The 140,507-nt window shown below is 39.1% G+C and overlaps 11 protein-coding genes across 28 annotated transcripts in view; 6 read left to right on the top strand and 5 right to left on the bottom strand.

Moving 5' to 3' along the window:
• The window catches only part of rgl2 (ral guanine nucleotide dissociation stimulator-like 2), a 32,199-nt gene extending 2,631 nt beyond the window's left edge, over positions 1–29,568 (top strand). Inside the window, exons 1-19 of one of the 2 annotated variants that reach the window (XM_085423838.1) lie at positions 8,639–9,058; positions 11,579–11,626; positions 12,099–12,182; positions 12,305–12,471; positions 13,917–13,973; positions 14,880–15,076; positions 15,549–15,658; positions 16,355–16,570; positions 17,750–17,853; positions 19,549–19,633; positions 22,730–22,789; positions 23,739–23,825; positions 23,915–23,947; positions 24,315–24,436; positions 24,564–24,650; positions 25,386–25,479; positions 25,634–25,858; positions 26,087–26,201; positions 27,388–29,568. In XM_085423838.1, coding sequence (XP_085279964.1) covers positions 8,957–9,058; positions 11,579–11,626; positions 12,099–12,182; positions 12,305–12,471; positions 13,917–13,973; positions 14,880–15,076; positions 15,549–15,658; positions 16,355–16,570; positions 17,750–17,853; positions 19,549–19,633; positions 22,730–22,789; positions 23,739–23,825; positions 23,915–23,947; positions 24,315–24,436; positions 24,564–24,650; positions 25,386–25,479; positions 25,634–25,858; positions 26,087–26,201; positions 27,388–27,569 — 2,175 coding nt within the window. In that variant the 5' untranslated portion in view covers positions 8,639–8,956 and the 3' untranslated portion in view covers positions 27,570–29,568. Of the gene's footprint in view, positions 1–8,638; positions 9,059–11,578; positions 11,627–12,098; positions 12,183–12,304; positions 12,472–13,916; positions 13,974–14,879; positions 15,077–15,548; positions 15,659–16,354; positions 16,571–17,749; positions 17,854–19,548; positions 19,634–22,729; positions 22,790–23,738; positions 23,826–23,914; positions 23,948–24,314; positions 24,437–24,563; positions 24,651–25,385; positions 25,480–25,633; positions 25,859–26,086; positions 26,202–27,387 lie in introns of those variants that run through there. The other variant, XM_085423836.1, reaches the window with a different exon arrangement.
• A 68-nt stretch (positions 29,569–29,636) lies between these two features.
• Positions 29,637–39,654, bottom strand: dnase2 (deoxyribonuclease II, lysosomal). Its single transcript, XM_085423839.1, has 7 exons — positions 39,303–39,654; positions 38,607–38,704; positions 38,243–38,414; positions 37,125–37,230; positions 35,937–36,101; positions 31,255–31,473; positions 29,637–31,101 (listed from the first exon to the last, which is right to left on the bottom strand). Exons 2-7 carry the CDS (start codon positions 38,702–38,704, stop codon positions 30,737–30,739), a joined length of 1,125 nt encoding a protein of 374 aa, XP_085279965.1. The 5' UTR covers positions 39,303–39,654; the 3' UTR covers positions 29,637–30,736.
• Positions 39,655–41,038: 1,384 nt separating this feature from the next.
• On the bottom strand, positions 41,039–44,305 carry gpsm3 (G protein signaling modulator 3). 3 transcript variants are annotated; one of them, XM_085423835.1, is made up of 5 exons: positions 43,709–44,305; positions 42,739–43,253; positions 42,320–42,485; positions 41,858–42,090; positions 41,039–41,683 (listed from the first exon to the last, which is right to left on the bottom strand). In XM_085423835.1, exons 2-5 carry the CDS (start codon positions 43,198–43,200, stop codon positions 41,543–41,545), a joined length of 1,002 nt encoding a protein of 333 aa, XP_085279961.1. In that variant the 5' UTR covers positions 43,201–43,253; positions 43,709–44,305; the 3' UTR covers positions 41,039–41,542. The 3 variants fall into 3 exon arrangements, with proteins under 3 accessions (XP_085279961.1, XP_085279959.1, XP_085279960.1); XM_085423833.1 differs by having other exon boundaries at positions 42,739–43,275; positions 43,709–44,302; XM_085423834.1 differs by lacking the exon at positions 43,709–44,305 and having other exon boundaries at positions 42,739–43,650.
• A 672-nt stretch (positions 44,306–44,977) lies between these two features.
• Positions 44,978–55,855, top strand: pbx2 (pre-B-cell leukemia homeobox 2). Its single transcript, XM_085423832.1, has 8 exons — positions 44,978–45,287; positions 45,940–46,013; positions 47,431–47,675; positions 51,147–51,337; positions 51,643–51,778; positions 52,045–52,186; positions 52,426–52,520; positions 55,075–55,855. The coding sequence occupies exons 1-8, from the start codon at positions 45,037–45,039 to the stop codon at positions 55,153–55,155; spliced, it is 1,215 nt and encodes a 404-aa protein (XP_085279958.1). The 5' UTR covers positions 44,978–45,036; the 3' UTR covers positions 55,156–55,855.
• Positions 55,856–61,562: 5,707 nt separating this feature from the next.
• On the top strand, positions 61,563–63,329 carry LOC146659865 (transcription factor HES-7-like). 2 transcript variants are annotated; one of them, XR_014913829.1, is made up of 4 exons: positions 61,563–61,689; positions 61,933–62,025; positions 62,146–63,031; positions 63,111–63,329. XR_014913829.1 is itself a non-coding variant. In XM_085423831.1 (3 exons), the coding sequence occupies exons 1-3, from the start codon at positions 61,645–61,647 to the stop codon at positions 62,674–62,676; spliced, it is 669 nt and encodes a 222-aa protein (XP_085279957.1). In that variant the 5' UTR covers positions 61,563–61,644; the 3' UTR covers positions 62,677–63,329. The 2 variants fall into 2 exon arrangements, 1 of the variants encoding a protein (XP_085279957.1); XM_085423831.1 differs by having other exon boundaries at positions 62,146–63,329.
• A 9,853-nt stretch (positions 63,330–73,182) lies between these two features.
• Positions 73,183–80,940, top strand: LOC146659864 (NACHT, LRR and PYD domains-containing protein 1 homolog). Of its 5 annotated transcripts, none has more exons than XM_085423827.1 (11): positions 73,183–73,244; positions 74,491–74,539; positions 74,657–74,730; positions 74,869–75,083; positions 75,185–75,429; positions 76,408–76,536; positions 77,127–77,280; positions 77,651–77,680; positions 78,012–78,053; positions 79,896–79,934; positions 80,128–80,940. In XM_085423827.1, exons 2-10 carry the CDS (start codon positions 74,534–74,536, stop codon positions 79,910–79,912), a joined length of 912 nt encoding a protein of 303 aa, XP_085279953.1. In that variant the 5' UTR covers positions 73,183–73,244; positions 74,491–74,533; the 3' UTR covers positions 79,913–79,934; positions 80,128–80,940. The 5 variants fall into 5 exon arrangements, with proteins under 5 accessions (XP_085279953.1, XP_085279954.1, XP_085279950.1 ...); XM_085423828.1 differs by having other exon boundaries at positions 73,207–73,244; positions 74,660–74,730; XM_085423824.1 differs by having other exon boundaries at positions 73,238–73,300.
• Positions 80,941–81,017: 77 nt separating this feature from the next.
• Positions 81,018–83,551, bottom strand: LOC146659863 (transcription factor HES-4-B-like). Its single transcript, XM_085423830.1, has 4 exons — positions 83,409–83,551; positions 82,996–83,088; positions 82,045–82,875; positions 81,018–81,911 (listed from the first exon to the last, which is right to left on the bottom strand). The coding sequence occupies exons 1-3, from the start codon at positions 83,469–83,471 to the stop codon at positions 82,354–82,356; spliced, it is 678 nt and encodes a 225-aa protein (XP_085279956.1). The 5' UTR covers positions 83,472–83,551; the 3' UTR covers positions 81,018–81,911; positions 82,045–82,353.
• A 6,026-nt stretch (positions 83,552–89,577) lies between these two features.
• notchl (notch receptor, like) lies at positions 89,578–103,320 on the bottom strand. Its single transcript, XM_085423820.1, has 12 exons — positions 103,207–103,320; positions 102,755–103,129; positions 101,512–101,656; positions 100,471–100,803; positions 98,930–99,141; positions 98,361–98,685; positions 96,839–97,014; positions 95,752–95,813; positions 95,367–95,490; positions 93,523–93,620; positions 93,005–93,336; positions 89,578–90,516 (listed from the first exon to the last, which is right to left on the bottom strand). Exons 2-12 carry the CDS (start codon positions 102,804–102,806, stop codon positions 90,006–90,008), a joined length of 2,370 nt encoding a protein of 789 aa, XP_085279946.1. The 5' UTR covers positions 102,807–103,129; positions 103,207–103,320; the 3' UTR covers positions 89,578–90,005.
• A 173-nt stretch (positions 103,321–103,493) lies between these two features.
• Positions 103,494–108,255, bottom strand: LOC146659861 (uncharacterized). 3 transcript variants are annotated; one of them, XM_085423821.1, is made up of 5 exons: positions 108,063–108,255; positions 107,623–107,730; positions 106,496–106,645; positions 104,752–105,354; positions 103,494–104,613 (listed from the first exon to the last, which is right to left on the bottom strand). In XM_085423821.1, the coding sequence occupies exons 1-5, from the start codon at positions 108,106–108,108 to the stop codon at positions 103,694–103,696; spliced, it is 1,827 nt and encodes a 608-aa protein (XP_085279947.1). In that variant the 5' UTR covers positions 108,109–108,255; the 3' UTR covers positions 103,494–103,693. The 3 variants fall into 3 exon arrangements, with proteins under 3 accessions (XP_085279947.1, XP_085279948.1, XP_085279949.1); XM_085423822.1 differs by having other exon boundaries at positions 108,075–108,255; XM_085423823.1 differs by having other exon boundaries at positions 107,914–108,217.
• A 2,974-nt stretch (positions 108,256–111,229) lies between these two features.
• On the top strand, positions 111,230–120,898 carry tap1 (transporter 1, ATP-binding cassette, sub-family B (MDR/TAP)). 2 transcript variants are annotated; one of them, XM_085423818.1, is made up of 13 exons: positions 111,230–111,345; positions 112,128–112,460; positions 113,329–113,557; positions 114,219–114,333; positions 114,686–114,816; positions 114,999–115,204; positions 115,339–115,536; positions 116,210–116,338; positions 116,413–116,607; positions 116,681–116,854; positions 118,522–118,681; positions 118,783–118,919; positions 119,003–120,897. In XM_085423818.1, exons 2-13 carry the CDS (start codon positions 112,140–112,142, stop codon positions 119,222–119,224), a joined length of 2,217 nt encoding a protein of 738 aa, XP_085279944.1. In that variant the 5' UTR covers positions 111,230–111,345; positions 112,128–112,139; the 3' UTR covers positions 119,225–120,897. The 2 variants fall into 2 exon arrangements, with proteins under 2 accessions (XP_085279944.1, XP_085279945.1); XM_085423819.1 differs by lacking the exon at positions 111,230–111,345 and adding an exon at positions 111,433–111,589 and having other exon boundaries at positions 119,003–120,898.
• Positions 120,899–125,502: 4,604 nt separating this feature from the next.
• Positions 125,503–138,309, top strand: brd2b (bromodomain containing 2b). 7 transcript variants are annotated; one of them, XM_085423814.1, is made up of 12 exons: positions 125,503–125,629; positions 127,935–128,223; positions 128,529–128,678; positions 129,672–129,816; positions 130,080–130,243; positions 130,461–130,961; positions 131,154–131,282; positions 131,417–131,650; positions 131,763–132,013; positions 132,195–132,511; positions 135,150–135,275; positions 136,676–138,309. In XM_085423814.1, the coding sequence occupies exons 1-12, from the start codon at positions 125,598–125,600 to the stop codon at positions 136,804–136,806; spliced, it is 2,469 nt and encodes an 822-aa protein (XP_085279940.1). In that variant the 5' UTR covers positions 125,503–125,597; the 3' UTR covers positions 136,807–138,309. The 7 variants fall into 7 exon arrangements, with proteins under 7 accessions (XP_085279940.1, XP_085279942.1, XP_085279943.1 ...); XM_085423816.1 differs by having other exon boundaries at positions 128,529–128,666; positions 136,676–138,308; XM_085423817.1 differs by having other exon boundaries at positions 128,529–128,666; positions 131,417–131,662; positions 136,676–138,308.
• The last annotated feature ends 2,198 nt before the right edge of the window (positions 138,310–140,507 follow it).

The following is a 140,507-nucleotide window of genomic DNA, read 5'->3' as shown; positions in this document are numbered from 1 at the left end:
AGTAACTGGCTAAATGAATAGCTTATTCATCTAATGGATATTACAGCAGTTAATGCTGTAAGCTAATGCTATTTCCTGCTATTTTATTAGAAAGACGTTGTATGTTTGTGGCTTTAAGAAATGTGTGAGATTAAGTCAAGTCAGATGTGGCCCACTGCGCAATTGCAGCACAAGCAATGGGAGCAGCCCATTCCTTCATTTGTGTTACTGACACTGCATTGCCCAATCTAATCTCTTAACAAGACTGGCCCCTCCCCTACCTTCGCTGTGCACTCACATTTCGTGTGGAAGAAGTGTCGAAGGTGCTACTGAAAAGCTGACAGAATAAAAAGAAACTAATAATAAATGCAGAAAAATCTGTCAAATTAACCAACATGTTAGCTGTTGCTGCTGTTGGACCGTGAACAGTAGTACCAGCAGCATCTAGTAACAGCTAGTAACCACACCTCAAAGTCACAGGAGGCTACTGCTTCTAGCACCAGCTGTGGAGAAGTGAGGAAGAGACGAGGAAGATACAATTATTGTGGTAAGAAACTAGATGGAGGACAGTAATTTGAAGCGAGAGATTTAAGGATTCAGGTAAAATGAATGGGTGCTTTTACCATGAGCCACTGCAAATAGCAAAAGTGTGGCTTTTAATATTGTAACCCAACAAACTACTGATTAAAACCTGCTTCAATATCTAAAATCAAACAAAATGAAATAAAATATAAACGTACATTGGCGTTTCCAACAATCACAGAAAAATATGTTTTTTCAACATAATCTTACTTTTCTTGGCTACCTGTCTGTTTCGCCATTGACCTGATATCTTTACTATGGCTTCTTATGTTGTAATCTTATAATGTTTCAACAACTTTGAACAAGTTCACAATGTGTTCTGACCATTGAAAAAGGCGCCAGCTACAACTACATTTACTGAATATCATAAACTCGCTAAATGGATAGCTGATTCATAATAATATAGCATTTAGTGCCGTGCAAGCTAATGGTGTTTCATGTATATGCATTATACACATATATATAGATACAGTGATCAGTGTGGGTTTTTTGTCCCAGTCCAACCCTGATCTGAAATGACTGTGAAAACAACAGCTCCCATGATTTTTCATAGAAAATTGCTACTTTCGGACTTTTGGTTAAATAGAGGATAGTCACAAAATAGTACAGAATAAAGTGGGCCTTTCTAGCTCTCGCCCATAATTGTAACAGTTATGGGCTAAAATGTTGGGTTTTTTTTTTACCTGTTTTCAATTAGTGCATGAACAAAACAACAGATGTTGTTTGATTCTTAGATTTTATAAAGATTTATTACTGTATTAATTTACCTCTCTGTAAGTATTAGTATTGCCACAGAACCACAAGCCACTTGACAACATTCGCTGACCACTAGAAGGAAATCGATTTCAAACCACAACCAGGTCCTTCTTTTATATGCACGTAGGTTTCTTTTTTAAGTTATTATTCTTGTGTAATCTGCAGGACTAACTATTTAGAAATTTGTCATAAAGAGGAGAATTCTTTAATTCCATCCATTTTCTTAACCTTTTCCAAGTCAGCATTGAGGGAGACAGGCTCTGGAGCATATCCCAGCTGTCATGGGGTGAGGGGTGTGGTACAGCTGGACAGGCCACCAGTCTACCACGGGGACATAGAGACAGATAATCATTCACACACAGTGCAACTCATTTATGGATAAATTATCTTGTATTGCCAGAATACTAGTATTTTTTGGCAAAATTTGGTTTCAAAGAAAACAAGTAGCAGTGTTTAGCATATAAACTGTTGTGTGTTTGTGGAAAGAGGCTTTTTTCCCTGACACTATCACCTGCCCTCTGGGTGAACTGCAGCCAATGTTGGCACAGTGGAACTGTTCTCAGCAGATTGGTTTGGTCCAAAGTGGGAAAACTGCATAGTGTGTATTGGAAAACATCAATTACATTGTACATCTTTGCTGTGGAAAAGAGTCAGATGAACTTGTGACATATCCCAGAGCTTTGTTCTGTGGGACTGTGTTGATGGTATTTGAGTATTGACAGTCATATGCTTTAGTAGGTTTTCTGATGTTGACACAATAAATAGATCTCACAGAGCTGAGAGGGGATTAGGAGACTGTGACATTTGCCATGGCCTCACTGGCCATCACAGCTAGGAGCATTTAGAGCATTGTCCCAAGAAACCGCGTGAGCTGCCTTGGACTGTATAAACAGCAGATGCGGTAGGCTGCTTTTCAGCCCTAAGGGAATAAAGCCACTGTGACTCAGACAGAAAAGCCAAGATACAGATGTATGAACGCGTGTGTATTGCACCATGGCAACACAAACACTGCTATTTACCATAAAGTGAATAAATTCAAACTAGTAGAATACATGAAAACACTTTTGTTATAGAGCTAATGGTTAATCATGATAACAGCTAGCAAACGGATTTAAGAAAATATTGTGTTTGTAGTGGCAACCCTTATACAACTCATTTAATTCATTTTGCATTGAAATTTAATCTTGAACACTTCACTTCAGCTATAGGCACGTCTAAGTTTTATGTATAAAAACTGCATAAAAATAAGCCAGTATCAACAGATGTGTAAGACATTTACAACAGGTAGAACAGAGCAAAATAATCAATAACATTAAAACATCACGACAGATCTCTTTATCTAGTTTTTTAAAAAAAACAGCCTAATGGCATTAGTGGAATTGCTAGCAACGTGTTAGTAACGATCTGTATGTCGGTCCAATGCTTTTGTCCTGACTGCAGTGTCTCAGCAGGAAGTAAATGCTTAAAATGTATTTTAGACACTAACAGACTGAGGAAGAATAAATCGTACTAATCGTACTAATTGAACTGTTACAATTTACTCTTCTTTCTCCTTGCTGTGATTTTTTTTAATGACAGCCATGCTATGCTGCATATGTATTTACATCCTGCACAGGATGTGCTGTAATACTATTGCTCCTCCCCCGATGCTTCTTTTTCTGCCATCTTATAAGTAGGAAGGGCATGTGGTGTAAAACTCTGCCAAATCAAACATGCGGTGATATCTCCTGCGGTGACCCCTTGTCCCAAGTGAGCGGCCAAAAGTAGCCTCGATTAGAATAAAATGTTGTTTTAAAGGTCAATAACACTTTGGTTTATGACCAAATTACTGCAAAACTAATGATGGTCCTTAGTTGTACTTGTGTCCCTGCCTTACTAACATACTACCCATGTTAGTAAGGCAGGGAACATAAAGCTTTGTATATTTAAAGAAGCACTTAAAGACATTGTTTCTGCACTGTTTATATGAAGTTTTTTGTTTTGCTACATAAACTCCTCAATTTGACTTTGTAAAAGGGAGTAAAACTGACTTTAGGTTAGGAAGTTAAATGTTCAGGGCACAGGTAAATTTCCCACGAACTTTGCGTTTGTTAATGTTTAATCATCTGATAGTGAGGTTTTCTGAGCATTAGCAGACTTACACACACATGGTCAAATGCTAATTTAAGCTGAAGGCAAGACTACTGTTTGAATTCTTCTTACACGTACAGAACTTTAGCCTTTCTTAAGACCAACGTTGGAAACAAAACGGTTGTACTGGTTCCTAATAATATACTGACCAAGCTTCATGCCCCAGCTTCACAGGGCTCTTTGGTTTACTTCTCACCAAGTCTCAAGAAATGCTGCAGCTAAAAAAAGAAGTTACACTGACTTGCTTTCCAAATGACCAGACTTCCTCTCTGTTCGTGTCACATGTTGTCTGCTGAAGCTCGCATTAAATAATGCATGCTGTGGCCTGATCAGTGGATGCAGTGTACACCTGCTCTCCCCGTAAACAGTATCTAGTATCACAGGCTGTCTCCAAGGACAGGCTGTCAAGTGGAATCCAATACGACCTCTTGTTCATTCTTTAATGAGGGAAACTTGGATGTGTGATTCAAGATGCATAAAGTAACCTGTGGCATTTCGAGCAAACATATTGTAGCAAACTATCTGCAATGTAAAAATGTAGAAGAGTAACAGGAGTGCTTTGTTTTATGTTTTGACAACTTTTCCAACACAGCTGATTGCTCAATCCTGAGCATTCAGTCTGTACATCTGAAAAACAAACAGCACAAAATAACATATTATTATGCATATTATCCACTGAGCGAAAGCCTACTGCTATGTTGCTACTCCTCTGCTCTGTTTTAACGTGTAGCCCTACAAATCGCTAAGTTTCTTATTACATGCAGCAATTGTAAAACTCAAATTTGTGGATGTGCAACTGTTACAATTTCAAAATGTTACATTTACTTTATACAAGATAATTGTTATGTTGGTGTTGCAGAAAAGAATCTGGGTAATAATGTGGTAACAGTGGGAATAATAAGGTAGGAACAAGAAGGTAATAATATAGAAATGACAAATTATTACTACTTAGTTACAAAAGTAATATCCAAGTAATTATATTGTATGATCATTGGTTATAGCTGAGAAATACTTCAGTAACTTAAATAATTAGTAACCGTACAGTAATATAGTGGTAATAATAGGAACCTGTTAGTAATAAATAGTGTACTATGGTAATATATGCACATTGTGGTAGTAACTAAATAACAATTAAGTAATATTGGTTTATCTTTAATATAGCACAAGACAATTACTTGCATATTAGTTTGGTAATTAAGCAGTAATAACTTGATATTTCTGATAGTAGAGCAGGTCACCTACCAACTGGAAAGTCAGTAGATCGATCCCCAGCTCTTCCTGTCCAGCTAAGATACGGAACCCTGAGTTGCCCACAATGAATGTTAGATGTTAGATGATCCATTCCCACACAAGTATGAACTTGTGTGGGAATGGATGAATTGGACTTGTTGTAAAAATCACTTTGATTGCTCAAAAATTTAGTGGTAGTAACACGCCATTTAACATTTGTTTCCACATTATTACCAAGATGTAGTAGAAAGAACATTTGTGTTTTCTGATTATTTTATAGATAACAAAGAACGCCACCTGTTGGTCAGGTTGTGAATTTGCTGAATGATCAAGTGCAGCATTGGTGTTATGCAACATTTTTGCGTCTTCTCTCCGCTGCTCTGCTCTGTGTGAGGGACCCTGAAGCAATCACACAGAGTGGTCAAGTGAACACAAGTGAACAGAGATGATAATTACTGGCTAAAACTAGTTTTGCACAGTTTTCTTTTACTGAAAAGTAAAAAAAATAAAGAGAGGGAGGCACATTTGTTTTGGTCTAATATATCTGTACTCTAGTAGTCCTGTTATCAGGTTATCTGTATCAGGTTACAGATCACACGTGTTGATAATGCTCTTTGCATTCTTGAGCCTTTTGGTTTTTACTGTTCAAGCAGATCAGTTCAAGATATTGGTGTTAAACAGTTGTATATTTCAAATGTATCCTTTCATTTTTAACATTTCATCAACCTGATATTTGCAAGATTTTGTTTACAAGTGTACTGTTGAGTAATTTTAAAACATGATGTAGAAATACAAGAGACGCAAGCTTATTTACTACTTTAAGAAGTGGAACAAGGCAATAACTCCCTTTATTTGTCCCTATTTTTGTTTTCGTGTGAATGACTTCCCATAACAAAACTGTACCTCATAGATTCATTTCAAACAACAACAGGTAACCTGTCAGTGAAGTTACGAGCCTGTTTGGTCTGGACTTTAATACTTTATTTAATCACTTTCCTGTTTTAATATAACCTCAAGTTTGCACATAAATAATTTTCCTATTTTGGTGTGAGAGAACCTGATTGGCCAGCACAAGACCTGACCTCTACCTTACCCAGCACGTTTTGGATGAACTAGACTGCTGATGAACATGAGCTGGGTCTTATCAACCAACATTAGAGGCCAACATCTTTCTTGCTCTTGTGAATAAATAAAAACACATCTCTGCAGCTGGCTTCCAAAATATGGTGGAAAACCTTCCCAGAAGAGTACAAGCTGTTATGGTTGCACTTTAACACATTATTTAATGATGAGACGCGCCCCAAGCACATATGGATGACCACATATAAGCATGAGCACGAGCATTTTCTAATCACAAAGTTATAATCATGTAATAAATTTTTTTTTCTCTTTACGATGAATAGGACTTCGGCTACAGAGTTTTACTTGAAACACAGTAGATAACGGGCACCAGGGGATAGATAGATGAAAGCGTGAGAAGAGGGACAAACAGAAAGATAGGAAGGAAGGGGTAGGGGTTTTGAACTACACAGAAAAAAAACAATGGTTATCTTTAAATAAAGCTTCAGAAGATATATTTACGACCCCCTGTTTGCAGGAATGCCTTGTCTGGATTGAAAATGGTGGGCGTCAACAGTGTATTTGTTTAACGTCAAAGGTATTCGGCAGAACTAATTGGATATATGTAAGGGAAATGGTTGAAACTGCTGTTTTTTGAGGAAGGAGGTAGGGTTAAAATGAGAGACGATTTCCTCCCTGTTGCTTTTCTGGTTCTGTCCAATAGCTGACATAGTTGTTCAGCTTGTGGAGGTGACGCAGCCTAAACTTTTGATGGAGAAGGGAAGAAAAATAGCTTCACAACACGGCAGCACGTCCTGCTTCCTGTGTTTGTCTCCACTTATTATGTGCTTCCTGTAGGCAATGAGGTGGAGGGACTTTAAGAAAAGCACAGCTCAGTGCCCAAAGAGAAGATCCCATCTTACAAAGAACATAAACAAAGGGTGACATTTGGTAACAACAATGGATCACATGGGTAAAATCAACCCTGTGTGTGTTTCTAAAGCTTATGAAATCACTAGAGATCCATGGATAACAGCTGCACAGTACTCTTTTTATGTTAGGAATCAACACATGCCCCCAACCGCAGTGGCCTATAATCATGATCCTTATACAGCAGCCTTTGAGGCAGCTAAACTCAAAATTACACACATCTACTGAGAGGTTTCTCCACAGAAAAGACTATTTTATCTGACCCAGATTCAGAGTGGTTTTAGAAGACTGGTGCTCCACTGAATATACTTTTACCTCCTAGCAGAATCTCAACACAACATCTATGTCTGGAACAAGGAAACAGAGCAAAAGCTAGTTTCCTTTGCATCAGAAAGGCCCACAATATCACTATACTTCACAAGGGATCAGTGACAATTTTAAACCACATTCCCTCTTTTATAAGTCAGTTGTAACTCTGCCTTTGGGGGGTAATTATACTATCTTTGTGTATGAACAAGTTAAACTAGTTTTAACTGCTGTTTTTTCTCAAAGAGGTTTCTTATCACTGAGCTGCTGTTCGTTATATAGCACGTGGATATACAGTAACATATCTAGTTTTCATGTGATCACACATTATCACACCCTGTCTCATTATCAGTGTTAGCAGAATTAAATACAGAGAAAAATATTTTCATTCAGTTTTTTACGAGTTGATGTAAAGACAGTAGCTGGTTGGTAGGAATGAGGTCCGACTGGCACCTATCCCAGCTGTCGTGGGGTGAGAGGTAGTGCACTGTAGACCCTGGACAGGTCAGCAGTCTGTGTCCAGGTGAACCCTTGATGACCTTTCATGCTCACACACTGACACCTACGGCCAGAATCACCAGTTAACCTAATGTGCATAGTGTAGTGGTGTACGCGGTTAACAAGACAAAGCTCCTTGGGTCGTTTCTGGGAAGTGACACACAAATCCCTTTGGGGTTGCACTGGGAAGAGCATCTGGCATGAAAAGCTGCAAAATCAAACATGCAGAGTTACCAGCTGTGGTGACCTCTAATTTACTCTAGTTAAAGTAGCTCTAATTAACCCAACATGTCTTTGGACTCTGGGAGGAAACCAGAGTACCTAGAGAGAACCCACGAAGGCAGGAAAACATGCAAGCGCCACACAGAAAGACCCCACCCACAAATAAAGGGAGCCACTAATGCAGTTTGCAGGTCACTGCCCTAAGTGCTTCACACGGACGTATATGTCTATATATATATATGTCTATCTGCCGTTTTTTCCAGGAGTAGGTGGAGGCGCAAATAGAAACGTCATGCCAAATAATTTCTAAGGATTATTTTGCTCTCTGTCTGCTGGATATATAAGAAAGCAGCTATTGGTAATATTACTCGTAAGAAGTTTATAAGGAGAAATGCTAAATGTTTACAGCCTGTCTTTATGACAGCAAGTGCACAAGAAATAATACAATCATTGGTGTTTGCTATGCTAACAAACTATCTCACACACACAGCGCTGCTGAAGTCTCCAGTAGCACGACTTCACTCTGCAATGCCATTAGCCCCTAAATAAACACAGCTTGCTTCCTGGTTTAGTCGCTGTCTGAACGTTTATTACCTCTTGTTACAGGACTGCAGGCCTCTTGCTGCTCAAACTGCAGGCTGCCTACCACAGATGGCAACCTTCACAGTTATTTCTGTTTTTCTCAGTGTTGTTTTAAACAGACTACGCAGTCAGACTGGTTTATCTGCATAGGAAGGTCATCTACAAAGGGAAAGAGAGCAGGAGAACGGAGAGGAGATTGAAAGAGTGGGGCATTGTTCTGGAAATGGCTTCAGGGCTTTGTCAATGTGTGTGTGTATGTGTGTGTGTGTGTGTGTGTGTGTGTGTGTGTGTGTGTGTGTGTGTGTGTGTGTGTGTGTGTGTGTGTGTGTGTGTGTGTGTGCACTGATGAGGCATTTATTTGTGTGAACAGTGTGGCTGTGTTGGGGCTTTTCACATAGCCTGCTATATGTGTGTGAATGGGTGGAAAGTGACCCAGTGTAAATGAGTGTCGTCCTATGAACACCGTCATATTCTTGTCTGTGTTTGGAGTGTGTGTGTGTGTGTTTAAGTGTAATGGGTGTGTCTAGGTGATGTAGACCGATGGGGGTTGGGCTTAGGTCCTGCTTCAGGTGTGTCTTTGTGATAGAGAGCAAAAAAGGTTGAGAAGCAAACGTAAAGAGGTAAACATACAGATATGGGTCAACTGTGACAGGGGAGTTGATCAGAAACGAGTGAATAACAGATGAGAAGCAATGGAGAAAATAAGAACACTATTTCTGCGTTTATCCTGAAGATTTCCAGGAAGCTTAGGGATTCCTACCTGTCTGAACTTGCCCACGGAAAGGTAAGTTGTGGGACCATTTTGTCTCTTTTTTCAGTCTGTGTGCGTGTGTGTGTTTAGCCTGACTTCATGGGAAAAGACATAATCGCAGGCAGATTTGCATGGAAGTAAGCGGAGTTAGAATGGGTAGAATAACAGGTTTGATGAGTGCACGTTATATAATGAAGTGCTATAGGATCATTTTTGAATTGAAGGAGTACCTGTTTGAAACACTGACCTTTGGTCACTTTAAAGCAAGGTAATTTGATAAAAGCGAACAGAGGCGAGCATTGGTTTATTACAAATAATTACACTGCTGGTTTAATGAAGGGAATACAAGCCATCTATACCATCCTGGGAATGATTCTTGGCTTATACTGTGACTTTGAAAGTTTGCATATGAAAGAGATGACATGCAAAAATGAATGAAAATGTAAGTCAGGTTTCTGTTTGTGTGGTTAACAAACAGGAGCTTTCGAGGCCGGCGTGTTTTGCTGTTTTTGTTAGCAGAGTGTGTCTCCAAGGTGTTTCCTTTGCCTTTGCCTGTTGACTCATGATGAATATACGCTTTCTAATAGGTTTGGAGATTTCAGCAGACACCCAGTAAGACTTACTCAGTGCTTTACTCATGCATTTTTTATTGTGGAAAAAGTTACAGTTGTGAAAGCGTCAGGGTAAAGTGATATTTATCGGTGTATTAGTTAAATGCTTTGATCCAAATGTGAACTACAGAACAGGCCAACCCTTTACAAATTATGCGGCATGAGGTTAAAACCAACTGACATTTTAAAATACACAGACAGCTCCTTTGCTGTGAAAAGGTCCACTATCAAAAAGCAATAAAAATAAAATAAAAACAACTTTGTTTACATCACCTATTTATGCTTATATCAAACCACATGCTAAGTCATCTATCTTTAACTCAAACTGTAAAGATATAAATCAGATTTATGCACTAAAAAGGAGTGCAAAGGGAATGCAATCATTTTTTTTTTCAAGCAAAATGACCAATTCTGTGTAAAATATTGATTATGACTTCATAATTCAAAGTATTATTTAAGTATAGTACTTCAAGCATAATGGTAAGTATGATCATCCACAGCCCCTGCTACTGATAATTTCTGAACTACTGTTTTATTAGGTTGTTAGTGGTAAAGTCTAAATGTGTAGCATAAAAAACATAAAAAGCACTCACTGAAAAACCGATGATCAGTGTGACCTGCCTATGTTTTGTGAAATTATTTGAATTTTATTGTCAGTGGCCCAGGTATTTAATACATCTTTAATCAAGTTAGTCTAGAGAATAATGACTTTGTTAGTGAAATAATGAATGAGACTAAGCAAAGAAAAAATCTGCTGCATGGTAAAACAGACCTTTTTTTTTTTTATCTTATCAGTTTGCAGTATTTACCTCTCATTCACTCATTCACAAACACATTCAAAGAGTTTGTGTGCAATGTGTTCAGCGTCTGACTAAAGGACACTATTGGCATGTGGACAGGATCAGTCAGAGATTCAGCTGGATGTGAGTTAGAATTGCTACATCTGCACTCATTTTTAGACTTTAATCTTTGCTTTTTGTGTACTGTTGGATGACTTATCATCTCAAAGTTTTACTTACATAAAACCATTTGTAAAGCTTATGAGATAAATGTTGTATAGAAAAGCTAAAACACCTCATTGAAACCCTCATTCAAACTTGAGCAGTGTTTTCCAAAATCAGATGTGTTTCTTTTATTGCAAAATGTTTAATCTCCAGTGCAAGTATTTGCATTAACTAATGTTGCAGTTGAGCAGCTGTGTTAGGTTAAATGAAATAGAAATACTCTTTTAATCTGCAGAATCACACATGCATTTAAAATAGCTCTTTGCAATCAAAGGTCATCTGCCTTTTATCTCTCCGGCTGTTTTGACAGTATTAAAATGTCTCTGAAGTGTCACCGCATGTCTCAGGCTTCTTCTCCTCTCTCTCTAAAAATGTGCTGTGAGTCATGCAGTGTCTGCAACATGACATGGCTGCAGGATCCTACTATCCAAGAGCTGTTTGTGTCAATATGTAATTAATAAGTATGCAGTAATGGTGCCAAGTGTTTTTTGTTTGCAAGTGCTGTCTTATTCTGTTATTTCTATTAGGAATGTTTCTGTCTTTCTGTGGCAGACACGCTGTTGGTTGGAAAAAACTCTTGGTTCAACATTTTAATGCTTTGCACAATTTGATATAGACACCTTTAGTGTATGGGGCACAACAGACTTTGGATTATTCAGATGAGCCTGTCATTATTGTGCATGTGTCCCAGTCCAGGGAAAGATGTTTAGAAGCAGCGCTGCGTGACTTTTCCCAACAGTTGCAAATTAGGTTAAAAACAATTCTGGGTTGAATTACCTTTGCAGCCTGGTGTATTTTGGGTTGTGCTTCATCATTTTAAGGAGAACAAAGTAGATTATACGTGTTTTACTCTCAGTTTGGTCTTTTTTTTAAATTCTCTAATAAAATAGCTAAGACATGTGATTTTGTTTTGACTCTTGTGTGTCTCTCTTTCTCAGGCGGAGCCCTCTCCGATGAAGACTACCTGGTACTGTCCTCTAGATTTGGTAAGGGTTTCACATTGCATGGGGATTCACAGCCTGTGAGCTAGTACCAGTATAAAGTAGGGTGACTGTGTCAGGGACTGTCCCTGAGGTTAAACTGGATTGTTTCATGTCCCATCTGAGTTGCAAATTAGCCAAAGTGGAATACAAAATAAATTCTTTGTTTGAATTTGCAGCTTGATGAATTTGGACTGTTTCTTGCACTGGTTCAAACAAGTGTGATTTCACACACTGTTGTTGTTGTTGCATAAAGGAACACAATAACCATAAAGATAAGATAAACATAAAGATTTTATCTCCATTTTTTAAAAATTAAACTGTCTGATCATGTACGTCTGTTCATTTCAGTTAATGGTTTAACAACAATTTCTGCCACTCATTATTAAATATATTTTAAAAACTTCAAAGTATGCATTAGTCATAAGCAGCAATCTTCATATAAACAGTGTCTTTACTGTCTGTCTTTGCTCTACAGCCCACTGTGGTGGAGGAGGAGGAGGATGGGGTGATCTACACAGTTACTGTCAAGCAGCACCATGGTGGACCCAACAGTCCAATGGTAAGTTTAATGTGACTGACTGGGTAAACTATTTGAGATGAGAGGTTTGTGGGGGTTGCAGTAACATTGTTTCTTTCTTTTTTCCTCACTTTTGATCTCATTTCTTTCCCATTTTCTTCCAGTCCACAGTTTCCAAATCCCAGTGTGTGAAAGCAGGCACAGAAGAGAAGTTGGTGCTCCACCTCCTCCACTCATTTTGTATGGGCGACTCCTCCTTCATCACCATCTTTCTCTCCACCTATCGATCCTTCACCACCACGGGGAGAGTGCTGGACATCCTCAGTGACAGGTAGGAGACTTTTAGCTGTGATCATTAAAATGAAAAAGAATTTAAAAGGCAGTAAGATCAAAGAAACCAGAGCGACGGCATACTTGTTAAACTGTAGAAACAAATTAAATTAAACTTTTTTTACATTAGACCACATAGAGGCATAGTACGCTTTGACTCTTATCACACTGAAAAATTGAGGAGATATGTTAAAACATCATGTTCTGTTACATGTTTTTAATTGCATGTTGTATATTTTCATGGTATAGATGTTTTTGTATACTTATTGTTGATAACAACATATATGTATCTCTGCTGGAGGTTTCTTCTTTTAGCGCACATATATGAATCATCCTCTCCAAAAAAAAAAAGTTTGACCTGTATCCTAGTTTTAGAGAGTTTTAAACCTTTACTAAACACAAACATATTGGAGTTTAACTTTGACCTGACGATTGTGTCAGATGAAAAGTCATGTGTTACCAAACTGATTACAGTCCCTCCAGAGATAAATATGGAGCTGTTATCCAGATCTGTTATCTGGTGGATATCCAGGTAACAGATATCTTCCTGTTTGTCTGATGCTTGTTTTCTGCTAACTAACTGTTGACAACTTTTTAAAGCCAAATAAAAAGCTCAGTCATCATAGCTTTTCAGATTCTCCACATTGACTTTTCCCTTGCATAGAGCAGAAGCCAACACAAATATGATTGGTTGACAGGATACATGGATACTAATAGAAACAGAAACCAATCCATCCTGTAGAGATTTTTACTGGAAAAGGAAAGTTTTGACACACATGACACTAAAAACAAAGCCAGGAAGCTAACAGTCATTCAGATTCATCCTGGAAGGTCTTGTCATGGAAATCCATTGATTAGTTGTTAGGATTTTTCAAGATCAACACAGCCTGTGAGCCTCATTTCCTATTAGCCACTGCTAAATAAGAAGCTAAAGAATAAAGTTCAGTTCATTGCTTATGATTCAAAACTATACACCTAGTTTTCTCAAGATACACAGGTGTTATTGTGGCTTTGCAATTCGTCTTCAAGCCATTTTTAAACAGGGATTTCTAAAATACTTGTAAAGTTAAAGACATTTCACATAGCAGGAAGCACCTGTGTGCTGATTTAAAATAACTGCAGCTTAGTTCTTCTTCTTAGAAACATTACTCAGCAAAATAAGAAAACTGCTTGTGGAATTTCCTTCCACCAAATAAAGGAAGTTTATATATGATACACCTAAAATTTTCCAGAGATGCAACAGGAAAGAGAGTGAGAGAATCAGCAGGAATGTAAACACCAAAGCCTTTGCGAAAAAATATCTTTGGAAAAATAAGTCATATATAAAACCACCGGAAAACTGAAGTGCTATTTATGATACAGCAGATGCAGCTATCTGAAGCTGAATGATACTTTCAAGCTGGTTTTCTTTTTCTGCTTCATGATTTTTTCGTTTTTTGTTCACAGGCTGGAGAACCCACCCGGGGACAGCGAGAGAAGTCAGATAAGACAATCTTTTAACAAGTGAGTTTTTGAATAGCTAACCAAAATCTTTTCGAGTGCTTGAGTTACTTTAGTATCTGCATGCCATAACAACAACTGCTGCGAACGGTTTTGCTTCTTTCTTTCATTCTTTTTTTTAAGGGGAATATTATTTTTACCAGGCAGGGTGTTTTTAAAAACTGAAACAGAAACTTTCATGTTACACATCATTTCAACAGCTGCTGCTATTAAAATCAGCGTAAGCACAAAACAAAGAGTAGTTAAAAGCTTTTTCTGGGGTATAAATCTCTTTCTGCAGAGAGTAAGTAAAGGAAAACAAGCTGTAAAATCTGAGAATTGTTGCTAAATGTCCGTTTTACAAGGATACACTAATGAACTGAAATCCAAAAGTGTTTTGAATTTTCCAAAAAGCTTGTATAAGATATGCTCCAGTCAAGCTTGTTCATTGAAGACTGTCTCGTAAGTGCCTGCCTGGTGAATTCCAGCCAGTTTCATGATAACTGGGGCGTCTTTCTTTGCAGAGGTGCTCGGTGCCACTGGCAGACTTACTTTTGTACCACTTCTTGTAAGCAGACTTGTCCTTCAAACTAAAATCTTGACCCTTTGGGTCCACTAGGCTCATGTCTAATCTGCTATTCTTGTCTAAACGCCTGAAGAGGGTGATTTATTGGAAACTTCTTAGATGTGTTGAAAAATATCAATATATCCAATCGATTCCAATCTCATTCCGTCATCCAGCACAGGCAGACCGGTCACATATCACATGCAATCTTAGCAAACACTAGAATAAATCTGAGGATTAGTCTTTTCAGTTGCAAGGCAGAAAATGTGTTATTTCGTTTATGTTCTTGCACCAGCCTCTCGAGTCGTTCCCCTTTCTTTTCTTTAATTCCTCCCATCCTTATCTCCATGTCTCTATCCCTACAGAGCAGTGTGTACAGTGTTCAGCACGTGGCTGTCAGAGTATCCTGAAGACTTTAAGAGTTTGGGGGACCCCTCTCGCTTGCTACGCTTGGCTCCCCTCCTCCCTCATGACTCCTCATCTGCTGCTGATCTCCGCGCTCGCTTCCTCAGGATAGCCGAGGAGCTCAGCGAGAAAGCCCTGCTCCCAGATACCCATAAAGGTCTGTGTTTTAACTGGGATTTAAATGACAGTGTTATGGCCTTGTTCAGTGAGGTCATCAAGAAATATATATTTCTTCTCACTTGAAATCAAATGGAGACTGCAAGAATGGAAATATATACAATCTGGATTTGTTGTGACTATTTTCACCTAAAATTATTTTCTCTGAACATAACATCATTTTTCCCAGATATCCTGAACATTATTATGAAAACTAAAGGTTTTAGTTACTGCTTTTTCCATCTGGTTTGTCAGTGAAAGATCTCAACAACTATTAAATCAGAAGCAATGCTGACATACCTATTCCAAAGCTAAGATTCAGAAAGTAATTAAAACAAACAGTAACAATTACTCCTTTCAGTTTTGTGCTAATTTGCTACACAACCGCCATTTCAGCTGCTTATTTCTCCCATAGTCACCACAGCTCTGAACAATCTGATGCACATTTACTTGATCAGTGTCACTATTTGCAGATCAAACCAGTTTCACCAGCCCTCCTCCTGATGCCTCCAAGTTTGAACCTACCAGCATCCTTGGATTCTCTGGAGCGCTGATTGCCGAGCAGCTCACCATGATAGAGACTGTGAGTTTACCCTGAAGACAGAACACTTTCTAAGTAATGACCTGTGGTGACAAAATGTAAAACACTGCACTCCTTAAATGGTAAATGGCCTGTATTTGTATAGCTTTTACTAGTCCCCCCTAGGGACCCCAAAGCGCTTTATACACCCAGTCATCCACCCATTCACACACTGGTGGAGGCAAGCTACAGTTGTAGCCACAGCTGCCCTGGGGCAGACTGACAGAAGCGAGGCTGCCATATCGCGCCATCGGCCCTTCTGGCCAACACCAGTAGGCGGTAGGTAAAGTGTCTTGCCCAAGGACACAACGACCAAGACTGTCCGAGCCGGGGCTCAAACCGGCAACCTTCCGATTACAAGACGAACACCCAACTCTTGAGCCACGATTGCCCCTTACGTCCCTGGAGACTTATGTGATCGTTTCAAACATTTACTAATCATGTGTGCTTTCAGTTTGAGTTCAATCTGCTTTTTATTGTCTTAATCCTGTTTTTTGTATTGATACTTTTTCAAACAGCAGTTTGATTAAAATACGCAGAAGTAAGAGAAAGAGAAGTGTCCCACTCTCAGAATCTCAAATGTTTTCATAAGGAAATTTAAATAGGATGACCTCTGAGTTCAGTTTATGTTGTTTAATCAATGATTTGTAAGCAGTTTTTACAGATCTTAGTTATAGTTGTAATTCTCACCTCTTTCAGGAGCTTTTTGTCCGTCTGGTCCCGTACCACTGCCTCGGATCGTTGTGGTCTCAGAGGGACAAGAAGGGGAGGGAAGGAGTTTGTTGGTCAGTCCGTGCCACTGTGCGTCAGTTCAACAAGTTGGCCAATGCTGTTTTAGCATCCTGCCTCTGGCCGACAAAACTGCGGAGCCAGCAGAGAGCTCGACTGCTGGAGAAATGGATCAGCGTGGCAGAGGTCAGTAGAATGAAGTCACAATATATAAAATTCAATGCAACAAACACATATTTTGTATCAATCTCAATAAGTCTCAATAAGAAATTGAGGTCTCTGTGAAATTAAACTATTAACTGTATTCCACTTGGAGTTTCAAGGCATCCAAAAACCTCAAGCCTGCTTTAAATCCTTCAGTAATCCTCTAACTGTAATCGTATGCTCAGCTCTGACTCTGCACAAATCATGGCAAAGTCACAGTTGCTAGGATTCTGGTTATACTTTTATATTAATCCATAGCTGTGAGCACCACACGTTATGTCACAGTCTTCTCTCCATCAATGAGGAACAAATAACAAAAAATACTCTGGTGCATTTTTTTGAGAATGCAATGCAGAGTTAATATCGTTTTTCAGGGTAAATTCCCCTCACAGATAAATGAATTAGAAAGCAAACCCAGAAAATCGAACCCATAAGTTGTTTTTTGGGTGTTTTTTAAGCTGTGTTTCACTGATATGAACAGGATATTTGAGAAACGGTGCAAAATCATTACACAGCCAAAGAAATGTTCTTTTCTGTTTTCCATTTTCCAGCAACTCCAAACAAAAATATATGTTTACCTCAAGATCAAATGAGATCTTTTTCAAAACCAGCATTTTTTTGGACTGCATGTAAGTGTTAAGTGCTCCTGGTGTATGTTTCTGTACACGATGAGCAAATAGTGTAGGAAATGAGCTCTTCCAGTAACACCAGCGCTGAGTCAAACAATGTGATGTACGACCTCTGGGCAATGGGAAACGTTTGCATCTGCTTACTGTGAAAGAGAAAATGTGGATTAAGTGAAATCTGTAGCAGTGTTAGAGTTACCGTGCAGATCACTCAGCTTCTTTAAAATATTAAATTGCCTGCAGCAATGACAAGCTCTGCTCGAACACACACAAGCACAAAACATATCGTGTCCCTGTCTGCTATGGCCTCCAGCTTTAATTCTCCCTTTTTTCCTCTGGTTTGCTGGAAACCTGGCGTTCCGGTCTCACCCTATGTTTGTTATGAGACAAACCCCTTTAGCAGCATCCATTATTCAGCACATCAAGGTGACAGCGTAACTCAATACTCGGCAGACCCACAGCCACAGGTGTTCTCAGTTACACTATACCATGAGATGCAAACGGTGGTATTTGTCTTTGTACGTTCTTTCAACAGGCGTGTCGAGCCAGGAAGAACTTCTCCTCGCTGTACGCTATTGTGTCTGCCCTCAAGAGTAACCCCATCCACCGGCTGAGGAAGACGTGGCAGGACACCGACAGGTCTGAGGCTGCAGTACTCCCTGTTTTAGTGCAGAGGCTTTATAATCAAATATGTGGAAAACAATCTAAGAGAGGAAAAGTGCAGGATTACAGCTTGAAACAAGGGCATTTAAAGGCTATGGTGATCATTCTAAACAGGTTCATGTTAAGTATTGGAGCAGCAGCATGAACAGCTGGTCTCAAATATTAGTTTATTTAAGTATATCCATCCATCCAACCATCCGTTTTCTGTCTGGGTCTGGGTTATGGGGGGCTGTAGTCTAATTTGAGATACTCAGACCTCCCTCTCTCTAACCTCGTCTTCCATCTCCTCTGGGTGGACACAGAGGCATTCCCAAGAATGTAATCTCTCCATCATGTCCTGGGTCTACCCTGAGGTCTCCTCCCAGCTGAACTTACTCAAAACACCAGAAGGCATCCAGAAGGCATCCCTGTCAGATGCTGAACCACCTCTCCTTAAATGTTTTTATAAATATCAGAATATAAAATCATGCTTATACATCTTATATTAGGGGTCTGAAGTGCAAAATAAGAAAGGAATATTGTGCATTCTTTCATTTTTATTATCTTTTTCATTAATAATAGAAAATAAAAAATAATTGGATAACTATACATTCAAACTATTTTTGTCTGTTTTGTGCACTAAATCTTAAAGTCGGACATACATCTGGATTGTAATACTTAAAACAGTATCACCAGTTTTAAGTACTTTCTGATGTACAGTGCAGTAGACAATACTGAATTAGTATGGGTAAACAAGGCTCTTTATGGTAATCGAGGAATGGCACCAGTGCTGTCTCAGGTATCAGGCTGCAGTTTCTTGAACCTGAGAGAAACAAAGGTGTTCCACATTCTCGATAATTAGACATGCCCCTCTTGAAAATCAGTTTGGCTTTGGATAGGAATAATGCCGAGCTGGAGGAGACAAAGACTCCCACATGCTCACAGGGACCAGGCGGGTTAAACTGTTGAATGTCTGAGTCAGCTGAGTCAGACGTGCGGGTACTGCTGAGAAACGTTCAGGCCTGCAGTGCAGGTGGGAAACTGGTTTAGGAGTTGGAATCAAACGGACGGCTGATGTGTTACTTTGCTAGATAATTAAAGCTTTTTGCTTTAGAGCACTTTTTGTAAGAATTCTTATTCATTGAAAAAACAGGCAAAGACTACAAAATATATAATTTTATATAATTTATTTACATACTACAAAAACAACCATATTTAGAGAAGGCTAAGGAACTTGGAAAGGAAAGCGTCTGGACTTCTTTAAGTTGCTTGAAGACATTTCACCTCTCATCCGAGTCCCAGATTTAAGCCCTATGGGAGTGTCCCCCCAACAGGGACAATGGACCCCCTAATGATCCAGATATAACTTCATATTGCACACACTGCACCATCGCTGTTTTAATATTATTTTATAGCATCAGTTTTCTGGGATGTAACTGCCTGCTGTTCAAACTAGATGTTAACTCCATTTCTAAATTACCTCAGGTGTCTCTTTCTGTGATATTGTCTTTTAAAAAAAACCTTTCATATTATCTCATATGGGATATCATGCAATACAATAACAGTAAATCTGTGCCTGGCTAACGTCATTCAAGCTCAAGCTTGCACAAATGATCTTCATTATATTTTAGTAGACTGAATAATATAAGACTACAAATCAGTCTTTATCTTACTGATCTGGTTACTTTACAGAGAGGCGTTGAGGAAATATGAGGAACTGTCAGAAATCTTCTCAGACAAGGACAACTATTCACAGACCAGAGAACTCCTGAAGGAGGTAAGTGGCAGGGATTAAGGGTGTAATGATAGTGGACTGTATGTCTTCAAAGTTGGCTGAGGTAAAAACAGGATCAAATGCCGAATGATGACATCAGTTACATTATACTGTGCGAAGAAAGCAGATTCAGTGAGAAATTTGATATTTTATTTATGGCACACTGAGGCTGCTTTCTACTTGGGTCACGACACATCACGAAACCAGCAAGTAAAAAGTGAAATCATCAAACACGGATGGCGTGTGTTCTAGACATCTTGTCATTTCACTGTACGTGTTGATTAATGATGAAACTAGCTGGAAGCAGCATCTTATGCTGGAAAGCTGCCGCTTTGAGCTCTCAGTGACGGGGCTGTTGTGTTGGAGCGGTCTTGGTTTAGAGTCAGATTTCAGCAACTCTTGTAACGACTTGGACTCGTTTCAGGGCTATTTTTACTCAGACCTGTGCTGCTCTTGGCTACCGTTAGAGGCTTTTATGTCTTATCTTTGTACTGTCTTGCTAAAAAAAACAACTTCCAAGGACTCTTTTCCCTATTCCTTTATCGCTCCAAAAACATTGATTTTGAAAGTATGCTGTAGGTGCATGAAGTCATGATGCATTAGGCTTATATAACAGAGCCTGTTTGGGGACTTTACTCGATATCATCACATTTTTTAAATCTGCTATATTACGTATGAGCTAATTCATTTGGGTAGTACTCTCCCAGTATCTAATATTCCTTTTTTTCTAACATAAGAATGAAACAGGATGTTTCTGATAATCCATTAAAAGCTTTAAAAGGCACCATCAGCGCAAACTCAGCAGGGAGGTGTAGCTCAGTGACTCTAGTTGAGAGACCTAGCAGAAACAGGCTGGCTGCAGGATGTATCTGGACACCTGTCAAAGTGTCCAAGCTTCCATCCAAGGACCATGTACGCTCACACAGTAGTTTCTTGTTACATTGAGATATGATAAATGATCATTTCTTTTTGCAAAGAGAGGAGTTGCCCTCCGTTGGCCATGAAAATAATGCAGGTTCTCAGTTGGCTTCGTTTTCAGTCCGTCCTTTATATACAGTCTTTGCTTAACACAGCATGCACTGACTGCACCGATGTCTGTTAATGCTCAAACAGCAGCTCTGTAAAACCATGTGGTCACTTTGCTATTTCACATGCTGGTGGTATGAGACATTTATTAATGTGCCTGTCATCTGTCATCACATTTATTAAATTCATATTTGCACAGACTAAACCAGAGCCTAACCATCCACGGAGAAAGATGACTGCTATGCAGGCCAGAAAACAGTGTAATCTTCATTAGTACAAGTGCCCTTATTCTGTCAGCGTTTCCACTGTGAAACACCCATTTGAAGATGCATTATATTTAGTTTGCACCGTGTCAGCGAGTTTGGGAAATTGGCAGAATTAGCAATGTTTTGATTTTCTATAATGGTGCCGCGCGAGCATCAGTGGCTTTGCATTAGCTCTGATTTTACCCATGATACCCCCAAAGGAGTTCATCCAAACATTTTCTTTCATTTCTAAAGCTTCACTCTGAGCTTTGATGTCAGAAAAACACCACTGCCTTCTGTTGCCCTTTGATTTTTTTTCTCTCCCTCACAGTAACTTGCTCCTCTTCATCTCACAGCTTGTCTAAAAATGACTACAACCAGCAGGCAGGGTGTAAGATGAATGATTCAGTCTAATAAAAGACTAAACTGAACGTTAGGAGAAATAAATTATTCACAAAACTGTCACAGAAACATTTGACGGTAATACCGCTTTATTATGATGTTTATGGCAAGTTTTGACTGTTTCTCTTCCCTGATGCTAAGTTTTCATGACAGATCTTTTGACTGAACGCTTCTAACTTTCTTATTAATGTCGTGAAAAGGATTTTAATGTGTGCTTAGGTTACCTGAAAATTAATCATGACAGAATTAGGTTTTACAGTATCTAATTTAGTGGTAAATAAAAGTCTTTACTTGCAAGCATTGCAAGTAAAGATAAAATGTGAGACATTTTCACAGATAAACATTGGATATACCTATAAATGTTGATGGAAATGGAAAAAGTACATTACAAAACATTCTACCATGGTAGAAGGATTATTCCAGGAAAAAATCTTTAGAAATTCCACAATTAAACCTGCATATTTTAATTAAGACCAACCGCATTGCTTGATTTTAAAAGGTTGGATCAACGTTGTCTCATTGTAGAGGCTGGCAGTGGAAAAGAAATACCACAAGCTAACATTACCTGACACTAAAACCTGATCAGCTCATCAACACCAGTATGTTTTTTTTCTTCCAACAAGGCCCAGGCTGCAGCAGCATCCCTTGAAACTCCAGATGCGTCTAATTGTGTGGTGATTCAGGGATTTCTTTATTGCATCAGATTGGAATTTATAATGTAATTAGGTTGGCTAACACAGGCATATATTACACAGCAGCCAGAAGCATTTGTGATGGAATGGGGTTCATTAGAATTCCTTTACAAAAAATGAACATTTATTAAATTAATATCAGATAAAATCTCTTTTTTTTTTTTTTGTAAATTTACCTTTTTTTATTTAAATAACCCACTATTAGATTTGTTGTACTGTCTCAGTGTAATAACTTTCTTCCAAAGTCCATAATTTTTTATACAATTAATATCTAATAATGTTAATAATATACAATTTGTTGTACATTAAAAACCAAGTTAGATAACATCTATTTTAACAATGTATGGCATGTCTAAGGCCTGACCTCAGGGAGTTTTTATCATCTTCAAGTTCACTGTTTTGCATTTTCAGCCTTTTGTCAGCAAAAACGTCTCTGACAAACTCACAAATACAAATTATGTCAGCTCTCAAAATCAAGAGCTTTTATTTTGTGTTCAGTTTTAAGCAACTGTAAGTGCAAATAAGTGCTAGTTTGGTGTCCCAGTGGCCTCTGCTGGCATTTCCATCTTTTTGGGTGTAACACGTACTTTTATTGTTGACCAAATGCAATACAGTACAATACAGTTGTCACTGTAAGTATTTTTGTTGTTCTGAAAGTAGATGAGGAGAATTGATTACGTTCTACTAATCCAGGTTGAAACTCGGGATTTCCCTCTGGTTTTTTTCTCTTGCAGGAGGGCACGTCAAAGTTTGCCAACCTGGAAAACAGGCTCAACAACAGATACCTTAACAAGGTAACTGGAAATACTGTCAAAACTTGTTGTGGAGATTAAACATCTGACAGTGGAAGAATACTTGGTTAAAAACAGGTTGGGTTGTTTGTGTGATAATGAACTCCCTTAACAACCTTTAAAAAGAGATTGTAGGGGGACACTACTTAAATGCCTCAAGTGTGCCGCTCTTAGCTTTCGTCCACAGTTTGACTTAAATAACCCTCAGTGGAGTGTCAAATAAATTTGGGATTACATCATCAAGACTTTCCACATAGCTGCAGCAGCAGAGGAGTCCTTTAAAATGACCTTATGGTCTTCTGCAGAGGCAAAACCTCAGATCTGCATGCACATAAAAGACAACAATTTTCACTAACTTTACAGCGCACATCTGGGGTACATACCAAACATTTTAGCCTGAGGGGTTGTACACCCCCACCGTCCTTTATGGTAGACCTTGGAAAAATGTGAAATGATGTAAGACCCTGCAACCGTGTCATGAGCGTTATAAAAGACAGAGACACCGTTTTAGATTAAGTTTGAGGGCTTACAGAATGACACGAGCGCTGTCTTATTGCATGCACAGCGTATGTACTGCAGAGCGTGGTTTCAGCATGTCACTAATGTGCGAGTAGGCAACGTTTTTTGGGGGGAGTTAAAAGTACTTTCCTGACAGCTTAACATATTGGTTAACACAAGTTAAACTCTGCATTCAGACACTAACACTGTTGAGCGGGGGGTGTTTCATTGGTTTAATAGAGGGTTGTGAGGGCGATCGACCAGCATGCAACAGCAAAGTGGAACAGCGAGCTGTTGTCTTTGTGTATGTGTGTGATGAGCTAAATCCCAAGCCACTGTTTGAAAAATAGCTGCAGGCGGCAGCTCTGAAATCCCTCGCTGTGTGGGCTCTTTACATTGTGAGTAGAAACCTCTGAGGAAACTGATGAAACACTTTCTTTTATTTCTCACACAGTCCAACGCGCAGGGCACCGTGCCCTACCTGGGTATCTTCCTCACAGACCTCACCATGCTGGACACGGCAGTCAAAGACAGGCTGGATGTAAGTTGATTTCATCTGTGTCACGTCCCCTGGACTTTTTATTTTACAATTCTTGAGCTGACATAACAGATTCTGTCACTCCTTTGCAGAACGGCTACATCAACTTTGACAAAAGGAGAAGAGTAAGTGCTGCAATACACATCAGTTTGAGAGATAAAAGGTTCAAAGTTGAATACGTGATCTGTTTTAATGCTTATGATAAGAGACATTCTGCATTTGGTTAAGCTGATGCCCTGATACTAAGCAGTTTTGAACAGAGTAAGCTCCACTTTTTGCAGCATTAACATAAGCTGCTAGTGTAAGTAAGAAAAGAGTGTGTAAGAGGGAGCAGTAACATAATATCTGAGGGAGGAAATGATTAAGTGTAGGGTGCTGAGAGGTGCTTCTGATACAGATGAAAAAAACTGGCACAGTAATAAGAGAACAGCTAACACGGGTGGGGTTTTTTTTGTTGTGAAACTTTGTGGTGATATGGCTCTTTGTTAACAGGAATTTGAGGTTTTAGCTCAAATCCGGCTCCTGCAATCATCCTGCAAAAACTGTGTTTTCACTGCTGACGAGGCCTTCGTGCAGTGGTATAACAGCGTGCCTACTCTGAGGGAAGAGGAAAGGTGTGTATGCATTTGGTTACAGTCGAGACAACCAAAAACTGCCTTGAATGAATTCATTATTTTAAAGACAGCTGCTGTAGCACGTGTTGATGGATGAAGAATGATAAAGTTATCCTTAATTTTTCAGTTATAGGCTGTCCAATGAAATCGAAGCACCTGGCGACCCGAGCCCTCGCGGTCATGCCCCAGCTGTCGTTATCACACAGTGTCCAGAGTAAGCTAAGCAGAGCTCACTGACTCATTCATAAACATACACATAACACTAAATATAAGTATATATATGCAATACCACATATACAGTTTAGGATATAGAATTTTAATGGGAAGCGGATTTTGGCTTCTCAACTCGTCAGTTGGTGACCACTGCAGTAAAGAAGCTTTAAAAAATATTTCTCACTACATTGGCAACAAACCAGAGCCCTGGATTGGTTACAGATATTTTTTAGGTTTTATGATACTTTTTGTAATTATCCACTTTTACCACTGGAGGGCAGGATTTCAGCCATTAAAGAAGTGCTCATGTTAAATTTTTGATATTTCTTTTTAGTCCTGCCTTCATTTCCTCAAGAAGATTTATGTTTTATCAGACCGTCATTCTAAATAATAATTTAATGACTAATCTGGTTAAATTAATGTTGCATGAACTCACTCCACCATCTTGTGGAATAAGCTGGTACTAAATAAAAGTACAGACCTATTTCAACTTAAGCTAATATCTCTTTGGACCTAAGGTCACGGTGGTTGTTTCTTCGTAGGTTTAAGTTTTTTAATAATTTTCATAGAAACAAATTTGAGCCTTTAAGCCTGTGCTGCTTAAAATTTAGATTTTAACTGTTTAACTAAAGTTTAACTTTAGTGTAAAAACTTTTTTGCAAATTTGTAACAAATAAACCAGTTTCCCTGACAAGTTTCTCAGATTGTTGTGTTGTGTGTTTTCATGCATTTCCAGTCTAAGCACCTCCCGAACCAGCCTGGCTGGTGACAGTGACAGCTTCTTTGACTTTCACTCACCCGTCAATAACCTGCTTTCAAAGCTCACAAAGGTAAGTCACTCAACAACAGTCATCAGTCAGGTTTCTGTTTATATTATGTCATTTCACAGTAGGCAGGCTGGACTGTTTTGCATGTTTAAATATACAGATTAGTTTCCGATTCCACTCAGTCATTATCATTTTCATGATTACTGTTCCACTGCAGCATATGAGATCTCCGTCGGTGTCCTGTCTGGATGTTGACACGTCCCCTCCTACCAATGAATCCAACCCTGCCACGCTGACTCCAACCACTCCTACAAAATCACACCGTCGATCAGCCTCCTGTGGCAACAATCCCCCTGGTAACATCCAAGGGTCAGGGGCAGACATGCGGATCATCAGGATACGGATGGACCTGGAGGATGGAAACCTGTATCGGAGTATACTGGTACGAATCCAAACCATTTGTCTCTAATTAAAATCAGTAGAATCAGCACAGAAGCCTTTGTCATTAATTTATCAGTGACAATTTGCACTTACAGCTTCTCCTCCTATCTGCAAGGACCCCATAATCATAGTAATCAGAGTCAGATCCTCAGGATACAACGGACCCAGGTTATTATTAGTGCAAATCAGGCTGTCCTGTTTTCACTGTTATTGTCCTTTGTCGCCTCAGGTTACGAGCAATGACAAGACTCCCACTGTGATCAGCTCTGCCTTAGAAAAGCACAATCAAGACCCCAAACAGGCATCCAGATATGAGCTGATACAGCTTCTGCCTGAAGGAAAAGGTAAAAAAAAACGAATCAATTCGACAGACACAATGTTTAAAAAAGTCATCATTACTAATATGACCAGTTTTGTCAAAGTGGTTTCTCTTTTCAGAGGAGACAAAGACTTCATTTTGAATTTTTTTCTTTTGACTAACCCATCAGTGCCACAGTTAAATTATTATTATTATTATTTTAATTTTAGTCTAGTTTGACACATGTACAAAGTCGTTACCTTTGTCAGGAGGTTATTAACTTTTGAGGGAGTTTCATCTGATATTTGTAAGGTTGGGCATTTTGATTATGCAGATCTTTGTAAAGCAAGTGCTTTTTGCACATATTGGGACAGACAGTATGAGAAATATGTGCAATCAAATAATTATTTAAAATCATTATGAAAATCCAATTAATAATGTAGGAACTTTAAGAGAATACAAACCTGAATGTTTGAATTGCCAGTGCAAAGCTGAGCTTCCTCCTTTGTCCATTAACTAGGACAGTTACAATCAGCTGCTTTGATGATCTTAGAACAGCTAGACAGACATCAAAATCTATATTTTAATCTTTAATCTATATTACACATGTGTAATACTTTCTGTACAACCTGGAACCTCAATTAAATTTGGATCCTTGAGGATCATTTTCTTACTGGACCACATTCAGCATTTTTGAGATTTCCCCCCCTTCTCTCTCTTTTCACTTGTGCGTCTGCAATGACCACGAGATGTCCTTCAGTGTGTCAAAATGGCAACCGTTTAATTTTAATTTCATTTCTGGACAGAGGACAAAGGAAGTCTGCTGAATATTCTCCCTCAGACAGCTGGTGATATCATAACAGTCAGCCTGGGCAGTCCTGCAAAATTTACAGCCACAGGCATTCAAATGTAAAAATAAAAAGCAACACCCCAGAAGCATGATTCTGATCGTGCTTGTGATGCTTCACTGCAAACTCCTATGTGGTCTCTGGACTGTTGCCAGAGACAGGATGTACTTCATGATTGCACTTTTTATCATTAATATCTGTTATTAGAGTAGCACATTTTGCTCTTGAGCGGTTTGCAGTTAAAAAAAGACTGAAAACTAAGAGAAAATACAATTTACTACAAGTTCTACAAGTCAAATCCATTAAACACTGCAAATGAATCTCATTAGAGCGCAGCAGCCTTCACATGTCATGTATTTATTCCTTTCTCTTCTCTTAAAACAGAACTGGTCATCCCTGCTACAGGAAATGTCTTTTACGCCATGACGTCATCTAGTGTTGATTTCCTGCTAAGAAGGAAAGACGGGAACTCCCCGTTTGGCTCGCATCCGATCAGCACAGAGACGAGCGCCACTTTTCCTCGAATCAAGGCCAAGGGAAGGAGACTGGTCAGGAATCTTTTTTGACATCAGATTTTTGTCTGCTTTGTCTACCGAGGTGGAGTTCTCTGATGGTCTCCCAATGTGAATGCAGAGTGAGCTCTCACGGACAGTAAATGTGGCCTTCTCTGTCCAACACAAAACCTACACATGCCTTTCTCCTGTGCTCCTGCCAAGCTCACCAAAACACCAAGAAGAACTCTGCTTGTGTTTCAGTCAACATCTCCTTGCAGGAAGGTGTGGCAGATATTTCAGAACTCCAGCTGCTGTGTTCAACAGAGCTATTTGCACTTTTCCATGCACGCTAATTTACATCCCGAGGACGAGCAGTGAAAGCCTTTAAGTGTACCTTTGGTACTGGTTCTCAAGTCCCTGTCAGGTAGCACTTGATGCTTTTTATCATTACAACTCACAGAAAGAAAGAGTTGCTTTAATTGCTACAAAACACCAAGAAATCCCTTGTTGTCTTGTGCCTCATCTGTGACTGACATTTCCGAATGTAAAAAAGATGTGATTGGTTGGAATGCGCTTCTGTGATTACCCAAGATGCTGTTGAAGGACTTGAAGTGTGTTTTTTTGGGGGAAATTAGATTTAATGAGATCTGAATCGGAATCAAGACAGTGCAAGTGCATCATTGTAGCAAAACACTGGAGCTTTTCAAATGAGACATATATGATTTGTATATATTTATATATTTTGTATGTCTGTGTGATCTCAGCATTGTGTGACAGGTCCTCGCGTGACAAGTAACTGTTTCAACAAGGAAAAAATCCTTAAAATAACTGCAAGAAACAGGCTGACATGTCCACAGAGAAGGACAGCTATTTTAGCTTTTACTCATTTCTCCATAAACTTAAAGCAGCAATAATCAGGATTTTAGAATAACACTGAAACTCTGTTGTAAACTGTTGTAATGAACTGCGGTCAGTTTATTATCAGTTCTGAAGCTCTGCTCAGTTTTTAAGGCTCTTTTAGCTCGTTGTTTTGGTTTTACACTCAGAAATACCACCTTGTTGCAGCTGTCACCAACAGATATTACAAAAGCAGCTCTGATTGGTCATCTTTTTTACCTGAATCGAATACTCATGCAATTGTGAACCAACAGGTGAAGTCAGAGAGCCACATAATTTTCTCAGGAGCTGCTGGAGACCAAAGTAAACCTCAAGGAAGGCTGATAAGGACTAATTAAACCAAGTGGACAAAATGTATTTGCAAAGAAATTTTTACAGTGTCACCTCCCTCAGCTGCACGTGAATGTACGCAGCTGTGTTGCTACGTTACAGGGTGATCAAACATCACTCAGCCTCTTAAACCTCGTGGATGAAAACTGATTATTGCAGCTTTGAACTTTAAGCACTTTTAAAACAGCTTTGCTTCAGTTTGTTACTAGAAAGGAACATAAGTAAGAGAAAAACACTGCCATTGCTAAGTTTAAGGTTTTTCAGGTCTGATACTTTCAACAGAGCATAAGCTAAACTTAATTTATGCAGATTTTCCAGTAGCTCAGCAGGAGTCCATCTTCACTGCAGTTTACACAGACCGCAAAGCCTCAGTTCCAGCGTCGTGGCTTCAGTGAACATCTTAACTTCAGTGTATGTCTCTTTGAAACAAATCTTGTGACCTCTGGTCGTCCCGGGTCAGTGCTGGTGAGGCTCCTTTTACCGGCCGAGGCACGAGCACTGAGGGGCCAGGGAGAGGATTGTGGGTATTAAAAAAAAGACGTGCAAGCATGATCCCATGCTACAGATTGTTTTAGTGCCTTTCTCTGCTGGGTGCTAACTTTCTCATGTTTGCATTAGAATGTATACAGTCCACGTGGAGGAACTGCAGACAACTCCAGTGCTGTGTAGTTCCACATCAAAGCTATTTATGCACTACATACAGTATGTCCTATTTTTGTGGTAATAAATTTACTTTTATATGAATTTTAATTGTTTTTGACTGATGTTCAGTACTGAGATGTTTTTCATGCTGCTGAGTATCCCATAAAAAACAATTAAAGTTGTTGCTACTTGTCAAAAACATGGCATTTCTGTTTTTCTTGTGAGGGGTAAACAAAGGAAAGAGGATGCGGATCAGTGACTAAAAATACATATTTTTCTTCGTATCTTTATTCAAATTCAAGACAACCAGTGACAAGACAATCTTCAAGCACAGTCAGGGTCAGAATTAATGTATATATGTGGAAAAGTATCAAATCTAAAGCTCATGCTGGAGATGCACACACACTCATACAAGCCTGGTTAATGATTCAAGTGTCTGTAATTCATCATCAGTGACAGATTGTTATTAAGCACAATCATTCCCACATTTGATTAAAAAGAATTAACCAGCAGGTTTGGAATTCTCCCTGAGAATAAACGAGCTAATGTTTAAAAGCAGAAAATGTCAGTGAGTGAAACGGCACTCATCCCGTTCGCACCAGTGTCTCTTCAGTTTCTCTGAAAACAGTACCCAGTGGTTATAAAGATGCTTGAACCACTAAAGTGCCACTTTTGAGGTTTTTGTCTTTTACAAAATGAACATATTACTCATAACTATTCCAGCTACTTCCCCAACTCCAGAAAATCTAAAATTATAAAGAGAACAACTCAATGACCCTTGATAACCACATGAAATCATTCTTAACAGAGGAACAAATGTTCCCAATGAGTGTCTGTGGCTGATGGAAATTTTATATTTTAGCTAAAGTTGGACGAGTCGATCATTTCATTTGAATTATATGTCTACTTCTCTAGTAGGTGTGAGTGATGACTGGCTTTAATGTGTAATGTCACGACTTCTAGTTACACCTAAATTAGATGCAGATGTTTGGTTTTTTGGTCACTATGAATCAAATCTGAAATAAACAATAACACCTGCACATACTTGAAAGTCATTACTATTTACTGTTAAATAGTAATTATTTGAAGATGAGACTCTATGGACTGATTGAAATATTGCATTGCTGTTTATTGGCATCTTACTGTCATCTACTGATCACTAGATTAGTGTAAAACATCTGGCAGGAATGTGTTTAAACTAAAAAACTGAAATTGTCTAAATGTTAAAGGCTAAATATTTCACATAGATTTCACTAGATGTGAACAGAAATCTGTAACAAATAAATCCACATAAAACCCTGTTCGCGTTATATTTTTTCACCCTCATGACTCATCATGTCCAAGTTGACACATCTGGCTCCTCCAGACTCTCAGCACTGGACTGTTTTTCCTTGACAGTCCTCACAGTCCAAGGCCGCTGTTCGGTAAGCCTTCCACACCACCGGATCACGATGACACACTGTGCCTCCACCCCGCTTCTCCTCAGCCTCATCTCGATTTATGTCCCCGACACACACCCAGCCTCCACCAGCCCCAGTCTCACTGGGGCTCACCGCCCATTTGGAGTGGTCCTGGCTGGTCTTGAAGGAGAACGTCTGCCCAGGGTTGAGGAGCTTGATGTTCAGGACCTTCCAGTCATCCGAGCAGTCGGAAGAAAGGATGCCCGTGGAGCGAATCCAGAACTGGACCAAGAGGTCTGACTGGAGGGTTGGGGCCACCCACGCATGATACAGATCTGATGAAGGGGACACAAGATGGATGAGGGTGTTTTGTTTTTTTTTACATTTTTTATTGCAAGTAAACTGTACGAATGCTCTAAAAATATTCAGGGTCACAAAGACAGAAAAGGGTTAGGCTTAGAAAAGACATCACTTCAATTAAGTTGTACCGTTGTCAAAAGAGGCTCCTTTGGCAAAGCTGATGAAGTTTGTCCCACCCTTTGAGGTGAGTGTCACGCTGCGATTGGACACAGGTTTGGCATGTGGAAAGAATTCATATTTCCGATTTCTTTTGCCACAAAGAGCAGCGAGCGAAGGCACCTGGGATGCCAAAGACTCTGGGATGCTGCAGTCATACACATTAGGTTGATTGATCTCCAGCTGTTCTCCTGTGGTGCAAAAGAAATTAGATTTAAAGAAAACCACACCCTATAATAACATCATCCTTTAAGTAAAGCAAATAAAAAGCACTGTACTGGTGACACTGGTTCAAAGCCATTTGACGGACCTGCACTGGAACACTGTGCACAGTAACATATAACTAAGGTATAATCTAACTGTACATACAATTCAGGAATAACTTTAAAGTTTCTTCCTGTTTGATGCCTGACGTAAAGCAAGTTAAAACCATAATCAGATCTCCGTTTATGTCACACCAGACCAATACATACAACTTCAATTCCAACAGAGCTGAGACAGGGCTGTGTTTATTACTGTGTAGCATTCCCTGTTCTTGTAACAAGGTTACAACAAACAAACACCCGGGAACTGAGAAGACCAGTCGCAGCACTTTTTGAGAGACTTCTTCAGAGAACAGTTTTCCACTTTGTTTCAGTCTATTTTAAATGAGCTGTGAGAAAATGGAGGGGCTTCTGGATCTTTGCACTTGTAGATGTCACAATAAAATGTATTCACAGACAATGATTTCTGGCACTGTTGTTAAGCCAGTGCAGTGATATCTATGACAGACTCTTGCCTGATTGTAATGGAGTGCTGCCTGGGGGCCCACAATACTGATTTTGTTGTTCCTTGCGCAAATTTCTACAGATTCTTGGAATCGTTCCATGATATTATGTTTTGTAGATGATGAGCTATCCAAAGTACTTGCAATTTTCCTTTGAGGAACAATATTCTGAAATTGTTCCACAATTTGTAGATGTACTTTTAACAGATTGGCAAACCTCTGCTCGTTTTATACCCCAATAATGTCACTAGCATGTTCCACAAGCTGTTTCTTTTTAGATCCACTTACTTTTCCAGCCTTTTATGGCCCCCATAACAAAATGAGCTAATATTTTCCATGAAACAGTAAAATGTCTAAGTTTAAACACTGAGACATTTTGTTTGTTTTATTTGTTCACACAGAACATTTCGCAGGAATAAAGATTATTGGGGTAAATTAGAAATTGTGTCACTGCATAGTTTGTTGAGCATCGCAGCTTTCACTTAGTTGTTATTTATACATTATTGCTTATGCTCAGCGCTGTCTGCAGCACATGTAGCAGAGAACCGCCATCATGCAGAGTTAAGCAGGTTGTTATTAAAAATTCTTTTCGTCAGCCTCCGGTTTAAGTATTGCTCTGGCTTTACTTTTAACTGAATTTTAAATTAAAGCAACACAAAAGTAAAACGGAAAATAAAATCTTGCTCGCTCCTTTCAAAATATAAACCAAAGCAGTGCATACTGCAGCACTGAAGAACGTGAAAATTGGAAAAAAAAACTTCAATTCTATTCTCTTTATATACATTCATGCATAAGCGAGGCTGAAAATGTCATTTTTACCCATAAAAGCTACGTAATGGCGATGTCTACCAATTGGTCGACTACTCTGGACTGAAATTCTTTTACAACTATCTGCAGTTTCTATGCATTTCTTTTGAGATATTAATAGCATTCAGAGGATGAGTTCTTCTGAGTTTGGTAATCCTCTGACTTTTCGTCCTGTCACCATGAGGATGACATTTTTGGTTTTAATTAAAACGTCTTGACATTCAAACGACTCTCACGATGAATCCCCTGACACACCTTCATCTGGCACAGGCTGCAGAACAGACTTTTATTTGCCTAATACTCTGGTTTGAGGCCAATTGCCCACATATGCCAGCTGATATTGGCATCCTGGCTTAATGAAGAAAATACGTTTGTGACAACTGATAAATGACTTAAATACTTAATGTTTTAGCACAAACTGAAACATAAGCAGTGCTTTGAATAAAAAACAAGTAAGTAGCTTAATTAAAGCATTAACAGGAAAATTATTCTGACAACATAATAAAAACATTATAGACAGTAGTATGAAATCTCCATTTCTCCAAATTTATGTGCAAATGAACGCTGCAAGGTGCTTTAAAATAAAAACACGATGAGGCTGTGCTCACCTTCTGCTGTTTAACCCTGCAGACTGAACACTCTGACACTCTCAGCATGTCAGCTAGAGAGACGAGAATCTGATAAAGCAAATCCCTGCTAGAGCGTGAGGGCCAGTATCTCTATGGTTACATACCTCAGTTTAATTACATTACCCCAGGCACTGCCATAGCAACTGTGCCAACTGCTGGGTCTGCCAGGGAACTGCAGAGGCAGCCGGGTGACATGGTGATGACACCTGTTTATGCTGATTATCTCAGTTCAGGCTGTTTTTGTTGTGTCAATACCTGAGTCGATTATTAAGCACCAGACGATACTTGAATCATCTTCTACGGGGAATAATAATAATTGTAGATACTGACACAGATTAGTGATTAAATGTGCTTAAGAAGTTTTCATTATTAGTGTGTAACATATACCGGCATAAATCAGCAGTATTTTTGAGCACCACATGGACATTTACTGTTTAGGTGACCTTAAACAAAAGAGAACACAGAGGGAAATCATTACTAACTGTTGATGGAGGCCCGATTTTTGTCTTTTTCTTTAAATAAACAATAGCAACCATGATCTGTTTAAAAAAAGAGGCAAAATTACAGGATAAAAATTCATCGCAACGCAGAAAAAGAAGTACTGTATGCTCAAACATTCCTGGGGAAGGACTTTCTTAACCTATCTTGTGATGGATGACCCTCGGCCATCCCGGCACTAGATGTCTCCATTTTGTTCTGGTTTGTGCTCTGCTTTGTCCTGTAAGAGCTGACAGGGGAGTAAATGGCAGCATGAGCTATACCTGCGTGTTCACCTATAAAAGCTCCCTTCTTTCCGCAGTCACTCTGTGGTGTGATCTCAGTGTGATCCTTGGATTTCTCTGCCATTCATCCATACATAGTCTACACTACACGACTGACCCGCAGACAAGCATGTCTAAATTTAGCTGTGCTTTTGTAAATCAGTTGTGTCTACCAAGTTACCAGCTCACCTTGTCTCCTGTTCTTTGTCATAGTCCGTTAACTGGATTGTGACAAAGAGAGTATAAAAGTTGTCTTATATGTAAGACTAACAATGAAAATATGCTTTATAGTTTGAAAAAATTGCACGATATTGACTGGTTGCTTTTTACTTTCCTTGTTTTCAGTCCAACAGACAGAGTTCCAGTGAGGATGTTCATATTAATCGTAATCAAATAAGCTCTGTGAGAGAAAAAACGGGAAAAAAACTAGTTCAGACTGCGATAAAGATTCAGTGTCAATCAGGCTTTTTTTTTTTTAATTCTTGACTACCTGGATTTTGTCACTGAGAGGACAGAAGCCCAAACAGCAAGCAAACTAAGTTGTTTTAAAAGAAAGAGGAAGAGAGCTTAACTCATAAGGAGGATAAACTGAGAAATCTCACTAAAGTCAAAGTATGAGACAAATACTGATTATTTTCAACTGTGAATGATGCAAAACTACTTTTGTAGGGTTCAAGAATAAAAGCGGAGCTGGAGATGAATAGAGCAGGTCGTCCTTTATGTGGACAAATGTAAAATAGCATTAAACCAAAACACTTTGCATGGTTGTCTTTTTACTTTTTCTTTTTTTTCTTTTGTTAATGGACTGGTATTCGTATAATGCTTTTCTGTTCTAACTGAGCACTCAAAGTCCTTTTTACAAAAAGCCTCTTTCACCAAATCACACACACATTCATATAAGCTATATTTCTATACCTAAGAACTTTGTATAACATTCACACAGTGGATGCATAGGGTGACTTGGGGTGTAGCATCTTGTCCAAGGCTACTTCGACATGTAAGCTGGAATAGCTGGGAAATCAATCCTTCGACCTTCTGATTGGTAGACGGCCCATTCTACCTCCTGAGCCATAGTGGGAGGGAAGGGGGTGACTTAGAGAAGCCAGACTACTGGGACTATAAGAAACTTACAAAAACTTTGCAAATACATATTTTACTCTATTTAACAGCTGCCTCGTAGCTGAGATTACATTAAACCGAAATGGAATCTCTTTTTATCTCTATTTTATTTAGTATATTAGAAATTGGTTGGCAGAACATCCAACAGCTTCTGTGAGCCCCAGTTTGGTCTGCAGGCCTTAAGTTAACATGGTTAAGATGTTTGGCTGATACAGTAAACTACATAAACATGAACTTCTTATTCGTAATCTCTCACAAAATACTACCACAGGCTACAACAGCTTGACTTTTTAACTACCAAGCAAAAATATTACCCTAATAAAGATATGAGATTGAAAAGAAACTCTTCAGTTCCTTGTTAATTAAAGCATATTTAGTCAGACCAACATAACTGCAGACAGGGAACAGAATATGAATCGTCATTAGCTGTCTGGACCTTCTCCTCCCAGCACTCATACTGTGATTGCAATCTAATACCATCATCCATTTAAACATCCTCATTAAGTGTTAACTGCATTTTTATATCAACTCTTTCTTCGCTAAGAGGCCACATGGCATGGCTCCAGTCTTACCGATGGTCTGGAAATGGTCGAGCGGGTATGTAACACAGATGAAGTTTTGCCCATTATTCTCCCCGCTGCTGGGGTAATAATACTCCCCTGCCTGTTGAACAGGAGGAAACTGAGGGGTGCTGTGGACCAACCAGAAACCCTGATTTTTATCCAGCAGCACAACACCTGAGGAGCAGAGATATTAAAATAGTAAGAAAAATACATCAGACGTTTTCCCTGAAGATGGTTAACGTGGACATTCAAGTGAAAACAAAATATATTTATCTATGCTCATTTGTTTTTACGCATCAGAGGAAATGTAAGTAATGCGCATTAATCTGCACTTCTTTTTTAATAAGTAGAATTAGAACATATAAATGATGAAAGAAGAACGTGAGGTTGATAATGAGATGTTTCAACATGTTTTTATTACTATAACAAATCTTTGCCAGACTTTTTTTTTGCCCTTGTTGCAGAGTTTTTAAATCTTCCTAGTATCAAATTTCTAATGAACATACTGTATACTTTTCATGTAAGTAAAAAGAGGAGCTTGAACATGTGATAGGTTGTCTTTATGCTTCTTTTATTTAACGTTGATTTAAAAAATTTTGCTTTTTCCATCCATTCGCTCTTTATCCACGACCAGGTTGTGGACAGGGGCATAATTTCCAGGGGGGTTAGGGGGGTTATGACCCCCCCCCAATAATCAGACCCAACCAATATAACCCCCCCCCCCCCCCCAATAAAATTATGAATTATCTTGCATAAAAAAGCTGTTGATTTTCTTTACTCGTTTCAGGTATTACCAGCAAAATAGTTGCATGTTTAATCATCTGGGAATTTACGCAGATTTATTTATTTATTTAGACGGAGATCTTTACACCCCCACCTCCCAATGTTCAGCACAAAGTTACGCTGATGGTCGTGGACCAGTCTAAGCTTAGATGCCCAGATGTCTCTCTCCCTGACCACGTTATCCAGGGGGACTACCAACATGTTCACAAGCTAATCAAGAGATATAATCTATCTAGCAAGTCTCAGGCCTACCCCAGATTCTCCTCCTCTTAGGACATGCCCGGAACACCTCAACTGGCTCATTTTGGTGTGGAGTAGTGCCCCCTACTCATCTCATTTTTTTCATACTATTCCAAAATTTTGGAAAACAAAGCTCGAAACTTTCTGCAGTCTTGGGACAATCAGAGAGCTCACCTTTCGTGTGACCCCCTCTGCTCTCACTGTTATGAACCCATCTGTCACCAGACGAGTCCTCGTGTGGCTTCTGGTCATTGTAAAGGATGTATGCAATGTCTGTATTCTGTAAAAAAACAAAAACAAAAAGGTTTTTAACTGTAGCTTCATGCATGTGTACTCACCGATCATAGAAAATGTAGAAACAAATGTTTTCACCTCAAAAGAAAACAAACAAACAAATAAATAAAATGGCACACACTGACATCCATCACAGTGATGTTAACCAATACAATTACGCACAGATGGTTGCATCCAGTAATTTTTGATTCAGAATCGTATCCACAAACTCTCTCACATGTTTTGATGAATCTATCAAGTTTTCAATTAGTAAATGACCTTTTCTGCCTCCTAGTTGCACAATCACCGGCCAGAAAGACAGATCACCTGAATGAACAGATGCAGTTTCACTTCTCATTATATGTTTGTTCCTCTGATCTAACAATGTCAACTGGATATAGCAGATGTCTATGAAAAAAATGCTTATTATTGCATATCATGTTGGTGAAACAAGAAGTCTTGTGACTGGGGTCACAAAGAAGAAGCAGGAAAAATTTAAATACCCTAAGCTCAGTGGTTTTCTAGGACTAAAATCTGCACGTAAGCATAACTGCTCTGCATGTAGTTAAAGCAAAGAGTTACTGCAGTTAACAGAAGTCGATGCACCAGCACTGTCTGTCACTTTTGGCTATTGTGATAAACAAAAATGTATTTTAAGTTTTGTGAGTCGTAAGAATTGGAAGTTCAACTCAACTTTATTATACATGGTTTTAGGAGAATATTACATTTTATCTTGTGACAAATCAGTATTTCTAAAACATGACATCATTTTTGGGGTCAAATATAAACTGAAGGTCCACTCATCTTAAAACAGCTGACGTTTTTTTGCCTTTTAGCATTAATTGTGAATATACTAAATGAATTAATAATAAGGAACTTAAAAGAGTATGATAATCACATTTTGAAGAACACTTGCTTTCACTTGGGTGTTTTTCCAAATGAAACTGAGCTTACAGTTTTTAAACTTTGTACTCAGTTCCACATTTGTAGCAGAAAAAAGAAAGCTGATGGAAACAAACCTTCCCCTGCGTGTACAGCTGTCCGACCGTCCTGCCCAGGGCGCTCGTGGTGTCATTCACTGTCCCCTTCCCTTTAGTCCATCCTTCACTTCCTTGGTCCAAAAGCAAATACATCTCACCTTGTTCAGGAGACTTACTGCCATGCTCTTTGGGAAGTTTGTATATATAGAACCTAAATCAAACAGAGACACAGACAGAAAGGCTGTACATGTAAGAACTGCTTATATTGGTGCATGTCTGTAAATGCTAAACTGTTATTGAAAATATTGCTTCTGTTTAATCAGAATAATACATCTAGGTTAAAACAAACAAATAAGGAGGACTTTTGTACGTGATTTCTCAGGAATTGTTATCAATGAATTACCAATCAACAGCATCTCCTTGGTCATTGTAGCAACTGATTGGTGAGCTGCTGCCCTCTAACGGCACGTAGAGGATCAGCACGGACAGGGACAGAAGCATCTAAGAACAAGAGACAGAGATATTAATAACTACGGTTAAATATGTGTATATGTGTTAGGAAATTAAATGATGAGTTCACGTTCAAAATATTTGGTTGAAGCTCATTTTTTCTTTTTACCAATAATGACTCCTTCGTTAAGAGTTTCAGTATTCTCAAGTAAAAGTACCAATAAAACAGTGTAAAGTCTTTTTTGTCGGAGTAGAAATATTAAAGTATAAGCAGAAAAATGTCCAGCCACTGAAGGGTTTATTTATTTATTTATTTTTATATTTTTCATACCCATGCATTAGTGGCTATACACTATCATCGGTAAGTTATAACCTCATCTTGTGACTTGTTGGAAAATGAATGAAAAGAAACATTTAGTATTACCGTAAAAACTAAAGCTCCTGACTACAAAAATACTGTATAAAAACAGAAACAATGATTTTAATATGAAAACATTTAACTAATATTTATCTTCAGCTAAATCTAATAATACTTATGGTTTGATCCTATAAATCAAAGCACAAGTCACTCAGTCGCTGGAATCGTTAGCGGTTACAGATAACTGCGATAGAAAAGTGAAAAGTGCAGTATAAGTTTGAGTCAACATACCCTCACGTATGTTCTCAATAAAGTCTTGTTTTATTTTGCTGCACGAAGATCGGCTGTGGCCTCAAGTTTCGTCTTCTTCGAGTACATCCCAGCCTACAAGTGTTTCCTACAGGGACTGGTACGTGCTTGTTTTGATCTCGGCCGAAAGCTCCGGGAGGAGACAATGACGTATGACAAAGACAACGGAGCGATCGCTACCAACGGCAGACATTACATTACAGGGAAATTATCGCACTAAAGAAATAAAATCCAATTAATCCTAAATAGCTCTCACGGTTTAGGCGTGAAGACTGTTTTAAGTGCTCCAAAACTTCGAAACTTATCCTTCTCAAAAAGTCCTAGTTTCATGAAGTCATGTGGTTGATGACGTCAACTGGTAGGCGGTACTACCCTGAAAAGCGGCTATTACAAACACCTTTCATAATATAATATAATATAATATAATATAATAATTAGACTTCTTATAACAGAAGCAGATTGAACTTTCCCCCTACTTTAAAAAGACATTTTCAGTATTTTTCCCCTTGAATATTAGTTTAAAACTTAGTTGCATAACTGTAGTTTTTAAAGACGTTCCTGAATCTGTTGGAGCCCAGAAGGACTTCTAAATCACCTGGGTTCCATGAATATTATGGCAAATATATCTTCCTTCCTGTATGGTCTTTGATAAGCAGCCAGTAATCTGTCTAACAACGGGGGAAGGGATACAACATGTTCGGCTCAACCCTATAAACATACACTCATCTTAAAAGTGGAACTTGAATTTGGTAAGATGAACTTCTGTTGTTTCTTCCTGTTTTACTCTTTCACAATTTAGGTGAAAAGTGTGGCTACACACACACACACACACACATATATGTATATGAGTATATATATATATATATGCAGTATTTATGCTTTCTTCTTCAGTTCCCCCTACAACCCTGTCTCATCTTATATAACTCTATACTGTTTAAGGAAGTGACACAGCATCCTCTTGTCAACTCTATGCTGCCTTGATCAACGAGGGCTTCCTCAGAAAGCTGTCCTCTGAGCTGAGTGGACTAAACAGTATTGCTCTAAGAGCCCCATTCAAAGTGGCCCTGATTATTGCCTGTAGCACTACAGAAAGTGACCACGGGTTGCAGTGACTACAATGCTCTGTTTTAAAGCAAATACACTGAAGCAGTGTTAACAATTAACTTCACAACTGGTGTTTTTATGTTAACCCTAGTTGACTGATTCTTGTTATTAGAGTTACATGAAATTTTGGGGGACATTTTAAATTGAAAGTAGCCATTACAGCTGGTTAGTGATTATCTGTTAACTTTTTTTCTTTGCATAGACTGAAGAAAATGTTACATACATCTAGAACACTGTTCAAAGAGTAACTACTGATTTCCTTTGAGGTTACGTCACATTATTAAAGAGAAATTCAGGAACACTGCGATAACACCTGTTTTCAGACTATGAAGTCTGTAAAAAATTAACAGCTTTATCTTAGCCTCGCCTGTTCCCTAAAAGGCTCATCTATTCATATGTGAGTGTTTTATGTGCGGAGGGGGATTTTTTAAAGATTAAACATTATCACAAAGTTGTGGGAATGTGAACTAGAACAGCAAATGATGCCTAATGATGAAGATAGCAGAACAGGTCTTATGCATCCCTGTGTCACAAGCAAAATGCCTGTAGTTACAGGCTACTACAAGATTTATATGTACAGACATAAGGAAAATTAAAGAATACACTCTCCAGGATGCATTTGATTTATTTTGGAGAACTAGTCCCAGCACTTCCTGAACTTGGAGCTCACTGTTATTTCTGTTGTGCTACATTAGATCTGTACAAATAACGACAACAATAGAATTCAGCAGACTGCCTCCTCTACAATTAGGACACGCGCACACACACAGCAACCATTCAAGAGCTCATTGCAGACATTCAATACAATGGAATAATTCCAGAGCAGAGAAATCACATATCTACTGATCCTGGTTACTGGAAAAAATTAACTAAAAGTAAACTTCTCATCATGAACTCTCCTAATTTACATTAACAGCACTGTTGCTCAAACATTAGCGTTTTTGTTCCAATTTTGACAACTTTAACACTATTAGGAGATACAGCAATTCCACCCCAACCCCCAACACAAAGCATTTTGGGGTTAAAAAGAAGTCCTCTTTAAATAGAAACTTAAGCAGGGAGGCTACATTGGCAGTTGGCACACACAGCAGCCCCACACTTTTGGGTTTTATTCCATCTCAGGTTTGCAGCAAGCATGGTAGTTCGGTCCTCTGCTCATCCATGCGTCCCCCCTGGACCCTCAGGAGGAGGGAGAAGAAGTCCTCATCATCCATGGGACCTGGAGCCCTGCTGCGCTGGTCCTCTAGCCTGCCCTGAGCCTGTGGGTCAAAACAAATTGTGAAAATGAAAGCAATGCAGTGAAAGTAGGTAAAAGGTTTGCTGCCAACACTCTTTCTCGCATTAGTGAGAAACTAACTTTTCTTCTCAGAAACAAAGCAGAAAACACCTCAGCTCACGACAAACACATCTAAACAAACAAGCTCATTGCTTACTTGTGTGGTTAGAATCATATCGTACAGATCATCTTTGGGCGCAGGAACTGGTGCAGGCTTTTTCACAGACAGGGACAGTTGTCTTATGCTCCCTCTGACACTTCTGGTCTTTGTTTTTGGCGGTGAAGACCTTCCAAGCTGTGCCCTCTGGTCCTCGAGCCGCCGTCCTTGTGCAGTGGCCACCAGGTCAAAAAACTCCTCTTTCTGCAGTGAAGTCATGGAGGAAAAGACGACTGTAAAGAAATGAGAGAGAAAAGAGCTTAAATGGTCAAAAGGCGGGGGAAAGGCAGTGGTCAGTGGTCAAGGAAAAAAACATGGAAACATGGTAGCTGAAAATTCCTGAGTCAGGGAGAATGGGTAGCTGCATTTGATTCTGCTTGTTCAACATGAGTCATAGCTCAAAAACAAATGCAAAAGTTGTATCCTTTTCCACACTTTACCATGGCAAAACAGAGCGCTTACCTCTGTTAACTGGTTTGGAGGTGTTGGGCTCAGAGTGGCACCTCCTCCGCCTCACCCCACTCTCCAGCCTGAAGGAGCAGCGCTGGTCATTGAGCCGTCTGCCCTCCTGAAAGGTGCAAAGCAGGTCATACAGCGCCTCTGGGAAGTCAGGGGTTAACCGGTGAGCCTGAGAAAACACAGGTGGGAGGGTGAAAAAGACGGAGGGAGAGAGGAATGGTTTCTGAGTGAATGGCACAGACTGTTTGTTGGCAAAGCAAAAGAATCCACTCCTACGTACTCCCACATGCTCTGAAATAAAGTGGTACCTGCAGTTCTTCCACCATGAGACTGTTTTTCTCTTGCAGTGGCTGGTGGCAAAGTGTTAAAGTCAACTGATTTACAACACAGGTAATCTCAGGGTAAGAAGAGCAAATACCAACCTTTTTGAGATCCTCTTTGTGGTCTGGTCCCCCCTCGGGTTGTAGCTCAGATGAATTTAGCTTGTTTGTGTCTGCCTCAGGGTCATTCTGTGTGGCCTTTTCATCCTCTGTGCTACAGGGTTTTTCAGTTTTTTCTTTAAGCACTTCATCCGGCTGCCCTTCACTTTTACTGTCATTTCCTTTGAGTCCATCATTTGTGCTTTCTGTTATCTCTGGTTTGTCTTCTTCTCTGGTTATCTGCTGTTTCTCCAGGCTTTGCTCTTCTAGATTTATTTCACCCGCTATTTCTTGTTGACTGTTTTCCTCTTCTGTGTGCTCCTCTTCCTTTTTGATAGCAAACTCCTCGCTACAGCTTTGTACAGTGACATCTGCACCGCTTGGCGCCCTAATTTCAGTAATACTTTCTACCAAATCTCCATCTTCAATGATGACAAGAGGCTCCAACAGCTCCTCTTCAGCCATTTCAACTTTGATATCTGTGTTGTCCAGTGGTCTTTCTTACAATCCTTATGATCCTTGTGAGAAAACAGAAAGAAGCTGGAGGTGGATAAAAAAAAAGGTGATCCAAAATATCAGAATTCAGTTAGTACTTAAAAAAAATACCATAAGGAAAAACACGACATCTATAAACACTGAAACTTAAAAGCATGATGAGTACCGCAGAGCTGCTGTGCCTTTCTTTTGAAACAAAACATGTGAGAAACCAGTTTGACAGGTTTCAGCATGTGGGCAACAGATGTTTAGGCAGAAATTTAAAAGAAACTTGAAGTCACAAACTCCTCCTAGCTATGTAAAACGTTCGACTATGTGATCACAAATGTCAGGGTCTTGTTGGTAGGTGATCACTGTTGTGTATTTTCCCAAACAGTTCAGTCGAATAACTCTTGTTGACAGATCACATTGTTATTTCCCCCCTAAAGCTACTGTCTACCACAAAGTGATTTAAATTTCAGTTAATTTTTGCCCTTACCTTTTCGTTCGCCTCGTTTCCGTTTATCTTCTCAAAACATCATCTTTCAAAGTCTTGATCCAGTGAACACAGCATTTTTGGCTTATCACTCGTCCTGTCAACGTTTTTATTAAGAGCAAAGAAGAAAAAAAGAAAATCTGCTAGTTTCACATGCCGTCGTGATGAGCTCTCGCCTTTTCTATCTGCCCTGCTACCTTCTGTCTTTCTCTCATCTCATCTCTTCCTGTTCCTCTTACCACAGCCCACCCCTATTTACTCGGCCCATATTTGACAAGTCAGGTTGACATGAAATATTACTGTTAAAAGCAGAATCACTCTCTATATGTGCGATGTGTGTGGTTAATGCAATCATGTCCCAAAGGAAAGGTTTTATAATGCCCATGTACACTTGTTAAAGCAGCTGCTGCTTTAACTGCTGCTCATTTGGTTATGTTAACCCCAAGTGCAGCATGTTGAAACAGGCGCAGTTTTTTTCTTAACTCTCTGTGGTTTTCACATCCTGTTGACTTGCAGCTAAAACGAGAAGTAGACTCAGACAAGTAAGGGAAGCTGTCTAAGCGAGATTATTACTTGAAAAACAAGGCTGAAAAAGAAGTTTATTTTATTTGAATGCTTCTGTTAGTGCTTGTAGCCACGTTTTTCATTCTAAAAAGAGAAATAAGTTAGGAAACTAGGGAATATCACATTTAATTTTTTTTAAAAGTTAACACGTGAGTATCATAAGAAATATGTGGCTGAAAATGAAATGTGCAGCTCTAGTAAAACCCAAACTTGATTAGACAGAAAATCTGCTTAAATAGCCAGAATCAAAATAGAAAAAGAGAGGTTTTCCAAAGGCAAAACATTTTAGAGCCTATTTAGAATACACACACGTCACCTGTATATTCTTTTAAGGTAGTTATACAAAAAAAAAAAAAAAAGTCTCTTTCTTAGCCTAACATCTCCCACACAAGATGAATCTGTTTGCCCCAGATTCAGTTTGTTGGGATCTGGAGGCCCTATCAAAAAGCCACATAAACTACTTTTGTATAATTAAATGTCATTTCTTTGTTATCCACCCACGCACATGCAACCACCCCCGCGCACTTCTGCTTTGTGAAAATGCAGGGAGTGCAGATGTTTTGCTGTTGTGGTTACCTTTAAACCAATAGTGCTACTCCACCGTACCCACAGCGACGCTTTGTCTATCACGCGCTGCACTGTGCATGCACATTTTGCACCGTTTCCTGTCAGTCGCTAGGGGACCCAACTCTGTGCGATGTCTCTGGTCTGTGTTGTGTCTGTGAGCACAGTCGGGCAGCAGTCGTCGCCACTGTGCGTCGCCGAAGATGTTGCAGCAGCAGCAGCAGCAGCCTCTGACGGGCAATGGGCCATCCAACGGCCGGGGACTCGGCGTGAGTGGCCACCCCGGGATGCACGCGCTCAACTCAGTTCACCAACCCTCCCAGCATCGGCCCGACGGAGCGGAGTCGGGCCTCGAGGGTACAGAGAACGGACATGAAACCCGCAGAGATATTGGGGACATACTGCAGCAGATAATGACTATCACCGACCAAAGTTTGGACGAGGCACAAGCAAAGTGAGTCACGGCTATGCTTCCTTTCTTTTTAAATATTGTTATTTAGTGGTATTGCCGCTGCAGCGGTATTTTGTTGTGCTGCTTTGTCGACTCCGTCTCGCAGTGACAAAGTTTCCTGAACTTCACTCTATTGCTTAGATTATTCAGCTAGAAGCTAGCTAATTAGCTGGACTAATGACATAAAGTTGCTTTTGGTGTAACCTGTGCAGATTCAAACTCACATGCCAGTGTTTACTGTTTCTGTGCTGTAAGTTAGGAACACGCATTTCTTTCAGCAGCGGCTGTTTAATATGTAGCTTTTGTTAGCATGCTACGCTAACCAAGGCTAACAAGCTAATGCTAAAATAGGTAGCTAAGGACCGTGCCGATATAAATGTTAACACTGCGCTACAACACGGGTTATAATTTAATTACATAGTAAACAACTAAATATACTATCTAACATGTTGGCTGTCATATGCAGACATACTAGCAGTGAAAGGTTACCCCCTTAACTATCAGCTAGCCAGGAGCTAACGTTTGCTAAATTAGCTCGGCTAAATGTTGTCACTTTGTGATTTCTGTTTTTGTTTTGGTCGATTTGCGTACTGTCATTCTATGCCTTTGTTTACAAATAGGCTGGTAGGTCATGTTTGTTCTTTTTTATGTGCAGGAAACATGCGCTCAACTGTCACCGAATGAAACCCGCTTTGTTCAGCGTTTTGTGCGAGATCAAGGAAAAAACTGGTAGGTTTCTGCTCTATTTGCAGGAGTTTTCTTGTGCTCTCTGTCAACAGCCATGGCTTTAATTTTGTTTGGGAGCGTTATTAGACTGTGTTGACATTCTGTCATCAGGAACCAATAAAGTCATAAACAATCTGAATGGCCAAGTAAACACACAGACATAGTTTTTATACTTTCAGAGTCAAAAGCAAAATAATCCGACAGCCCTCTTAATAAATGCTTATTGGAGTATAAGTGGACTCAAATGACAACAGCTGGACAAACATAAGGTACAATTGCTACAGTGCAATATATTATAGTCATATCAGGTTGCTGTCAGGACTATATTATCTTTAAGCTGCCACAAGGACTGATAAAGTAAATTGTTTCTTCCTCATTCTACATCACCTGTATTGACTTTGTATAGATTACTTCGTAATAAGCTAATTTTGTATTATATTTAGTATTCATGATGGGGGAAAAAGGGTAGTTAAAATAGTTCAAAAGCATTAAGAAAAGGAGCAAGATGGTATACAACAAGAAGAAGTGCAATGCAAATAAATAAATAAAAAGTCAGTGTACAGAGGTGGTAAGCTCTTGTACACTATATACACACATAGATGTGATTTTTATGCATAGGGATATTTTTCTTTATTTTATTTTTAAAAATATTTTCTACTTAGCTGTGCGCCTTTTTGAGTAATGCTTAACTTATTGCGGGTTGAGGGTTGTTTTTATTTTATTTAAGCTGCTGTGTTATATGTTGTGTCTAATGTTTTGGCCATGATAACACAGGAATTTTCCAACTTTTTCTTGGCATAAATAAAGCTGATTTTATCGCATTTTATATGCATTATAACTTCAAATTCTACATCGAAGCATAGGGTCAACTCACTGCATTCATTTATATAACAGAAGGGCGATGAGTAATCTTTCATTTAGATTTCACTTATAGTTGCACTTTAAAACCAGCAAAAAACTAGATTCTTCTAAATTCTTCTTGTAAATTTTTATCTTTCAAATGAACAAATTAGGTTATTTATGACCTCTGGTGATAAACTGGTGATATAGTTTAAAGACTTTGACTTTATTGTAATTGTCCCCTTCCAGTCATTAAACTATAATCTTTGAACCATAAGTGACAGATCTAGAGTTGCAAGATATTTTACAATATCTGTCATAGGGTAAAGGAACCTGTACAGGTATGATGAACACTTAAAATAACTAGGTTGCACCAAGGTACAGTCTGAAGTGAAAATGTTATGAGAGTGATGCACAAAAAAAAACGAGAGCACACAAAAAACTACTTATCTATTTCCAAACATGGTTCCATCATTATTTTGTTTTTGTTTTTTATGGTTCATTATTTGTAAAGGCTTTGGTTTAAGAGAGTTGCGAGTCTTTTACCTTCAAAACCAAGAGACTTTTGTCTCATTGACAGGCCTTTCAATGAGGAACACCCAGGAGGAGGAGCCTCAAGATCCTCAGTTGGTGCGACTGGACAACATGCTGCTGGCGGAGGGCGTAGCGGGGCCAGAGAAGGGTGGCGGGGCTGCTGCTGCTGTTTCTGCTGCCACCAGCTCTGGGGGGATGTCACCTGACAGCTCTCTCGAGCACTCCGACTACAAAAGCAAGTTGAGCCAGATTCGCAGTATCTACCACACTGAGCTGGAGAAGTATGAGCAGGTATTGTGTCGCAACAGCAGCTTAGCACTGACATTGCCTGTACGTGCTTGCTTGTACTAGAGGTACCTGGAAGCAATGTTGTACACTGGCATGCTAGATCAAGAGTTCACAGCACATAACTTTGCTTCAGGGCGGATTCATTCCTTTCCATTTGTGTCAGGTATGACTCAGTAAATCTTTATGTTGAGAGGCATTTTAGGCTTATTAGACCAACAAGCTCCACTGAAGCCCTACTTGTGAGCTAGTATCAAAGAGAAAATTAGATCTGCTATAAAATCCTCTTGAATGCAACATACAATTAAGTTCCTGAAACACAAACCTTTGCCCTATACTTAAGATTAAGGATATGCTGATATCAGTCAGGGGTGTCTATCTGACTGTGGTCATGTAGTCGAAAAACTACTCCAAGGCAACCAATACCACCCTCCAGCAATCAATATTAGTTTATAGTAAAATGAAGATTTAAATGTTTTAGAGTTTTAAGAAGAAAACCAAAAACTATGCAAAGTATACTCTGTCACATTTTCAAAGGCGGATTTTTTACAACATCTAAGAACAAAGAGAGCGGCATATTCAAGGAGACCAAGTATGAGATCCCAGTCATCACCTCGTCATAAAAACTGTATTTCCAAACTTGTGCCCATCAGCAGCTAGTTGCAGGACTTTCCGCTGACATTTGTAGTAGAACTGCCAGGTAGGGGTGGGCGATATATATGATAGAAACAATATAAATTTGGCCAACGATAGAGATTTTGACTATACCGCTCTATTGCGGTAGCGCATGTTGATGATGTCATCAAGCTACACCTGTTTTGGTCAAAAGCATAACAGCGGCTACAACCATTATCATCTACAAATTATGCCGGGCGACAGTCATAGCAAAGAGATGAAGCACTTTTGAAATATGGGGAAAGCCAAAAACTGCGCTTCCTCCACTTCCGTAACATTGATTCATTAATGTTGAATTCTCTCGTTGCTGCTCTATGTTGCAGTATATTAATGACTAACCTCGTATTGTGGATGAATGATCTCAGTTGTTCTCCTGACTGAAGTTTGGCCCGTGTATAGCATCCTGATATGCGATTACATTTGTCCCTGACCACCAGAATCCCTCACGTTAACTTTTATCGAGTGGGGGAAAAAAAGTTGGGGTTCATCCTCCAGCTTCACTGTGCTAATGTTATGCTAACATAGCTGTGTCGCTAGCAATCACGTAGCACAACATTATATACCAGATAGTCCAACTTCAGTAACCCTGCGAACGCCACTGCTGTTTAGTTTCCTGTCTTCATTTATGTTGGAAGTGGTAGCAGAGCTGTACTTTTTAATTAGTTTCAGAAATCTCCCAGTCAGAACATGGTATGAAATGTTTAGGTGGAAACTAGCGAGCTAACTTCTAACTCCGTTAAATTTAACAAATTCTGTTTTGATGGATGCCTGGATGTTAAATTTAATTGTTACACCTGGTAAAGCAGCAACGCTGATGATTTTATTAAAGATGAAAGAATTTAGACTGTTTTTAACTCTCAGTGTTCGTTTGACTTTGGGAGCTGAAGCGGACGGAGTTTTGGACCCAGATTACTCCGCGAAGCAACTCACTACGGCAGCTGTAACCCATATGGAAAAGATATAAATAAATCTTATAAAGTTTTTATCTGTCTTGTATGAAACTTGTATGAAAAGCATACAAGAGTGAAAACACATATAAGATCCCTTGAAAAATTATATAATGAAACTTGTATGTTTTGTATACTTACTAAAAAATATATGAAAGTAATGAGAAAGTGGCCACTTTCATGAGTAAATCATATATGTTTTTATTATATCTTTTCCATATGGGAATGCTCTGACAATCCATCAAACATTTTTAACAGATTTCTGCACGCCAAAATCGGTTTGAGGTCAGTAAGCACAACCAGAATTCATACATAAGGCACACTCGATTTTTGAGAAAATTTAAGGATTTTAAGTGTGCCTTATAGTGTGGAAAATACGTTATACAGAAGAAAAGAATATATCGCGATTATATATCGTTACCGCACATGCTCCTACTGCCAGGACACATAAACTGCAGAGTAGGTTTAGGAGTATCAGGGTTTGCACTCTAGTTTAAAAAAAGACAGGTGTGTTTGATAACACTGGTCAGCAGTTTTTCAGAAGTTTTTAATGGCTGTTGTTTGCAAAATAATTTTTTGTTTTTCAAGTTTACAAGTTTTCACATTTGTCAAGTTTTGTAAACTTATATCTTGTTATGTTTATGGTGGTATCTTATGATAATAGCTTTCTTCATTATGTAACCATTTAAAAATAGAGGAGCGTTAATATCAAACATTATGTTAGAAAGGATAGTGAAGTGATTACTTTAGTTGAAAAGAAAACACTGAATTTAGTTAGAGCCCACTATGCCAGACTTGGTCACGATGGATTACTATGGAGAAATGTCAATTTCATCAGTTACCCAGAATATTATGAAATGTAGATATGTTGGTTTCATCACTTCACAGTGAAGTGTCAAAGTTAAATATCAAAGTATTTAGCTGTGTAGGACCCTAATAGATGAAATGTGGAGATTATATACATTTTGGTCACAGTCCTCTTAGGAACATATTATGAAAGAAATTAAACTCTTACCTTTTTGATATTTTAATATGCTTTTAAAAACGCCCAAATTCAAATTTGACACTTCGTACTTGATACATTCCATTTTTTCAAGTCCAGTTTGAAATCAGATGAATAGTTTAAGAAAAGTGGATATCTGAAAATCACCACTAGCTTTGAGCCATTTTTTTGCCAACACTTCATGGTCATAATATATTTTAGTAATATATATGGTTTCAGTTTGTGGTCTTATATCTGACTTTGCAGCATATCATGAAAACCAGAGTCCACCAATTATTTTAGGCATCAGTTTCAGTTTCAGCAACTCAAAATGAGTAAGGTTTGACTATGTTGCTTTTGGAAGCGTTTGTTTGTAGACCAGTGCAATATATGCTTTTTGTTATAGCCAGAAAGTGAGAAGCATTGGATTAATAGAGGTGGATATTAAGATAACACCTGTTTAAAGTCTTATGTTATGAAGACTTAAACTATTATTATATTTACTGCATTGTATATTAGCATATTGTATGTAATATAATATATTAATATTGATTCCTTGTCAGTAGAAGAACAGAATCATTAGTGTAATCCCAGATAACACCATTAGTAATAACCACATGTTCATGACAATTTGTTGCAGTGCACAGAGTGACCTAATAAAGAGGCCACTAAGTGTGCGTGCTTACCAATAAGAACAATTGTCGTACCAATTATCCTTATTATCAATTAAACTGTTTTTTTCATCATAAAATTGTCTTTCCAGCTAGAAAACATCATAATTAACAGAAGTAATGAAGTTTTATAAAATAACACATGTATAGCAGCTTCACTTCTCTCCTTCATTGTGTTTCGTCTTGCACCACCTTTCACCAGGCGTGCACAGAGTTCACCACCCATGTGATGAACCTCCTGAGGGAGCAGTCGCGCACACGGCCTGTGACTCCACGGGAGATTGAGCGGATGGTGGCTATCATCCACCGCAAATTCAGTTCGATCCAGACCCAGCTGAAGCAGAGCACCTGTGAGGCGGTCATGATACTGAGGTCCCGCTTTCTAGATGCCAGGTGAACATTGTAGTTTTTCTTTCTTTCTTTTTTAAGGTGACCTGTTATGGTTTATTAGGTCATATAGAATGTTGCACTGATAGATGCTTACATTAAATGTGACCAAATTTCAATTAATGGAGTTAGTGTTTGTGAAAGTAATCCCTGCAAGTTACCAGCTCCAGTTTCAGACTGCTTTAAATGATCTGTTTCAAGCAGTTTTTCTCCTCATGGATGGTATGATTTCAGAAACTAATGTCGTCGCCCCCAAACATCCTTTTTGAGCCAGGAAGACCTCTGTTCACTGTGTTCTAACCCTTTTTCAGACGCAAGAGGCGCAACTTCAGCAAACAGGCTACAGAGGTCCTCAATGAGTATTTTTACTCCCACTTGTCTAACCCATATCCCAGTGAAGAAGCCAAAGAGGAACTTGCCAAACAGTGTGGTATCACCGTCTCTCAGGTGAGCATGCTTCAAGAAACCAGGAGAAAGGAAAAGTTGTGGGTGTCCATGGATTCATATACCATTCATTTACTCTCCAACTGTTACAGGCAGGATTTTAAAGATTTAAATTAAAAAAAAATAAAAAAAGAAGTAGTGACTGATTTCTGCTTAGGTGACCTCAAATACTTCCAATTTGTATTAAGCTGTTTGAAATGGCTACTGGAGGTTTAAGAATGCTTCTTCAAAATGTGGTCATTTTAATGATTACCTTTTATTTTTGGAAGGTCTCCAACTGGTTTGGCAACAAGAGAATCCGCTACAAGAAAAACATTGGCAAGTTCCAAGAGGAAGCCAATCTCTACGCCATGAAAACAGCCTTGGGAGCTAGACAGGGCGATGATTCCCCACACACTCCCAATTCCACAGGTAACTAAGAAAATGACATGAACAGTAAATGCCTACTTGCCTTTAGGCGATAAACTCAGTTGTTAAGCCCTTCTCTGGCCCCTGATTCTCCACGCCTACATGAGTCATGCCGATATGTCTGATGATTAATGACTTGTTTATTAATGGTCAGGTAACAGTAAAAACCCCTTGGATTTCTTTATGGTGAATTATAAAAAGATGTCTGTCACAAATGACTATCAAGGTTTGTCGTTCTTCAGGGTCAGGGTCCTTCTCTCTGTCCGGATCAGCTGACCTGTTCCTCGGGGTTCCACCTGTGAATGGTGAACAGTCTGCCTACCAAATGGGAGTGCAGGTATTTACATACGTTTAAATATTAACTTGTGCTTCTCTTGTATTTTTTTCCTTTCTAATTAGGAACTTACCGTATTTTCACGACCATAAGACGCTCTGTACTAAAAGGCGCAGTCTCAGTTATGTGTGCCATTACTGTATTTAACACACACACATAAGGCGCACTGGATCATAGGGCGCATACAAGTACCGTATGCGTATTTAAAAATAAAGCGGGAGCAAAACAAAGTTTGGTACTCACATTTTTATCATCAATCAAACCCATCGAAGTCCTCATCCTCTGTGTCTGAATTGAACAGCTGCGCTAAATCTCCATCAAACATGCCAGGTTCACTTTCTTCACTGTCAGAGTCACTTTCCGTGCCGTGCGGCTCCTCGGAAATGATGCCGGCTTTTGCGAAAGCTCGAACAACAGTGCCAGCAGACATGTTAGCCCAAGCATCTACAATCCATTGGCAAATTGTGGCGTAACTCGCCCGGCGCTACCTTCCACTCTTGGTGAAACTGTGGTCTCCATCGGTCATCCATCGCTCCCAGGCCGCTCGCAGCCTTACTTTGAACGGGCGGTTCACACCGATGTCCAGCGGTTGGAGTTCCTTTGTCAGGCCTCCTGAATGACAGCAAGCTCACAGTTCATTTGTTTCACTTGTTTTTTCACATCGGCTGTGAGATGGGCACGCGTAGAGTCACAGATCAACAGCGATGGTGATGTGTGGAAAAAACCACCTGGTCTCCTTACATACACCTCCCTCAGCCAGTCTTTCATCATTTCCTCATCCATCCAGCCCTTTTCATTTGCCTTAATGATGATTCCTGCTGGAAACTTCTCTTTAGGCAAAGTCTTTCGCTTAAAAATCACCATAGGCGGCAGTTTCTGTCCATTAGCATGGCAGCCAAGCACAACAGTGAAAGAAGACTTTTCGTGCCCCGTTGTGCGTATCGCTACCGTGCTGGTCCCCTTCTTCTCCACAGTGTGACTCACCGGGATGTCAAAAGTGAGCGGGACCTGGTCCATGTTTGTGATGTGGCTGGGCTGGATGTTTTTGTCGCCGATGTGTTTGCTGCAGTAGGAGCGGAGGATGGCCAGCTTTTCCTTATAATCCGCTGGAAGTTGCTGCGCTACCGTAGTCCTGGTCCGGATGGAAAAATGGCACCGTTTCATAAAACGAAAGCACCAAGACGGACCTCCTTGGAAATGTTCAATGTTCATCTCTTCAGCTAGTGAAACTGCTTTTAGCCGAATGGTGACCGTCGAAACGCTTCTCCCGATCGTTCTTTGCTCGATGATCCACCGCTCGAGTCTTTCCTCCAACTCGGGCCACCTCGCCTTATGTCCGCGGAAACTCAGCTGCGTTTTCTTGACCTGCCGGAGCTTGTTTTCCAGCTTCCTCCATTTGCGAACCATCCATTCGTTAATCTTAAATTCTCTCGCCGCTGCTCGATTTCCATGTTCCTCCGTGTAGCTGATGGCCTTCAGTTTAAACTGTGCTTCGTAAGCGTGTCTCTTTGCCATTTTCAGGGTTGTTAAAACAACAATGTCCTGCATAACGCACATACCTGTTCTTTTATACAGGTATGTGCAATAAAGTCAACGCACGCACTTCACCCTTTAGCGTTCTCATGGTGTTCTCTACTACATCCTCCTTACAACACACAGGGCGCACTGCGCTATAGGGCGCGCCGTACTTTTTGAAGAAAATCTAAGACTTTTAAGTGTGCCTTATTGTTGTGAAAATACGGTAGTAGAGAAGTAATATCAGTTTAGTTGCCCGGTCTAAAAGAAAGAAAAAAAACTCAGAAAACAGTAACAAATGAAACATCTTTGGATAATCAAATCATGTTTTAACACTTAGTGTTTTGTAGAACATCAAAGACAGTGTCATATTAATTTGCTGACTGAGGCTGCTGTTAGAAGTGCTAGCAGCATCAGGTTCACAGGTTCTGCCTGTGCAGAATGTGGCTGCACAGGCAGACCGCTTTGGATGTGTGTTTATATGTTAGTTTACGCTGACATCAAAGCAATGCAGAACTGTGTTGTCCACGAGAGAGTGAGAGAATGTCTCGCTCCGACTAGCATCTAGATGACTAGTTGTTCAAATTCGTATTATCAGCAGATCAAATGATAATCAAACCAACAAAGTTTTCATCTAACAGCATGTCTCTCTGTGTAGCTAAAGCTCAAAATGCTGTTTTCCTTGCAGCTGAGCCAATGCAAAAAATAAATAAATAAATAATTGTTACTGCAAGTTTTGTATTACTTGTTTAAACTCTGCCTGAATCTGCTAGGATCAACTTGTTGTATTTGTGGCATTTAAAATAAGTGTTGCCAACAGGGGAGTTGCACCCTCTGGTGGACAAACTATCCAACATAAACACTTAAAATATGGTTGAGGGGTGTTTCTCCTGTCTCTTCTTTACTTTTTAAATTTGTCAGCCTTTGTAAATTCATATGCGGCCAATCTTGTACCCAACATTATATCCAGCTGATGCCACTCAGCATTGACAGAATAACCCTGAACATTACTTTTTTTTCTCTCTCTCTTTTGATTTCTTAGGCTAACGGAAACTGGCAGGGTCGAAACTCACCCCCGTCTGGCACCTCGCCTCATAGCGACCAGTCAGAAAACTCTGACTGATGAGCCCACCCACTGACACAGAACGACAGCGATGGAAAGATTGATGACGGAAAAAGACCGAAAGAATGATATCGCACTTCCCACTTGGCTGCAGTTGTTTTTGTATATTGTTTGTTTGGTTTGGTTTGGTTATTTTAAGTGTAAGTTGTCTTTTTTTCTTCTTTTCTTCTTTTCTTAGCGCTCAGCGTTGGTCATTATGTTTGTCTGATTAGCTGAGTGCACAGATGATAGAGTGAACGTGTGTGTGTCGTGTGCATGCTGGCGTGGTTTTCTCATTGGGGTTGTAGGGTTTATTTTCCACTACTTTTGACATGTTACTGAGATCTGTTTGTGGTTGGGAGGGGGGGGGAAATGCGACTGTATCATGATTGTTTTAACACACTATATCATTATTATTAATATTATTACTTTCAATATTAGTGCTACAGCTATTTTCTTTTAACAGTTCATAAAGAGAGATAGCATTTAGTGAATGAGAGGGCAATAGAGAAAAATCCAAAGACTCCGTGTGTTTGTTTCTCTGTTTTGTTTTGTTTTCTACTGGGCTTATGTGTCCATGTAAAGTGAATGAGGTGTGCCTGAGTCCATATTAATGGTTTGAATGAGTGTATCAACAGTGCTGTCTTTTTTTCTGTACAGTGAAACACCTGTATCCTCTCTCTACCTCTTTTACAATAAAGACTCTCTGTATTCACAAGCAGCTGGAGATCGGTCACATTCATGGGGTCATAATGAATAAACTAAAAGACTAGGGGACAGTATAATGGGCTACTTTATTCAAGACACCAACAGTAACTGATTCATTAGCAGCACTCTCTCTCACACACACACACACACACACACACACACACATTATACTACCATATATATATATATATATATATATATATATATATATATATATATATATATATATATATATATATATATATATATATATATATATATATATATATATGGATCAGCACCATTTAGACTTTTTGAATTTGTTCTGAGTTGAGGACCTGTGTTTTTTTTTGTTTGTTTGTTTTTTTTACTATAATTACTCCAGTACAAAAGCAGAGAATGTTGCTCATAGCTTTAAAAGGAAACTTATCAATATCGCTGACAATCACCAACATTAGATTATTAATTTCTGAAAAGCAGTTTGACTTCTAACCAGAAGTAATGTTGCAAAACTAAACAATAGGCTAAGGATTGCATGCAACCTCCTAAAAACTACACATGTACTGTGTTTGCTCAGGAGCATTGTCTTTTTTCTTTTGTTGGGTATTTGATCAAGTTCTTGTGTAGCTTAGATGTAGGTTACTGCATAAATGGTGGTATTGTACCACAGTACTAGTATTTATAAGTATCTAAATAAAAGTAATAATCCTGTTTTAACTGATATGCCAAAAGTTTTAGCAAAAATATGTCCTTAAAGTAGTTACAGTAGTACTCAGAATCACATATGCAGAATCATATTTATTATATAATTATTATTATTATAATAGATAATAATGATAGGCATGCATCTGTATATTTCTTACAGCAGCTAGTGATTTTAATTACTTATTAATATTTGATGATGTTATTAATATTTTAAAATCTTCAAAATAATAAGTAAAGTTTTAAAATAATTGGGTTGGAGAGCATAAATATTAAATTCCCATCCAAATTATAGCAGCAGTAGAAAATAGAAATCATATAAATACTTAAAGACTATACTTTAGTAAAGTACTTGTGTAAATGTAAAAGTAAGATTGAGTGTATTCAAGTCCAAAAAACTAAAATTCACTATCTTTTAAATGTAGATGCAAAATAAAATAAATAAGCACATGGTAATAGACCTCCTCCAGAGTGAAGAGAAAAAAACCTTAGAATTTAGAGTTTTCGGATTATGCCAACATATCTCATTATCTGAAATTTTAGTCGTGTTTAATGTGAATTTCAACCACTCTGGTACACTCTCTCGTTCTCTGGTCTCAGGAGCTTGCAAAGATCGGACAGGACTTCTGTAAGTTTTTTTGAAGACGTTCCACCTGTCATCAGAGAGGACATCTTTTAAGTTTCTTTGCTTTCTTTCCAACCTCCTTAGACAGCCATGACCTGGATGACTGAGAACCTACACAGACATATCTTGCTCTTTCTTTCTTTCTTTCTTTCTTTCTTTCTTTCTTTCTCTCTCTCTCTCCATCTCTGTCTCTGTCTCTGTCTGTCTGTCTCTCTGTCTGTCTCTCTCTCACACACACACACACACACACACACACACACACACACACACACACACACACACACACACACAAATACACACAGTAAATGCAAAAATAATATATAGCAATAATCAATAGCATCAATAGCTTCTGATCAGCACCATGGACAGCAACTGCAGCCAGAATCTGGGGGAACGGAAGCTTTTACTTAAACTTATACTATACACTGACATCATCTTCTTCAACCAGGCTCAGTGAGGAGGCATCTTACCAAACAAGCATAGCCTACTCATGATCATCATCATCAGTTATTTCCAGTGGACCAGCTTCTAGATACTTCACACACACATATTACAGTACGAGTCCATACTTTCAACATATACATGAGTAAAAATGTTTCAGTCCTTTACTAAAAACAAACCACTCACCTGTTCATTTTAAGGCCTTGTGCTCAGCAAAGTCACTGACAACACTGCTTAATTCCCAAGTCCTCGGGGAATACTTGTTTTTTGTTGCTGTTGTTGTTGTTTTGCTTTGGTCAAACATAAATGAAAACAACTCTGCTGGATACTTTTCAAAAAAGAAATGGTTGCATAGTTGATATCAACAAGTTACAAAATATTACCACCACAATATACAGACAGCAAGATCAGGGAACACATGTAATATGTTCCCCAGCATGTCTCCCGCCATTAAAACACAACTTAATCAGTGGAGTGGAAAATAATTGAATCTGCAGCTAAAATTTAATTTGTAAGCTATATGCCGTACTGCATAAATATATGCTATACTCAAAGTTGGACTTTGAATCTCAAGATAGAACATGACTTAAACATATAGTTGTTATAACCTTTCCACTTCAGCGTAATGATGTGAATAGAAGTGTCATGTTACTATCAAGAATGCCATTGGATAGTTATATAGAGAGGGTCCTTTTTACTGAGCCCTACAGGCCATGTGCTCACTAGTGATGGGTCGTTCGCGAACGAAATGGCTCTTAGAGCCGGCTCTTTGACGTGAACGACGCGAGCCGGCTCCTTATCGCGAGCCGTCACGTGGGTTTTTTTTTTTTTTCTTTCTCTCAGCCTCTCTCTCGCACTTTTTTTCCGCTTCACTCTGCACGCGAGCCTTGTGCTTTACGCTGGGCAGAGGGGGGAGGGGCGGTAGTTACACTCAGTAGCACAGGAACAGAGCCAGAGAGAGAGAAAGAGAGGCAGGGACAACAACATTAGAAAGGTATAGTAATCATCCACAACTATTTTCGGTTGCAGATGATAAAGGATTGAGAAAGTTTATTCATGCAGGTCCATATGACAGAGAATATGCATGTTCTTTTAGTTTTCATATTATAATTTATATTTAATTGTGTTGTGGTTTGCAGTGTTTTGTGTTCTTTTCACTTTAAATTTGTGAAAGGAAAAAGCTGAAAATTTAAATAGTTAAAACTTGAAATGTGAATAGTTGATTTTTGTATTATATGATTTATTTATTACATTTTATGTGGAGTGAATAAATAAAAGTATATTTACGGTGGCCCCTAGAGACAAAGCACATACAAACTTCAAATCACGTACGAACTCTGAAGCATGTACAAACTCCAAAACACGTACAAACTCCAAAACACGTAAAAACTCCAAAAACACGTAAAAACACGTACAAACTCCGAAGCACGTAAAAACTCAGAAGCATATAAAAACTCAGAAGCACATAAAAACTCAAAACACGTACAAAAGACAACAGAAGTGCTCCAGGATGCTGGGCGCAGTGTTGAGCCTTTGTTATCTTGTGGCTACACAAGCCAGCAAGTACCAACGACCGGATTTGGTGTGTGGTAATAACAGGTAAATGAACTTTTTTTTAAATTATTTGAATATATATATGAGTGCCTGTGTATAAATATACAAACAATACACACATGCTTTCAATTGTGTAATTTAAGTGATCTAGTAGCTCTGCTTTGGAAGTTCAGTTCATGCTAGAAATGTGTTTTGGAGTTTGTACGTGTTTTGTCTCTAGGGGCCACCGCATATATTTATATATAAACATATATAAATAAAACCACTTGTTTTTACGTTAGTAATTCCTTTTGTGCATAATTTTATATTATTGTTAATAATAAATTAATTAAAGCAACAAAACAACCTGAAGAGCCGGTTCGGAGCCGAAAGAGCCGGCTCTTTTTAGTGAGCCGAACCGAAAGAGCCGGATCTCTAAAAAGAGCCGGAAATCCCATCACTAGTGCTCACTGCCTCATCCAGGGTAATATCTTTGCTTATTGTCCAAGTTTGAAGTGCTTTTAAAATATGTTTTACTGTATATAAAGCTTTCTCATTTTGAATTTATTGAAAGAAAAATAATAAAACTTTTGCAAAGGAATCAATACCACATGGACAGACCAAAAGGTAAAATTATAACAGCTCCTTTATACCCTTTGTGCGGATACAGTCTTTGTCTATTCACATGTAGGAAGTTCTCACCATCATGTAAGCAACAGCCTGATAATGAAGTGGGTGTTGACCTTGAATTACACTTAGTTGCTTCCCATCTTTGCTCAGTCCTTTGTACAACAAAGTCAGAATTACATATCAGCAGTACACAGAGGTTAGATGAACTGAAGCATTAACATTGCAGTCACTGATTAAGAGCCATTTTTGTATCCAAATGTGCTGAGTAAACCCAGCTTCAATTTTGAGTGTTTTTATACTTTGCTTAAAAATGAAACAGGAAACATTAAATTATATATTTTTTTACAGTAAAAAATAAAAATAAAAAAATAAAATACTCTTCCTTTGAACTGTCTAAGTAATCAAAAAACGAATCTGAGACTGTGTGCCATCACGTGGGGTGTGGAGTTCAATCCGGAATCATAATTAAAATTTCGCATGTAAATTGTGGTCTAATATAATTAAAGAATGATAATGAATCCATATGTGGGACCTCTGGGGCTCCATGTTCTCCAGCCTGGGAACCACTGCCTCACACGTTAAATTAAAAGGGTGTCACGTGGGGTGTGTTCCCTGCTTTCCCACGGTCACTTTCCAAGATCAAAGGATTTGCACAAGTAAAGGTCGAACAACTGCGGGGTTAAACGGCGCGTCAGCACGAGACAGGGGCCCAAATGGCACGCGTGGTCCATTGTGACACGGAGGTGTCAATGCAAAAATTTAGGCTTCTTGCACGCTCCCCCTGCGGGGGTGACTAACAAATGCAAAAGTGTGAAGTGTGAATAAGGAGGTGTCGGTATTCGCTCTAAGGAACAAGTTTGAATAAGATAATATATTAAAGCACATGCAAATGGTTTTCCGAAATCTCTACCAAAACAATTTAATATTTCCCCCAACTTTTAATGGGAAGCAACGATGGCGCACGATTTAGCGTTTAAGTAAACGTGGGATAAAATGCAGTTTAACAACAATCAACCCCCAATCTACTGCGAATAGCGAATATCATATTATTCGTTTTACACACGTCAATGCCTTCTCGTGAACTGTTTTAATCATAAAATAAGAAACATTTAGTCCAGTTTAGACAATCTCAGGATTAACAGGACTATTGTCCTAACTTGCTTTTGGTTGATTTCTGTTTTTATGTTTTAGCTTTTCTGTGAAGCACTTTGTGATTTTTGTCTTGAAAGGTGCTATATAAATAAAATTTTACCTTACCTTTTTACCTTATTTAGAATTTCATTCACTGCGTAACCAGCTCAAGGGGTACAGAGACGGCAAGGAAAAGTCAAGTTCCTTTAAATAAATCAGATTCTGTGTTGACAATACACGAGACTTCATAGAATATAAGACCCCAAATCTTACTGAAATATAATGGGATTAAAGCGCAGACACATGACCAGAAACTCCCGTGGTAGCGTTATAGGAAATGCAAATATTTCCAACACTCAAAATCTGGTTTTGTCACTCGGGGTAAAGGAGCTGTTGTGAAGCATTTCATTCAATGTTTGTCACCTATAGTGTGTACAAAAATGAGTTACAAATGTCATTCTTTTTATTTAAATTATTTTTTATTGGTTATTTTTACGTGTGAGTTTTTATGCATACACGTAAAATTTCTGCGCAATGGGGAAGATCTCCGTGTTTGGTGAATATGAGACTGTGATAGGAGATTTAAATTAATTAAATCTTGGTTGGGTTTTAAGGAACGACGAGGTTGAGATACCAGGAGGAGGGGTTTGGAGGAGGAGGAGTCTTTTAGCTACAGGGAGTCAGTAAAAAGAAGTCGAACAAGAGCCTCATTACCTGATCGGTGTCAGCCTGAGAAAGAAGGTGTTAGAGCATCTGCAACCATGAAGCTGCTACAGGAAGCCGAGGAAGCAACAAACAATAAAAAGGTAAAAAAAGAAAAAAACAACTTTGATTTTTTTTATTCACATGGGCAAATGCAGCCACTTTGACAAAGATTCTAATGAGGATTTAGTCGTTTGTTTCAATCAAATTGGAATTTAGACGCAGCTGCGATTATATTTCGTTTGTTTCTCGGGTAACGTCTGATCAACTTTGCATCACTTGTAACACAGAAATTAAAAAAACAAAAAACAAAACACTTTTAGACTTTTCTTTTCCTTTTGCGATAGTTAATAAAATCTCAGGTGGAGAAACGTCGAAGGGACAGAATGAACCGCAGTTTGGAGTGTCTGAGGACCATGTTGCTGCAGGAGCCACAAGAAGTAAGATCATATTTTAGTTCTCTTTGAATATGGTTCATGAATTTCAGTACTGTTTATTTATTAATGTTTTCTTTTTTTTTATGTAATGTAAAGATCAGTTAACTTGCTGCTCTCATGCAGGGGTCCACTCAACACCGAGTGGAGAAAGCTGAGATACTGGATCACACAGTCCTCTTCCTCCAGAACAATGCCAAAGGAGACAAGACTACAGGTGGACGTGGGGACCAGAAACGCTCCTTCCAGGACGGTTTCTCCACTTGCCTGCAGACAGCTTCGGGGTTTCTGGGCCCCGAGGGGAAAGGGTCGGAGCTCGGATCGGCGCTGCATGCAGCTTTTGCCGCTCGTTTGGCCCGTTCACACTCACAGCCCGAAGGTCTCCAAAGCAGAAACTTTTTGCCGCACGCAAAGTTTATTCTGCGGATGCTGAGGCAGAAGTCCAAGCTCAAACTCAAACAAGCTCAAGCACGTGCCTCAGGGGAGAAACGTTTGATCCGACCTTACCCACTCCCACTCCAACAAAGGTTTCCCAGAGTCCCCAAACAGCCTCAGAAACAAAGAGAGTCCGAGATCAGAGCGGAGAGAGGAGCGACCAAACAGAGCTCAGCCCAGAGCTCCCCCTCCAGCCACACTTTGTGGAGACCTTGGCCCTGATCACCAGGCAGGGACTTCAGAGCTATCAATGACTATAAACTATTTAACATAAACACTCAAAAATATTTAACAATGATTGTTGGTATCTATTTTTTGTAACTGAAAAGGATAGGTGTTGTAGTCTTATAAAGACGCAGAACCTCAGATCCTGTAAATAATGTAGCTAAATGTATGTTTTCTACCTGCGCTGTATGTGTGATAGGGTTAACTCACTGTTTTAAATACTTTTCAATAAGCTCTGTCAGTGGGGCATCCATTTAATCTGCTTACACAGGGACTCTACCGCGGGACACAGGTGAGCTGGATCAGCCCAGCAGTCCGGCTGGGATTGCTGCGCTGAAGAGCGAGTGAAGAGGTGAGTTTCACGAAACTCAAGAGCTTCTATTCTCTTTTATGAACTGCTGTGACTGAGTGTCCATACATCACATTTCCAGGTGTGGAAGCCCAGTGTTTGAGGCTGGGAGACCCACGCAGCTCCTCATATTCACCTCTCTGCTGGCAAGAGCGACATCTGTATCTCTGTGTAGGCTACAACATCACTTGTATTCAATCTGACGTTAAATCTTGTCTTTTTTGCACAATAATTTATTCTGGATTCTCCCTATGGTGAGCTGTACTCTTTAGAATAAAAAGACAAAAAAAAAAAAAAAAAACTACAACAACACGTGGTGTGGTTATTTTAAGATTAAAAGAAATCCGGAAGACTCTAGTCTGCGGTTGCTCTGACAGCTCCCTTTAGTCCGGATCAGAGGTGTGAAGCTCGACCTCCTGCAGAGTTACATCCTCCAGGTGTGAAATCTGAGCATGAAGCTCTGCAGCATCTCTCACTTCAAAGACCTCACAGAGAGCCTTCTGTATTCACTGAAAAATAAGATAAGATAAGACTTTACTGATCCCACAACGGGGAAATGTTTGCGTCACCTCACCTCAGCTCAGGTACAGATATCAGATAAAATGTTTATATAACTAGGAAGACTTAAGAAATCACGTATCATGTATTTTTCCCCTCATATTCATCATTTATATTCTTTTGTTGTTGTTTAGTTTACATTTTTCTCTACAATAATTTCTCCTATTATTAACCTGTAATTACACTGATGTTAGACTGGACCTCTTTGAGCTAATACCACTGAATTAGTTCACATTCTTTTCCCAACTAGAGGAGCATCGCATCTTTGTCTTTATTCCTTATTTGAACAATCTGTCACGATAGCTTATCAGTGTATATGACAGGATGGAGCCGAACATCTGACACTGCTTATGGCTCTCGTCCGCGTTTGTTTCTCTAGTGATTAGCGTCTATCCCATCACCAGCACCACCCTCAGTTGCTTAGAGGCCATTTGTTTTCTACGCGTGTCTGGTGTCATGTCCCAGGAAGCAAAACGCGTCTTAACACCTCATGTAACCCTTTGAGTTTCAGGCACAGAGGAAGCTTATCCTTTATTTGCCACAGTTTTCTGGTGAGAAATTTGTCTGACTAAGCTTGTTCTTTTAGTCTTTTTTCAGTGAGATAACCAAAAACAAACCAACATAGTAGTAGACTGTCTACACATGAAGTGTATTTGCTCATTCGCCAAAATAATCTTTGTACTAACACACTAAATATCTATTTAGGGTTGCTTAGATATTACTGTCCAATGAGCTCAATGAGACAGATTTCTGTGCCTTTTTTGTAGGAAAACACGAGGGAAGCGGCTCTTTACAATGTCATTAGAGACTTTGAAGCTCTCAAGCTTCACTCAATCAGGCGGGCTTGCCTTATTACAACATACAATTACTGTGACCTTGGAGTTTAGTGCAGTATCTTCAACTGCTGGTGGCCTGAGACCTTATGTGATCCAAGCCCTTAGGTGTGCTCAATTTACAAGGATTTAAAAGATTCATATTGTCTGACTCGGGAATAGGAACTAAACTGGTTTGATTTCAGTTTTAAAACAGAATAAGTTGTGTTGATTAAGTTTCTGCCAAAGCAAAACAACTGTGTGCAACTAAGGTCCACTATTGAATTAAGTAAATCCAACATGCTCTTTTTTCAGTGTACTTGTTTGATAAAGTACACTTGATGAATTTTTATCTCGTGTATTTAAGAAGTTACGGGGACTGAATGTTAAAAAAAACCAAACTAAAATAAAGAGTGCAGAACTTCGCACACAGCATACAACTCGAAAAAAAATTAGTATGAATTATGTGGATGAAAATCGATGGATGGGTTGTTGTGCATTTCTGAGTTGGTCAGGTGACTGATCTTAATAGAAAAGTATTAATTATTATAATTATTATTATAATAAAAAAAATGTCATGCAGACAGAAGTTGGATACGTGTCATAGTGGGAAACGTTTTGTAGTCGTGGGAATGTGGAGCAGAAAGCTCAGTCGTTGTTTTATTACCTGTTAAAATTGATGCTTCATTGTGTCCTTGGAGGAGAGGTGGCTCTCGGGTTCCCACGCACAGCACATGCTGGAGGTTCTCACGCGAGCCGAAAGTTATTTTTTGTTTTTGTTTTTTTTTTTATTTTCTTTTGTTTTGTTCGTGTGACTCAACAATTTGAACAGTTACGCGTAAAAAGATTTATTTTACTTGGATCATAGATTTCTGTCAAGAATACTTTGTATTTCTGTATAGTTTTTTATATTTATATCCTGTTCATAGCCTGTACATCGCTTGTACTCACCACAGCATGTACATACTTATAGTTATAGCATATTCATAACATACGTTATAACATACCATAATAGACCCATTTCTGTAATATACTCACATATCTATATTATTGCTAATATATATTGTAATATATCTATATCATGGCTAAAGCACTTCTGGGTGGATGCAAACTGCATTTTGTTGCCTTGTACCTGTGACATGTGCAATGACAATAAAGTTCTATTCTATTCTATTCTATTCTATTCTAACAATCTAATATAATTTCTCAAAAATCCAGACTGAAAACTTGAATTAAAATTGAATTCCTTGCAAGTTATATAAGATCAGAAAATGCGTAAGCTCAAGCTCAGCTCTTCTGTTGCATGTGATCACCTCACCTAACTTTCTCGTGGGAATCGGGCGGAAGAATGTCACACTTTATTACCTGTTAAAATCGATACGTCGTAATTAAGAGTAGCTGGAAGAAGAGGTGGAAATCAGTTTCCCATGAGCAGGGCTCCTAAAAATTATGCATTCACAGCTGGATTGATACACAGACTTCTGACCACGTTTTTTTAAGGCTTTCAAGGCTGAGGAAAACGGCTGCCAATATTCTGTACCGAGGGAATGATTATTAAAATGTGAAGAGTTGTGAATAAAAAGAAAAAAGTCAGACAACTACTGAAAGCTTTTCTCCTTGAATGAGTTTTTGTATTTCGCGTTTTGCGGGGCTCCATAAACATTTTCTTCCTAGCAGCGCTGAACCGAGAACCTGTCGCCTGAGGACACATCTCATTTCTCCTTCCATAATGATCACCTGGAAGTTTACAGTCATTTGTCTGATCTCACACTGTTTGGGCGGATGTTGGTCACACATGTAAATAACCCTCACACGAGCTGATAACACCTTTCACAGGCGCGTGCAGCTCTCATTTATCGCAGCAGCTGCACGCGCCGGTGGATTAATGATGGGCTCCCACAGCGGCGCCTTTCAGTCTGTATTCATCTTTAGATTCTTGGTGAAATCCCCTCGTAACCGGTAAAGATGATCCTGGAGTATAGAATGACTCAAATGCATTGATTACACATACCTATCATATCCCATATCAGTGACCAGCAGTGGTGAAAGTGGAAACAAACCTATAAGTTGTGTTGTGATCAGTATTTATCCTGTCACCAAACAAACAAAACAAAAATCTGAAATGTGTAATTAGTCCTGTCTGTTGTAATTTATGGCCCCTGACTGATCCCCAAAATGACATTATATTATTTGATGCTCATAAAAAACACAAAGTTGTGTCTTATTGTGCTGAAGTTTGCTAACTTGATTTTATTTACTGGTCTCATCTGTTACTTACTTTAGCTCACAAAGGCAGTGTTAGCCTGCAGTTTAGCTAACCTGTGGTCTACTGACTGCACTATTTAAGCTGCCTTTGGTTATTGTGATCCTGAGTTAAATGCAAATCGAGTAACTCTTTGACGTGTTTGTTGTTTTTATAATTATATTTCATATTTATTTGATGATATTTCCTTTTTACTTACATTGAACTGTCAAAAAACTAAACAACCATTCTTTCACATAGTGGGAAATAAGCTCAGTGGTCATGGGATTAATATACTTGCTTCACGTGTTGTTAATGTGATATCATTCTCTCAAAAATTCAAAACCAAAATAAAGATTGGGGGTGTTTATTGCAGATTGTAAAACATGTTGATCTTTTTATAGTAAGCAGGCAATGTTGCTCCCTGTTATGTTTAGAAACTACTGGCTGAAACTGGAGTCCTGGAATCCCAGTAATGTGCCAAGTTGCGCGTAAAAAGTTAATTTTATGCACGTCTCATGCACGAGACTCGGACCTTTAAAACACCAACTTCGTCAAATAATAAATTCCTCTAGTTTTGGTGACAAAACGTCCACTCTGAGTCAAAAGTCCTGATGGACTGTGTCCATCATGCTGATAGAAGCTTTAAACATTTGGCGTATAATATTGCTGTAGCGAAATATTAACATGTGATAATCCTTTATGACTACGCCGCATGATACAATCTGTAAATTAATATATGTGTTTTTCTATATATGATACAGTGATTTTTAAAGACAACACCCATATTTTTGTGCATCAACTGAAGCACTAACTGAGAAACAAGCAGCTTCAATGTAAAGACAATAAAAAATGAAGACTGTTGCCATGGTAGCAGGAATGTTACCGTAACACAGAAGCTAAAACTCAACTGTGACATCACCTTGACGTCATGGCTGTTCCTTTGATCTTTTTTTTTTATCTGTCAGTTGATTTGATCTGTTTCCCTTAAATAGAAGTTATCCCCCTTACACGCAGCACCTTGACAATACGTCGGACAAACCTCTGTTTTGCAGGATTGTAAAACTAAACGTAGGATCGTACTAGACAGTTTCTGTAATCTCCATTGAACTAGCTTTATAGCAAGCATGCCTCTCTTGCTTTTGACTCATCATGTGATTCCTTGGGCTTTTAAAAAGGCTCGACAGCTCGTGAGATCTGCTCTGGCACAACCACAGGCAGAGTCTTGTCCACCTAATACTGAGACAGATTCTGTAGCCAACAGGCTCACAGATCAAAGGTCACTGAATTACACAACAGGCTTGGAGTGCCTGAGTGAAAATCAGCAGAACACAGCTGAACAGCACACGTCTGTCATCAGCAGAGATAATTTACTGAACAATACTTGTTCTACACATGTGGATACACCATGTGATGAATCCTGTGAGCAATTTCACAGAGGTTCAGCAACCGTGACAACTTTTCTCAACATGGCGGTAGATGGCCTTTCGAAAATCAGAGGAATACTTCGAATTTTATTCCCTTTGACTAGAGAAGATTTTGATTATTCTACCAAAGTCGCCGTTGAGATAGGGCCAATAGGAGGACCACTTATAGTTATCACCTGTTGCTTCACTGTAATTTGTCTCATTTTCTTTAGATTTTGGGGAAACTGTCTGTTTAGACTCAAGAAAAAAGTTTCACAAGCTTTGAGCTGGGTCCATAAGAAAACTTTAGGCTCGGAGTGCCTGAGTGAAACTCAGCAGTACTCATATGAAGAGTTCATGTTTTTGACTGGCAGAATTAATTCACTCAACAATACTTGTTCTACACATGTGGATACACCATGTGATGAATCCTGTGAGCAATTTCATAGTGATTCAGAAGATGACATTTTTCTCGATTTGAACTGAAATTCATGAATCTCAGTCAAATCTTAGAGAAGAAAGCATCAGTGAGACTGACAGGACAGGAATCTGTCAGACAGACTGATTCCTTAAAATAGCAAGATGAGGTAAGTATTGAGCGTGTCTTTAAAGAGGCACAACAAAATCTTGATTTGGTTAAAGCTGTTTTAAATTAGCTATAAAATCTTGACTGGAGTATAACAATATTCATTAGACTCGTACCATCTTGATCAGGCAATACACACAACAGTTCAAAACGTACATCAACCCAAACAGCCGCGACAGATGGCTGCCCCTCCCTGAGCCTGGTTCTGTCGGAGGTTTCTTCCTATTAAAAGGGAGTTTTTCCTTCCCACCGTCGCCAAAGTGCTTGCTCATAGGGGATTGTTAAATCCTTTTTGGGGTTATCTCTCAAATACTGCAGGGTCCTTCCCTTACAGTACACAGAGATTTGGGATGACTGTTGTGATTTATGGGTGGATGACTGGATGTGTTAAGCGCTTTGGGGTCCTTAGGGACTAATAAAGCGCTATACAAATACAGGCCATTTACCTTTTTTTTTTTTTTTTACCATTTATTGCCTTATAAATAAACTTGAATTGTAAATAAAAATGTCAAATTTAAAAAGTAATGGTTTGTGTGTACTTTTAAGTGATGTATGTCAAAGTCAGCGCAACAGGTCAGTGTTTCTTGATATTTATTTATAATCACCTCTGCTAATTCTTGATATTTATTATTGAGTGAGCTGTATATATTAGTGCTATTTCTTAAATGTGTAAAATCTGTAACATATTGTATTGTTGAAATTGTTTAGTCTGTTACTGTTACTGTCTTGGAGCAACAGTAACCCACATCATTCCCTTATGGATTAATAAAGTATTCTGATTCTGATTTGTGTAGTATTTAATGATTCAGTAATGAATGAAGATTGACCTTCTGGGAAAGCCTTTCGCTTCATGTGAAAAGCAGTGTTGTGTTAAGCTGCCTTGTTGGCCAAAATAGTTTACAGATAAAGCATGTCCTCTCTTGTCCTGTGCCTTTCATTCTCATTCCCTCTGCTTTATTGCTTCCATGATGTTAAGCTGATTTTATATACTGATCTGATGCTTCCTGGAGGTTTTTATTGAAGAAAAACTCTTTCTGATGAAAGATCAGCTGAACTTGTCAGATCAGTGTGCTGAAAGGAAAAGGTATAACATCTTTTCTGACATGCAGTGGAGCCCCGAATGTCTGAGACCAAGAGTGAGAATCCTCCTCTTGCTTGTGAATTTAGTTTTGACAAAGTTTATTCTGAAATGATAATATTGACTTAAAAATGCGATGGAAAATTTAATCTATTAATGGGCTTTTCTGTGTTAAAGACAACCCCTCTGCATGGATGTGTGTTTACATACTGCTTTGCTTTTAATCAGTTATTATTAAATTCTCTCTTCCACAGACTTCCCACTTTTGTCCTCTCTCACTCCGCTCACCCTCATAGAAGATGTCTGTCTCTCCCTGAATTTGGTTCTGTTTCAGGTTTTTCTCTGTCAAAGAGGAATTTTCCTTCCACCTTTTGCCCAGTACTTGCTCATAGGAGTTTATCTGATTGTAGTTGTTTTCTCTGTGTAACTGTAGGATCTTTACAATTTAATAATCCAGATGTTGGTACATGGTACCCCAGATGATGTTTATGCAACGTTTTATCGAGATTTGTTTACTTGTCTAAAACAGGCCGTTCATGCTATTAAGAAAAGAAAAAAACCCCTCAAATGTTGCTGATTTAAAATAGTTCAACAAAGAAGATTGAGCCAAAATTTCTCCACAGAAATTTGAAAGATTGCCATTCAGTTTTAGATCTTAATGCCAAGATAAATGTATTCCCACAGAGGAGTAATTTACTTGTAAAGGCTAAAAACAGCATTACGAAAACTGAAGTGTGTCAGTACTGCCCATCTTGTCCACACTGCTGAATACATGCATATGCATATTTTCCATTAAATTTGTTTTACTTCTCACAGTTGGGCTTCATTTGGAATTCCCTTTGGAAGTACGAGTGCTTTAGAAAGACTGGAAAGTGAGAAGTGTGCATGGATCACATCACGGTCTTCCTCACCTCTCAGTCAAAGGTCCTGATGAACTCTGTTGCTCTGTCCATGGTGCTGATGTAAGCTATATATGTATATGACAACACATGTTCAGTGGAATTTTAACAAGACACCCACATTTCTGTTTTGTACCCGAGATCCAAACAGCTTTAATTTGAAAAAACAAACACAAACAAACCACTAAATGCTGTTGCTAATGTAGCTAGAATGTTACCACTGCTTAACGTTTACGTCGTACCTCGTGACTACCCTAGAACAGTAACTTTGACGTCACCTCTGTGGCCGTAAACCAATTGTCGCGTTGATACTCGAATTTTTTCATATTTATCCCTGTAAAGTAAGGAGACCGTAACCCTTTATTCGATTAATTTAATTAAACTCTTTATTAATATTCTGGCGCGTGCGGCTCCCGTTACAAGTTTGAAAGACACGTGCAGATGAGAGGCGTCATCAGCTCCTGTGAGACAAATTTGACAAAGATCTGTGACAAAACCGAGCGATAAAGTAATAAATCGGAGGTGTAAAAACACATTTTTTTTACTGTTCTTTGAGGTAAAACCCAACATTTATGACTTTCTGCAGCCTGTCCTGGTAGCTGCCATTCATAAGGATTATTTCTGCAGAAAAAGAATCACATGACGGATTAAATGCCCCCTTTCATGTGCGCGAGCACAAAGCTTGACCCAGAAGTTAACTACCGATGTGATAGCCATCTCTGTCATGGCCATCTCTGACGGAGGTTTTAGAAACCCCTAATGGAAAAAAAAAAGCCAGTCTGTGCTGATCTTCCTATGCAAAAACTTTATTCTGAGTATTTTTCACAGTAAGAGTAAACAGTTGACTTTTCATAAGAAGTTCCTGGTCTATAGACACGTTTGTGTTTATTTGTGTGTAAATGAATAAAAGTGTGTAAATACATAAAGTGTTAAATACCGTTTTCACCGCTCCATTTTGACGGAAAAGAGTTCGGTAAGGGGATCCCACACTAAATCAGCAATGAAAGTGTGAAAGTGCGCATATGCTCCACATCCAGCCACAAGCAGCTTGAGCTTTTGTTCTGTTTTAGATAATCTACACGGGATTTCATTTTATTTCACATTTTAGTCTGAATTATTAAAATGCGATGTTTGATTTCTTGTATAATGGTTTTCAAAAGAAACTTTGATATGGTTTTACGCGCGACTCCTCACGTCGCCATGTTTGGTTACATGATCACAACAAAATAACAGCTTGTTTTGGACCCGTGTGACAACCTCTCACGTGTGTTTCGCGTGGGAACCAGAAAGTCACTTCCCCTCCGAGCACATTTGTTAAGTGAGGTATCAGGTTTAACAAGTAATAAAGCGAAGATTGAGCCTCCCTGCGACCAGAGAGAAGAGCTGAAGCACACACTCCCACTTAAGCAACATTTGTCTGCACGCTGCCATGTGTTTAGAGGGACAAACGCAGGTCTACTAGACTTCGTTTATTTATTATGACGGTGTTTGGAAAACGCGGTAACATTTGCTTTAAAAATAACGAAATCTTTAAAGACTTTAAGCTCAACTTTGATTTATAAGCAGATCCTTCCGCAACCGTGAGAAAAGCACACAGATTTGACTAAAATTACATTTAATACGCCGTGAAAGATTGCTTCTTCACACAGAATTCGTCGCAAATAAATAAATACAGTCTAAATAAATGAATACAAATGATCCAAATTTGATGAAAACATATATTTTAAATGAGAAATAGTGAACTATTTCTGTGAGGAACACAAAACTCCGATTCTATTAAGAATAAAAGCCTGAAAGCACACATTTTTTTCTACTTTGTGATTCTGCAGGTACTCTTTAATTTCTGTGGGGTTAAATTATTTTTTGTGTGGTGCAGGATTGATCAAAATCGCTGTCTCCTCCATTATATACTTTTTTTGGTCAAACAAAATAACAATTACAGCGCTTATTTTACATATCAACAAAAAGTTATATACAGGTATAAGTAGTTAAGAACAAAGCAGTCGTCGAACAAAGAACATTTAAAGAACAGTATAGGTGAGAGATACCATAAAACAGCATACAAGTACAGTAAGGTGACCTATCATATAAAAGTAAAAACAAAAGTACGCACATACAATCTAGCTACATCAATTGAAAAGCTGCATCAAAAATTCAAGTAAGGTGTGAGCTAAGTTACACTTATCCAATGAAGCCTTCCACAGCAGGACTTCATTTTTAAAGCCAGCAAAACACGTTTTCAAGAAGCGACATTTGTGAATGAAAAATTTTGCAACTATAAATAAGTTGTTAATCCCAAAGTCTATTTTTTTATTTTCTGTTTGTAGGCCAAATCTAATTACTTGAAAGGTTAGAGAAGGGCAGTCAAAATTTTTAGAGGTTAACCAGTACTGAAAATCATCCCAAAAACATCTGGAACTAAAAAAATATGCTCTGTAGTTTCAACATCAGTACTGCAGAAAGTGCATGCGGTCGTATCTATATTGAATTTCTTGTGAAGATAATCATTGGACGGATATATGGCATTTAAACAACCGGATGTTGCTACAGCTTGTCACAAACCAGGAAAAGAACCCGGAGATTCTATTGGTGGAACTCGGTCGGGAGGCGGGGCTTGTGTAGGATACAGGAAAAGGTATTTTTTGTCTTGTAATTGGTGTGAATGTTAAAAACACATAAACTTTTTTCCATGTAAGTTGAAGTATTAGCATATAAGACAAATGCACCGTTGTTACACAAACTGCATTGTGACTGTGCGCAGGGAAGTGAGCGTTCATGTTAGGAGTGAAGAGGCTGGAGAAACGGTTCGTGTGGGGACGCTATTTTAAAGCCTAGGCTATAACTAACTTTTAGACTTCACTGGTTTGAGCGTGTTATTGAAAGAGCCAGTGCTGTTTCCTAACCTTTTCCCCGTTTCAGAGCTTCTAATTTAAATAAGCAAGTCGTAAAACAACGGGAGAGAAAGCGAGTGAGCTTTATTTCCGCGTTTAGCGTCAACTGAATGTAACGCCATAGTTTGTCTGTATACGAGCTATCATTCAGTCTTTCTGCAGCAGGTTTTTGTTCTAAAAATGACATTTAAAGGCGTTTTAACATTTTAATATTCTTAAAAGTTATTTAGTAGCAGGCTGCTGAAATATGAGGTGGTTTGAAATTAATCTAAACAATTTAAAAATCGTTCGGTAGGGGATGCAGGGTGTCTGCTGTCGCCTCATGATTGCTTATCGTGATTTCATTACAGTGTAACTCCGTCCATAGCCTTTTTAATAGTTTGAATAACCTTTAATTAAATTCACAACATGTGAAAAACTCTACCCCCCCCCCCCCCCCCCCCCCCTTTAATCTCACACAGTGGACGTAAGACAGTTTGATCATGAAGTTAAACAGCTTAAATAACTGAAGCAAAGTATGAATCCAAACATTTTGTCTGTAGATTCTTCCTCCTGCAGTGGTTTGTATATTCCACCTATTCTACTTTTATACCTTTCTTTTAAATACTCAGGCTAGACCTCTGCGTTCGTGATTATGGTGCTCTGTCAAAGGCTCCTCTCTTTTCCAGATCTATTTCAGCAATTGAGACATTGTTCAGTATAACAAAAGATGAGGTGCAAATTAGAGAAATGAGAGGCTGATTAGTCAGTGTGCAAAAATCATGGAATTTCTTGATGCAAACAGGTTTCCTCTGTGTGGAAATGACACTTCAGGAGACCCAGATTTAAGTTTTATCACTTGGCTTACTTGATAGGAGAGAACAGCTAAGGAATAAAATAGAGACTGATGTTTGAGTGTGTTTTATTAACTCTCCTGAAGCATCCTGACCTAAATTGCTTCATTTGCACTGTACTTTGTAGTTTGTCCACTTAAATTCTCTGTGTTTCAAGACAAGAAGCTTCCAGAAGCTCTGAGATCGAGGGTTGTGCAACTATGATGGTACTTTCATACATTCACTCACGTTTCTTTCATTAATTTTTTAAATATGTATTTGTTCATATATGTGGTGTTACACAATGTAAAATCTGCACTTATTTAATTGATTGTCTTCTGCAGCAGCATTCCAGCAACTGGACTAAACTTGAGCCTGGGGTGAACACTACAGATGCAGACAAGGCTCCAACTTACAGGTGAATTACGGGAAATCAACAGTGATTCAGATTTCTTTGCCAGAAGAAGACCCAGTTTTGCAAAATCTTAATTCTGCATTTGACATAAAATGAAGTGTTAAAAATGACGCTGTGTTCCTTTTTATTTTTTCACTTTAGCCTTCAGTCTGAAGCGGGAGACTTTGAATGCAGTGTCTCTGGCTTGCGCTGGGTTTGTAAGGAAAAGATCAGCTTTCAGTACCACTTCTGCTCTTGGGGAGGACACATGGAGAGAGTGGAAAGCAGACAGTACATGCCTGCAGGTCCTGTAATTGATGTTGCAGTCACTGCTGGGCAGTTAAGTGAAATGCACCTGCCACACTGGGTTTGTATAGGTAAGAGGACATGAAGAAGTTACTAATATATTAAAAAACTTTTGCATTTCTGATCCAAACTTTCTTCTTTCTCTTTGTGTTTTCTGTGTATTTTTGTGCAGATGACATCCCCGACAAGTTTGCAGTCCTGCATCTAGATGACTGCGGAGATTTTGTAGAAGAAGTGCGTGAGGTCACAGCATCACACGTCAAGTTAAACGAGTTAACTTACTTTCCGAAAGCAGTCGTGATGAAGATGGGCCCCCCTGTTAAAATCAGCTGTAACGTGTTGCTATACTACAAACCCAACACCCCATTCCTCAAACTCCACGTCTTTGTGATTCCAAATGATCCTGCTCTACAACGGGTAACTGAATCTGTATTTGTCACAGGAAAAATAACACAGACTCAGACTGACCCCAATAGAGTATTAGACATATGCTGTAGTTGAATGATGGCTTTAACTTGCAGGGCTGAAAAGTGGAGCCAATGCGGAATATGCATTCTTTCTAATTACTAGAAAGGGAAGACTCCTCTGGTCTACTCTAGGGAAATTGCGATTGTGTTTCAGGGACTTCACAAACTTTGAAAGGTGGCAATCTTACTTATATGGTCTGTTTCATTAGAAGATAGATGTTCAAATTTGGAGAGTAGTATTTCATAAGAAAAGTTATTTTAAGATAATTAAAAAAAGAATTAAGGGATAAAAGTGAATATTAAGAGAAGGAAGTCATTTTACTTTAAGATAGAATGTATACATTTGTGGAAAATATTTCAGTTTTCTTTTTATAAGCTGGCTGTAAACACTTGTTTTGGTAACCCATGGATTAATGATGTATGTGAATGCAGTTGCAGTGACAACAGAAAACGGTTAATCTTCATGTACGAGTCATGAGATCTGTCTGTCAGATAATGTTACATTTTACCGACTTAAGTAAAATATAATCTCACTGATTTATAGCCACAGCAGATAATAACATTATAAAATTGTTAATGAAAAGCTGAATATAAATTATATATGAAATATAATCCTAGAGTTCTGGAAACAAACAGGATACAAAAGTAGAGTGTTATAAATATTATTTTAAGTCTGCTTTGAATAATATCTTTATTCTCGGCAACAGCACTTTTTCTTCAAATGTATTTACACTAATTTAGAGTAAACTCCATACATTATTTTTAAACTGTATTTAAAGACAACAGATGGAAATGCTGAGGCAATCCTGAAGGACTTTTGGACTTGACGTATATTTGTAGGGTCTTTACCTCACAACAGAAAGCACCTTGAGGCACCTGGTGTTGTGATTGGATAATACTGAGTTGAATTTTTTTTTTTTCCTCACAGAAAGTGGACAAGCAAGAATTGTGTTATGGATATGAAAAAATTACCAAGCCACGCCCAGATGAGTACCTCAAAATGCATCATGGTTTCTCCCTCACAGCCGACACCGACTCGGCAGAAATTCAACCAAAGGTACGCTTTTTACACTCTGTCAGCAACTGTGGTGCTTTAGGATCAGAGCATTTTTACGACGGGTTGTAAATAGTGTGACCAGTATGGGTGGGAATCACAGAGGAATCTGCAGTAAGATATTGTCACATTTCTTCACTACTCTATGAATAGATAAATGCATTTGAATACACTGTCCTGTGAGCAAGAGTCAGGAAGATTTCTGGTTTCCATTTGTAGTCCACTAATAGTTCTTTCAATCGGTTACTTAGAGCAGGTTTTGCATTTGCTGGAATGCAATCTGGAAACCATCGGCTGTCACCCAAAGATGGTTTAGCTTTTTATTTACCTTGTTAAACGTCTCTGTTCCTCAATAAAGAACGTGTGGACATAATTGAAATACTGGCCTGAGAATCCACTGTGTGGACCAGAAGCACTGAAAAATTGGTGACTTTCACCAGAAGCTTTGTCATCAGACTTGCTGATAGATTTCCAGGTTAAGTCACAGAGCAGCTGCATATTCAGTTGACTCTTTGCAGTCTTTTATTTTTATTATTTTGCTTCTGATGGAACTGGACTAACTCCTCTCCCTTCTCTGTTATATTTTTAACTAGAAAATAACCCTCAGATATAATGGCCAGGACTCCAACTTCTATGAAGTGTACATTGAAAATCCCAAAGGATGCTTCAATCTAAAACTTCAGTATGCTTTGTCCAAAAAATATGAACCGGTGTATGAACCTGTCTGGACCTGTAAACTCCAAAAAGGTCAGTAATTGAAATGAAACAAATCAAATTTGTATATCCTAATGCACACTCAAAGGGTTAGATACTGTTATTTTTAATATACTATTGTCAGAAAACATGATATTCTCAAAGAATATGTTTTTAATATATTTTTACTTAAAGATGGAGATCATAGCTTTGATAAGTTTTTTTTTTTTCCTTTTTATTTGGCTGGAGCCATTTAAATTTTGCTCACTTGTCAATTATTATTTCAAAGAGATTGGAATATGTCACATTTAACTATTAAATAGAATACTTCAGATAGCACGTAGCTTTTTGTATAAAATCTTTATGGTGACTGTAAAATAACATTTACTGTTTAGATTGTTATTTGCTTTGTTTTTTATTTCAGACGATCATCCAAAGTCTGGTTATGGGGAAGGTGAGATCCAAACAGCTTTCGCTAATCTATCAAGTAGAAAAGTATTCAGTGTTGTGTTCTTCTTATTAATCTTTTGCATCTAGAAGAATGCATGTTGTGCAGTTCCACTTATAAACGGTTCATGTTAGAGACCCATCTGAAGTGATAAATGTAGACTTTCAGGCAATAAGTGATTCAAAGGTAGAAATGTTGTGAGTGCATAAGGGAGAGAAAGTTCAGGACAAATTTGAAAAAAGATTACATTTCAGACATTTTGAGAACAAAACGGTTAGATTATTTAGTGCCAGTGATTTATAATAAGTGTGAAGTCATTTTAATATTTTCTGTACAGGTCCAAGATCCTCGAGGGGAGTAACCGGTGTCACTACTGTTGGTAAGTTCACAAATATTAACTCTGATTTTCACATTTCTGCGCTAAAATTACTCAGGACCTCACTGCAAACACAACTAAGACTGTAAGACAAGTTTAAAACTGAACTGAACTTTTAATCAAGAATGGAAACTGGGGAAAATAAACGAATACCAATATCCTAGAAGAAAAAAACAAACAGTGGGAGGGTGAAGGACTTTGAATGAGATGAGATGATGACTTAACAGAGACTGAGGAAGAACAGATTCAAGAACCATGACGGGGGGCAGGTGAACTCAGTTGAGCCAAAAAAACACTGGTTTGGGGCATCAAAGGCTACAGAGGGTAATAATTAAACAAAACTTTCCACTCTTTATACCCAGTAATACTCGTTCTGCTTCATCCACACTTACTGTGTACTCGGTGAAACAATAATTGTTAACCGTCACAACACTTAAAGCCAGGAAATATTCGGATAAAGTTTTTGTGGCTCTAATCTGGATTCGAGTCCTTTGATAGTGAATATCTGTTGATACAGAGTCTGATTCATATATTGACATGCAGTATCAGCATGCAATGTGAATATTTGTTGTAAAAAATATTTGTGCAGACAACCTTGAGACAAATATTTCCATCCCTCCCTCCCTCCCTTTATCCGGGGCCGGGTCGCAGGTGCAGCAGCCTAAGCAGAGAGCCCCAGACCTCCCTCTCCCCAGCCACCTCCTCTAGCTTATCTGGGGGAACACCAAGACGTTCCCAGGCCAGCCATGAGATATAATCTCTCCAGCGTGTCCTGGGTCTGCCCCGGGGCCTCCTCCCGGTGGGACACGCCCGGAACACCTCACCCAGGAGGCATCCTTGTCAGATGCCCGAACCACCTCAGCTGGCTGATTTCGATGTGGAGGAGCAGCGGCTCTTCTTTGAACCCCTCCCGGATGACTGAATTTCTCACCCTATCGCTAAGGGAGAGGCCAGCCACCCTTTGGGCGAAGCTCATTTCCGCCGCTCGTATCCGCGATCTTGTTCTTTCAGTCACTACCCACAGCTCGTAGCCATAGGTGAGGGTAGGGACGTAGATCGACCAGTAAATTGAGAGCTTTGCTTTTACGCTCAGCTCCCTCTTCACCACGACGGACCGGTGCAGCGGCCGCAGCACCAATCCGTCTGTCGATCTCCGGCTCCCATCACTCGTGAACAAGACCCCGAGATACTTGAACTCCTCCACTTGGGGCAGGAACTCATCCCCGACCCGGAGTGGGCACTCCACCCTTTTCCGGCTGAGAACCATGGCCTCAGATTTGGAGGTGCTGATCCTCATTCCCGCTGCTTCACACTCGGCTGCGAACCGTTCCAGTGTGAGCTGGAGGCCCTCACCTGATGAAGCCAACAGAACCACATCAAAATATTTTTTCATTAGGTTTTATTCTTAATTTATGATGCATAAATGATTTAACACAGACTGTAAAGATAACAGAAAACCTGCAAGTTTAATTCTTACAACCTGCAGCAGGGATTTTTACTATTTTAATTATTAATTTGAAAAGCAGCTTTCATGCTTGGCACTTTGAAAGTGATTGTAGTATTGGACTAGTATGAATCTTCCCAGCAGCCTGCTCAAACATTTGTTTGCATTCAAACACAGTGTTGCAGGCCCTGTGCAGTCAAATGATCTGAAACTGTTCTGCTCTAATCCAGTCCTTTAAAATGTTTCAGCCTGGCAAATCTCAACTTCAAACCCATAGAGATGAATTAGGAAAATACTTCCCAAATCTAAAAAAGAAACGTCGGATGTGATCCTTTTGTATTCTAAATATTTATAAAATACTTATAAAAGCATCCTGTAATTTATCATTTTCTTCCTCCTAGACAAACACTGTGAATAAGCTGCCTGCAGTGATGCAGAAAGTAAGTAACATCAGTTTACTCTGACTTCATGCTGCAAATCTTAATGTGATAGGATGCAAGTGGATGATTTATAGTTTTAAAATTGTGTTAATAAGCTTGTGATTGAACTGGATGTGTAGCTTGTCATCAGTTATCCGCCAGGTAAGTTATGGTCAAGTCATACCCCTTTGTTTGTTTGACTTGACTTCATCAGGGACCAACGGCAGCATCAGATGGAGAGAGGCTTTAGGAGGGAGAAGCTCAATGAATTTAAGTTGTTTCTGAGGCACGGAAACATCGTTACTGAACTTTCTCGCATCCCAGATGACAAACTGGAGAACACAGACCAGTCAGGCCTGTTCGATCTCTTGCGTAGACTTACACTTAGCAGTCTGTGGAAGTGACCAAAGATTTTTTCAAGAAATGTAAAAACCAAGACCTGGTATATATGCCATCAGACATCATGATCCAAAGTTTCTTTTAAAAACTCACTGTTTATCTAATAAAATGTTTTGCCTTTTGATTGCACAGAATGTGGTCCATCCATCCATTCTTTATTTATTGTCACTTGTTTGGATGCAGGTAGTGGGGGAATGTCTTCACAGACATTCAGGAAGAATCCTTATCAGATGCACATGAGTCAAATAACAGAACCACAGTATAACAGGGGTTGGTGTTATATATACATGTACATTATATATAATATACAAGTATAATGGTGCTGACTGAGCCATAAAGCAGTAAAACTCTGTCAAGACGTTACTACAGTTATTTTCTTCAGAAGATTGAAATTAATGGAGAAAAGGTTTTGTCGGGGGAAGTTGCCTATAACGAGCTGCAGGGCCGGAAGTGATGAGGCATTCACGGTCCATAAATTGCACTTCATATAAAATGTGTATGAGAACTATAAGGATTCAAGGAGCTTTATTTGTCATTCGCATCACATGTTTACATGAGGTGGAACGAAGAAACAGAATTTAAAAAGTATTAAAGTTTTTGGGTTTTTTTTTTTTTCAAAACAGAAAAACAAGTAATAAAATAATACAATAGAGTACCAACCTGAGTACAAGTATGAATATAGAATGTAGGTATAAATACTTTAGCAGCAAAAGGGCATGATGACCAGCATTGAGACGGTGTCACTTTATCACTGCTGGTGTCACATAAAGCCTGCAATATAGTTTGAAACTAACGGTGACGATAGGGGAAAAAATGCCACTGATTCTTACGGGGTTAAGACACGTTTTGCTCCCTGGGACCTGACACCACACACGCGTGGAAAACAAATGACCTCTGAGCAGCTCGGGGCGATGCTGGTGACAGGATAGACGCTGAATACAAAGGAAACAAACGCAGACGTGAGCTGTGTGTTAATTATGTGAAATGATCTTGACTTTAATGGATCCTGCTATTCTAAATATGTTTAAAGGCAACTGTGAGAAATGAAACTGGATGATGCAGAAAAAAGTGGATGTAGTTATTAATATTATTATTCATATTATTCATATTATTATTATTATTGAGTTGTCTTAAATTATCTGAACTATATTAACTAATCTTAATCCAAAAGTCTTTCAGTGCCAGTAAATAAAGTGCGACAATGGCTATGATGTCTTTGAAGTGAGAGCTGCTGAGCTCTTTCATTTCATGACCAGTCTTCACACCTGGAGGATGTAACTCTGCAGGAGGCCGAGCTTCACACCTCTGCCTCGGACTAAAAAGAGCTGAAAGAGTAAAAGGCCTCCGGGTTTCCTTTAATCTTGAAACAATCATCTGACATGTTTTTAAAGATTTATTTGGTTGTTTTAACTTTGAAGAGTACAGCTCGCCATAGGGAGAAATCCAGAATAAATTATTGTGCAAAAACCGACCAGAAATATCTTCAGATTGAATAGAAGTGATGTTGTACACAGAGACACAGGTGTCGCTCGTTCCACCAGAGAGGTGAATATGAAGGTCTGCGTGGGTCTCCCAGCCTCAAACCCTGAGCTTCCACACCTGGAAATGTGATGGATGGACACTCAGTCATTATCCACTACCGCAGCATGCTCTTTAATCATGACGGCACATAGTAGCAGCTTTTAGTAGCGCATCAAAGAGGACAAAATCTCCTCGGCTTCGTGAAACTCACCTCTTCACTCGCTCTTCAGCGCAGCAATCCCAGCTGGACCGCTCGGCTGATCCAGCTCACCTGTGTCGCAGCCTGAGAGAGTCCCCGTTCCCCTGAGCCACTTACGTGGCTGACTGAGCTCATTGAAAAGTATTTAAAACAGTGAATCAACCCTATTACACATACAGATCAAGTCATACTCGGGTATTTACAATATTTACAGGACCTGAAGTTATGCGTCTTCATAAGACTACAGTTTTTAAAAAGAAGTTGTGTGTTTTTGCCAAATAGTTTATAGTCATTGATTGTTCTGAAGTCCCTGCCTGGTGATCAGGGCCAAGGTCTCCACAAAGTGTGGCTGGAGGGGGAGCTCTGGGCTGAGCTCTGTTTGGTCGCTCCTCTCTCCGCTCTGATCTCGGACTCTCTTTGTTTCTGAGGCTGTTTGGGGACTCTGGGAAACCTTTGTTGGAGTGGGAGTGGGTAAGGTCGGATCAAACGTTTCTCCCCTGAGGCACGTGCCGGGAGTCTGAGCTTGGACTTCTGCCTCAGCATCCGCAGAATAAACTTTGCGTGCGGCAAAAAGTTTCTGCTTTGGAGACCTTCGGGCTGTGAGTGTGAACGGGCCAAACGAGCGGCAAAAGCTGCATCCAGCGCCGATCCGAGCTCCGACCCTTTCCCCTCGGGGCCCAGAAACCCCGCAGCTGTCTGCAGGCAAGTGGAGAAACCGTCCTGGAAGGAGCGTTTCTGGTCCCCACGTCCACCTGTAGTCTTGTCTCCTTTGGCAGTGTTCTGGAGGAAGAGGACTGTGTGATCCAGTATCTCAGCTTTCTCCACTCGGTGCTGAGTGGACCCCTGCATGAGAGCAGCAAGTTAACCTTCATGTTTCATAATAATAAATTAATAAAAACCACAAGTATGAACCACATCGATTTATTTCTATAAAATTCATAGAGAACTAAAAACTTCTCTTACTTCTTGTGGCTCCTGCAGAAACATGGTCCTCAGACACTCCAAACTGCGGTTCATTCTGTCCCTCCGACGTTTCTCCACCTGAGATTTTATTAACTATCGCAAAAAAAAAGAAAAAAAAAGAAAAGAAAACCAAAGTCTAAACGTGGTTTCCTGATTTTGTTTAATTATATACCGCGTAAAAAGAAAAACTACCAAAGAAAAGCAAAAAAAAGGAGCAAATGGAAATGACTAAATGATTAGAGGGAATTCAGCGCACTAAATTATACAAACTATTTCATATCTCCAAATTACTGAAATTTTGACAAAGCTGATGCTTTAATCTTCAATGAATCTGATTGTTATTGTGGTAATAACAGAGAATCACTATATGAAATGAAATCACGTCACTTGACAGGTATCTGGAATTCCTTTACCTTTCTATTATTTGTTGCTTCCTCCGCCTCCTGTAACAGCTTCCTACCAACCGATGGTCCCATGTTCTGCTCTGGTCTACTGGTAACAGCTTCCTTCGCAGTCTGTTACTGATCTGGAAATGAGGCTCTAGTTTCCTGCCACTTATTTTTTACTGTGGTCCTGACAGCCTCTCAGACTCCTCCTACTTCCCTACCCCTCCTCCAGGTCCCTTGGTCTCACCGTTTGGTAACACTGCAAATGAAAAAATCCTAGATTTGTTTTTATTTTTGAACTTGTCTAATCTCGATCTGATGTCAAGAGTATAAAACAAGAAAATGAATCTTATGCGCAGTCGCGTGCGTAAAGTTAAAAAAAAGTCTTGCGTCAAAACGTTTGAAAATTTAACTTAAAATAAACATAATTTTACTCCAGATGCTGTTCTGTTTTTTCCTGCTCTTGTGCTTCATTTGAAAAAGCTGGTAGCTCATTTTGCTTTGGGAGAGGGGGGCTATTTGCGCATGCAAAGCTGACACGTGCCTTAATCAAGGAAAGCTTGCTTTTTAGGAGCGACGGTGTGATCCTATGACCAGTTTTCATTTCAGAACTATTTTAAGTTGAATAAAAAACAATCACTTACAGGAGGAGAAAGATTTTCAGATTTTTCGCCGAGCCAATATAGGGGAGACCGGGGATAGTTGTAACATTTTTGACATTTCTGTCTGTAAATTGGAGCTCTTTTAAGGTAGTGGATTCAAAATGTAATGCAAAGTATTTACATGTCTCTGCTATTAAATAGTGCAGCTATTTTCTCTGCAGCACTGTTGTGATATTTTGATACCATGGTAGCATTTACAGGATATTGTTTTATTGTGATATTATACAGAAAAGAGTTACTCAATAAGGCCCATTTAATAGTTGTTTTTCTCTTTCTCTCTGACCCAAGAATTGATGTGTAAGACTCACAGGCTGGTACCCCAAGGTCGAAAACACCACAGAGACGAGACCACTTCCTTACTCCCATCCTCCCTTTTTCTTTATCTCTTAGAAAAAGGCTCGTTAAAGGCCAGGTGGTTTGTTTCAGAATTCACTAATGAAAGAACTCTGTATTCTATGTCTAGGAGTGTATTTTGCTGGGATGATCATAAATTGTAGCTGAACTGATAAACTACACACAGGATACTTCTTTGCTCACAAGGCAGGAAGACGTTTCCTTATTTGGTCTGTACCGGAACTTGCTGACACACGAACCTTTTTTTTCTCTATATAAGCTGTTGTATACTTAATAAACCTTTGAGTCGATTTGGGAAGGCAACCTGAAGCAGTCTGTGTTTCCTTGTTCTCCCAAGCTGCTCCCGACGTCGTAACTAACCCAGCTGAGCGGCATACCTGAGTGTTACTTTGAATAATTAGGAATCTTATAAGGAAAGGACAAAACTCTGCTTATCGCTCACGCCTTGGAGGAAACCGGGGACGGAAATTTCCTTCAAGCACAATTACCCATTGCATGGTATGGCCTCAAACACAAAGAGTGAAATGTTACAATTAACCCCATAGTCTGGGTTAGTTGTAACATATCCTGGGGTGAAATGTAACACAATGAAATAAGGGTACTAACAAAACATTAACATGTAATCTTTGTTTATTCATCACATGAATGCACTTACATCCATTTATGTAGCTATGTGTGTGTGTGACAGAATGCAGAAATCTAGCTTTTGAACATATTCCAACCCCCCAAAAAAGACAAATTATGGAATTTTCTGCAACTGAATATTTCATTAATTTTGGTTGGTCTTCCTTGAGTTTGGCCTCATTGGCTCAGTGGGCATTATAACCTACAACTCTTGCACCAATTTTGAACATAACAATGAAGCTGAAAAAATGTAGTTGTTCACCAGCATCGCAATTCCATTACTTTTTATCATGGCTTACCTTGGTGTGGTTTGCAAAGTGCTTCAGAAAGATGAGGGAATCTGTTTCTTGCACCCATCCTGACTTATTTCCACTACCAGTACTTCCTACTGGTCCATCTCTGACACAGTGGTCTGCATAATGTATGTGTGGGAACACAAACAGTGGGGGAATTGTGTTGCCAATGGCATTAACCGCATATACAAATGCGACCAGTGAACCTCTCTCTGCTGATGTTGTTGCCCCAACTTGTTTAATATAAGTTAAAGTAATAGTGTGGTAAGTTGTAACATCTGCATTATTGTTACAACTAACCCAGACTGTTGCTGTTACAACTGACCCAGACTCCTATAGCCCTGAACTAGCTAACATTATAGCCAACGGCTAAAACATTAGCACTAAAGACTTACACAGAATATATCCCCATAGACATACAAATAACATAATTTAGGTTTGATGAGTTTAACTGCAAAGCAGATAATGCTATTAGAAATTGAAATAAAATAGAAAAACTTACTTTTTGGCATACAAATTACTTTTTTTCGTGTTAAATTGTCTGTGTTTGACGAAATGTGCTGATTTTTCACATGTGATAGCAGAACTGAGTTGGGCATGCACAGGATGAGTCACATCATTTGAAACTTAGCCCTGATTGGAGAAATTGGAAGTGTTACAACTGACCCACGTTACAACTATCCCCGGTCTCCCCTACTTAATTCAGAAAATTCTTTAATTTGTACAGAGAAAGCAGCATCGAAATGATCGAGATATTTCTCGTGGGAAAGGAGGAATTAGCGCTGCATTTACAGCTACCTGTTAAAATTGACACAACTCTGAAAGTGAGAGGCGACACTTCCCACGTTCGCACGCGTATTTTCCACTTTTTACAATCCAGACGCTTTTCTTTCCAAGCTCCTTAGAATTCCCACCGACATTCATGCAAATAAGATGCAGACAGAAAAAATTCTTCCAAGATATGAACAGATCTTTAAATTAATGCAGTTAAATGCCAGGGAACAACTAAAAAAAAACATCACGGTCTTCATGTAGTCAAAGTTGATTCGTCAGTTTTAATTCCTGTTCCCTTAAATCTACAGATACAAACATTTAGACACTAAAACAGCAACACATAAATGCCAGCCCGTTTATCACCGACTCACTGTCACTTTGAAAATAGACCTTTTGTCGCACAGTATCATGCAAATAATTATTCATGAACGCCGATAAAGGTAGTGTGAGGTTTGTGAATCACCTCAGGGTGACTTTGATATTCAGAGTGTGGCAACACGAGGCAACAGACACGTGCCAAAATACAATGACTATTCAGTAGATCTTTATTATTATTCACGGAAGTGAGATAGATTATTAGTAATGACAAATACGCCGTGATTAGAATTAATTGATAAAGTTTTTCAGAAGCTCACTAAAACCTACTACAGGTAGGAATACATCAATAAATGTGACTTTTAAGTTCATCCCTCCACAACTGGTCGCTGAAGATGTAACAAATATAAACATGTATGCATATATTTAATTACTGATTAAGGCATCTAATTTCCTTTAAACGTTTTACTTTTAATACATTTGTAGTAATTTTGGAGATACATGCAGACTGAATGGCGCGTCGCTTGGAGTTTTCCCTAATCCTCTGGCGCGTGCAGCTGCCCATACAAGTGGGAGAGGCACGAGCCTTTGAAATGTGTAATCAGCCCCTCTGAGACTTTACTTGCATATGTGACAAAAGAGCCGCCCACACAGCGTGAAGCTCAGGTAAATCACTCCGACCTTTTAGGCCATTATCCTGTACAGAGAAATGAGATGTGTCCTTATAAAACAGGCTCTGGGGTAAAATGGTTATGAAGACAAAGCCGAGGCATCTTTCAAGTGTCGAAGTTTTTAGCAGTGAGCAAAAATCTGCAGCAAGGAAAAGTCTCATGTTGTTCCTATATTTTTTTCATTAACATTTCTATATTCATGTCTGTAGATATTTGTCTTTTAATCATGACTGTATAACAACAACTTTGTGCACACATGTTTCGCCGACTAAGAGTCAGGAAAGTGTATTCTGAATTTGAGGGAGTGCGTAATTTTTTTAGGCGCATCCTTGAAAACGTGTGAAAAAGGGGACTGATATCAAAAGGTAACAGTAGCCTGTTTGTGTGTTTAATGTAAATATGTAATTTTCTTGTTTTCCGCCTCCTCTCCCAAAGACTCTTCTTTAGGATGTATCACTTCTAACACGTAATAAAGTGAGAAACTATTCTACAGTTCGATTCCCATGAGAGAGAGTTTGGTGAGGTATCCCACGGTAAACGATGGCGATAAAAGTGTGAATATCCATTAAATATTCAGCCAAACTCAATCAACATCAGCTTTTATCTGTTGTTAGATAATCTAAAAGGGATTTAATGTTAATACAACTTTTCAGTCTGGATTTCTGAATTGTTATGAGAGGTCTGCAAAGGGATCTTCAAAAGAAACCGTGACGCTAAATTCCATATTTTTATGCGGGACTCTTTAAATGGTTAAGTTTGGTTAAATGGTCACAAAAATGAGAACCTATTTGGGGATCTTGTGGCAAGGTCTAACGTGTGCTGTGCGTGGGAATCCAAGAGTCACCTTTCCTCCAAGAACACTTTGCAAATGAAGTATCAGTTTTAACAGGTAATAAAGTGAAGATTGAGCCTGCTGCTCCACATTCCCACGGCCAGAAAGAGCTGCAAGAAGCAGTTTCCCACTGTCACACTTTTCCAACATTTGTCTACTTAGTGCTGTGTGCCACGACAAATGTGCATCCACCAAATTAAAAGCATTTTTTGTCACATGGTTTGGAAAACACCGGAACACTTGCTTTACGCACCTCTAAGTCTCACCATTAATATATAATCAGTTGCAAATAAAACACATTAGTACTAAATACATCCAAAGTAAAAAATATTTTTTTATATACACTGGCATTAGTAATAGGGTGTATGAGTATATTTGTTAGTAGTAGATAGGCTACCTGATTCCGGTAGAGAGCTTTTCGGGATGACCAGATATATCTGAGCTCTGATACAAAGAAATACACAAAGAAATTTAAATAAATCCAATAATTTTCTTTCACAGCAATAAAACAATAAACGTAAATAAATGTAACTAAATATACCAATTTATGTTGTGACTGTCATGTAACTTAGTGCAGAAATAATACCACATTTTGTGGTGTGCGTAAAAGTGCTTTAACGCTCACTGATTACATTTAATTCCACCTGTTTACAGACCTGCCTTCGCCACGATTCTCTTATCATGCAAGTCATTTACACCTCTGCAGCTGACAAATGCGCCTGGGAACCCAAATGCAGACGTGTAAATGACGTGCACACCTTGTGCTAGTTTTCGGGATGTATCAATTTTAACACTTAGCTGTCAGCGCAACTCTAATTCAGTCTTCCCACAAATACGCTCCTTCATCTGAAGAAAGACATTTATAAAAAAAAAAAAAAAAGAAGAAGAAGAAGAGGAAAACAAACGGAGAGAAAAATATTTTTTGTTCTGATTTAATTCAATTAGTAGAAAAAAGTCAAGAATGAAAATGACGATTTTTGTCTTTTTGTCAGTAGAAATCAAAACAGTTCCAATTGTAGCCAGAATTTCGAGTATAACAACAATAATTAATAAATAAATGAAATCTGTGCTGAGAACCATTCATCTGATAATTATTTAACTTAAAAATAATGAGACCAGAATATCTGCAGGACGTTTCCTCGGAGCAGTAGCTGCTGGCCTTGGACGTCACCAGAAAGAGGCCAGTGTTTTACGCATCACTGCCTGTGCAAAAGTGAAAACCTCGCACATCTCATCATAACTCATTTCTGCAGTCCCAAAAGCAGAATCTGACTGTTATTAAAAACGTCATCAAAGGCGATTCAGTTTTTATGGTATTTTACAATTATAGTGATTCTGGGAGCCGGTGGGGGGTGGGACGATTGAAGCAAACATTTTAAGCAGTTTTAATCTATTTTTTTATTGTTCACTCTATGCACGCAGTTTCATTTAATTAAAGTTATTTTTGATTTCAGTTTTTAAGTCCCCGGGTAAGTACCAAGAGTTGTTTGAGTGCTGCTGCACAGTTGCAGGACTTGCTTCTACAAAGACTTTGGTTTTATCATTAATGCTTGATGATCGTGAGTTGAAAAAAGATGATAGATAAAGGACTTATGATAACTTAAGAATGCGCAGACTGTGGATGTAAATTAACGAGAAAAAAAATCTACAACATGTCAACAAAAAGTCACTTTATTGCATGCATCCCTGACATCTCTGTGCAGCTATGCATGTGTTATTCATTTATTTTTCCTTGAATATTTCTTCAATGAATACCAGCTGTTGCATATTTGAGTAGAATTCATCTTAGACATTCAGTTTTATTATTTACAAAATCTGAACATGCCATATACGAGAACATTTACAACAGTATCCCTCAATCTTAACAAAACAAGAAAACAATTATTTACATGAGGCTGATTTAAAAAGAAATAATTAAAAAAGAGGTAATAAGGGAAGGAATATCTCTCTATGCTGTTGTGTATTAGTCTGACACCAATCCACTTAAGAAGCAATGGGCAAAGAAACACTGGATACAAACAATTAAAGTCCAGCTTAGGGCTTTGCACCGAATGACAAACTAAAACTGGGTGTCTCTAAAGGAAGCTGAATTTCCTTTCCTACAGGGCTGTTTGTGTGGAGTCACTCATGTTGTTTAACCTCTCACTTCTGGACTTCTGCTCCGAGTTTGTTGAACTCAGTGCTGCTTGCTCTACTCTAATAACACTGTCTCCGTTTGCAGCCGGCTGGTGTTCTGGTGGGGTAGCAGTATCGGTGGGAGGGGAAACAACTACTCTCTCTACGGGCTCATTGGGTGCTCTGTCTGACACTATAAGGTAATTGGGTTCTGGATGGTGGGCGCTAGAGCGGCGCTGCAGTGCATGCTGGGTGCAGGAAAAGGAACGCTGCCGAGGGGCAGGCTGGGGGGACAGGAAGTGAGGCGTGGCGGCTCTGGGGACTTCCTGATGCCTGTCACGGTCCTCGTCTTCTGATGTTACCTCTTGTAAGGTGCTGATTGGCCGAGGGGAGCGGCCCATGACCCGTGGAGGAACGAGAGCTGTTGCTGACTGGTTGAGCTGGGGTCGCCAGTTCTGAGGAGGAGGGTACTGCACTCGGCCCATGGACCAATCACTGGCAAGACAAGAAGGTCATCATAACATTAGACAGCATAAAAACAAACAAACAAAAAAACCTAAAGAGGTCTTTGGGAATGAACCCTTAAAACTGGAAATAACTGGTATTTTTGCAGTTCTGGGTATGGACATCAAAGACTTCACGTTTTTGGTGTAAAAGCCTGAAATAAGGTCTTGGTTAACACAAACTTATGTCCAAATGAATGTCTACATCTTCATTTTTTCTTCTGCAAATTCATAAATAACATAAAATAATGTCCCACTGATTAAATTTGAAACTTTTACATAAATAAAATATTAATTTAAATATTAATGTGCCAGTTTTGGCGACTGAAACAGCAATATATTATCTCTATTTTACTCAGTGCTAATTTCTGGGTGTCTCTGTTGGTTCAAAGAACTTATACATACACATGCAGCCACGGATGCACCTGGCTAAACCAAGCTAGCAGGTGTTAGCTGATAACTTAGCATTTCACCCATGTTGTCATTTCTTACCCCAAGAAAACAAAGATGGCAACAGCCAAAACATTCACACTGACGCACAGTGGCCATATTTTATGTACAGTCTATGTTAACAATATCTTGGATGAAAAATCAGCTAAATAACTTTAATTTTGTGACTTCAGCGTATCATCGAATGAATCTCCAAAGAAGTTCAACTATAACTACAGGAGATATTCACATTTGTTTTTATTTTCTTTGTTTTTTATGTGTTAAAATCATTATCTATTTTATTTTATGACATATTATCTCACATTACCAGGCCCTTACTATGCACATGTGGGAATATTTGCTAAAAGGTAGGTTTTATTCCCACTGCTGTCAAGTGCTTGCTCAAATGGGGTCGTTTGATTGTTGGTGTTTTGTATTATTATAGGGTCTCTACTAGAGATGGACCGATCCGATATTACGTATCGGTATTACTGGATCGGATATCGGAGAGAAATAAAAAATGCAATCTGATCCATTAAATATCAGGAAAACACCTCACAAAACTTGCGACATGGCATAACTCAGCTCATAACCTTAGCACGTCGGAGCAGTATGCTTCACATGATAGAGCGGCTGTGGCGTGCGAGAACTCTCGGCGGTCTGGTTGAGCATTTGAAGCCTTGCTACCAAACCAGCATTTCATCTCCGAGAAAGTTATCCCAGAGAGAAGTAAAGCAAGTGTGTAAGTTTCATCTCTGAATGTTTATAAAGCATTCCCACGTTAAGCTTAACAACCGATATATGGAGTGACTGCTTCTCTCCCTCCCTCTCCTGCTGCTACTTCAATCATGAAACTGATCAATGATCAGCTGATCGGCTTTTCTGTCGCGAGTCCGTCTCTCTTGTTAGTTTATCGCCCACTTTGCGCCAGAAAGAGGAAACCAGCGGCTGAACAACAGCAGCAGCTTGATAAGCTGTTGTTAGAATTTATTTAATATTACTTTCTACACCAGGATCCTTTTCTACGTAGCTGACGGCTGGTAACTGTGCAGGGGCGGATCTAGCAAAGTTATGCAGGGGGGCAGGTAGGGCATAAACAGAGAAAAGGGGGCACAAAGACATACTTTTCTTTCTTATTCTCAGTTAAAATGTCTCGCTTTTAATAAATAATTATCTGAATCTTACACTCAAAGTTTTAATCTGATGTAAAATGTATAGATGTCCATTACTGTATATAGTAACTGTTAAGTCTAATATACCTAGTAATATCTAGTAAGCTATAGTACTTTTTCCTTTGGGAAGGTACCATCTGTGCAGTCTGCAATTCTTTTGAAAAAAGATGTTGAATCTATTTAATTATTGTGGAAAAATAAAAATTTATTGTGAATTTTCTTTACACGTGCATTAAATTAAAGTTGATTGCGTCGATTAAGCATCACGAGGCAGAGGGGGGTGGTTCCCTATTTTTTTCAGCTGGTAGTTGACAACCCTATTAGTTAGGCTGCTTAATATTTCCGCTAAGTACTCTTTAAAACACCAGAATAGGGAGGATGGTGCAGGTTTACGTTTATTACGTTGATCAGTATTGCTGAACTATGAAATATCTTGGGTGCAGTGTATTTTTTGCATACAAGTATAACAGAATAGCTTTAGTGTTTTGTTTTTTAACTTGAGTATGAACTTATACAAAATGCAGCGAGATATTAAAAAAAAAGTTTTATTGATTAAAAAATACACTATATCGGATTCATATCGGTATCGACAGATATCCAAATTTATGATATCGGTATCGGACATAAAAGAGTGGTATCGTGCCATCTCTAGTCTCTACCTTGCAGTATAAAGCGCCCTGAGGCGACTGCTGTTATGGTTTGGTGTATATGAATAAAACTGACTCGAATACGTTACCCTGTTGCCATAACACAAAAATTTCCCCTTTAGAGCCTATGGAGTATCGATCCATCCATCTACCTAGCTAAACCTGTTGATTTAGCTATAAGGCTGGTAAAAAATTCTATACTTTGATCGGCCTTATAATTCCAAAATCTTACTTTTGTACTGGTGGGGTCATATCCCGATGCCCTATGATACCAGAGAAGGAGGCACTTCTTCCAGGCAGGCCTTGTGAGCCCACCCACGGTGAGTACATCAGAGTGCGCTCCTCCCACATCATGTCGCTTCCCGTGTCCACAGGGATGGGTCCTCTCTGGATCTCATGAGCCAACAGGAGTTCCAGCACTTGGTGACGCATTCCCTCTCTGGCCACGTCAATTGGCCGGCGTCCCCTCCGGTCGTGCAGCTCAAGATTGGCACCATGAAGAAGAAGAAGTCTGGCAGTGTCATAGCAGCCATGGAGGGCAGAGAGGAAGAGTGCTGTTTCTCCCTAGCAAAGAAATAATCAGGAATACCACACATTACTTATATTTATGAACACTTAATGCTTCAGAAATTCAAACATAAATGTTACTTCTGTTTGCAATTCAAAACTATAAACAACAGAAGTGATGCTAAATAAATGTCAGGATTAAAAGTCTTCACTTAACACTAGAGAAAATCCATCAGAGCTTACCTTATTGTCTTGTAGGTCCACAGCAGCACCGTAGCGAATGAGGGTCCTTGCTAGTGAGAGGTGGTTTACTGAGCATGCCCAGTGCAGGGCTGATCTCCCTGAGAGAGACAGTGTGAGTGGAGGGGGAGGTTGACAGGGGAAGAAGGGAGGGAGTAAGTCAGCCAGTGAACAACTATTACACAACGAGCCCAGAGGATGAGGAGAGGGAGGATGAAGGCAGGGGATGACCTGCCTCAGCCAAACTGGAAAAGAGATGACGGGATATAAAGGTGGAAGAATAAGAGCTGCAGAAGGAGATAGATAGAGACACAGAGGCCCAAAGGAAAGTAAAAGTAAAAAAAAAGGAAGCATGAACACCAAAGCTAATATGTCCATCGACTTGAGTTTAAGTACTAGAGCACATTAACTTTGTTCTGAGTCAGAGGAGGGCAGCAGGGGAGCTGGAGAAGGAGAGAGAGGAAGTGATGGAGGTCACAGACAGCAGAGGACAGGACAGGAGGGACACAAAAAGAGGACGTGAGAGAGATGGGGTAAGTTACAAGTTACTCAACCCCTCCGTGTGCAGGTGTCAGAAAAAAAATGACTTACTCATGAGCTGTACATGTTTGGGTTCAGGAGGCAGACATCCTCTCTCTTAGTTATTCTGCTACAGGCTCAGACTGCTCATACTCCACATTCCTCTCTTTCAGCCACTGTGCATTGATACACCACTACTGCATGTCTTGTGTATCTCTCTGTACCTTTCTTCCATCTATCTCTGGGTCAGAGATTTTGTTCTGTAACTGCTGGCTCACAACTGGGCAGGTGTTTACGATTTGCATTGTGTTTTATTTGTGTGCTGTTGCACCCCAGCTATGTCAGGGGAGATTGGCCCTGCTTCTGTCATTGGTTTAATCCTGTTAAAAGGTAGTTTTAGGTACTAGGTTTATTTTTGTAACAGATATCAGAACTTTTACTTTGCCAAGTGCCTAAAGAAAACATGTGTTTGACTATATCTCTGCCAGAGGTCTCTTCCTGTTAAACAGAAGTTCTGACTGTCTGATCATTGAAGGTCTCTCTCTGTTTTGAACTGGTGCTATATAGACTAAATTTAAACTTCAATCCACTCTCGTCTAAACAGATATTGCATTTAGACGCGTTCTTTTTTTTTTCATCACCCTGTACTGCACACTGTGAGGTGTGGGGCCACTGCGTGGGTGCATAGACAACCAGGTAAAAACTGTGAAGTAAAACTAATGTGAAGAATTGTTTGTGTTGTTTACTGAACAAACAAAAGTTTGCTGATGCCACTGTGCCGACGATGTGCACGTTTATTTAAGTAAAAATTAATATGGGTTGTGGGGAATGAACTTTGGCCTCTAAAGTGAGGCATGGCAGAAATTTAAGAACCACTGCTCTAAACAATGTAAGTTGGTGGTCCAACTCTGAAGAGTTGTTTGAAATATACAAACTTTGGTGATCCCATGACGTGAACCAACAGACAGTCAACAGTTCTGGTTTGGAGAGACATCACAAAAGGTATCGGCTGTAACGCCATTAAATTTCAAAGAGAGACCTTTTGAGGAACCGTTGTCTACCGGGTACCTTTTAATCTTTCCATTGTTTTTGTTTCTAAACATATAGTTAAAGAATTTTAGAATCATTAGCTTTAATATTTGTCATTTTGACCATGTTGTGTGTGTGTGTGTGTGCTGGAATGGCTTGGATTTTGTTCATTGTTACAACTTTTTCTTAAACCAAATGATTAAAGGAATAAACGTTTAGATTGAAATTCTATTTTAGGTTTATTAGGTTTGGTGTTGAGCCATGTTTTCGTGATAGTAACTGGGACCAGGAAGCATTACCAGTATGATCTGTATTGTTGACTGGCACTCCTGCTCGCAGAAGCTCCAAGACCACTCTGTCCAGCCCACTACGCACTGCTCGGATCAGAACCACAGACCCATCTGGGCCACACCACTCTGCAGACTGCCAACACAACCAAACCACAATGACGAGACACATAATCAATACAAACTCTGTCATAATGCCTTTTTTAAATTTATTTTAAAGAAAAGTTTAAACCTTCTTTTCTAAAATCTTGTTCTAAAGTCAAAACATAAAGAAATCTTCTTAAGTAAAACATGAAACTAAATACACCATCAGAATCTCTCTACAGTCACAGGGCAAAAACTGTTTAAATTCCTGGCATATAATGGCTTCTCGAAACATTGACATAATGAAACTGACCTGCTGAGGAGGACTGAGCAGAGGAGGAGGCATGGCATTCCTCTCCCAACCTCTAGGTGGAGCTGAGGGAAAGCAAGCAACGTTTCAGGGTTAAGGACATTATAAAAACAGGAAATGTATAGTTGTCATGAACATTTTATGTCCCACAATGCAATTTCGTGCTGCAAAGTGTGTTTGTATGAATCCTGCTTTACTATAAACTTTATTACTTTACTTTATTAATCACTTTATTCACTTTACAACAATAGTCTGTGAGTTTAGCTGTGAGATACTGAAGATACTAAATAGAGTGATTCTGGGTCTGACAGTGAATACAGTTTGAATTTCAGCTTTGTATGTGTGACATCTGTGGTGAAATGTTCAGCCTATAGGTGCAACAAATTATTATTTTTAATAATCATCTGGATAAAAATAGCTTAAAGCTCCCAAGTTTACTTTAATATTTTACTTTGAGAAACTACCAAAGCAATCAAATGCAAAAATATCAAATGAAAAACATTTTGGAGAAACTGGAAACACAGATTTGCTCTTTGAATCATAACAGTGATCTTTTCTGCTGCTGAGGTCCATCAGAAACCAGCATTTTGTGACTACAGTTGAATAAATTCAAATTCAAATTTTATTTGTCACGTACACAGTCATACACAGTACGATATGCAGTGAAATGCTTAGACAACTGCTCGTGACCTAAAAAAAAAAAGGCTATGAATAAGATAGGAAATAAATATGAAAAATTAAAAAGGGTAAATTTAACTAGGAAAGAATAAAATATAAATTAAGGTTAAAAATGAAATAACTGTACAACACAATTTAGAATGAAGGGTAAATTTAACTGGGAAAGAATAAGATAAAATATATAAATTAAAGTTGAAAATAAAATAACTGTACAACAAAATACACAATACACAGTATAGAACTATATAAGAATGTATTGTGTATTGTGTATTTTGTTGTACAGTTGTACAGAATAATGACAGATTTGATTACAATATCTGCCATATTCTTTACAGCAATAGAATTTATGGTATATAGAGATTACTAAGCCAGATAGTCAAGCAACTGAGACAAAATACTGATGTTTCCTTACACTGTATAGCTCTGCGGGGCTGAGCGGCTCCAGCACGGTAGTGTTTCTGCTCCTGGGTCCTGTGGTCACAGATGGAGGCATCGTCCTGACGTCTGGAGCATCTCACACTGAGGTCCTCCATTGAACTCTGAGTAAAGTCTGTGTCACTTCCTATATCCTGGTCCCTCTTAAGAGGCCTGAGAACCAAAGCACAGTTTTGATACGGCACACTGAAAACTGCAGTAGTTTTCATGTGGGCACATTGTGTTTTCATGTCCTTTGCTTTACTTTCTTATTTTTCAGCACAGTTAAGAACAATAATATATTATGCAAATATCGGCTGATATGAAACAAAGGTATTCATGCAGAAATGAAGAGGATATCACTGGGATGTCTCAGGTCCAGAAATATCAAATGTTCCTGTTTTCACCATAAGCCCAGTACTATATCTTAACTATGGGTACAGTTATTGATTATATGCTGTTTCACCTAAGCTTTTGATTATATTTTGAGGTTAATCAAGACTTAAGTAGAAAATATATAAGTTAAAACATATTTAAAAATGCCCTCTATGATTTTCTACATCAAATACAATGTTTAACTTGACTAAAAACCAGAAATCCTCAAACTAGCTAATATAGAATGATAATATTTGAATATATATGTATCTAAAGCCCACTGTTACGCAGATGATACATGTTCACAGCTGAATTATGATTAGTCATAGATGGGAATCATTTAAGCGTTGATGTTCACCACTATTATGTAATGAAGGTAAAATCACTGCAGTCATGGACAAAACTTGTTTTCTGCAAGGAACAAAGTTCTTTGTAAAACTTTGTCATTTGTGCATGCATAAATGCATAAATGACTGGTGTGTCTGCGTGTGTGCGTGTGTGCTTATGATGTTTTTTAACTTTATGTATGTTTTACTGTTTATCAAATATTTCCGTATCTCACCTAACAAAATATTTCCTTTTTTTGCCTGCTATTTTGAATCAAAACTTGGTAAGCATCTAAATCGGCTTTTTATCTGTTGTACAGGGGAAAAAAATTGTTAATTCACAAAGGGGAAAATGAAAATATCATAAATAATAAAATAAAAAAGCAGTTGTCTAATTCTATGAATTCCTTTCTATATTTAGAAAAAACATCTTAAACACTTGTTATTTACATATCAGACACACAGACAATTTTTTAAATGAAATCTTGTAAACAGTTACCGAAACTTAACTGGCAGCTCTTTTCAAAACTCCTGACTCCTCTTTTATTAAAAATTCTGCTTGCTGCAATCCTACAGCAATTCCTGTAAGAACAACATGGTCTAGTTTTACTCTTCACCAACCACTGGTCACCTACCTTTAAGAAACTGGGAATTGTGTTTCAGGGCAGGATTAGATGAGAAAATGTACCAGGGTGAAAGTGAAGTGACATTCAGCCTTTGTAATAATTATACAGGATGAGCTCTCTCTTGTTACTGAATGCAATGACATCATTCCGGAGATTGGCAGACAAAACATCCTCTCAAATGAGCTCCACTCACCGCATTCGCATGGCATCCTCCCCTAGCGGTTCCCTCCTTCTCTTTTTTTCTGCTTCCTTGGCCTTTTTCTTTTTCTTCAAGCTGACCTTATCTTTCTCTCTGCTGGTTCTGACCCGTTGTTCTTGGTGTGTAGCATGCTGTATCCAGGCCTTGGCTTTGCTGTCACTGTCGGTGACTTTAGACCGGTGCTGCACCCTGTCAGTACTGTTCCTCTTTGCCCGCTGCTGCCTCACCCTCCTCACTACCAGGATTACCACGAGAGGCAGCAGCAGCAGAAGCCCAATAGCTATGGCAACTACGGCCCAAAGCCATGCGGGAGTCGGCTCTTTAAATGAAAAAATTCAAACAATAAAAGAAGACACAAAGACAAAAAAAAACACTTGAAAAAGATTCATTTTTATCTTTTTGCTTGTATCTATTTATATCTGAAATATGAAACACATCAACAAATCTGAAAATCTGCACAAAATGTACACACTGGAAACACAAAGGTGTTTTATAGTGTTTTGTTTGGATGAAATTCAAAGCTGGAAATGTGCGTGTGTGGGAGACAGGACATGTGAGCCTACCTTCAACTTCCTTTTCCTCCTCTCTGCTTCCTATTTCCTCTCGGACACCTCTAATGCTGATGACGGCATCCAGCTCTGAGAGGTTGGGGAAAGAGGTAGGTTTTAGTTCCTTTACAGCACGCAGGAAATTTGCGGCCTCAGTTGCATAAGGGAAACAGGTAGAGGGTGAACGGGAGCATGGCCTGTTGTCCACTTGGAGGAAAAGGAGGGAGCTAGGAAAAAGAGAGTAAGAAATGATTGGAAAAAACATGTATGTCATCTTTGAGCATTGTTTTATATGTATTTTCGCATGGGTAAAATTACCTTTGCAAAAAGTTATACTCTTTCAACAAAATAAATTAAAGAAAGAAAACAAAACACAAAGATAATTTCAAAACAAATAAAGCTACAAAGCTCAATTATGACTGGCTTATTGTAATTAATGGAGTTCCCCAAGGTTTTATGTGTGGCCCACTTTTTTTGGTCTTAATTGTGTTAATGCACAATGATCCAAAACTTTTATGGAGAATATGGAATTTCACATTTCTGTGAATCTTCTTTCCCAGTTACTTTATTTGCTTTAAATATGTTCAAGTCTTAACTATATAGATTAAGGACCAGATTTACTAACACACTATGCCCCAAAACTGGGCATTTACAAAGAGAGTGTAGTGACATGATTGCATCTAAGAAGTGGGAACACAGACTTACTCTGTTGTATATATATATTTAGGAGTTAACATTTAGGGAGGAGAATATTTAAACCAAGCATGTGAACGGATTTACTAACTACTCCAACATTTAAAGCAGAAAACAAGCATGTCTTATTTTTTGCACTTGATACTGAAATGAATTGACTGTGCCTGTGTTTAGAAAACAGTATAACTGTAAATCACCTAAAAGACTAACCACAGCTACAGTATTTGGGGAATGGGATATGCTATTTTCCCCTATTTAGCTAAGAGCTAACACTTTATTTTTTGAATGCAAACAAATTTAAAGTTACAGATTTTTCTACATCTCTGACACATAGCCTAATCTCTAACTGAAATCAAATGGATAATTCATTAATTCTACTCTACCTCTAAGCTCATTTGTATATTTTTGTATTTTTACACAGATATTCCTAAATAATTGTACTTTTGCTGTGTAATCTTATTTTACACAAATAAGGATATGTGAAATCACAAGAGGAAAAATAGCCTCAATTTCTTCAGCTTCAGGCTCTTGGATGGTCTACAGGACAAATGTAAACAGAGTGATATCTATGGCAAAGGTAAGAGTGAGAAAAATATAATATTTATCTTTCTTTTATAATACAGTTATCGATACTCTGGTGCCAAATATCAACATTTTAATTAGAACAGGACTTGACAGGGCCACTTACTCCTTGTGGTGGTGCAGATTTGCATATTTTTAGAGTTATTATTGTGTTGCTTTGTCTTACATTTTTTATGTTGCCAGGCCAAAATGTCTCTTGTTACATAAAGGTTAAACAAAGAACATGCACTGTTTTTGAAACTCCCAATCACAATGTCAGAAACATTTGTCTCAGTACCCACCCATCTGAGTCTGCTGGTGACGCCTGCGCCAGCATGTTAGCAAGCTCCTGAGCATTAAAGTCGAACAAATTCCTGGTGGTGGCGAGGGGCACGGAGTCTCTCAGCTTGAGCGGTGACAGGAGGAGGACGCTGAGTGCCCAGAGCACGGAGCTGTTGAACGAGGCGCCACGTTGATGTGGGAATCGAGTGTGTAGGATCAGGGTGCCTTTAGCCCACACGGGGCTCTGGTGTTTGAAGCATTCGCTGCTGTCCCATCCACAGGCCGCACTATCACATCCCTGATCACAGAGGGAGTTGGCAAAATGATCACGGCAGTAGTGAATGTGGCCCGGGCTGAGAGTCATGATGAGAGCGGAGAAAAACAAAACAAAAAAAGAATAGGTGATCTAAGAAATAATCTCAACTCAAGGTATACTGAACAGTAACAGATAACAGACTACTTGTACTAAGGTTACTTAATGTTTTCATTTATTCTACTTTTATAGACACCTTTGTGCTGCCTGGATCTCTTTAGTATTGTAGTTTGTATTAGTGTTTTTTTATAGTTTCATTTTTTTTTAAAGACTGAACACTAAACTTCCATAAATGATTATAAAAGTAATAATCAACAGGTTTTACTCTTAGATTACATTGATTGTTTGTATTTCTTGGCCCAGTTTCTTTTCCATAAGGTTTTCTTTAACATAAAAATAAAAGGTAACCACAATAAAATGAGGAAAAGATGAAGAAGAACAGGTGATATTACCTCAGTTTAAAAAGCAGAGCCACAAACTACATCTTAGTTGATCAAATATTTATAAGAAGCATTAGAACACAGTACATAAATAAGCTGTTATGACTGTTTAGTGCGTCACTATCTTATTACCTTTTTGTTTCATGATATATGGTTAATCTATCTGTTCCTACACCCAAATATTTTGAAAAAAATTATATTTATATATATGCCAAAGTTGTTTTGAATTTATCACTAAGTTAAAAAATATTTGTAAGGGCTCTGAAAGTCAGAGGGCTGTAATGAAAAGAAGAACAAAAGTATTTTACTTGCAGGGAACCCTGTCCTTCAGGCAGTCAAAGCCGTCTCTGAGACACTCAGGGTCCGTACACTCTCTGTTACACGTCCCATCTGCGAACTTTTCTTTACATTTTCGGTTCACTGGGCAGTGGCCCCATGGATCACCAGATGCAGCTGTGGAGACAGATGCATATTAGACTTTAGAAAAAAACAAACAAACAAACAACAACAAAAAACTGCACTACACCACACAGCGTGATTATAGTATTCCTCACTAAATTAAAGAGTATTTGCAGATGTAGTATTTGTAGATCTACTTTTTAATTAATATTTTGTCCTCAAATGAAGCACACATGGGTATTTTAAACGGCAGGTGACTTTTATCAGCAGTGAGATATGTCACAGGTAAATAAACTTCCACAGCTCTCCAGTTTACTATTTTCTGGTACAGCAAAATAGATCCGAGGTCCTAAATTTCAGCTTATCTAACCAGACATTATGCACAGCTGCAGAAAATAAAATGACTGTACAAGCAGTTTTCTCTAACTGTTTTTATCTCCAGACCAGCTCACACACAAATTCAATCCACTCATTGTTTCAGACCCATTAGCAGCTTTTCATAACAATGCAGGTCAAGCCATAAAAGGTGGCTCCTGATTCGTACTGTTAAAGGGAACAGGAAATGAGCCTGACACAAACAGGAAGTTTCCAGGAGAAACGAATAGAAACAGGAAATGGAGTGGGTCGGGAACTTGATAAAGGTCGAAGGTTGTTACTCTGGCAATGAAGAATGTGATGGAGTTGGACAATGGGTTTGGCAGGTGTGTGCGGGACCATAAAGTCATGGTAGAAAAAAAAAGGATAGACAATAGAGCTGTAATTAGACATGTTCACTCGCCAGCAAAGGGAGTCTTTTGGATACGAGTAATTTTACAAAACTGAGCCAGGAAAGATTTAAAAAATATGTATATATACTGCTGACATAAAAAAAATAAAAACACTTTTCATTTTGTCTTTAACAAAACTATGAGCTACATTTTGATGCAAGTGTGTTTGTAAACCATGTAAACTTATAAATATTTTACACATTGAAAGAAATATAAATATGTTTGTAACTGAATGCATTTTAAACCCCTCTTCTTTCAGAATGAGCTTTCTGATCATGACATATAGCTACAGGGTTCAGTTTGGTCACTCACTGAGCAGGTGGTGTGTTTCATGTAGGTTCAATAGAAAAAGGAATTCTTTGAATGGGGAAGGGGGGTAACTCACCTTGACATGTCAAGCTCAGTGCCAGAAGAACAAACGTCCTCAGAGCTATCATCTTCAGGCCGTCCCGGTCACCAGGTGCTGCCCCTTCTTCTCAAAAAGCCGTCCTCCAGTCCAGCTGTGTGGTATTATTCCACTACAAACTGCTTCTGATGTGCCAACGCTCAGATGAGACTCTCTATTTCACGTACTGAAAAGACGCTGTAGCTCTTCCGTAGCTGCAGCCCGGCTGCTCAGAATGAATAGTTAACTGTGAGTGAAGTCACCAAATCCCCATCACTGCTGCCACCAACACCTTCCAACTCCACCACCCAGCCCACTTTGTTCACTCGCTCTTTTTTCAGAGGGCCCTGCGGATATCTGGACAACTTCCTGCCACTGTGTGGAGAAGAAAAGGAAGGGCGATAACCATGTGTGCATGTATTTGTGTGTATGCGTGTGTTTGTAATTCTTACTGTGACTCAGGGAGCTGCTGGGAGAGCCGTTACTTCATATTGTGTAAAAAGCAGCAGGGCGTGACGAGACAGATTGGTTTGGATTTGATGATTTCACACATACACACATCTGGGGAGTCCTAACAGCTTGACTGTGACTGCTCTGCCTTTGAAAGAATTCTGGAAATACTTCTGGTAGCTGTTAATATTTAATTCACAAGGGAAAATATCAACTTTGACACTTGAGTTGACTTTGACCTTTTACATCATACATATCGAAACGATAAAATAGCAGTTTTGTTGTGCTCTAACAAAATGATGCTCCAAATAACACGAACCACTCGGAGGCCTCAAAATGAACGTAGTGCTTAAATTGTTTCAGCTACATCGAGACAACTACACTGCTTCAAGAAGTGCAAATATAAAAGAAGGATCCACCATCAAGTCTCAAACAAACGGTGTATAATACAAAGTTGGTATTAACTTGGCAACAAACACCAACATTGGTCTACGGGTCACCAACTCTCTCAGGTTGTTGCCCTGGAGCTCCTCTTTCCAAGCAGTATTCCTCCCAAAGCTCATTAAACAAGTTTCCAGTTCCACCAAAAGAACAACACTGGTCCTTTTTGGAGTCACACAATCTTAAATTCATTTTTTTAAACACAGCACAGAAAACCTGGCGTGAAAGCGGCGCTGTCTTCTGATCCACGCAGTGGCTGTAGTAGTACCTGTAGACCTCGGACATGTTTGAGAAGACTGGCTCCAGACAGAGCTTAGAGGTGGACGTTCCACCACAGGAAGGTGACACTTTTGGTAAACTCTCTAGAAACTCCTTCAGGACTATATGCTCAGAAGCTTTACGGGATTTCCTCTGCATTCGCTTCTTACTGTTCTCCTCCGAATCGTCTAGCTGGGAGGCATTCTGGGCCCAGTTAAGCACTGACCACTCTCCAATCCCCAAAGTGGAGAGGAACATTTTTTTGCAAACTTGTTTTTTATCGCCATCTGCTATCAAATGATATCTCATTGAGACTGATCTTCTAGACTGAGTCCACGGTGCACGGGTTCTTTCCACCGGATCACAGTCCACAAGCCCAGCCACATAGACCTTCCTCTGAGTCCAGTTCATACACTGCCAGAAAGCAGTGAACAGCCCACTCCGCGTTTCGTCACTAAAGTCAGCACAAAAGCGGTTCGATGCCCTTTTGCAGGCACCGGATGTGCATCTTGGCCCCATTGACCTTTGAGCTTTAGTAATAGCGGCGCCATCTTTCTTTCTCTTGCTGGTGTACGGTTTTCCCTCCATCCTGAGTTGCTTCTGACGATTTTGTTTCCATGTTAGTGGTTTTGCAACTCTGGATTTCTTTCGGATTGCCCCCTCTTTTTCTGGTAGCCTGTTTTTGTCTTTGTCAGTTGCATTCATGTGTTCTGTAAAAACATGGGAACCTTATTAACATGCACGTATCATTATTGAGATATACCTCATTGCTTCTGCCAAAACTTGTGTAAATCAGGTCAACGAGTTTATAAAGTAACTGATAAACAGTCAAAGAAAAAAACACTCACCTTGAGTAACTACTGCAGTGTTGCTGTCTACAGGAGGGGCAGTCACAACTGGCTTTTTTTCTGACTTGCTCTTGTTTGATTCAGTCTTTTCTGTTGCCCAGTTGAGCACAGACCATTCTCCAATCCCAAGCGTGGACAGGAACATGTTCTTACATACTTGTGTCCGTTTGCCATCCACCATCAAATGATAACGAAGTGATACCGATCTCCTTGAAGGCAACTCCGCAGCCCGAGATCTTTCCACAGAGTCACGATCGACTTGTCCTGCTACATAGAGCTTTCTCTGAGCCCAGTTCATGTGCTGCCAAAATTCATTGAACACCTTCTTCCTTGTTTCTTCAGTAATTTCACTACATAGCCGATTTGTCGCTTTTTTGCATGCATCCGAGGTGCATCTTGGTCCTATGGCTCTTGGGTGTTTGGTTACAATCTCACCATCTTTCTTGCGTTTGCTTACATATGATTTTCCCTCCATCCTCAGCTGTTTCTGCCTGTTTTGCTTCCACTTTAATGGATCTGCAACTTTGGCTTTGGTTATTTTTCTGACAGCGCCTGCTTTATCCAAATTGGTGTTTCCATTTTGGGCAACTGTATTAAGATGTGCTGTACAAACAGATCAAAAAACAGAAAAACATTTTTGTTGTTATTTTTCATTGCTAGCACTGGAGGTCTGGGATTTTTCAGAAACAATGAAACAATGAAACAATCATTCAAGTTTAAACCCTCAAAATCTTTTCTCAGAAATATTGGGGATGTTTATTGGTCTTATTATTATTCTGATAGCACTCAAGCATTTCAGTTGAATGTTCATGGCAAAGAGACCAATTCTGAATACATTAAGAGAGGGAGATGGAGGGCAATGTACTCATCCCTAGTGAAAATTGGGTAAAAATGTGTCAACTGCAGTGGACCATAAAAGTCTCCAATACATGGCGAGAGTTTGGATGGAGACACTTAGTGAGATATTTTATTACACCAATTCAAAAAAGGCACCGAGGAGGTCGCGACTTATGTTGGAGGCTTTGTGGGACCTCTGGAGCTAAACATTATCATATCTTCTGGGGATGTAATGTAATTTTGGTCCTGTATGTGTAATCATATAAATTTTGTTTATGGATCTAAAATCCCCTGTTCATTTCAGTGTATATATTTGGGAGCTGTAAACACGCAAAACTGGAAGAAGTCTGATATGAGACTGTTGGCAATTCTATTGATTGCTAGCAAAAAAGCCATTACAAGGAAATGGTTAAAGGTTGAACCACCGTCACAGGAGGACTGCATCAATATAGTCAACGAAATCTACATTACGGAAAAACTATCATTCACTTTGAGGATTCACAGTGACAAGTTCTATGAGCAACGGTCAAAATGAACCAAATATGTTAAACCAATAAGATCTGACTTTTTGTAAGGTTCTGGAACTACGAGTGATACATGGATTTCGGGGATGTCTAGGCCCGGTGGCGCTGAAGCAGCTGACTTTTCTGTTGACCCAAATTAATTTAACTATATACGTAAAAGTATATATATTAAATAATAATGGATAAATGGATAATAATAATAATAACAAGAATAATTATAAAAATATTATTATAATAAATAATCCACCGGTGTTACTGAAAATTAAAAAATATATATATATATATCAATTGAATGTTCACAAAATTAACTTTTTATAATACTTGCATGCACACTTATACATCCAAGTAAAGGTGGATGTACATTAACTCTTATCTGTACTTACTAGTGTCAGCACCCACAGGTGCTTGGTGATGTACAGGAAATTGGGAGATCATCTGCTGCTCAGATATTGTCATTGAGTGGGACCGTTTTTTACCCACTCCATCTTTGTCCATGTCAGATTTCCTGCTTGCATCACCGACATGCAGGTGGTCTATGTAGAGAAGCATACATTGTAACAAGCAGCAATGAGTTGACTGTCCAGAATTCTGTCAGCAGTAACTCTCCCCCTAGTCTCCACATGTAATTGTGCACACATCAACAGCCTGTTTTACATTGTTGTAGCCCACATTCATGTTCAGTAAATATGTCTGTTTGTATGAAGCTTTGTTTTGTTCTGTTTGCTTGTATCAATGGCTCTGTGGATTATTGAGTCATTTATAGGCTCAAACTCAGGAGGCAGGAATTGAACTCAAAATGAGCTTTAATGTTGATTTCCCAGGTGATAAACAGTCCAGAATCCACAAGACAAGTTACAGAAAATAGGACATCTATACATCTACACAGTAAATACAAGGGCTACAAAGACAAGGAACAGGTAGCTGGAGGGATGAATCAATAAAGGTTAAAAACACAAGACTATACAGAAATAACCCTAAAAAAAGAATATTAACAAAAATGAGAAACAAAGAAGTGAAACCCCAGATACTCAGAAGCTACTAATCAACTGTAATCAAATAGACACTGACATTGACCCTTAAATGAATAAAAATAATCATTTAAAAGTGTAAAACATGCAAACACGTTTTTTTGTGTGCCTTACCTTGTATATTTGTGTGTTCTGTGACTGGTAAATAGTCACTCGTGCCCCACAGGAATATTTGAATATGAAATATTGATATCATGTTGGTAACACAAACTGTGTACTAAAGATAATTCTTCTCTTTGTATGGCTTTGGCATACTTGGCATACAAACCCTTTTCACTTCCCAGCGCTCACATTTGAAATGTAACATCCTTGCTAAACAAAAATATACTACTAAACCTATACTTCTTATTTGAAGTGACCAGAGTGGCCTGGGATTATGTTACAATTTGTGAATTGTTTAAGTCTGCCTCTGCTTGTTAGGACAGGTGAATACCTGATATTTTTCACATTTCATTAAACATTGCATGAGCTCATATACCCACCTGGTGGGATGTGATGGTGCCCAAAAGTCTCAGGGACTGTGGGTCTGTGGACTGGGGTTTCGGGGGTGGGTTTGGGAAGAAGACCAATATCCTCCATTGCTGCAATAGCTAAAACATGAAAAAGAAAAGAATTATTATTGTATTTTACGATTGATTTTAAAATCGCATTTTCTCCAGCCATCTTTCTTTCCCCTCTTAGGTCATCACTAAAATCAGCCTGAAACCCCGTCAGCGCAGCTGTTTACTGTGCACAACAAACCCATGTGGCCAAATCCAGATGTTTTAGCTTACGTAGAAGTAGGCGTTGCTGGGCCTGAGAGTCACGGAAAAACTGCAGATCGAGAAGCTGCTCCTAACGCGGTATATCTGGCTAAGCTCTCACCCTTCATGCAGGCTGAAACCTTTAAAACGACACATTTCTGGCGTTCGTGTTTGCTTACACAGCGTTATACATTTGAAAACGTCTCGTAAACCCGTCGCTTCCATCCAGACCAGCTCACAAATGTCCCCGCTGCCAACTGTTTACTCCATCGCGGCTCTGGCAGCGAAACTCCGCAGCAGTCAAATCAGTTAACTCGACTTTTATTTGGCTAAATGTTCATAACTGTATGCTCTGAGGGGCTTCTCACAGGCAGCTGCCATGTCTGAGCATGCGCATCCAGGCTTTCCAGGGTACATATACAAGTGACTTTGGTGTGACAGTTTATAACAGAGATGGGAGCTCAGTTTCACAAATGTATGAATCACATATGTGTAAAGTTACGCCTTAATTTCAGCCAAAGGGAAACAAAAATGAATATTATTGTTGCAAATCCCATAAAGTCTTCTGACAGTATTCTGATGCAGGCCATCTATGCAAGGATTATTTATATCATTCAATTCTGCGGTTACAAAGAGATTAATTGCTTTAGTTTGCACTAGAAGAACAATGACAACAATGTGCCATGTCTAACAACATGTAAATATGCTTTTATATACTGAAAAAAAGACAGTGTAAGAGCATAATTCTCCATAATAATAGGTCTAATGGGTCAACATAAGGGTTCAAATTAGAATTATTCAGTGGCTGCTCTCAGTTCAATATTTACCATAGTAGCCTATTTTACACTCAACAAAAATATAAACGCAACACCTTTGTTACTGCTCCCATTCCCCATGGGATGGACGTAGAGACCTAAAATTCATTCCAGATACACAATATAACCATCCCTCCCAAACAGTGGTCACAAATCAGTCCAAATGTGTGGTAGTGGGCACATCTGCCATATTGAGATAATCCATCCCACCTCACAGGTGTGCCACATCAGGATGCTGATCTGACATCATGAGTAGTGCACAGGTGTACCTCAGACTGCCCACAACAAAAGGCCACCCTGGAATGTGCAGTTTTTTGCGCTATTGGGGGTCTGGGGACCCAGAACCGGTCAGTATCTGGTGTGACCACCATTTGCCTCATGCAGTGCAACACATCGTCGCATGGAGTCTATCAGATTGTCAATTGTGGCCTGTGGAATGTTGGTCCACTCCACTTCAATGGCTGTGCGAGGTTGTTGGATATTCGTGGGAACTGGTACACGCTGTCGTATACGCCGGTCAAGCACATCCCGAACATGCTCAATGGGTGACATGTCCGGTGAGTATGCTGGCCATGCAAGAACTGGGACATTCTCAGCTGCCATCTGCCCTGAACAATGTGAACCATGATTCATCCGTGAAGCGCACACCTCTCCAACGTGCCAGACGCCATCGAATGTGAGCATTTGCCCACACAAGTCTGTTACGGCGACGAGCTGGAGTCAGGTCAAGACCCCGATGAGGACGACGGGCATGCAGTTGAGCGTCCCTGAGACGGTTTCTGACAGTTTGTGCAGAAATTGTTTGGTTGTGCAAACCAATTGTTCCAGCAGCTGTCTGGGTGGCTGGTCTCAGACAATCTTGGAGGTGAACCTGCTGGATGTGGAGGTCCTGGGCTGGTGTGGTTACACGAGGTCTGCGGTTGTGAGGCCGGTTGGATGTGCTGCCATATTCTCTGAAACGCCTGTGGAGACAGCTTATGGTTGAGAAATGAACATTCAATGCACGGGCGACAGATCTGGTTGACATTCCTGCTGTCAGCATGCCAATTGCACGCTCCCTCATTGCTTGTGGCATCTGTGGCATTTTGCTGTGAGACAAAACTGCACATTCCAGGGTGGCCTTTTGTTGTGGGCAGTCTGAGGTACACCTGTGCACTACTCATGATGTCAGATCAGCATCCTGATGTGGCACACCTGTGAGGTGGGACGGATTATCTCAATATAGCAGATGTGCCCACTACCACACATTTGGACTGATTTGTGACCACTGTTTGGGAGGGATGGTTATATTGTGTATCTGGAATGAATTTTAGGTCTCTACGTCCATCCCATGGGGAATGGGAGCAAAAACAAAAGTGTTGCATTTATATTTTTGTTCAGTGTATTTACCAACTGTGGTTTGCACCATTGCCTCACAGCAAGAAAACCCTTTGTTCAAATCCATCACAAGGCTGGAGCTTTCCTGCAGGGACTTTACATGTTCACAACCCTAAACTGGATAAGCAGAAGAAAGTGAATGGATGGACTTTCCTTGATTTTTTTCATTTAGTAAAGCATTCTACTTTTGAACAGATTACTGTGGATTTAATTAACAGTTATGATTACTAGGTACTAAAAACGCTTCATTTTCTCCAAAGTTAACCTCAGTGAACTGCAGTATAAACATGCTGCATACATTTTAAAGAAATCATTATCCCAAAAGTGCTGCTGCAGTAGAAATTTCGAAAATATTTCCCGACATAGAAACTAGAATACAGTGAAAACACAAAAAGGGATATTGTATTGGCTGAATCCAGTTTGAATTAGTTTAGAATTCTACATTTTAAACTTAAAACTTTTAAACTAAAAGTTTTTTAATGCAATAAAGGACTATAAATCTGTCGTTTTTTAAGTGCTGAAGTGTAAGAAATTGACCAAAGATGTATTTTATTGCTTTTTATTTTTTTTCAAAATAAACAGCAAAGCAAACACATGCTTTGTGGTTTACAGGGGTTTACAAAGAGGGTTCCTAAAATAGTAGGAACACTTTTAGCGTTGCTTTTTCCAGCCATCAAACCGGAAAGAAGGGAAAGGAAGGAAGCTGTCAGGGAGTTCAAAGTTTCTGTTGGGGGTTTCAGTGTCCAAGACCAGGCAAGAGACAACATGTGACCGTCAGGCAGGCAAATCAGGCAACAAATAAGCAGCCGCAAGGCAGGATGAAAAGAGGAATACCTCAGAGGAGGTTCATGTGGCTATTATTGGATGGGTTTACACTCAATGTAAACCAGTAAAGATAATTAAACAATATATATCAAAACTACATCACAAAACAATATACATAGCTATTTAGTCTACTATTGCTTCTGGGACCAGAATGCATGAATGAATGAATGAATGAAGAAATATATGAAAGTATAAAGATATATATCCAAGCGATTTATGTAATTACTGTGATTCTAGCTGTTGTTCATTTAAAACGAGTAAAAAGCTCATGCAATTGTACCTCCTCGCCACATGGGGTCGCTGTTGGACTGATTTTCATATCAGGCACATCCTATCAACTTTGCAGTGTTGGTGGCAGCAGGCACTCCACACACTGAAGTTATTCTTCAAAAACAAGTTTTCTGAGTAGTAATGTTGAAATAAAAACGTCACGGTTTAAATAAAGGTAAGTTTTGTTTGTCGTTGGTCTTCGGTAGGAGGACGTATGTGGGACTTTCCATTCCAAAAGCTCTATAAATAGTTAGTTTCGGTTTCAGTTTTGCCAGTCAGTGGTTGTCGGTTCGTGACTGAACAGGCTGCCGGTTTGTAGATATTAAATTAACGTTATTTACTTGGTCTGAGGTTATATTCGAGTTTTTCAAAGGTTTGGGACGTTCGTCGAAGCAAATAGGTCGTGTCAAGGAAACCGAGTAAGTAGGTTGGATTTAAGGGTAATTATAACAGTTGCTATCCCCTGTAAACTCATGTAGTATACGCTATCAATGCTGTTTATGATTGTAGGTGTCAACATTTGCCATAATTGTTTGTGTTTGTGTGTGATGTTTGGTTTATTCACGGAGCCATTTCAAAGAAATCATCAGGGCAGCAGAAAATGAAAGTAAATGCAATCGGCAGCAAAGTGAAAGTAAATAGGGACCATTGTCCTTAAAGGGCATTCAAAATGTAGGCCTGGTGTTTGATGTTTGATCATGTTTGATCCGTCAGTCCCATCCACCCAACACTTATAGACGTAATGTCACTCTTCCAGGGGGAAAAGGAAATACTCTAGTGTACAAAGACTAGTGCATGGTGCGTTATAGCGTTAATATATGAGTATAAGCTGAAAAAGTTGCTTTAAAAAAAGTTTGCCCACTGGTGACACATAGATCATTCTTATTTTATGTTTTTGCATGTTTGCATATTTTGCTGATATTAATACTCAGCTGTCTCTGTCATTTGTTTTTGCAGAGTGTGTGCGTAATGCAGAAGATGAGCTACTTTTTCCCGGTGCTTTGCGTGTGCCTGGATGTGTGTGTGGTGCACACCATCCGCCTGGCCCAACTCTCGCCTCTCCTACTCTCTCATCCATTCATCACCCTATGGGTAGGAGCCCTGACCAGAGCCTCCCTCCTTGCCTTCCTGGCCTTCACCTACCCTGGAAGCCTACCATGGACTAAAAGCTTCGAGGGGATCCAGAGCTTAGGGGTCCTTTGCTTCCACTTCCCAGTGTACGCTACTCTTCTCTGGGTGCTGGGGCAGTCCACCATAGAGGAACTGTGGGGGTGGCACTCTTGGGAGAGGGTGAGTGTATGTGTTTTGTTGCCTACCATGCTACAATATGTGCAACCTTGGTGAGCAGCAAGAAGGAAAATATGAATTCATTACCTAATGCACTTTGAGGGGACATATCTCAATAAGAAATGTGCTTTTCTTTACGTGCAATAGCTATCTGTGAACTGCAGGATTCTTACCAGCTACTTTGAAGTGTAAAATGCATCACACAAATCTTATGATAAGAGTTGAAGTTTATTGTTCTATATCAGTAACTTCTCCTGCAGCAGAAAGCTGTAAAAGTGCCAGTTAAAACTGCAGTATCAGTAAGAACAGTCAAATATATTAGATAATGAAAATATCAGGAGCATTTAGCTGAAATAAGAAGTATGAATACAAGTATTTGTTAATGTATCTATAATCTACATTTTTTATGCTATTTTTACTTGGAATCTTTTTAAACTGTGTTACTGCTATTTGTGGCCACCTCCTTTACCACTGTTATTGCCACCCTGGAGGTCTTCAGTTCTTCTTCTTTTGTTTCATGACAGAAACCACTTAACAACTTTGTGATTGCTGCCAGCATGGATGGGATGCATAAATTGTTGCTTTCATGTCTTAAGTCTGATCAGCAGACAAAACACACATTTACACATTAATATAATGAAAAAGTGAATAATTTTTTTCTCTATATGTGTTTATTAGATTTCTAGTAGTAGATCTCTCAGATAATTGAACAGTTTCCAGTGTAATTGAACTTTTTTTGAGCAGAAAATAAAAATAATGCATAAAACATACTCAGCCTGGAACAAGATCTGAGACCAAAACCAATTTATTTCATCTAAGCTAACTAAACACACGTGTAATGGTTATATTAAACCTGTCCTTTGTCCTGCAGGTGTTACAGGGTTATATCGTGACACTAGTGGCCTGGCTCTACTGGAGTCGGTATGTGTCATCTCTTTTGATCTCCTGGGGCCAGTACATTTCATCTTTTATTAAGAGGACACCATCTCAGAAGCCAAAAGAGGAGACTGGGGCCTCTCTGAAGAGACTGATGGGATACATGCAGCCCTTCTTCTGGCGCTTTGTTGCTGTGCTGATACTTGTCTTTCTCTCGTCTTATGGTATGTGAAATAACACCTTTGAAGTGGGGTCTGTTGCGCTTCTTTCATTCCATCGTATTTATAGTATTACAATTGTGTATTCTCATATTAAACATCATCAGAGTGGCAAATAATGAGGTTAGCATACGTGAAAGTAAACCCTGTATGCAGAATGTCATGCTTCAGACTCGGTTTCAGATAGTTTTTTAAAGAGAGGGAGAAGGGTGATAAATGTGCCCGTTCCAGACAGTGAATTACCTAGAGGGTTGCATTAAGGCCCAGTATAAGATAAATAAGGATTATTGTGAACTTTGAATCATGTGTGGAGTCCAAGAATACAAATCTGGAGCCTAAAGCGTAATACGCCTCTTTTCGTTTAAATTAAAGCATGCATGTCCTTCTTGCCACTACAGTGTTTTGAAATTATATCCTGTAGTTATCATTGTGTTCGTGTCATTGTCCTCATGCTGTTAATTTAAGTATAGGAAAAAAGGTCTTGTTTTCTGCAGCACTAGCTGCATATCTGTAATAATGCCAGCAACATGAAACTGTAATTGTAGGCAATTGTAATTGTAATTGAAATGTAATCACAGTCCACTGACGCTGCTGAATGTAAAAGTTAACCTGGCAGTTGGGCTTTGCCAAAGATCAGTATGGTGATAATGTTAACACCTGCTTTCAGGTGAGATGGCTATTCCTCAGTACACTGGACGCATGGCTGACTGGATCATGAATGAAGAAGCACCTGACGCCTTCACAGAGGCCATTACAATCATGACACTAATGACCATTGCCAGGTAATACAACCTTTGTCTTCTTTGGTTATTAAAGTTGGTTTTTAAAAGGTTCTCTCCGTTTACTAACGCAGAACAATTTAATTAGAATAAATAAAAAACATGTGATCTGTTTGCTAAAAATTTCAGGGATTTTTTTTAATACTCAGAAATGAACTGAAAGAGTGTTGTGAGGATGGTCAGCGTTAACCTAGGATGCTTTTTACACCCGAGCTCCTGCTCCAACCCATGTAGTGTAGTTTCAGTCACTTCTGAGGATATGTGTACAACAGAAGCTTAACAAAAGCTTAAAGATATGGCTGTAATAATATTTTATGTACTTTTAGTGTAACTCTTCCTCTGCTTTATGTCTCAGTGCTGTGCTCGAGTTTATATGTGACCTCACGTACAATATCACCATGAGCCGCATACACACCTCGGTGCAGGGAGTCGTCTTCCAGGCCGTGCTGAAACAGGAGATCGCTTTCTTTGATGCCACTTCAACAGGTAAATTATGTACAAACTGTATACAAGATTAATGTTTCATTAATTAATAACTAAAACCCTAAAAGCCAATCTCAGTTTCCTCTTAAAAAGTTTTGTGAACTTGTTACAAATAATCCAGAAAAAAGAAGTATATATACACTTAAAATGCGATCCCTTTAAGAAGACTCATGCTGTACTGTTAGGTGAACTGGTGTCACGGATTACCACTGATACCAACAGCGTGAGTGAAGCTCTGAGCGAGGAGCTGAGTCTTCTGATGTGGTACACGGCTCGTTTCGGCTTCCTCTTGTTCTACATGGTGAGCCAGTCATGGAAAATGACGCTGCTCACATGCATGGGGCTGCCCATCATCTGGGTCATACCCAAGCTCACCGGACGCTTCCACCAGGTGATGTGAAAAATTTAGCTTTAATTACTTGTTGATCAAATCTCCTCTGATCAGTTACAATAGTGACAAATCAATAAAATATGTCTTGTTTTACTGAATCAAACTGTGTAGTTTAATTTTTCATTATATTTCAGACTATTGCTGTGCAAGTTCAAGAGTCACTGGCAAAGGCTAACCAGGTGGCCACAGAGACCTTCTCAAACATGAAGACAGTGAGGAGTTTTGCCAATGAGGACGGTGAGACAGAGAAGTACAGACTGCGCCTGGAGGACACTTACGCCCTTAATAAAAAGGAGGCAGCTGCCTATGCGGCTTCTACCTGGGCTAACAGTGTGAGTTGAACACTGATCTATGCTACAGAGTATTTGCAGTTTTTGTTTAGCCTGACTTGTGTGAATATGTGGCAGTGGGAGTGTCTAAAGGCAGCTAACAAGACATTTAAACACCTTTTATTTGTTGTTTTTATAGCTAGAAATTGTAACTGAGATAAATACACAAGGTGAAATCTGATTATAAATTTCAAAGAGGATCTATTGTGCTTTTCGGTGCATGCGAAAACATAAATGCAATCAGATCTGACCTTTAACCTGCCTACTCCTGCTCCTGCTGTTGTGCTGTAAGTTCAGACCTCTGGTGGTGTCTTTGTTGACAGAGGATGTTAAGCAGTGCATTTCTCGCACCTATGAATATATATAGGCCTTGTTATTAAGAGGCCAAACCCATCATTATATCACACAATAAGCAGTTAAGGAGTGTAGCAGATACCAAACATTTGTCCAGCTGCAATCTTTGGTGCTTATTATATTCTCTTGTTTCAAAGTGAAGTGCATAAAGGGCTCTAACTTTAAATCACACAAAGCAAATTTCAATAAATCTAAAAGAGGGTACACCAAGGTGGTACACTGTAAATGTAGACTTCAGCATCACGGTCAATTACTCATTAATACTTAATGTAACTCATTTTACAGTTGATCACTCTGTAAGCTGTTGTTCTTGTTTCTCCAGATGACTACCCTAGCTTTGAAGGTATGCATTCTGTACTACGGGGGCACACTTGTGACCAGGGGGGCCGTCAGCAGTGGAGATCTTGTGTCGTTTGTCCTTTATGAGCTGCAGTTTGCCTCTGCTGTTGAGGTGAGCCATCGACCAAGAAGAAGCATAAATGGATGCTCACTTTTTCCTCTTATTCATGACTACTTCTCTTTCAGGCTGTCATGCGATATTACCCACAAGTGAAGAAAGCAATTGGAGCCTCTGAGAAGATCTTTGAATATTTGGATAGAAAACCTCAAGTACCCCCAGATGGTACTTTGGCCCCTGAAAATCTTCAGGGACACATTCAATTCAAAAATGTTACATTTTCATATAATGGAAAATTAAATGAAGAAAATCTCGTCCTTAAGGTATGTACTAATTTGTCCTGTGCATGTTTTACTTCAAGTTAAAGCATTCCTTAAAATATACCTCTTTCACCAGAATATATCTCTGGAGGTAAAGCCAGGCCAAATCACTGCCCTCGTGGGTCTTAATAGATCAGGGAAGTCCACCTGCGTGAAGCTGCTGGAGAGGTTTTACCAGCCTATAGGAGGGGAGATTCTCCTGGATGGCAAACCACTGAAAAGCTACAAAGACCAGTACCTACATGACAAGGTTTGTGAATATCAGATATTTAATTCCATTTGTGTTTTTATTTATAATCTTTGTGCTTAATGGTGCCATGGGAAACACTCAACGCAAACATTTCTTTGGTTTGTTTACAAGAAAATTCCAGAATGCACCTTTAAAGCTGCATTAAGTGGGGTCTTTTTTTGGCCACTGGGGGAAAAACAGCTTATAAAGCTAAATTATAAGCTGTTAAGCTGTTGCTCTAAAATTATTAAGTGTGATGCAAGTTCTGCATGCAGTATTTTCAGAAGATCGATTTAATGCCTAAACATTTCTTCTTTAAAAAGATGAAAGGTCAATAACATCATATTTTAGCTTTAAAAGACCTGATCACAGTGGAAAAACAACAGTAAACACTTTTAGCCTGTTGGGACCCACTGAGGATAGTTTTCAGGGCCATATGTTTCTGTATATTATTTTTTTTTATGTTTTTTACTGGGATCAAATTTTACTATATCTTTTTTAGAAGAAATAAATGCAGAGGTATTATTGTTTTGCATTTTCTAACTAGTATTTCTCTTCATGTTATTTTTTTCAATTTAGTTTAATCTCATTTAAAGCCAGATTTACTAATACTTTGTGCCAATTGGTTTAAAATAAAGTGCTGTTGGTATTTACAAAGCGACTGCGAGTAAGAGGTAAGAACTGAGTTTGTGACTGACCCTGTTCTGTATGTCTTTCTGGGAGTCCCCTACTGAAGGAGCAAAACATAGGGAGAAAATCTTTTTAATCAAGCACGTAAAGTTATCTTTTTTTGTGCTTGATATTTAAATGAACTGACTGCATCCAAATTTAGAAAACAACGCAACTTTTGTACATCGCTCAGAAAAAGTAACTACTCCTACGAATACTGTTTTACTATTTGGGGACTGCGTTCACACGCTATTTTGCCCAGTTTAGTATATCTGGCCCTTAGTTCCCAGAGTGGATTTTTAATATAAATATAATTACAATTAAAATTGACCAGTTTCATTGCTAGGTTTTTGTTATTATGAAAGTAACTGACTCGCAGTCACAGGGACACCAACCGTCCCAGTAACTGTATGCATCAAACCCTCATCAGACTCACTGTTAGGACAAGTTTGACCAAAGGCTAAAACAAAATACATTTCCTGTATATTTTCCTTTTTTTTCAAGTGTCTAAAATTATTTCAGTTCTTTCCTTTTTATATAAGTGTATTTTATTTATTTTTTTAATTTCAGCTAAGTATTTTCTACACCTAGTTTTAGTTTAGTTTTAGCTAACAGTAAACTTCAGCTGGGAACAAAGACATCATCAACATCAACCTCTGTGGCTATTCGCACCTAGGGGTTTATCAAGTCCTCATGCCACAAATTTAACTCCTAAACTGAAGTTAAAGATACTAAATAAATCCTGTGAATTCTGTATAAAATGGAAATGGAATGAAATTAGCCCCTGAGCTTCAGCTAATGATGACAGGGAAGCATTTTCACAGATTACTAAACGTTTTTCCTCCAAATTCCTGTTTAAATTCACTCCTTTGTCATCTGTCTTATCTTGTTATAAGGATACTTATTTGTGCTTTTTCTTAGCTTTAATCTGCAGCTGATTTCTTTGAAGGCCCTGCTTAGAGTCTGCTGTGAATATTACACAGTCACTAATATCCTGTCTTCGTTCTGTTTGCTCACAGATTGCTGTGGTGAGCCAGGAATGTGTGCTGTTTGCTCGCTCTGTTCGAGAGAACATCAAATATGGCTACGAGCATGCCTCTGATGAGGAAATGCATAGGGCTGCAAATCTGGCCAGCGCCCACAAATTCATCATGGAACTGCCGAATAAATATGACACAGGTTCGACCCAGAATCTCAGCGTTTAACGGCACCACAACATTTCATATTTTCTAAGGCCCTACCTAAGCAAAAGTTTGTTGGTACATCCCTCTGTTTCATAGATGCCGGGGAGAAGGGTGGCCAGGTGTCTGGAGGCCAAAAGCAGCGTATTGCTATTGCTCGAGCTTTAATCAGACGTCCTAAAGTCCTGATTCTGGACAATGCCACAAGTGATTTGGACACAGAGAACGAATATCAAGTAGGAAATTCTTCATCTTTAGTGATTTTGCATATTTCTTAAAGCTGTTTTTCCTTTAAAACCATAATAATTGTGCTCTACAGGTCCACCAGGCGTTGACGGATCAAGCAAAAGACTGCTCCGTGCTGTTGATATCCAACAAGATGAGTGTTGTTGAGAAGGCCAGTCACATAATTGTCATCGATAGAGGGATGGTGAAGGAAGAGGGCAACCACGAGGAGCTGATGAATAACAAAGGCCTTTATGCTGGCCTGGTGGAAAAGCAAAATAAGAGCTGTTTCCGAAATGAGGAAGAATTGAATTGAGATGCAGTGAGAAGTGTGAGCAGCACTCCAGGAACAGACTTGCTGGTTTTAAGACTTAGATCTGATTTATGCTTCAGCGGGAAATCTACACCTTAACCTGTGATGTAGCCATAAACCCCTGCTAACCCTGCAACCTAACCCGACATGCACCTCCAGTGAAATGTAACTACACATTGGGTGGATGCAACCCGAAGTTACTGTGATTGGCTTGTTCAGCATCATCGATTCCTCCTGTATATTTTGAGTGCTAGTTTTTCGCAGCAGTTTTTAAAGTTACGAGTGAAAGAATAACAGTGGTCACTTCAGTATAAGGAATAATAATCATAGCATCAATGTAAGGATTCACAAATGTCAGCAAACTCCTGGAGTGCTGAAACTGTCAGAATAGACATGAGAGAAAGAGTACAAAGAAGTGAAAAACGGGAAGGACAAATATGTCTGACTGCGAAAAAAAACTGACCACTACAAATAGCAGCGACCCAGAAGAGAAAAAAGTCCCCAAATTACATTTTATATCTATCAGCTGGCACCACATATGAAACATCAGGACTTGACCACACAGTACACCAGCAAAGGCATAAATGCCGGCAATGACGTTTAACCCACTTAAGCAGGTTATGTGTGGGCTCTACAAAGATTCCCCGCAGAAGTCTAAACCAGGCCTAAAAGATGCAAAACTCAGGCTACATTTATATTGTAAATATTTTTTTTGCAGTGAGACCACCCCTTGTATTACAAAGGTTTGCTGGAGTTTACCCAGTAAGACTGTTGCACCTTAAAGTCCTTGAAGCTGTTATCTACCTACTCAGCAGTCCCTGAGAGTTGCATCCTGTCCCAAAGATGCAACCAGCAGACCGGTCCAGATAAAAATCCTCCGTCATAATAAAATAATGCATTTTCAATCAAGAAATCTAAATGAGTAAAGCAACTATAAACAATAATGTCTAGTTTTTGGTTAAAAAAAACCCATCAAATTTTCAAACAAAAAAAATCTGTATTATAAACCTTCAAGCCATGATTGATTTGCAGCTTTCCCTCCAATGCTGTGATACATCCAGACATACAGTTTTAAAAGAAAAGGCACAGTACCATAAGCAGTTTAGCAAAATCAGTGGTAGTGGGTAGATTAATGTTTCTTTATTATTGTCACATCACCCAAACCCACATCCCTCTGGTGAGCTTTTATATCCCTTTGGGTGTGATTGAGAGAGCTCATGGTCACCCACTCTTTTGCTTCATACACTTTGCTTCATACACTGTAGATGTAGAGATCAAGCAGCTAGATTCACTTTACTTTATATTGCACTATTTAAAACTGTGTTTCTAAATGTTCTGGATGGGTTTATGTGTGTTTGTTTATTTTTCTGTACTTTTCCCTTTATGGATGATTCTTTACGACTCAATGTTCAAACTTGTTTGCTTCCACAGAAAAATATTTACACAAATCATGACTTGCTCCATTGTTTTTAATATTCAACTTTTCATTAGTAAATCTTTTAAACAGAGCTGTTCTGTGGTGCGTGTGATTTATTAATGTAAAAAAAAAAATTCTCATAAAGATGTTTTCTTTGTAATAGCGTTAAGTTGTTGCGGAAGGTTCTGGGTGCTTATGCTTTCCGCTTTTGTTGTATGGTAAAACGTCACAATAAATTATTACTGTTAAATAACATGTGGATTCAAGTAAGTGTTAATAAAGCAAAAGTAGGTTTTGCATTTTAAATTCCTCAAAGTTGCCACCTCTTGCTTTGTTAACAGCTTTACATACTCTTTCTGTATACAGCATTCTTAACACTCTTGTAGAAGTTCCCTCATAAGCCGAGCACAACTTGTTGGCTGCTTTTCAACTATTCCCAAATTAACTCAACTGGATTTAAGTCGTGACTGTGGTCTTAATGTCCCCTGTGCCTCACAGTGAGGGCCACACATGGAAATCCAATCTCTTTTCCTTTATTTTACAAAGATAATGTGTCTGGTACCAAAAATAGCATAGTTAAACTCATGAGGCTGAAGTCTGGATTCACATGGGTCAGTTGTCAAGTCATGTTTTTTCAGGCTAAAGCAGTTCTCTTCTTCATACTGGTCTCCTTCAGTACTGGCTCCACCTTCAAGGCCTGATTCACTCAGTCTCCCTCCAACAGCTGATGAAATGTGTCTGCTATTTGAACTTCTGGAGGCTTTGATGTGGGCTCTAATCTGAGGTGCTGTTAATGGGCGAGGATGGTAAAGCAAATGGAACTTCTCTGTAACTGGGAATTTCTAGTTTTTCTTTTTTTGGTTTGACCTACATGAGAGCCAATTTCATCAAGTGGAATAGACTTGGGGATGATTTAACACTTTTTGCACTTTTTTAGTTACTTGGAGACCAGGCAAACTTTTATTTATTCAACTGTCTGCTGATCAGCCATGCCACATTAAGATGAATTTTTATGGTGTGACATTCACTGTCTTCATTTGAATTTCAGAAGTCAGATGTCCTCGGCTTCCATAGGACAACAGGTTGGGTACATGCTGGACAGGTTGCCAGCCTGTTGCATGGCCAAACTAAGTTGTTATGTGTAGCTAAAGCACTGGCTCATGCCTTAGGTACATCTTTTATGCTAATGATTCCATCATCATTATCATCATCATCGTTTATTTATATAGCACTTTAAAAACACACAAGGGTGACCAAAGTGCTGAACAACAGAAACATAATAGATACCATAAGAATAATAAATACGATAAAATAATAAACTAGCGAAAACAATAAAATACAAGTCAGTCAACCACTGAGTCAAAAGCCATTGAATAAAAATGCGTTTTCAATCTGGATTTAAAAACCATCACTGATGTCGATTGCCTAATGTGAAGAGGAAGATTATTCCAAAGCTTAGGAGCCACAATAGAGAACGCTCGGTCTCCTCTCAGTTTCAGCCCTGATTTGGGGACTGAGAGCAACAGCTGCTCAGCTGACCGGAGCGAATGAGTGGGGACATAGGGCTTCAGCAAATCAGACAGATACGCAGGTGCCAGACCATTTAAAGATTTAAAAGCCAATAAAAAAACTTTAAAATGAATCCTAAATTCAATTGGAAGCCAGTGCAGGGAGGCCAGAACCCGAGTAATGTGCTCAAATTTCCTTTTACCAGATAAAAACCGTGCCACAGCATTCTGTACTAGTTGCAGGCGTGTCAGAGTGCCCAGTCCAACCCCTATTAAAAGGGAGTTACAATAATCCAAGCGTGAGGTTATAAAAGCGTGGATAATAGTCTCCAAGTCACGCCTTGAAAGAAAAGGTTTAACCTTCAACAGACGCCTGAGTTGATAGAATGACGATTTCACCACCCCATTCACGTGGCCATCAAAGGTAAGTGCAGAGTCGATTTTTAACCCAAGATTGGTAATCGAGCTCTTCAGGTGAGGGGTCAGAGCAGCAAGGTCAACATCAGGGATATCAGAGGAACAATTCGGGCCAAACAGAATTACTTCCGTTTTACGTTCGTTAAAATTTAAAAAGTTTTGAGCCATCCATGACTTAACATCACTAAGGCAATCAAGCAGGAGTCTAATTTGGGAGCTATCAGAATGACTGAAAGGAAAATAAAGCTGGCAATCATCAGCATATAGATGAAATGAAACTTTATGTTTAAAAAAGATCGCACCCAGTGGCAGGAGATACAATGAAAACAGTAATGGCCCAAGAATAGATCCCTGTGGTACACCCCATGGCAGAGGGGCCACAGAGGACGATGACGAGCCCAACTTAACACAGAAGCTCCTGTTTGAGAGATATGATTTTATCCACAGGAGTGCAAAGCCAGAAATGCCCACACAATGCTGTAAACGAGAGATCAGCAGGTCGTGATCCACTGTGTCAAATGCAGCAGTCATATCTAGTAGTATAAGCACTACGTGTTTACCACAGTCCGTCGCTACCAGGATATCGTTCATAACCTTTATGAGAGCTGTCTCTGTGCTATGAAACGGCCTAAAGCCGGACTGAAAAACTTCAAACATATGAGAGTTGTTTAGATTCCATGATCAGTACTAAGTGGCTTTACAAAGAAACAAGAAAATATTCCTCTGAAAATGATCAGGTACTAGGTCTGGACTGAAAAAGCAGCCAGTGTCCAAAGAAAACTTTGAAACTCCACCAGAAAGCCTGAAGAACTATTGCTTAAGGCCACTTTAGAAAAATTTAAAGAATGTCTGACTCCTTGGAAGCAAAGAAGAAATGAGTTGTGACCTGAGACTTTTGCACAGTACTGTAGTTATTGGGTTGTTTTTTTTTAGATTTTTATCTCACTGTGGTGAACCTGAACAGCAACTTGTGTTTTAATCAGCAGGACTCTCTTTGTTTTTAATAGGAAAATATATGAGGGTGGTCTTCTTCTTTAAGGCAACAGGGGTGAAAATCACCTGGCCATTTTAAGATGAAAACTTCAAGTCCAGCAACAGATCCGGTTAATTTGATACTTTTGTTTATCACCAGCTTGCTATGAACAGTTCATTATGAAAAAATACAATAAATCCAGGGGTATACAGCCTGTGTGTGTGACTGTGAAGGAATGCATCATGCCACATTTCACTTCAACAGTGCAAAGTGAGTCCAAATTAGAATTTCCATCAAATATCTACCCTTGTTTTGTGTTTTAGCCATCACAGCATACTACACTGTGTAACATTAACAAGTACAGGATAAAATAAAGTGTAGGTTTCCACCATATCATTCAACTGAACAGAACTTCAAGCAGCTAGACACAGTAAGGTTAACTTGTAGGTAAATTTGGACTGATTTTATATAAAAGGCTTCGATTGTAGGACAAAATACAGCTGATGAAACAATGCTATTTTCAAGTTGTTTCAATAAATACCGAAGTGATCAAATTGTTAAACGGTCTAACAGCTGATCGGTGATTCACAGCTGAACTCAGCATCCCTGTGCTGTGTACAAGACATTTACAGCTGATAGCTGGTTTGTTTAGCACCCTTTGCATAACGACGTTTACTTTCTTTATGGAGGTTTCTGGCGTGAGAGTGCAGAGCAATAAGGTTTAAAAACAGCTTTGTTTCACCAACTATTAGTCAGATGAACAAATCATAGCTTTGTAATGATGCTATGCGAATTTTAATGGTTAACATACTGCAAACCAAGTCCATCCAGTTACAATTAACACAATCCTGCATATGTTAAAACTCTCCAGGTTAGGGAAAGGTAAACAGTCTATCCTTTTTACTACAAAAGTTTTGAAAATTTAGCTCGAGACAACAAAAATGGCAAAATAGCTTAAATATTATAGAATATAAATGCCATTATTTTGGCTTATATGCAACATGGCAAAACAAATATGAACCCAAATATGTAAGTAATATTACGTAATAATAACAATATGTTAAAGAAAAATATCTCAATTTAAAATATATATTAAATATCTATTTAACACAGCAAAAATAAAACTTAATTTAAAATGCTTACTAATGAATACGTTTACGTAAAAACTTTACAGTCAGTGTACATTGTAATGAAAGTCGTGCGCACAGTACAGGGTAGAAATAAACTGTTGAAGCACAGATGATGCATCGCTATACAGATGTGTTGCATAAAAGATTTATTGTATCTGTCCTTGTGGCATTGAATCAGTCTGTTGGAGAATGTGCTCTATGGTGCAGCAGTGACGAGTGAAACCCGTTGCCACTGCTTGTCAACAATCCCAGTCTCCTCTTATTTTATTTTTATTTTTTGGGAAACTGCACATGTATCTGTCTTTCTATCTATCTAGACTGCAGGATACTGTTAAACATAGCTTCTTTAAAGCGGTTAGTCACGGAGTTGGAAAAAAAGATGTCCATTTTTTTGAGGGCATCAATCACAAAGCAGCTAAGGGGGTTATTTCATGAATGTGCCGCTTTAAATGGAAACATCTCACCAAAAAAAATAAAAAAATAAAAAAATACAGTTGCTACCCAGGTATTCCGCAGTGGGTTTAATAAAACGGAGATCACCTGCATGACAATCCAAACTCTCTTGAGGACAAAACATACTAATCCATATAGACAGAGAAGCGTTAGCCTGAAAATTACAGCAATTATTAACGCAGTGCGTCGCCAGATAGCTCATTACTGTATAAAAAATCTGAAACATGCAATATTTTCAGAGTACAAGATGTACAGACTGTGCTGTTTGACTGACACCTGCTTACAGCCAATTATGGCGCGGAATCATCGTCCACGTGACAGGAACGACGCGGCACTGCCACGAGAGGGGTTTATATAGGGTCAAGCGGAAGCGCTTAGTCGCCATTTCATTGCGGAGTTGGTCGCTGAGCGTTTTGTGGAAGTGCAGCGTCAACAGCGGCGAAAAATTGGATCGTAACAACACTCCGCCCTCACCCCAATGGAAGCCGCCGTCAACCCACCTCACGACAGGTAATGTCCGCAGTGTTTCGGGTCAAACTGAGGACATTTGCTGGGCTTTGTAGTCCGCGTGAGGATGGGAATTATATAATAAAAACCACATTGTTGCTACGGTGACGTTACCGTTAGCCTCCGAGTAGCAAAACAGCGCTACCTCGTCAGCCAGTCTTATGATACAGCCCGCTTACGCTAGCTTACACAGGAGACTCAACTCTGCACATATTTCTGAAGTCCTCTGAATCTTAATATTTGCACACTGGTTTTGTGGAGCCTATATTTCCGTTTTCTTTAGCGTTTAGCTTCTAATTAGCAGGCAAATGACAGCTGCATCTCCATCGGCTAGGTCAGCCGGGTGCTCCCCGCCGGCTGTCTGTCTGTCGTGTCATTCATTGCTCATGCAACCTGCTGTCGCTAATGTAAAACAATATCATATAAGAAAACTAGTTATAAATAACCCGTCCACTGTTCCCCTTTCCCCCCACACACAACCTCTGCTTAACTGCAGCTTGGCAGTCCCAGGTGTATTGTTATATTTATAAAGCGCTGTTGCAGTCTGTCTCCGCTAGCTCGCAAGCTTAGCTTCCAGCTCGCAGCTTCTGTGCTGGTGAACAAACGCCCTGAGACTGTGGCAAAATGGCTGAAATTGCCTGATGGCCCGAGGGTTTTATCAAAATTTTTAAAAATTCTTTTCCGAGCAGTGCTCTTTAATAAATGTGGCGTTTGTGTCTTTTTGGACCCCTTATGGTCGTCAGATATTGGCTTCTGTCGTTGTGAAGAAGTGTTTACAAACAGCGAGGGCGGGGCGTCCAACCACGCGATCAGCAGCTGGTGGACTAGGAGTCTTTGATCAGTTTGACTAAATAATAACGACGGGTTGTTCAGCCTACGCTAATTTGTCTCTCTTTAGTAAAAACAGAAGCTGGTTAAATGCAGGTTCAAACACTAAAGCCATAATAGTCACATGGAGCCAAGTTGATAATTAAACGGTGTTTGTGTTTTTGCACAAATGTTGCGACTTTAGGTAGATTTTCTTTCACATAATCTTGTGTTCAGAACTAATTTGGAGAAAAGCACGTTAAGTTTTAAAATGCTTTCAGTAAAACAGCAATTCTGAATGTTTTTGTTCTCTGTGTGTGTTATTGGATGTATATTTGGATGTTTTTTTTTTTCCATTTAATTGTTAAATGCTTCAAAACACTAAAGTAAGTAGAGCTTAAAACATTTGCCTGGAAATAGAAAAGTTCTTATGTTTACTACTCTGCAAATTCCTTTTTTTCGGCACCCTTAATGCTGTTTAGTAGTTATTTGTGCTGCTTGTATTCTGTTTGATGTAGAAAACCGGCTCATCGGCTTAGCCATTGTTTGTGTGTCAGTAGGGCATGTGTGTATTAAGCTGTGGTGCTCAGATGGAGGTGAGAAAGGACCGACTTTCTGTGTCCTTTAACTACATGAACTAGGTGACCTCTGTCATCGCATGGTGCATTGAAAAGTGCTCTTTATGGAACGTGGTGTTGTTGGACTACATCCAAACTGGAGATCATAACTTGCAGAGATGCTGATATCTCAAAAAGATTGCTTTCTTTTTAATTAACTCTCTTAAGGTCCATGGGGGAATTTGTTCTCTGCCCTGTTTATTATGGTGCATCTCCAGGGGAGACCACAGTGCTTGTGTAAGGCATTGATTGGCATATCCTCCATTTATTCCTTTGTGTGTGGGGAAAACCAGAGGAAACATTTTATCTGGAAAAGATAATCATGTTTATAAGTACTTATCTAGCGTGTCACTGTTGTTTGACTTTGAGGCTATTGTTTATAAGATTTATCTAGCTAAGTACAACTCTTATACTTTTTAGTAGTTTCTCTGTTACAACTTGATAAAGTGCAACAGTGAAACGGTCAAAACATAGACATCATCATCAAAGAAACTGAACCCAAACTTCTGAAGATTATCCAGACTGCCTGTATGTTTCTTGCTGAATTGCATATTACATGACATTGACTTTATTGCCTTATCAGCAGCATTCTTATAGGACAGTCATGGCTCCCATGGCAGTGCTAAAAGTTGCAACCTATAGATGAAATCCTGGTTTCCTAGATAACCATTGGGGGGGTGTCTTATATTTTTCTTCTTTATCCTCTCCCACCTTAAAAGTTTATTTACAGCCAGCCAGCTTTTTCCACATGAGGTATTGAGGTAGCATTTCTTTCCTTCTTTTCCTTGTAATGTGGATGCAGGGTCTCTTTTTTAAATTTTTAAATTTTTTTTAATCATTGTCATTAATTCTTCTCCTGTGCTTTTACATCTTCCTCACTCCAGCTCTCTGGTTGGGTTGTCCGGTGGTATGATGGACCAACACACAAGCTCGGGAAAACGCATTCGTAAGCCCTCCCTGCTGTACGAGGACTTTGAGAGCCCCTCCCTACCCCACACAATGCCCCAGGGTCCCCCTGCCCCTCCACAGCCCCCAGTGAAGGATCCTACCCGACCAGGCCGCATGACAAACCAGCTGCAGTACCTCCAGAAGACCCTGATGAAGTCTCTTTGGAGGCACCACTTTGCCTGGCCTTTTCAGGAGCCCGTGGATGCCTACAAGCTTAACCTGCCGGTGGGTTGAATCCAAGTGCTTTGATAAACCACTCGGAGTTTGAATGTGTCTACTTCCAGATGCTGAGATAAATATCCAATATTCTGTATTATTTTTTGGCTATTATAAATGATCCTTTCTGGTTTGTTAATAGATGATTTTATCTCAGGTTTTTTGGGGTTTTTTTAAAACATATTTTTAACATCTTGGGACCATTATGGAAAAGGTGTCCACACTTTAACAAGTAAACAAGTGGGATTGGTATTTCTGTAGAGCCATAAATTAAAAAGTTATTAATTAAAAAAAAATGCATTTTTTTCCCCAAGGATTACCATAAAATTATCAAACAACCCATGGACATGGGGACCATTAAGAAACGCTTGGAAAATAACTTCTACCGTAGTGCATGTGAGTGCATACAGGACTTCAACACAATGTTCACCAACTGCTACATCTACAACAAGGTAGGTCAAAAGGTAAAAAACACATTTTTATCCATGTTATTTATTCCATTTTAATTGATATTTGTTCCTTTCTCACAAGCTAGCATTCCCTTTGGATTGCATTTATTAACACAGTGATCTTACACTGAGCAGGCGTAGAACTGTGTTTTGTCAGCTCAGAGTGAAAAAACAAGTGTTAAAGTACAGTGTTTAATGATTTCTAGCAAACCAGTGGGGAAATCTAGCAAGATTTGGTGTTTGTTTTTGTTTTGTTTTTTTGTTTGTTTTTTTTAAATGACTTGACCAAAGTTGTGTGTATTTTTGTTAATGATCCAAGCAGAGGCACAGAAATTTTAGAGGCTATTTTTTTTTTTTTTTTTTTTTTAACCCTTCACCCTTTCCCTTTACTTTACACAAAATGCCCTGTGATTTCTCTGCTATTCTTCATAGCAAGAGAACATGTACTACATGTGCTCCTCAGCATAACTTAAGGGAAGCAAGGGAAAATTTTAAAGTGAAAGACAAAAGGCCTAATGACTGCAGAAATGTGCTACATGTAAATAATTTTGCAAAGCAGATTCAACTCAACCTAGATATGTAAATTAAGCAATGGCTTGTGTGTAACAGATCCTTTCAATGATTATACAAACTTACATTTTGCATTAAGTTGTCTCGTAGATAACCATATGAAGTGTCTTAGCCTGGGATTTCTATGGTGATTGTTAACATCTTTATGTGGGAAAACAGTGGTTTAGTTTATATTATTATTTATGAAATGTAAGCACTAATCTTAGGAAATTCTTTTCAAGAATCTGTAATTATCTGTTTGATCTATTTACACATAACAATCAAAAGGGATGTTTTTAAAATTGCATGAATGTTCCTGTCAGTCTGTTAACAAATATACAAAAAAAATACAAAACCTTTATTGTTAAACTGAAATGACATTTATGCAAAAAATAGTACTTATATATTATTTGTGCTCATGTGTTGCTTTTTTTTTTTTTTTTTTTTCTCCCTGGTTAGCCAACAGATGACATTGTGCTGATGGCCCAATCCCTAGAGAAGATTTTTCTTCAGAAGGTGGCCCAGATGCCCGAAGAGGAAGTTGAACTTCCTCCTCCAGCTCCTCGGAACAAAAACAGCAGGGGAAGAGGTCGTAAATCTTCTGGTAAGTAGGGATGGAAATCGAGAACCGGTTCTACCAAGAACTGGTTCCTGGTAGTCGAATTCTTCAGAATCGTTAGTCTGCTTGCTTATCGGTTCTTCTACTTAGATATGCAAATTTGATTGAGCCATATTTTGGCAATTAAAGATGTTAAGATGTATTTATTTACAAGCAGGAAGGCATTATGAAAGCAACATTTATGATTGAGGTGGTGTTGTTGTGTAGCTGAATTGCAACTCTTAAATTTAATATTCTTTATCTACCAGCATCAAGGGCTCAGCAGGTGCCAGCAGTGTCCCAGTCAGCCTACTCCCCCTCATCCTCAGACACGGGGGATTCCATGCTGGCCAACTCTCCCCAGACTGTGCTAACTAAAAGCCTGCCACCAGCTAACATTATGGGTTTGCCTCCTACACAGCCCACAACCAAGGTATGTAAGACAGAATGCTGATTAGAAAAATTTGCATATCTAGATTTTAGCATGCAAAATCGATGTTGAAACACTTAAGTTCTTTTTTAACAGCACTAAATGTGAAAGTAAACTGTCCTTTGTTAAAGATTTAGTATTTCAGTTGTGAGGATTATAAACCGTGTAACAAAGCCATAATAAAGTGATCACAACAATTTCCAACTTTTTCTTTCTATAGAAGAAAGGTGTAAAACGCAAAGCAGATACCACCACACCCTCTACCATGGGCTTCACTACTGTGGGCATGTCAGGAACGCCGCACATGGTGGGCTTGGGGAAAGGGGGACACGGGGGTCAAATCCATGACACGTCCATGCACACGGTCTCCTCAATGGGAAGCATAAGCTTGGAGACCCCACCTGGGATTGGGCTCGTCAGGAGTCCTGGAGGCCCTGTCCTGCTCCAGCCAATGATGGCTGGCACTGGACGCAGAGTTGGCAGCGGACGCCCCATCAAACCCCCCAAGAAGGACTTGCCCGATTCTGTTCAACCTCAGCCCTCAAGGAAGGGAAAACTCAGCCCGCAGCTGAGGTACTGCAGTGGGCTGCTGAAGGACATGTTATCAAAGAAACATGCTGCGTATGCATGGCCTTTCTACACACCTGTGGATGCAGCTGCACTCGGACTTCATGACTATCACGATATCATCAAGTGTCCTATGGACCTCAGCACCATCAAGGTGACTTCGAATGCGTGAAAGTGTGCTCGCAGTACTATAATAGTAATATTTCTTTTTACTAAACATACCATGTTGAAATGATAAAACACAGAAGGGGGAAGGATTTTAAATGTGAATGTAAAATGCAGTGGGGAAAAAAAAAATCTTCTATTAAAATCTAATAAATGTCCAATTCCTGTTTTTTACAATCAGAGGAAGATGGACTGTCGTGAGTACAGAGATGCTCAACAGTTTGCCAGTGATGTTAGACTGATGTTCTCAAACTGCTACAAGTACAATCCACCTGATCACGATGTTGTGGGGATGGCACGGAAACTACAGGTGAGCAGCAGTTACATGGACCAGGCGCCCTCACAGAGGCTTCTTCAGTTATATTTGCTACTTTATTACTCACTTTCCTCCTTTCTTACCATTTAACTTTTTTTTTTTTTTCTTTTTTTCCCCCCATGTCTCAGGATGTCTTTGAGTTCCGTTTTGCCAAGATGCCAGATGAACCACACATGGAGCACACAGCCATGTCCATGAGTGGGCATCAAACATCCTCTTCATCATCTTCCTCCTCCTCATCCTCCTCATCTTCCTCCACCTCTGAGAGTGAGCCTAGCAGCGAGAGTGAGGAGAGTGAGAGCAGCCCAAGCTCAGACAGCGAGGAGGAGCGAGCACATCGCTTGGCTGAATTACAGGACCAGGTGTGCACACAAGTAAGATATTGAGTAGCTACTATTGAGGTATTGGAGGGTGTTTGTTGCATCAAACTAAACGTGGAAACAAAAACGTCTTTAATTTGTATATTTTTCTCAGCTCCGAGCCGTGCACGAGCAGCTAGCTGCTCTCTCCCAAGGCCCCATCGTCAAGCCCAAAAAGAAAAAGGACAAAAAGGACAAAAAGGAGAAGAAGAAAAAGAAAAAGCTGGAGAAGCGAAATCGAGGAGTCCGAAGCAGAGCAGGCTCTGAGGAATGGAAGATGCCCAGCAAGTTGAAGAGCAAATCTGCCAAAGCAGGTGGCTCCCAGGCCAAGAAAAGCCAGGGGAAGAAGAGTAACAAGAACAGCAAGTTAGTATAAAGAGTGAACCACCACACCAGTGTGGTTTTTTTTTTTTTTTTTTAAACTTGATCTCATCTTCATCATACTTCCTTTTTGGGGTTTAGTGAAACAAATAATTATACTGTTCAACCAGTTAAATGTTTTGAATGCAAAACAGCTGATAGCTGTGCTCTTCTTCTGTTATTTCAGGACTTCAAAGAAGCCTTTCTACCCTCAACTTGCCACTTCCATGTTACCACACTATGACTCGGAGGAAGAGGAAGAGATCGTGCCCATGTCATACGATGAGAAGCGCCAGCTAAGCCTCGACATCAACAAGTTACCAGGCGAGAAGCTGGGTCGTGTGGTCCACATCATACAGTCCAGGGAGCCCTCACTGAGGGACACCAACCCTGAGGAGATTGAGATTGACTTTGAAACACTCAAACCATCCACACTGAAAGAGCTCGAGCGCTACGTGATGACATGTCTGAGGAAGAAGCCCCGTAAGCCGTATGCTGAACAAGGTAGATAAAATGACCACCAAGACAGCGCCAGCATATTCCTGTTTAGCAATATCTTGGATGTTTTTGTAATTGACAAGTTATTGAGTATCAGAACCTACTATCAGTACCTAACATGTGACATATGTTAAAGTCTGTAATGGCTAAGTACATCTTATGTAGGAAAAAATAGACTGTTAAACTTGGAGAGTAAAGTTGATGCTGAAGAAAGAACCTGTAGTTTTGACTCATGCAGCCACACACGGAGGGCAATTATATATTCTTATTAAGGGCTGATAGCGTCTGCGTCCAAATGCCCCTTCACTTCCCAAAGTCAAACAACCTGATCCAGTGTTGAGGTTAAATGGCACAAATGCTTTTGATTCCTGAAAGTTAACCGTATACTGGCTCTCACAGTTGATATACCGTATTTCCCGGACTACAAAGCGCACCTAAATATTAGCCGCACAAGCTAAAATCAGGGGAAAATCCTGTTTTGTACATACATTAGCCGCACCTGACCAAAAGCCGCAGGTGTTTCAATGTTGACTTATCATATGTAAGAGAATATGCACAAAGGGAATTGTCAGGAAAGAGATGGCTGTTTGGAGACATCACTTTTATTAATATTTTGAAAAACAAGTTATGGGTACATATTTGCACATGTAGTACATAACAGTAGCCTACAGCACACCAGAAAAATAGATTCGGCCTACCTTTTAGGCTCAGGTGCAGTGACACAGCTTTAACAAGAAGAAAAGTCAGTCATTCACCACCATCTTTCTCTTCTTCCTACGCACTAAAACCACCAAAGTCCTCTTCTCCAGTGTCGGATACAAACAGGCTCAGGATGGCTTCGTCATCCACTCTCAGCTTCTTTCCTTCGTTGTCACTTTCAAAACCAAAGAAATCCTCGTTGTCAGTGTCAGAGTCGAACACCCTCAGAAGGGCCGTGGCGGTGTCCTCCTCTCCATCATGCAGCAGTCCAGCCCTTCAAAATCCGTTGGTGATCGTGGATGTTTTCACACTTTTCCACGCTGTCAGAATCCACCGGTGGAGTTGGGCATAACTTGCAAGTTTATCGCCGCTCATCATCCACGAATCCCGCTGAACGCGTAGCGCTACTTTGAAGTTTGTTTTTCGCACTACTTCGTACGGCACTACGTTGCCTGGCGGACGGACATGTGACTAACATACCACTCTTGAACCCCGATCCTTCCGCCAGGCAACGTAGTGCCGTACAACAGCGGAACACACAAAACAAATCGTCTTACGATATGACAAAAATCATGGACAATCCATAGAAAAGCCGCACCTGACTAAAAGCCGCAGGGTTCAAAGCTTGTGCAAAAAGTAGCGGCTTATAGCCCGACATTTACGGTAATCAAATTCTTGGAAAGAGGCTTTACAAGGCTGAGTGGATACTTTCTGCCTCTGCATTTCTAAACCCAGTATGTATTGTACTGCTGTAACTAAACAAGTTTTTGACATCAAAAACAAGAACCTAGTAGTTGTTGTTTTTTTTTTTTTTTTTTTTTTTTTTTTGTAATGAATGTAATAAAAGCTTGTGAGCATAGGCTCTAGATTCTCTGTTCAGGTGACACATAGTAAGTTAGATACACTTGTAGTAAACAAATTACTGATTTATGACTGAAAATGTACTAATGCAACAGTCTGTGGGTGGACAGTGAACGCCAGTTAACCAAAGAGTATGAAGTACAATGGTTGGCAAGAGTTTTACATCCTGTGATGAATCTCAGTGCTCCATGATAAACAGCATCCAACATCTGTAAAGAGCGTTCATAGTGGTTGGTGCTTAACAACAAATGATACATAAGTTGATATATAGAAAAGATTATGTATATTTAAAAAAAAAATAAATAAATAAATAAATTAAGAACCTTAATCGGTGCCATCTAAGTTTGGACTTGGAAACGATTGTACACTAGTTTTAATGCAGGAAAAATAAGTTTTCCTGCACAAAAATATCTGGTTTTCATGACAATAGTGTGTAATATTTCCCTGACTGGACTGACAAGAGAAATAAAACTGTAGCAGAGGATTACGCCTATCTGACAGGCATGTAGTTTAGTTTAACCAGTTTAACCACATCACCTCGGTGTTCCACTCAAATCTTTCTATCTAGCGCCCTCCTTCATGTCTGTCAGTGACAGAGAGGCTAGGTTTCCTCTTGACATTAAGTTCTGAGTTGACGTGTATTTGATTAGCTCTTTGGCTACACAGAATGAAAACCTGACGGGTAAAGGCCAGAGTCTATGGAGACAGACTTGAGACTGAAAGTCTTAATTTCACTACAAATCATTTCTTTGTATGTTATAACTTCTCTCTGCAGCAGATGCTAAGCTAAAGCACCAACAAAGTGAATAGAAGTAGCTAAAGTTGATAGTTTCTTCAAATATTTGACGCTGCCCCCTGGTGACTGGTCACAACTACAGCATGTAGATATGACTGCAGAGCTCAGCGTAGCACTACTAAGCTGCTACTTAAAATTAGTAAAGAGAGCAAGAAATTTAATCTCTGTATTTAACTTGACACTACTCAGTACTGACTTAGAAATGGTGTGACACAGTATACTTACCACTGTATTTCTGTTTGGTCCCCAGCTCTGTAACAACCTTTTTATCATCTTATATTGCAGCAGCAAAGAAAGGCAGCATTGGCAAGTCTAAAGAGGAGCTGACCTTGGAGAAGAGGAGGGAGCTAGAGAGGAGGCTGCAAGATGTCAGCGGACAACTCAATTCAGTCAAGAAACCCACGAAACCTAAAGGTAAGCTCTCACATCATCACATTTCTGTGTGGATGCAAACATGTCTGGTTTTCAGAGCAGCTTACAGATTCTCTACGTTACTCAAATACTGTGCACTTCAATAATTCAGCGAAGATGGCACAGCGTTTCAAGTGTAGAGTTGGCCTTTGCTCCCTGTGCGAGTTCCCTCAAGTACTCCAGACATGCATGTTAGGTTAAATAGTGACTCTAAATTGGGAGAGACAGAACGGTTGGATTTGACTTGTGTTCTAGTTTGTATAGTCAGGACAGTCTTTTCATATAATGCTATACTTGGTAACAAACTACCTTAAAAATCCCTCTGAGATGTAAATGTGTTTTGGTTGTGTAAATCTACAGTAAGCCATCATAATAATATGGAATGCCTCATGTGTGTGAAGGTGTCTGAGACTTTTGCTGATCATTAGAAAACCAGTTTGTTTATTTCTTTAAAGTGTGGACAGGGCTTTTGTTTCGCTTATCTGCATACCATAATGGCTTTTATTTGAGAAACACTCGTAGGGGTTTTCTTTATTATTTTAGGGTCTTAACCTTACAATAACAGGCAACTGTTGTTGTGATATAGTGCTATATAAATACAATTGAATTGAAAATTGAATTTCATTAAAGTATCTTCTTCTCTCCTGCTGCTTAAAGATTGTATGAAGAGTAAGAACATTCATCGGCCTGTAAATGCATTAGTAGCAGGGAGGGATTAAACCAGGAGTGTAGATCAGAATGAGCGAGAAAAATGGCAAAGTATTTAAACACCATGATTGTGTGCTGAAGCGGGATGCATAGTATTAGACATGTGTGCGCCTGTGCCCCCACACAAGCAGGGATTTAGAAAGTGTTGAGCTAAAACATACCTTTTTAAACCGTGTGCACACTTTCTAGAGCGATTCAAGCCTGTTATGGTGACATTTAGACTATATTTAAGGCTGTACATCTTAAGGTTTTTCCTCTTTTGATTTGCAAAAGAGCACAATGTGTACAGCTGGCTTTAGATGGAAAGAAGATACTATTTCTGTGTTTACACAGATTAAGTTGTGAATCTAGAGTTTTATGCATCAGGCCCCTGGAGTTTATCAGTCTTTCTACCCTGTGTGTATTTGAGTTGCAGTTTTAACTTCTGTTTACATGTTATCCCCTGGCCATTATATCACATCTGGCTATAAATGAGCTATTCTTTTGTTTTAGGAAACTTTGGCTCCAGTGGTTCACACTCTCCATCACTAGACTGTTTGTAGAAGCAGAATTGTCTGTAAAAACCAGATGAAATGTGAGGTTTTGCACGTATGGGCTGTTTTGGCAAAGACGCTGAGAGAAACACTTCAGTGCTTTCTTCCTTTTTGTACAGGTGCATCCATTAAACATTGTTCTGTTTGCTATTTTCTCCTCAGTGGAAAAGCCGAGTGCAGTGGAGACTCACGCCCAGCCATCACGCCTCAGCGGAAGCAGCTCCAGCTCAGACTCGTCCTCTTCCTCCTCCTCATCCTCTTCCTCAGACAGCAGTGATTCAGACTCGAGTTGAGATTGTTAGCAAAAAACTAAGAAGTCAAACGCTAATGTCTCAGGGACTTGGGCTGGCCCAGGACACATCACGCCCTGAAGCGATAGTTGGCTGAGATTGAACACTGCAACAAAAAACACTCCAAATGGACTCCTGTAATCCTGTAATGTTTTGAATGTTGGATTGAGGGATGTGGAACAATGTCTTTGTGGATTATTGTAGAACCCAAACACTAAATGCCTTGTTCTCCCCTTCCTTCCCTTTGTAAATACTTGTACAAATTTATGTTTCTTTTATAAAGAAGATTTTTATGGGGATCCCTGAAGAGGGAGGTGGAGTAATAATTAAAAAAATTGATGTGGAAAGACGGGCCTGACTGAAAAATCTGTTTGGCTGGCCTTACACTGTCTCCTTTTGGTGAAAGAATGGAAGAGCGTCATATTTTATTTGTTTTCTCCTCCCACCCACATATCCTCAGATGTTACTGGAATTGAAACCAGCAACCTTTTGGTCTCAAGCCTTGCTTTTCTAACAATTTTAGATGAACCCCTAGACTCAGCCTTAATTGTTCATAACGGTTACAATATTTGGAGAAATCCAATACTGTTGACAGATCTGGCATCCTGAGCTGCATTTCAAAGCATGCTATGGGATCTTCCATATTCAGGTCAGTTTGAGATTTAGATTTCTCTGTTATGTTTACATAAGTTCTCAGTTTAACAATAACATTAATGCTGCAGTCTGTTTTAGTACAATATAGAGTAACAGTTTAATGTACTATAAATACAAAGTTTAGCAGCTAAGATAGATATTCATTAAATTTGTACAGAGTTTTGTGGCTGCACTGTTCTCCTAAAAAGCCACCAGCTATTTTAAGACCGACAAGTCTTATAAACACGTCTCAAGCTGAACTCATTTCTTACAACTTACTTTGACGTTTTCATCCTTCATTACATCAAACAGTAACTCGAGTGTCCGTCTATTTCTGAGCTGAAAGCAAGCTGCTGAATGTTATCATGTTACAGTTTCTAATTTCCATATTAATTTCCTGAACATCTGAAGTATTGCATTACCATTTCTTGCAGACCTCTGTAGCACTCGAAAACACTGGCTGCTCAGCGCTGACTGGAACAAATAGTGACGACTGATTAAACTCAAGCTGAAAACAACACTTTTCCTGTAAACCGATAGGAGAGCCCTCATTGTACATGCATAGTTGAAGCTGTTGATGAATGTTCAGTAAAGATATGCTTGTATATAATTCAGCTGTATTTGCTGTTGCACAAACTAATGTATTTCTGCTGTTTGGTCTCCTTTTTCCCCTCCCAGTTACCCTTTTTGCTTTTTTTATTTTTTATTTTTAAGAAAAAAACATGTTATCTCTCATTCCAGTTAGTTGTCTTGGTTGTTTTCTGAAGAGGATTCACATGCTGCCTCTCAGAAGCAAACCTTTCATTTGACAGTTGTTTATTAAAAATAACTTCTGTAGAACAAATGTGAGATGTGGGAGTTTTGCTTTGAAGCGTGTTACGCAGCTGCAATAACTGCATATGGATAAAGTTGATCAGACAAACCAGAAAGGTTTAATTTTGTATTATTTATTATATTTTATTAATTTTTATTAATTTTTTTTATTAATTTTTATTAATAATATAAAGATTAATTTTATTCATAAATATTTTATTATTTATTTTGTTAAGCGATGCGACAATCAGTGAGCAGCAGTGTGGCTTCATGTTTTGAGAGCATTGGTTTGGGTGATGAACAGGTTAAGAGCATATTTGTGTGACAGCATAACAAGATTAATGGCCCCATGTGGGCTGTGAACTATAAAGTTAGCAGTTTGCCTTTCCCCCCCTTTCTACTAATATATTCTGACATTTAGAAGCTCAGCATTAATAACAAGGAAATTGCTCCAGCAGGTGGCAGCAGTTATTCATATTAAAATCTCAGTGAAAACCAGCAACTGGTTCATGTTAAGACCGTCATCTCCGAATCCACTGGTACCCAGTTTGATATTGGGGAGGGACGACCTTGAAAAGGTGAAACCTGCTCTGTTGGTTATTTTGAAGCTCAAAAATACCAGAAGGTGTTTAATGTGTTGCCAGTGATGCTGATTAACTGCCACCCATAATGGTGCTGGAGCAACTTTTTATATCAGAAACCTTTGAAAAAAAAAGAAAGAAGAAGAAGCAAAAACAACACAGTGATGTTTTTGCTGAAATGGAGTATGCTGTAAAAAAAGGGAATACATCCTGTGGTCAGTTAAAATTTACCAGCAGGGGCATTTGCATCAGTATTATAACTAGTGTTCAAGAGACTTTTTGAATGCCTCTTGTTCTAAAATGTTACTATTTTTATCCATTTGAATATTTTCCCAGCCAGGCTACATCTGAACAACAGAAAGCATCATGGTTGGTTACCTGCCAGTGTCTAATGGAGCCAAAAAGCATGGCTGCTAACAATTTTTGGAGCAGCTTGGCTGGTGTTAATAAGTAATGCTCCACATTATTTGAATTCTCAGCCCATATTTAGCTCATGCACAGACACTGTATTGCTCACAAAAGCTGCTTTAAACAGCTCGACTGCGCACAAAAATATGTTATATTATCATGTAATATCGTAGGTGGTGGTTAGCACTGTCACCTCACAGCAAGGAGGTCCTCGGTTGGAGTCCAGTCATCAGTTATGTTATGTTGATCCTATCACCTGTAGTGTATGTCCTGAAACCTTGCAGGGCAATGGATGTGTCACCGCAGACTGGCAAAGACTCATAGGTGAGGAGAGAAAAGACTTCATTTGGCATCTTCACTCATCTCTTTTCACTCTCTGTGTGTTTATAGATCAGTTTGCATTTAATCTTTAATAATTAGTTATTATTAATCTCTGTCTCTCTTTCATAGTGCTTGTCTAATCTTCCTGTCTGCCTCTCCTAACCCCCCAAACAGTCACGGCAGATGGCCACCCCACCCCGAGCCTGGTTATCTGGAGGTTTCTTCATGGGAAGTTTTTTCCTTCGTATTGTCGCCAAGTGCTTGCTCAAAGGGGGTCACTTAATTGTTGTGTGTTTCTCTGTGTTATTGTAGGGTTTTGACCTTACAGTACAAAGCACCTTGAAGTGACTGATCAAATAATTTAACTTTGAAATAGAGATTTTGTTTTTCTTTGGCAAAAATAATAATAATAAAAAAAATGTTGAATGAAGCAACAGGAAAATGTACTAAAGGCATCAAAAGTAAAGGTGTTCCACCTTTATAATAATGTCATATTCTGTGTTATCATATTGTTGTGAGTAAACAATGATTCTAATATCTAGACAATTGTTGGAAATAGGCCACTATTAATTAAAAAAAATCAGTTTTCTACCAAATTAAACTGTAGCAGTATGAAGGGAGCAAAAGAGTGCAGTGTTGTTATTGAAAGGAGTCATTAAGGAGCATTCTGATGTTTGATAGAAAAGCAGGTGAGCAAAAATCCCCAAGCTGCAGGTAATCCTCCTGTAATCGTACTTATATTATGAGTGCAAGTTAAAGTGAAACCCACTGTTTTGAATTATCTTGCATCCTTCTTTTGGTGTGAACACAGATTAAACTAAAATCATTATGATTAAAAATCTATGTGTCGACTCTTTTGCCTATTGACATTGCTCTTAAAATATTTATATATTCTGTGTTTTCAAAGAAGTATGAAATCCTGGCATTAATTGATCTTCTTAATTTTAA

This window comes from Rhamphochromis longiceps, linkage group LG11 (genome assembly GCF_057381845.1).
Source record: "Rhamphochromis longiceps isolate RC_006_pf linkage group LG11, R_longiceps_female_GT1.1, whole genome shotgun sequence".
Taxonomy (NCBI): domain Eukaryota; kingdom Metazoa; phylum Chordata; class Actinopteri; order Cichliformes; family Cichlidae; genus Rhamphochromis; species Rhamphochromis longiceps.
Note: the sequence above shows the minus strand (reverse complement) of the source record. Positions and strands in the feature narration are given on the sequence as shown.

Coding starts and splice junctions, on each gene's coding strand:
- brd2b (XM_085423810.1), top strand. CDS start 125,598: ATGGAAGCCGCCGTCAACCCACCTCACGACAG. Junction 125,630..127,934: donor GTCAACCCACCTCACGACAG/GTAATGTCCGCA, acceptor TCCTCACTCCAG/CTCTCTGGTTGGGTTGTCCG. Junction 128,679..129,671: donor ACAACAAGGTAGGTCAAAAG/GTAAAAAACACA, acceptor CTCCCTGGTTAG/CCAACAGATGACATTGTGCT.
- dnase2 (XM_085423839.1), bottom strand. CDS start 38,704: ATGCTTCTGTCCCTGTCCGTGCTGATCCTCTACGTGCCGTTAGAGGGC. Junction 38,415..38,606: donor CAAGGAGATGCTGTTGATTG/GTAATTCATTGA, acceptor TGTTTGATTTAG/GTTCTATATATACAAACTTC. Junction 36,102..37,124: donor CAGAGGGGGTCACACGAAAG/GTGAGCTCTCTG, acceptor TCTGCTCCTCAG/GTGTTGTGCTGCTGGATAAA.
- notchl (XM_085423820.1), bottom strand. CDS start 102,806: ATGATAGCTCTGAGGACGTTTGTTCTTCTGGCACTGAGCTTGACATGT. Junction 98,686..98,929: donor GGAGGAAAAGGAAGTTGAAG/GTAGGCTCACAT, acceptor TTTCATTTAAAG/AGCCGACTCCCGCATGGCTT. Junction 97,015..98,360: donor GAGGATGCCATGCGAATGCG/GTGAGTGGAGCT, acceptor TTTGGTTCTCAG/GCCTCTTAAGAGGGACCAGG.
- LOC146659863 (XM_085423830.1), bottom strand. CDS start 83,471: ATGGGACCATCGGTTGGTAGGAAGCTGTTACAGGAGGCGGAGGAAGCA. Junction 83,089..83,408: donor AAGCAACAAATAATAGAAAG/GTAAAGGAATTC, acceptor TTTTTGCGATAG/TTAATAAAATCTCAGGTGGA. Junction 82,876..82,995: donor TTCTGCAGGAGCCACAAGAA/GTAAGAGAAGTT, acceptor GCTCTCATGCAG/GGGTCCACTCAGCACCGAGT.
- LOC146659861 (XM_085423821.1), bottom strand. CDS start 108,108: ATGGAAGCGACGGGTTTACGAGACGTTTTCAAATGTATAACGCTGT. Junction 107,731..108,062: donor TTTCAAATGTATAACGCTGT/GTAAGCAAACAC, acceptor TTCATGTTTTAG/CTATTGCAGCAATGGAGGAT. Junction 105,355..106,495: donor ACCTGTGGGTGCTGACACTA/GTAAGTACAGAT, acceptor CTGTTTGTACAG/CACATCTTAATACAGTTGCC.
- gpsm3 (XM_085423835.1), bottom strand. CDS start 43,200: ATGGCTGAAGAGGAGCTGTTGGAGCCTCTTGTCATCATTGAAGATGGA. Junction 42,486..42,738: donor ACAAAGAGGATCTCAAAAAG/GTTGGTATTTGC, acceptor GTGTTTTCTCAG/GCTCACCGGTTAACCCCTGA. Junction 41,684..41,857: donor ATATGATTCTAACCACACAA/GTAAGCAATGAG, acceptor TTTGACCCACAG/GCTCAGGGCAGGCTAGAGGA.
- tap1 (XM_085423819.1), top strand. CDS start 112,140: ATGCAGAAGATGAGCTACTTTTTCCCGGTGCTTTGCGTGTGCCTGGAT. Junction 112,461..113,328: donor GGTGGCACTCTTGGGAGAGG/GTGAGTGTATGT, acceptor TTTGTCCTGCAG/GTGTTACAGGGTTATATCGT. Junction 114,334..114,685: donor ACACTAATGACCATTGCCAG/GTAATACAACCT, acceptor TTTATGTCTCAG/TGCTGTGCTCGAGTTTATAT.
- LOC146659864 (XM_085423824.1), top strand. CDS start 73,272: ATGTTAAAAACACATAAACTTTTTTCCAT. Junction 74,731..74,868: donor GACAAGGCTCCAACTTACAG/GTGAATTACGGG, acceptor TTTTCACTTTAG/CCTTCAGTCTGAAGCGGGAG. Junction 76,537..77,126: donor CGGCAGAAATTCAACCAAAG/GTACGCTTTTTA, acceptor ATTTTTAACTAG/AAAATAACCCTCAGATATAA.
- pbx2 (XM_085423832.1), top strand. CDS start 45,037: ATGTTGCAGCAGCAGCAGCAGCAGCCTCTGACGGGCAATGGGCCATCC. Junction 46,014..47,430: donor CGAGATCAAGGAAAAAACTG/GTAGGTTTCTGC, acceptor TCTCATTGACAG/GCCTTTCAATGAGGAACACC. Junction 51,779..52,044: donor GTGGTATCACCGTCTCTCAG/GTGAGCATGCTT, acceptor TATTTTTGGAAG/GTCTCCAACTGGTTTGGCAA.
- LOC146659865 (XM_085423831.1), top strand. CDS start 61,645: ATGAAGCTGCTACAGGAAGCCGAGGAAGCAACAAACAATAAAAAG. Junction 61,690..61,932: donor AAGCAACAAACAATAAAAAG/GTAAAAAAAGAA, acceptor CTTTTGCGATAG/TTAATAAAATCTCAGGTGGA. Junction 62,026..62,145: donor TGCTGCAGGAGCCACAAGAA/GTAAGATCATAT, acceptor GCTCTCATGCAG/GGGTCCACTCAACACCGAGT.